Source organism: Camellia sinensis, unplaced genomic scaffold (genome assembly GCF_055761805.1).
Source record: "Camellia sinensis isolate YWXY unplaced genomic scaffold, ASM5576180v1 Unanchor4, whole genome shotgun sequence".
Taxonomy (NCBI): Eukaryota; Viridiplantae; Streptophyta; class Magnoliopsida; order Ericales; family Theaceae; genus Camellia; species Camellia sinensis.
In genome coordinates this window covers 12,399,987-12,544,165 of record NW_028129277.1, presented here as the reverse complement: position 1 = coordinate 12,544,165, position 144,179 = coordinate 12,399,987, and the positions used below count along the sequence as shown (strand labels likewise).

The 144,179-nt window shown below is 39.6% G+C and overlaps 1 long non-coding RNA gene across 1 annotated transcript; it reads right to left on the bottom strand.

Annotated features, from left to right (window-relative positions):
• Window positions 1-71,982: 71,982 nt before the first annotated feature.
• On the bottom strand, window positions 71,983-73,141 carry LOC145816732 (uncharacterized). The gene is made up of 2 exons (XR_014358816.1): window positions 73,023-73,141; window positions 71,983-72,257 (listed from the first exon to the last, which is right to left on the bottom strand). It is a non-coding gene; the product is annotated as an uncharacterized LOC145816732 (long non-coding RNA).
• Window positions 73,142-144,179: the final 71,038 nt, after the last annotated feature.

Genomic DNA, 144,179 nt, shown 5'->3' with positions numbered 1-144,179 from the left:
TTTGAATGGGTTTATAAGGCATGAGTTTGGTACTTGAGGTGTGCCTTAAGGGGTACCCAAGTGTTTTAGAGAGGGGGGCTATAGGCAAAATGGGCTAGACCCATTGGATCCAAAAATCACCACATACGCCGCCTGTCCGGTCGGGCGAGCTAGGCTGGGCTTGGGCGCGGGTGTGTGGTTGGATTGGGCTTGTTCGGCCTGATACTAATCTTTTTGGGCCAAAAATATTTGAATTTAATTTTATTTTTGGTAAAACAAAATCCAGAATTCAAATTAAACCGAAAATAATCTGGTCCGATTTTACTATACATCCAAACAAGGCCCTTATCTGTTTGAATTATGAACCTAACAGATTCAAATCTGTTTGAATTCAAAACCAACAGGTTCATACCTGTTTAATTCAAAACCTACAGTCACCATTACATCTATAAATAGGACAACCCTCATTTGATGTTTGTAATTCAGAAATTTCGTATTTCACCTCTGCAAATCCTATTCTTCATTTTGTTGCATTTTATTTTTGTGAGAGAGAGAATAAACACTTAGTGTGTTCGACGAACGAATAAATTGTAGTGCTGATTTTATTCATTGATAGATCATTTCATCTTGGGAGATAGACGTCCATTTCTGAAATCACCGAGGAGAGGACGAATCTGTCTTAAGGACACAGTGTCAAACACTGGACTTGATCATATTATAATTCGAAGAAATTAATCAAGTAAGTTATTTAATTTATTTTCGGTGTTTTATTATTTATTTAAATCAGATTTTAATTTTGTTTTTGTAACAAAATAAAATCTGTTTTTTATTTATTTATTTTTATTTCGAGTTTGATTTTTGTAATCAAACAAATTCTCTCCTTTCCTTTATTTCTTTTATATTATGTTTGTTGTTAAGTACACAAACTGAATTAATTAATTACAATGAAGATTGTCCAACAATCTTAAGACAGATTCCATTTTTGGTATCTTCATTGTATTTAATTTTCTATAATTTCATAAAGACATATTCTGGTTGGAAAAACAAATAGTGATTTATGCTATTTGACAGATAGTAGTAATATACTGTCTCTTTTCTTTGACAACTAGTAGTAATATACTGGTGTCATTAACAATTGCAGAATATTAATTTGTGTTACAGAAAATTATTGTAGTATTTTATTTTTCTAGTTTTAGTAACAAGGAAAATAAAATTATTTTGTGTTATAATTTATTTTCTGGTTTTAGTAACTAGAAAATTAATTTGTGTTTTAATTTTTCTGATTTTTGTAACCAGAGATTATGGCTACTACAACTGAAACTACATCTTGTAGTGGTACTCCGATTGTTACACCAACACCGGTCCCTATCTAGAACCATGTTCATGTACCAATCAATCATGGAGAAAAATCGAAAAAATTTAACGGTACTGAGTTTAAGAGATGGCAGCAGAAGATGCTGTTCTATCTTACAACTCTTAATTTGGCCCGGTTTCTCCATGAAGAGGCTCCAGCACTTAAAGAGGGTGAAAGTGATCGGCAAGTTGTTGCCGCTGTAGATGCTTGGAAACATTTAGATTTCCTGTGCAGAAACTACATCCTCAATGGCCTTGACAACATGCTGTATAATGTTTACAGTCCTCTGAAGTCAGCAAAAGAATTATGGGATTCTTTGGAGAAGAAATACAAGACAGAAGATGCCGGCACGAAGAAATTTGTCGTCGGTAAATTTCTGGATTTTGTTATGGTAGACTCCCAAATGGTAATATCTCAAGTTCAAAGTTTTAAGATAATTTTGCATGATATTCATTCAGAAGGTATGTCTCTTAGCGAGTCTTTCCAAGTCGCTGCTTACCACCGGCTTGGAAAGATTTCAAAAATTATTTAAAATATAAACGCAAAGAGATGACCATGGATGAGTTGATTGTAAGATTAAGAATTGAGGAAGATAACCAAAAGACTGAAAAGAGGAATGGAAAAAATCCCATTGAGTCCAAGGCTAATGTGGTTGAACAAGTTCATAAACCACATAACAAAAAGAAGAAGTTTACTGGAGATGGTCCTAAACAAGGCAACAACAATGGCAACAAAAAGTTCAAAGGAAAATGCTATAACTGTGGCAAGACTAGACATCGAGCTTCTGACTGCCGCCGCTCTAAGAAGGATCATGGAAGTACAAGTAAGAAGACCACCAATCAGGCCAATGTAACAGAATTGGATTACATCTCTGACGGAGTGAATGACATCAACCTCTCTGCTGTGGTGTCTGAGGCTAACTTGGTTGGAAATCCCAAAGAGTGGTGGGTTGACACTGGAGCAACTCGTCACATATGCGCGGACAAGAAGATGTTCACTACCTACAATGAGGCTGCAAATGGTGAACAACTTTTTATGGGAAATTCTTCTACTTCTACTATGGCTGGACAAGGAAAAGTGATCTTGAAGATGACATCAGGGAAAGAACTGACCCTCAACAACGTACTACATGTACATGACATCCGAAAGAATTTAGTTTCTGGTTCTTTGTTAAGTAAAAATGGTTTTAGGCTTGTTTTTAAGTCTGATAAATTTGTATTAACAAAGAGTGGTATGTATGTTGGTAAGGGATACATGAGTGATGGTCTCTTTAAGTTGAATGTAATGACAGTTGTACTGAAAGTTGCTATGAATAAGAATAACACATCTTTTGCTTATATTCTTGAGTCGAATTTATGGCATGGTAGATTAGGACATGTGAATTTTGATGCTTTGCGTAGATTAATTAGTTTAGATTATATACCAAAGTTTGAAATTAATCCTAATCATAAATGTGAAATTTGTGTAGAAGCGAAACTAACTAAGGCTCCATTTAAATCGGTTGAAAGAAAAACCGAACCTCTAGAATTAATTCATACTGATGTATGTAATCTAAAATTTATTCAAACTAGAGAAGGCAAAAAGTATTTCATAACATTTATTGATGATTGCACAAGATATTGTTATATTTATTTACTTAGAAGTAAAGATGAAGCCTTAGAAATGTTTAAACTCTACAAAACAGAAGTTGAAAATCAACATGGTAAAACCATTAAAATGGTTAGAAGTGATAGGGGTGGTGAATATGATGTACCATTAAATGAATTTTGTGCATAACATGGCATTATTCACCAAACTACAGCCTCTTATTCTCCACAGCAAAATGGAATTGCTGAAAGGAAGAATAGAACCCTGAAAGTAGGGATGACAATGGATAACCTACCCTGTGGGTATCCATGGAGACCCAATCCAAATACATGGGTTTTCCCCTCTTTTTCTTATCCATTGGGTAGGGTAAATGATATTCTTTAAATATCCACAGGAGATGGGTTGGGGATGGATACCCACTAATTTCCCCATATGTTTTTTTTTTTTTTTTTAGATTCACAACCAAAACTAAATATGCATTCAATCTTTTTTCTTTTATTTATTTATTTTTTTTTTCAGGTTCACAACCATTTTTTTTTTTTAAGATCCACAACCAAAGCTAAATATACCTCCAATCTTTTTATTTTTTTATTTTTAAGGTTCACAACTATTTTTTTTTTTAATTTTTAAGATTCACAACCAAAGCTAAATATACATTCAATCTTTTTTCTTTTGTTTTTTTTTTAATTTTTTTTTAAGGTTCACAACCAATTTTATTTTTTATTTATTTATTTATTTTTTATTTTAAGATTCACAACCAAAGCTAAATATACATTCAATCTTATTTTATTTTATTTGGCTCAACAATAAAATCAAATACACATTAATTAACATTGTCACATTATTCTTGTCAATTTTATGTATATCTAGAATTTTTTAAATTTATTTAAAAAAATTAAGGACACTGTTTAGTGTAGGTTTCGGTTTGCTTTTTTATGTTATTTTACTTTGTTATGTATTGTAATTTTCAGAATGGTTTTCTTATTCTGAAATTTCAATTAACGAGTATGAATCTATTTGTTTTATGTTATCACACAATTTATACAACATATATATATATATATATATATATGAATGTATTTGAAAATAAGAAAATTGTAGAGAATCAAAACAAGCATGAGTCGTGATTGGTTAGAAATGATGGGTACAAAGATTTTATTTGCTAGAAAAATAAAAAGGGGATACAAAGTTTTACTAAATAATTTTTTTTAAATTAAAAGAATTTTTCTTAGTTATGAACAGATATAACTGAAATCAGTTTGTTTTCCAATGTTATGCTTCATTTATTTAGATAGAAAATATTTTTTATAAAAAAAATTAAAAATATATTTTTTTATATTTGGTGGTGGTGGTGATGGAACGAAGGTGAAAGTAGAGATTGTTACATAGTAGTGGGGTGATGGCGGCAGTGATGATGGTAGTGGCTATGGTGATGGTAGTGTGACAGTGAAAGTGAGAATAGTGGTGATGGTGTTGTGAAATTAGTAAAAATTTAATTGAAAAAATATTTTTTGTTTTTTAAAAGTAACAAACAACAAAATTCGTGGGGGACTAAAGGAAGAAGATGGATTATGGATTGGGTGTGGTAATGCATAGATATCTTAAAATGAGTGGTTCTGATTTGTTAAAGGTATAATTAGATTTTGGATAAATTAAAATGAATGGTTCAAATTTGCTAGGAGAAAGATGGATTAATATCTAAAATGTCCGTGGCTAAGAGATCAACAAACAATTCCTTGTTTATGCCATGATGCAATTTAATATGAGTCTTATAACACTTTCTTCAAACAGGTTCTTTCACATTTTATTTCTTCAAACAGGCTCTTATAACATTGTAATCAGGTTCTTATAACATGTAAGGGAGAGAGTGAGAGTGACAGAGAGAGAGATGGTTGTAATTTTTTTTAATCTTCCACGTTCTTCCACATTTTTTTTTTCAATTACTAAACTTATTTGATTGTCTCAAAATTATGTATTTGATTATTATAAAACAAACTTTTTAATTAATTAATTAATGTGTATTTGATTTTGTTGTTGAACCAAATAAAATAAAATAATATTGACTGTATATTTAGCTTTTGTTGTGAACCTTAAAAGAATAAAAAATAAATAAATAAATAAGTTGTTAACATTAAATATATTAAAAAAGAAAGAAAAAAGATTGAAGGTATATTTAGCTAAAACCTTTATAAAAAAGAAAAAAGAAAAAAAAGAAGGTTGTTAACATTAAATATATTAAAAAAGAAAGAAAAAAGATTGAAGGTATATTTAACTTTTGTTGTGAACCTTAAAAAAAAAAAAAAAAAAAAAAAAAAAAAAGAAAAGAAAAAAGTGGTTGTTAACATTAAATATAAAAAATAAAAATGGGGATTAAAGTGGGTTGGGGAAAATCTATACCCATTAAAAAATGGGGAAAAATGGGGAGGATGGTATCCATGGGGAATGGGGAATGGAGAAAATTTATTATAGGGGAATGGGGATGGGGAATTAGTATCCACCCCATTGCCCCCTATTGCCATTCCTACCTGAAAGAAATGATGAATGCCATGTTACTAAGTTCAGGCTTACCATAGAACTTGTGGGGGGAAGCAATATTGTCTGCTAATTATGTTCTTAACAGAATACCCCATAAGAAAACTAACAGCACTCCTTATGAATTATGGAAAGGTCGACCGCCTTCCTACAAATACTTAAAAGTGTGGGGGTGTTTGGCAAAAGTTGAAGTTCCTATTCCTAAAAAGACTAAGATTGGACCAAAAATAGTAGATTGTGTGTTTATTGGTTATGCTCAGAATAATAGTGCATATCGGTTTCTGACTTATAAATCAGAAATACCTGATATAAATGTGAACACTATTATAGAGTCAAGGAATGCTATGTTTTTTGAATATGTCTTTCCTTACAAGAAAGGACAGGAATTAAGTTCATAGAAAAGAACTTATGATTGTACACAAAGTCAAGAGACTAATGACAATCAAACACAAGAGACTAGTAATGGTCTCAACAACGGGATTTAACTGATGATGAACCAAGACGAATTAAGAGAGCGAGAACATCAAAATCCTTTGGTCCAGATTTTCTGACATACCTATTAGAAAATGAACCTCAAAGCTTTAAGGCAGCAATGTCAGGTCCTGAAGCACCTTTGTAGAAAGAGGCTGTTAATAATGAAATTGAATCCATTATGCAAAATCATACTTGAGAATTGGTGGATCTTCCACCAGGTTCTAAACCTCTTGGATATAAATAGATATTCAAGAGAAAAATGAAAGCAGATGGTTCAATTGACAAGTATAAAGCAAGACTTGTAGTTAAAGATTACAGACAAAATAAAGGTCTGGACTATTTTGATACATATTCCCTTGTGACAAGAATAACATCCATTCGCATGCTTATTGCTATAGCAGCGTTATTTAATATATAAATACATCAAATGGATGTTAAGACAGCTTTCTTAAACGGTGATTTAAATGAAGAGATCTATATGGAGCAACCCGAAGGGTTTGTAATGCCAGAACAAGAAAAGAAAGTTTGTCGGCTTATAAAATCCCTTTATGGATTAAAACAAGCACCTAAGCAATGGCATGAGAAATTTGATCATGCAATGCTTACTAATGGGTTTAAAAGAATGTGACAAATGTGTCTATATTAAAAGCACTTACCAAGGATATGTCATAGTTTGTCTTTATGTGGATGACATGCTTATCATTGGAAGCAGTCAAAACATGATCAAATCAACTAAGCAAATGCTTAACAAAAGATTTGATATGAAAGATATGGGGGTCGCAGATGTTATATTAGGAATGAAAATTACTAAAACATCTGACGGATATGCATTATCTCAATCTCATTATATTGAGAAAATTCTTGATAAATTTATCAAGGATGATTTGAATTTAGCTAGAACACCTATAGATATCAGTCTTTATTTATCAAAAAACAAAGGTGATGCAGTGTCTCAGTTAAAATACTCCCAAATCATTGGAAGCCTAATGTACCTAATGAATTGTACTCGTCCTGATATAGCTTATGCTATTAGTAAATTGAGTAGGTACACTAGTAACCCAGGAGAAGACCATTGGAAAGCAATCATTTGGGTTCTTAGATATCTAAGATTCACCCGTGATCATGGTTTGAACTTTACTCGATATCCAGCAGTACTTGAAGGTTATTGTGATGCAAATTGGATATCGGATACTAAAGATTCAAAATTTACAAGTGGATATGTCTTCACTTTGGGAGGCGCTGCTGTTTCTTGGAAATCCATGAAACAAACATGCATCGCACGATCCACAATGGAATCTGAGTTCATTGCTTTAGACAAAGCAAGAGAAGAAGCAGAATAGCTTCGTCACTTCTTAGAAGACATTCCAATGTGGCCAAAACCTGTGCCAGCTATTTGCATTCATTGTGACAGTCAATCTGCAATAGGCAGGGCACAAAATCATATGTATAACGGTAAGTCACGACATATTTGCCATCGACATAATACCGTTAGGCAGTTGTTGTCAAATGGAATAATCTCAATAGATTATATAAAATCTAAAGAGAATATTGTAGATCCGTTAACAAAAGGTTTGACAAAAGAGTTAGTGTATAGTTCATCGAAGGGGATGGGATTAAAGCCTATTACATAAGAGTCGTCATAATGGTAACCCTACTTATATGACTGGAGATCCCAAGAACTAAGTTCAAAGGGACAACTAAGTTATGTATGGCTCGCCAGAAATCACCAAGGGCTTAAAATTCCCTACTCATTCCTACGGTGAGAGTGATATCTGCAACATATGTTGTATGCAGGGGTATAAGGATAAGTTTTGCTTTTAATGATTACTTATATCTTGATTAAGGCATAAAATCAAGATGAGTATAAGGAGATACTCACAATAAGAATCACCTATATGAGTGTTGAACTGGGGCCAGTTCTATGAGAATAAAGAGGCTAAATTCTCTAGAAACACTCATAAACACCAGGAGCGTTCAAGGCAAAAATGAACACAACAGTGAGAACCACGATGTGTTAGAAGATATTTTGTGTGAAATCTATTGTCTTGGCTTACACAAACGGCTGAACAATTCAAGGTATCGCGTCCATTGTTTAGCCAGTAAGTCCGATAGGTTTTCACTAGGGAAGGTTCAAGGCCGAAAGCTACCTATCCTGATGCAAGATATTTTCGACTTATACTCTTTCGATAAAGTCTGCATATTGTTGCATTTCCGTTGTCATCAAATTCCATTCATGTGGGGGATTGTTGGAAATGGTTATAAAATTCTGGATAAAACCAGAATTTTTTCCTAAGTTTTAGTCTATTTTTTAGGTGGGCCCCGTGCATCGATTTACGCAGGTCAAAGTGGTAACGCGTTCTATGCCGCGTTGTGATTCACGTGGTATATTTGGTTGCTCAAAACCATTACCAAGTGAATGGGAAATTGAAGCCAAAGTGTGCTCCATGGAAATGGAGTTTTGGTGGAAAATCCTTAAAGGTTTGAATAAGGCTTGTCCCACATTGACTTGGTGAGAAGTTTTGAATGAGTTTATAAGGCATGGGTTTGATACTTAGGGTGTGCCCCAAGGGGTACCCAAGTGTTTTAGAGAGGGAGGTTATGGGCAAAATGGGCTAGACCCATTGGACCCAAAAATCACCACACACGCACGCGTGCGCCGCCGCCGCCGTCCGGTCAGGTGGGCTGGGCTGGGCTTGGGCTTGGGCGCGGGTGCGTGGTGTGTGGTTGGGTTGGGCTTGTTCGGCCCAATACTAATCTTTTTGGGCTAAAAACATTTGAATTTAATTTTCTTTTTGGTAAAATAAAATCCAGAATTCAAATTAAACCGAAAATAATCTGGTCCGGTTTTACTGTACATCCAAACAGGGCCCTTATCTGTTTGAATTGTGAACCCAACAGATTCAAATCTGTTTGAATTCAAAACCAACAGGTTCATACCTGTTTAATTCAAAACCTACAGTCACCATTACATCTATAAATAAGACAACCCTCATTTGATGTTTGTAATTCAAAAATTTCGTATTTCACCTCTGCAAATCCTATTCTTCATTTTGCTATATTTTATTTTTGTGAGAAAGAGTATAAACACTTAGTGTGTTCGATGAACGAATAAATTGTAGTGCTGCTTTTATTCGTTGATAGATCATTTCATCCTGCGAGATAGACGTCCATATTCTGAAAGCACCGAGGAGAGGACGAATCTGTCTTAAGGACACAGTGTCAAACACTAGACTTGATCAGATTATAATTCGAAGAAATTAATCAAGTAAGTTATTTAATTTATTTTCAGTGTTTTATTATTTATTTAAATCAAATTTTAATTTTGTTTTTGTAACAAAATAAAATCTGTTTTTTATTTATTTATTTTTATTTCGAGTTTAATTTTTGTAATTAAATAAATTCTCTCATTTCCTTTATTTCTTTTATATTCTGTTTGTTGTTAAGTACACAAACTAAATTAATTAATTACAGTGAAGATTGTCCAACAAACATCTGTGTTGGTATACTGAAGTCTGGGTTTCTAAGAAGAGAGAGAAGCTCTAAGAAGAAGAATAAGTTCTTAGAGTGAGAACTAGATTTCCAAGCTTGATTTTCATACCTTGAACCATTGGATTTACGTTTTGAGGTTAGATTCTTCATCTACTCTTGTTGTTCTTTATGTCAATCTGATTACATTGCATGATCTAGCATAATTCATGAGTTATGCATTAATTTAAAGCTTTGTTTTAGAAGAGAAAGTGATGTTCTTGTATTCTTAAAGAAAAATAATGTTTTGATCCAAAAGTTTGTATCAAGTTCCATATTTTTGTGTTTGTTCTTATGAAATCTTCAAGTATGAATACACAAGTCCATGTTTTTGAACTCATATCATGAAATCTCAGATTTTGAATAAAAAGTTATGATTTTAGCATTCATGTTCTTCATGTTCATGTTTTTCATGTTTTTAAAGAAGCAACCTAGATTTTCAGACTTCATTTCCCTAAGTGTGGTCACCGAGACTTGCTCTTGTCCAGACTTTATACCTAAGCCAAGCATTGCATCTCACCTTGGTCTATCTTGCAAGATCATTTGCGTCTTAGTGTCACGTCCTGCCAAATTACCTAGACAGAATTGCCTACCGAGAGGAAGTCTTAAGGAAGGAAGGCTAATAGAATATTCTGGAAGCTCCTGGAAGACTTGAGAAAATATAAGAATATGGTACATAATTCTATAATGTACATGGAAGGATCTAAGAAAAGGTTCTAGAGCATTCAAGTGAATATTAGAGAGATGGAAGCAGTAGAAGCTTCTAGAACCTCCTAGAGAAATGGAGGTGGTAAAAGATCCTTGTATCTATTTCTAGGTAGATGTTTGTATAGATATTTTTAGGGAGGATTCTAGAACCCTCTTGTAGGATAAGAAAAGCTTCCATGAAAAACTTCTCCATAGTCCTTTTCTTGTGTGCTCTGGAATATTCTAGAGAAGGCCTAAGATGCCTATAAATAGGAGAGCGGCTCATTTGCTCCATCAAGAATTCAAGAGTTGTAAAGCTTTCTCAAAGTAATACAAAAGGTATTCTCTCAAACTCTCTTCTTACTTGTCTTTCTTACAAGTTTGTGAGTTAGGCTGACTTAACATTATCAAGTAGGGCTTGAGATTGTCTAAGTGCCGCACGGAGTGCTTGGAAATTACCAAGGCCGTGACTTCAAGAGGAAACCCAGATTTTCAGACTTCATTTCCCTAAGTGTGGTCACCGAGACCCGCTCTTGTCCATACCTCTCACCTAGGCCAAGTATTGCATCTCACCTTGGCCTACCTTGCATGATCATTTGCACCTTAATTTATCTTGCATGCATGCCTAGGCCGACCACTGTACACCTTCGTTGGCACTTTGTAACATCCTGGCCAAGAAGGGCACGCCTCGGCCAAGACCTCCTGAGTTCACCTAGCTAGGCCATTTCGGCCCAGCTCATTTCTATGCATCCATTCCATGACCTGGTTTGTACTCAGCATGCTTTTCCAAAAAGAAAAACATTGATTTAACTTCCAGCACCTGTTTTTGTTTGTTTTGACTTGGTTTTGGAAAGAAATGCCGAGATTTATTTTACTCATTTGAAGTTTGTTTTGAGAGTACATTGCATAACCATCTTTGAGCATTTCTTCTTGCCTTCTTGAAATGCATTCAATGGATTTGCCATGTATTTGTAAGTCTTGGATCTTTGTCTTCATCCCTACATTTGAAGAGCCATTGTGAGTGGTATTTTTAATAAAGTTATTGTTAGTAATGGGCGCCCATGTGGCATGACCATTTAAATTTAAATTTGATCATTATCCAAATAGGTTTTGAATTTGAATTCAAACCTATTTAGGATAACCACTCAAGATACAGATGTTATCAGTTTTAACTGATATGGATAGATATTATAATATATTATATATCTGATATATGGTTATGGGTAATCCAAGTGAGAAACAACGTATAGTCTGTTTCTACCCATATACTGACTCTCTCCCAAAAACACAACGATCAAGTCTTTGCACTGTGATTTTGTGTGGGTGATATTCAATCTGTGATATCACTCCACTGCTGGGTTGATTTATTATTTTTCTGGAAGCACGTGATTTATCCAAGAAGGTTCTATCATCAAGAAGGTATGATCTGAAAATTTTATTTGTTGCATATTCTGTGTTTTTAGTTTACATTGGTATCAGAGCCTGTTTATGGATATTTTCGTGTTTCCTTTAATCATGTGTATACTTTTATATGTATATGTATATATATTATACACATGAATATTTGTAGAGGAAGGAAAAAAATTTATCAGATTAGGAGCATAAAAATATTTTTTTTATGTTCATTAATGTCTTTTTTCATATCATAAATAGTTTTATTTTGAAAAAAGGAGTCCGGCAGTACAAAAATCGGACCAAAAAACACCCTGGAAGGCGGCGCGTGGTCTGCACGCGCCACCTGACGCCGTGGGTCGTTTCCACGCGCCACCACGCGCAGCCACGCGCCTCCACGCGCCAGCTGCTCAACTGACGCGCTTGCACGCGCTCTCACGCGCGAGAGCGTCAGCGGCGCAGCTACGCGCGCGCCCTCCGCACCACGCACGCGCGCCGTGCTCTGAGCCGCGGGCTGAGCCGCGAGCCGAGCCGCGCGCTGAGTCGCGAGCCGAGCCGCGATCTGGGCCGCGTGCTGAGCCGCGCCGTTTTCCTCGGCTGGCTTGGCTGCTGGCGATTAGGCACTGTTTGTTTTGTTTTTAATTCTGAATTGCGTTAAATGGTTATAATTAATTCATTACATATTTGTTTTATGCGTGGCTTATACTGTTAGACTCAGAATTAATTTTTCTACATTCTGTAAAATTTTGAAAATTTTCAGAAAATATAAATTATTTTTCCTGTGTTAATAATTCATATTTTATGCTTTAAACTGCTTCTGGTGTTGCATAAATATTTTTCTGGAGCTGAAATATTTATTGTAGACTTCTAAAAGGTTTTATTATTTACTGGTAATATTGTCTCATTTTATCAGTTTCTGGATTTTTTATTTCTAATTTTATGTGTATTTATTAGTCATTTAAAATTCCAGAATATTTCAGAAAAATTTCAGAATATTTCAGAACAATGTACATTTTAATTATGGCATAATCTGAATATTGTTTCTGTTTACTAGTTTCTGGATTTTTTATTCCTAATTTTATGTGTGTTTAATTAGTTATTTAAAATTCCAGAAAATTTCAGAAAATTCCAGAAAATTTCAAAAATGATGTACACTTTAATTATGGCATAATCTGCATATTAAATACAATTTTTTTTTGGTTTTTTTTAATATGTTGCAATTAAAGAAGCATGATTAATTATTTATTTGAATTCCATTATTAAATAAATATAGCATGAGTTGTTTGTAAATTTATGTTGAGATGCTATTGTATGGAATTTATCATGCTTTGTATATGCCATAAATAGTGGGAGATTGTTTGATTATTTTTTGCGCATGGAATGAAATTAAATTTTGATAATTATCACTAGAGGCGCAAGAGATGATTACGAGCATAGCAAATTTTCGATCTTGAGACATGTGTAAAATTATCATTATTTAATTTAGATTCTTTTTTGCTGCAAAATATTTGGTTTTGTGTTGCTATCATTAATATCCCCTGCGCATTTATTTACTCTGTATGTAGAAATGGCTGCTAAGACAGTGGTGGCAGACTTAACTAAGGGAGAGAAATTGGATGGCGACAATTATGACATATGGCGCCGTAAGATCCAATACCTCCTCAATGAGCAAGAAGTGTTGACCACACTTGAACAAGTGATGGTTGAGCCAGAGCAGGGCAATACAGCTCAACATCGTCGTGATCTTGAAGCCTTTCAGACTTGGCGTAACAAAGATCGGTGTGCGCGCTTTACTATGTTAAGCAGCATGCACAACGACTTGATTAGTGAGTTTGAGCATTGCCCGACTGCATTTGAGATGTGGGAAGCTCTCAAGCAAAAGTTTGGTATTACCTCTTTGGCAAAGCTACGTGGGCTGACTATGAAGTTTGACTCATATCAGAAAAGGGCGCATCACTCGATGAAGCAGCATTTGAGAGTCATGTCAGCCATGATACGTGAGCTTGCGGCTGCTGGGCATAATTTGACTCAAGAGCAGCAAGTACAGGCTGTGATACGCTCTCTGCCAAATTCTTGGGAGCAGATGAAGCAGAACATGATGCATAATGAGAGTGTGAAAACATTCGAAGACATATCGCGTCATTTGGAGCTAGAGGCTGAGCGCCTTGAGGCTGCTAAGTCTGATGGTTCTGCTATGGTGGTTGAGTCAAGCTCACGTAGGACTTCTCAGTTCAAACGTGGAAAAGCAAAAGGTGCCCCTAAGAAGCAAGCAGCGGCTGCGCTTAAGCCCAATGGCGCTAGAAATTTCAAGCGTAGGGGCAAGAGAGGTGGTAAGAAGGCAAAGGCTAAATTGACATGCTTTAACTGTAACAAAGAAGGACACTTCGCTCGGGATTGCCCTGAGCAGAAGAAGGTACTCCCTTACTTAATTTCTCGCATTCAATGCTTTGTGTCTAGTCAAGCATTAATTGCTCATTCTCCTCATTTTTGGGTTGTAGACTTCGGAGCAACAGACCACATCGCGAGGGACAGAGTAGGGTTCGTTGAGTATCGTCGAGTACCTGCTGGGAGCAGAAAAGTTTACATGGGGAACGAGTCCAGTGTGGAGGTGCTTGGCATTGGCACATTCAAGCTGGAAATGCGACGAGGGCGCACCTTGTATCTTCATGATGTTCTTTATGCTCCGGATATTCGGCGAAACTTAGTTTCAGTTATTAGCATGATGAGCCTTGGTTTTAGCTTTTGTTTTGAGAATAATGGTGTTAGCATTTATTTGGGAACAATTTTTTATGCTTTGGTTATCTTTCAGATGGTTTTTTAGTTTTGGATGTGGATGATTCTAGTATTAATAAAAATGCCAATTGCTCTATTTCTAATATTGCATCCTTTTGTGATAATGATTCTATGAGATGGCATGCTAGATTAGGCCACATAGGGCAAGACAGGATGACTAGATTGGCTAGAGAAGGTCTTTTAGGCCCACTCGCTAGAGTCACTTTGCCTACTTGTGAGCACTGTCTTGCTGGAAAGGCAACAAGAAAACCATTTGGGAAAGCCATAAGGGTATCTATCCCATTGCAACTTATTCATTCTGATATATGTGGACCAATGAATGTGAGGGCAAGGCATGGAGCCCCTTATTTCATCACATTTATAGATGATTGCACACGTTTTGGTCATGTCTATCTGATTTCTCACAAGTCAGAAGCATTGGATTGCTTTAGACGGTATGTTAATGAGGTTGAGAATCAATTAGACAAGAGCATTAAAGCTCTAAGGACTGACCGAGGACGTGAGTATCTATCTGAGCAATTTAAAGTGCTCTGTGAGGAAAAAGGAGTTATCAGGCAATTGACAATTCCTAGGACTTCGCAACAAAATGGTGTAGCGGAGAGAAGGAATCGCACATTGCTTGACATGGTTAGATCAATGATGGCGCAAGCTAATCTTCCAATTTCTTATTGGGGATATGCTTTGTTGACTGCTGCCTACGTCCTTAACCGTGTGCCCTCCAAATCAGTTCCTTCCACCCCATATGAGATGTGGACTGGCAAAAAGCCTGATTTGAGCAATTTGCGGCCTTGGGGTTCGGCAGCTTACATACACAACGCTTCTCATAAGTTTGGGAAGTTGGGCCCTAGAGGAAAGAAGTGTATCTTCATTCGCTATAGTGAGCATTCTAAGGGCTATGTGTTTGTTGGGGAGCATCCGGATGGAAGTGTGACTGAAATTGAGTCGCGAGATGTGGATTTCCTAGAGGAGGATTTCCCTAGCAGAGGTGAGGTAACTGGAGAAGTAGAATTCTACGAGATGGAGGATCTACTTGAAGGCACACCTAGTAGCTTAGTAGAGAATGAGGAAATAATTCCTCAAGCTCCTAGGGACAGTGGGAGCGATCTACCTACCCATGGATTAGATCCAATGGATGAGGATTCTCAGGATTCTCAACTACGTAGAAGCAAACGTGGAGCTATACCCCGTCGTCGTTTTGAGATTGAAGGGGAAGCATTCATGATTGCTCCGAGTGATGAGATGGAGCCTAAGAATCTCAAAGAGGCTCTCTCATCCCCTGCTAGTAAAGAATGGAGTACTGCAATGGAAGAAGAAATTGAGTCTATGAAGAAAAATCATGTCTGGGACTTGGTTGATTTGCCGCTAGGGCGCAAGACTATTGGGAACAAATGGGTTCTCAAAATCAAGCGCAAGGCGGATGGTTCCATAGAAAGGTATAAGGCTCGCCTAGTGGCGAAAGGTTACACCCAACGAGAGGGTGTGGACTATGAGGAAACTTTTTCACCAGTTGTAAGGTTTGCCTCTATTCGCCTAATCCTGGCCATAGTAGCTCAGTTGGACTTAGAGCTATATCAGATGGACGTTAAAACTGCATTTCTCAATGGAGAACTGGATGAAGAGATCTATATGGATCAACCAGAAGGCTTTGTGGCAGTAAGTCAGGAGCGCAAAGTTTGCAAGCTTCAACGATCTATTTATGGCTTAAAGCAATCATCCAGACAGTGGAATCTGAGATTTCATCGAGCCATTATTTCAAATGGGTTTACGATGATTGATGAAGATCACTGTGTGTACGTTAAGCGGTCCAAGGACATTTTTCTGATATTGTCATTATATGTAGATGACATATTATTGGCTGGAAATGACAAGGAGATGATTGTCGCCACTAAAATGTGGTTGTTCTCTACATTTGAAATGAAGGACATGGGTGAGGCGAGCTATGTGCTCGGTGTTAAGATCCTTAGGGATCGCTCTAGGAGACTTCTTGGTTTGTCTCAAGAGACTTACATTAAGACTATTCTAGAGCGGTTCCAGATGCAGAGCTGCAAACCCATTGACACTCCTGTTGCAAAAGGCGAGAGCCTAAGCCTTGATATGGGTCCTAAGACTCAAGAAGAAAATGAAAAGATGGCCCGTGTTCCCTATGCAAATGCTGTTGGAAGCTTGATGTATGCTATGATGTGTACACGTCCTGACATTTGTTATGCAGTCGGATTGGTGAGTCGTTACCAATCCAACCCAGGACCAGCTCATTGGAAAGCAGTTAAGAGGATATTATGATATCTTAGAGGAACTGCAGATTACACACTTTGCTACCAGAGTTCAGATCTACATCTAGTTGGCTATTGTGATGCTGACTGGGGAGGAGACCTAGATGAGCGTAAGTCTACTTCAGGATATGCTTTCATGCTTAGCGATGGTGCTATTTCTTGGAGCAGTAAGAAGCAATCCTGCATCGCCTTATCGACCATGGAGGCTGAGTTTGTGGCTTGTTCATCTGCCGTTCAGGAAGCCGTGTGGTTGAGGAGATTCCTTCAGCATTTGGATGTTGTCACACACACTTCAGACCCTGTGACTATCCATTGTGACAGCATGGCTGCACTCGCTTACGCTAAGGATCCTAAATACCATGGCAGAACCAAACACATTGATGTGAGGTTCAATTTTATCAGAGATATTTTGGCGCAGAAAGAAGTGATCCTGGAGCACATCCCTACGAGTCGCATGGTTGCGGACCCTTTGACTAAGCCCATTGCTAGAGATGTTTATCTTACTCATGTTAGGGCTTTAGGACTACGTAGGTGGTGATATTTTTTATGTGTATTCAGTTGAACTCATTTTTTTGGGGATATTTATGCCATTAGTATTCATACTTGTTTCTATCACACATTTATGTTTACTACTTTTAGTAATGGTTTGTGAATTAGCATACACAAAACAATTAAATTGATGTTAGCAGGCAAGATTGGCTCACTCACACGAGCAATCGCCCTTAGCGCTGGGTAGCGAGTAAGGATGAGACTAGAAGCTAAAATTATCCACTAGCTATGTCGCCTTGGTTGGAGCCAAGATGAGGTCTTGTTAGAGACCGACCATGGATATGAGAGTACCCACTTTTCCATGATATGTCTGTTATGGATAGCCAGATGCGAGATCTCATTTGATGCCTGAGAGGCGAGCAAATAGAGAATTCGAGTTGGACGCTAGGAAGCGACTCGTGCGCTTAAGAGCGACTAGACTAAGATCTGTATGGTGTGTGAGTTTAACATCACTCTTTGGAAGAGTAACTCCACTATAACATGCATTCATACTGCATGTGCTTATCGACCCGTTAGCGAGGTGAAAGAATGGATCCCTGCTTCTTCACCGTGTGAGTCCTAAAAGTCATTTTTTCCTAAATGACTTTACTTTGTGCCTTTTGTGACCTTTGACTATGTCATAAGATGAGGAGTTGATGTTCAGCTACTTTGGTATGTTGCCTGCGGTCATGTATGATTCGGCTTTAAGGGACATTACTGGGAAAGCGGTCAATTTCAAATTGAATGATATGAGGGTGAAGGGAAGATCATCTAGTTCTACATCTCTGCTCTATATTCACTGTCGACAACTCACATCGCTCTTTATAGGATGCTGATTGGGTGTGAATATAATGCGGGACCTAGGAGAGTCAAACATGCTCTTTGAGGGATTAGAGATGTTTTTTGGACTGATGTAGCTAGATGGGTCTGGGTACATGAGACACTATTTCTCTTCTTTTTGGGTTGATGTCTCTATGCTGACTCATATTGAGTTTCTAGTATAGAGCTCCCACTTGCAGGTGTTCTCAGCGGTCGCACGGTGCATTGGCTAGTATGAGATTGTTCTTTTTGGGGAGATTGAGATAGAGATGTGGCAGTGTCATGCCAACTCATGTGCGAGTGGGAGATGTTAGTAATGGGCGCCCATGTGGCATGACCATTTAAATTTAAATTTGATCATTATCCAAATAGGTTTTGAATTTGAATTCAAACCTATTTAGGATAACCACTCAAGATACAGATGTTATCAGTTTTAACTGATATGGATAGATATTATAATATATTATATATCTGATATATGGTTATGGGTAATCCAAGTGAGAAACAACGTATAGTCTGTTTCTACCCATATACTGACTCTCTCCCAAAAACACAACGATCAAGTCTTTGCACTGTGATTTTGTGTGGGTGATATTCAATCTGTGATATCACTCCACTGCTGGGTTGATTTATTATTTTTCTGGAAGCACGTGATTTATCCAAGAAGGTTCTATCATCAAGAAGGTATGATCTGAAAATTTTATCTGCTGCATATTCTGTGTTTTTAGTTTACAGTTATGTTATAATGTTTTGATAAAAACTTTGCGTTGTTTGGAAAGTATTTGACCAAGCATGAATGATTATCCTTTAGTTTTGTATCAAGTATTATATTGTTTTGATGACATTCTTGAAAGGTCCTTGTGTGCTAGGGGACTTTAATACAACTAGTACCCTTATTTGAGATATCTCTCTTGTCACCGACGAATGGGCTTGTTTAATTGATTTCGGGTCAGTTATTCCCTTGTTTTGTCAATGAATGTCATCTCTTGTATTATGTAGATGTTAGTAAACATCCCTTGAAGCTTTGAAGGACTTTGATTGATGGACTTGGTTCATCCCTTGTTTTGTTACAAGTTATGATATGTAAAGTTTTGATAAAATCTCGAATATCATTCATTCAAACCTTTATTACTTATGTCATTCACTGAGTTTTCAGCTCACCCCTCTCCCTTATATATATATATATATATTAGGTGATGATCAAGAAGGCGATATCGCCTAAGCTTTATTGGAAGATGTGCTTTTGGTTTTTATTTTTGCAGCATCTTGAAGATTATGATTCTTAGCTTCATGGTTCACTTTTTTTTGTATGTTTCGGCTTGAGAAGCCTTTTGATCAAGATGTAATATGAACTTTATTTTATTTTGTATCTAAGTTGTAAAACCATGTTATGATGTATGTCTTTTCATTTAATCTATGCATAGCTCTTATGGACTAATTGGATTTAAATTTAGGGCAAATTACAGTGTTAGTCCTTGTAGTTTACCCATTTTATCATTTTGGTCCTTGTTGTTTCAATTTGATCAATTTTGTCCCTGAATTTTACGGATTGTGTCATATTAGTCCAATAAATAACGGAGGTTAAGTTTGATGAACGAAAAATCAAATGATGTGTCAATTTGGTCCCTGTAGTTTACAGGATGTGTTAATTTGGTTCTTGTTGTTTTGATTTTTCTATAAACTACAATGTTCAAATTGACACATCCTATAAACTACAGGGACCAAATTGACACATTATTTGATTTTCCGTTTATCAAACTCAACCGCCATTATTTATTGGACTAATATGACACAATTCGTAAAATTCAGGGGCAAAAATGATCAAATTGAAACAACAGGGACCAAAATGATAAAACGAGTAAATTATAGAACCATTTGCATAATTTGCCCTTAAATTTGTTATTTCCGCACATGTATGCCTCATATGTATACTTTGTTTGTGTGAATCTTTATAAGTTAGCCTTCAATAATCTCGAATTACTGGGCATCACGACATCATTCTATTAGGGACGGAATGTGGTTGTGACAGTAATTGAGTGGAGTGGACATCTTTTCTCTCTCGCTAACCTAATCAAATACTTGCATTATCACAATATAAAATCTTTCATTAATTAGTGATACTACTATATGGTATTATTATTGGGAGGGGTCACTACTGTGAGCCCCTTCCTATTGTAATAACAAAAGCGGTCCGTTTTGTGTGTTTTTGATTTAACAAGTATAATGGTTGGTTCATTCTTTGTGAATGGGCTGGGAAAAACACAATTGTATGTTATAAAATTTACTCCTCATTTTTTTTGGTATTATGTAAATTATTTTGTACATGTTATGTATTTTTGTGATGAATATTATATAATTTTTTGATAAAATTACGACAATTTGTGATTCAAAAATAAAATTATGCATTTTGTGATAATATTACGCTTTTATGGTTAAAAAAATGTTTGAATAAAAAAAATATATGTAACCTTAACTTAATTTTTAAATCATAAATTGTTATAACTCATCAAAAAAAATGACATAACATTCAGCAAACTGTGAACCATATACACCCTTATTATGTATTTTTTTTTCAATATATGTTTCATATTTTTTGCACACTATGAACAATATACACACTTATTATGCAAAGTTTTGATATATTTTTCATATTTTTGCCACAAATGTTATGTCATTTTTAGATGAGTTACGATAATTTATAATTTAAAAATTAAGTTAAGGTTATATATTTTTTTTCATTCAAACATTTTTTAACCATAAAATATGTAACATTACCACAAAATACATAATTTTATTTCTAAAACATAAATGATCGTAACTCTATCGAAAAAATTATATAATATAACATTGACTTAATTTTTGAATCATAAGTTGTCGTAACAAATAAAAAAGATGACATAATATTTGGCACATTGCGAACTATATACACCTTTATTATGCAATTTTTTGATATACATTTTTTATTTTTGTCACAAATGTTATGTCATTTTTTAGATGGGTTACGATAATTTATGATTCAAAAATTAAGTTAAGGTTACATATTTTTTTCATTCAAACATTTTTTAACCATAAAATATATAACGTTATCACAAAATACATAATTTTATTTCTGAAACAAAAATTATTGTAACTCTATTAAAAAAAATTATATTATATTTATCACAAAAATACATAATATGTACATTATAAATAAAAAAATTTGGCAAAAAGAAAAGAAAAGTTTATAATATACAATTGTGTTTTTCCCAACCCATTCACGTAGAATAAATCAAACCATTATACTTATTAAACAAACAAACAAAAAAAAACCACAGAAAACGACGCCACTTTTAGCCACACAGCAGGCACAGCTGGGAGGGGCTCAGAGTAGGACTCCCTTTCATATAAAATATTTATCCGTTTTAGAGAAACTAATTTTTTGACTAAAATAGTCACAAAAAATAAAATAAGTTTTTTAGCTTAATAAGACAAAACATCACGTTTAACTCATAATTATTACATTCTTTCTCTCACAAAAAAGTTAAAAAAACTAAAAGCTCTTTCCAAATTAAGCTTTTTAACCCCAAGCTCAAATTGCCAAAAGAAACCAAAAAGCCAAAAGCCAATCTACTTTCCAAACGAAGCCTAAGAGTCACAACTTTATAATAGTAGTGATACTACATGTATCAATTAATGTATACATTAGTATATAAACTAGTGTTATGTTATTATTATTAACCCCACATATTATACAAATTATAAATATCTAAAACCTTTAAAATTATATCACATTATCTATTAATATATTAGTTAATAGATTAATTACTACATCTAACATTATTCTTATAATAGAAACCACCATTGGGTCACCCATTAATGCATGCTCTACATGTAAAGTTGTCTTAACTCAATTCAATTCTTCTTCTAAATAATTACCGAGTACTTTTTTGGTTGCTAGTCTCCTATCGGAATAAATTGGTTTAGTCGGGGTTTGACCTCATTTTGATTATTTAAATTATCAATTTTATGAGTTTTTTTTATATATTTATTTATGAAAATAAATAAATCAAATTATATAATAATTTCAATCATGTAATTCTGCTCAGTGTGTTTGGTTTGAATTTTCTGGATTAAACTTTTTGAAATTTGATTTTTTTGATTTTCGTGTTTTTATTTTTATTTTTAACGAATATTTTTTAAATTTTAAACATTTTTTTTACTTTTTTAGATGCACCTTACTTAGATGTATCTAAAAAGTAAAAAAATTGTGAAAAAATATTTTAAAAAATTAATAAATATATAAAAATACAAAAAATGTACTGAATTCTTGTATTTTTTTGTATTTTTGGTATTTAGTGAATTTTTTAAAGATTTTTTTTTATAATTTTTTTACTTTTTAGGTGTATTTATGTTAAGTGTGTCTAAAAAGTAAAAAAATTGCTTAAAATATTAAAAAAATTTAGTAAAAACAAAAAAATACAGAAAATAAAAAAGGAAAATTTTTTGAAAAGTATTTTTTGAAAAGTGAAAACAAGCAAGGTGATTATATTTATTTTTAAAATTTTATATTTGTTGTTTTATTTATTTTATTTAAACTTATATGATTATGATTATTATCAATTTAATTTTTTTTTTAATAGAAAGATCTATATAGATAGGCCCCGTTTGGTAGAGTTATGGGAAAGTGATTATAGATTATAACTTAACAGGTTATAACTTACAGCTGTGAGCATAAGCTGGTAATCTGTTTGGTGTAGCTGTGGGATTATAGATTTAAGTTGCAGAATAGTGTTTGATAAATAGATTCAAATGGGAAGGACATTTAAGTCATTTTGGCCGAAGAGTGATCAGCTGCGCGCATAAGCTGAATTCATAAGCACCCTTTGAGTTGCTTCGAATTTAAGCTGAAATTTGGCTTAAATTAAGCCATAAGCTATCCCCATAAGTTGTACCAAACACACCATAACAACTTAATTTAAGCTAAAAGCTGCTTTAAGTTGAAATTAAATTTTACCAAACATCCACATAGACACAAAACGAATTATTTAAATTATTAAAATGTGAGTCCATATGTTCAGACTTTTTATTGGACTGAAAAAAAGCGGTTATATTTTTGTATGCTTTTTTCATAAGATAAAAGTTTAAATATTAAAACTTTTGGTTAGTATGGAATTTTTTTATTTGTTGCAATTGAAATCATAGAGCAAACCAATAATTTTATTTTTGTATATTTTATAAGTTTACTTTACCGAATCATTTAACTATAAGCCCATAAATGGGTTTGATAAAATAAGGGAAAATAATAAATTAGTAGGTTGAAAAAAAATAGATTAATGTAAAATTTATAAATTTTATTTATTAAAATCATAAATTTTTTCATATGTAATTATTTTTGAAAAGTTAACCTAATTTATAATTTTTTTTTCCATAAAATAACATAGAACCCCGTCTTGGTGAAAAGACACTCCATTTGGGCGGACGCCAAGTTTCATGATAAAATTTTAATATACATTTATTTATTATTTATTTATTTTAATGAAAGAATTGAGTTGGAATAAGATAAGGATTTGTTGGACGGATTACATAATTGAATTAGAATTATTAATTCATGAGACTCACTGTTATTGTTTGGTTGCAATTTTATTATTCGGATTAGATTCTAATAGTCATTTTATCTAATAAAATTGACCAATCTTTTAATGTTATAACTAATAATGCAAAACATACATATAATTGGGATTGTATAGTTTCATATCTATTACAAAATAAATATGGGCAAAAAAGAATTATGTATTTCACTAATACATTTAGATAATCAATTCTACACTAACATGATGAATTATCAATCCCCTTACTATTAATCATGCTAATCAAACAAGCTATGGAAAATTAGTAATACCTTCTTGAGTATAATTTTATACGAGTTAGAGTCCTAATTTTATACTTTTTTTTTGTTTTATTTTATTTCTAATTTGTTAATTTATAAGAATAAAGGAGATGTCAAGAATTGCAACAACTATAGAGGAATCAAACTAATGTGTCATATATTGAAAGTGTGGGAGAGGGGGATGGAACGCTGATTGCGAGATATAACAGAGGTGTCAAAGAATCAATTTGGGTTTATGTCTGGCAGGTCAACAATGGAAGCAATCTATCTTTTAAGGAGAGTAATAGAAAAGTATAGAGAAAAGAAAAGAGACATTCATATGGTGTTTATCGACCTTGAGAAAGCATATGATAGAGTGCCCCGAGATATAATATGGTGGGCGTTACAGAAGAAAGGGGTGACAAAAGGTTACATTGATGTGATTAGAGACATTTATGAAGGGGTGGTGACCACTATTAGATTGCCTACTAGAGAGACAAATGAATTTCCTATCACTGTAGGGTTACACCAAGGATCTATCTTAAGTTCTTATCTTTTTGCTTTAGTTATGGATGAGTTGACGAGAAATATTTAGGATGACGTGCCATGGTGTATGCTTTTTGCAGACAATATTGTGCTAGTGGATGAGACTAGAGAAGGAGTTAACACAAAGTTGGAGATTTGGAGAAAAACTCTTGAATCTAACGGTTTTCGGATAAGCAGAACTAAGACATAGTACATGGAGTGTAAATTTAGTAATAGTAACAATGAAAGTAGAGGAGAAGTGAGGATTGAGAACCAAGAACTGCCTAAGAGTGAACATTTTCATTATTTAAGGTCGATTATCACAATAGCGGGGGGGATTGATGCGGATGTGGTCCATAAGATTAAGGCGAGATGGTGTAAGTGGAGGAGTGCGTCTAGGGTATTGTGCGATAAACGAATACCCCATAAACTAAAAGGTAAGTTCTATAGAACGGCTATTAGACCAGTTATGTTGTATGGGACAGAGTGTTGGGCAACTGCAGACGTCCCCGAACGGCCCGAGAGGATGAATCTCGTTCTGTTCGTTTGTGGGTCACTACAGTTCGGACTCAAATTGTCACGGTTCTAAATCTGAACCAAAGAGTCCAAATCCGGCAAATCGTTTTTGAAAACATATTTTTTGTAAAGAAGTGCCAAACATGGACTGCTTTGCCAGATACAGAGCCGCCACCTAAATATTTATTTTGGGGGGAAATTTAGGAAACCCTGATTCGTTGCCTAAGGCCACGTGTCCGTCATCACCAAAGTTGCCTCGGCTCGGGAACTTGGGTACGATTGGGGAAGGTCACTTCTTGAGCACCCTCGCTCGCCCGATCCAAAGATCGGCCTCTACTAGCCATGATATCTAGTTTTGAAAACATTATGTGTTCTTATTCCGGTTAATTAGCTAGAATTTACTATGTGATACACAAGTATAGACTAGATCGCCTAATTTAGAACAAAGCATTGCATATCCGTTTGCTTGAAAATCGGTTTGAAATTTGCTACTCGCAAGTAGGCTAAAACAAGGATTTCAATGAGTTGTTCCAACTCAAGCAATCCAACCTCTACCCACAGGCATTCAAACAGCTACAACACATAAGCATATAGCCACATGGTAAGCATGTTGTCATGTCAACATTCACACTCATGCGGGATGCTAAAGCATAAATACTTACATCGTACTCCAAGCCAAAACAAGGAACTCGTTAGCAATCAAATGTATGATCCAAGTTCATGTTAAATGACTAATGCATCACATACAAAATGCAACTAGAATAGGCTCGGCGAATCTAGGGATGGCTGGTGAAATGCGACAGATAACACGTATTCAAGTTAGATTTGAGATACTATGCAATTAGTATGATGTACCGAGCCCAGTGCATGCAATACAAATGAGTGAATGCACACATGCATAGCATAAGAATGCTAAATTAAATATGTCCTAATACTAACCATCAAATGTAGGTAAGTAAAAGAGAGAAAGAAGTGGGGGTTGGAAGATATGCACACACGTACCCACACTTATTACAAACTCGCCCTCGCTCGGAGGGGCCAAAAGAATAATACAATTTAATTAACCTACAAGCTAATTAATTATTACAGACCACCTAACTAGTTAAGCAAATTAACTAAGCTAAGAAAGCAATAAACAGCCTCGGGAAGAGGGTCCAATGCACCTGTGCTCGGGTTTGCTCGGAAATCTGTCGCCATGCACAAGCTGACTCTGTTTTCCCTGCTTTGCTCCTCTGAAAATTGCACAAGTCCCAAGGTACACTCCATGGACACTGTGGAACACCACCGACCAAGGGGAATCACCACCGGCCAAAGGGAGTTGGTCATCGACCATTTATGGAGCTCTCGGCCACAAATATTTGGTCGGTCGGCAGTTTATATGGTCGGCCGGCCAAAGCTTCCTGCAGAAACCTGTTTTGACAGCAGCATAGGGCAAAACATGGCATGGCAATGCATTTCAAGCAATGTGTGCACCAACCACACTCCTTATCATGTTCATGACTCAAAGGAGGACGGCTCTCGATTCTCGGACCATCAATCGCGCATTTCAATGCGTGATGGCCCAAAAGCCAAGTTGCGCATTTTGATTTCAAATGAAATGCACACCAAACAAACACATAAGGCCCAACCTCTATCACTTGATCAAGAGACAAGGCATGCATGCAAAGTGCAATGCAACCTAGGCATGTGAGCTAATGTGTGCAATATGAGCATGAGCAAGCATGCAAACATGAACATGGACAACATACAAACATGTAACGACATGTTAGGTGACTAAAAGAGAGAATGCATGCCAAATGCATTACAACCTAAGCATGCAACAACATGTCATATAGCTCAAGTGAGGCAACAAAATGCAATTTGGTTAAGCATGAGTCAAGAATGCAAGCAATGAACATACAAAACACTATGTAACCAAATTATGCAAACATGAAGCAATGTGACAACATTAGAGCAACATGCAAAAGGTGGATTTAGACTAGTATGGACAAGCCTCAAATGAGCCCAAAATAGTGGCCAACATGCTAAGGAAATGAAGGCAAAATGACATGCAAGCATGCATGCATACATGGTTCAAAACCTAAGCATCAAAGAGCAACTTTTAAGCACACTAAAAAGAGACAAACATGGATATATAACCAACATGTTAAACACTGAAAACATGCTAGAAAAGGTGCCAAATCAAACAAACCATGCAAGTAAGGCATGCAACAATGGTCCAAGACCTAAGGCTCACCAAAGAGGTATTGAACTACACTTAGCAAAACCAAACATGGAATGATTTGAACAACCAAAATCAGAGTTTTAGCATGTTGAAATGAAGCCAAAAACACATTGACATGGCATCCTAGGGGCCTAACATGATGGCATATGCAATGACACATCCAAGGAGCATAAGACAACAACCTTTTAACACATTGAAGGGGCATCAAATGCAAGCATACAAGCATACCATAAGGACTGAAATGGCATGGCAAGTGGTTCCAAACCACTGAAACAAAGCAAGGATGGCATGCTAGAGGGGTCAATGTTTAAGCATACAAGAGAGGTTGCATGGTAGCTATACAAAGTAAAGCATGGATGGCTTAAATGACCAAAATCAGACCTCAAGCACACTAAAACAAGCATAAAAGCTTCACAAAGCTAAGCCAAAACACATTAACATGGTAGTCTAAATGCTATGCACATGTTAAGGCAAATCATGGCATTACAAGACATGTGTGCAAGGCAAGCATGGTATGTCTAAACCAAGTAAAAACAATGCTATATCATGGCAAAATAAGCACAAATAACACTTAATACATGGCCAACATGCACTTAAAAAAGGTGCTCACACATGAGGCTAAAATGGCCCTTTTTGAAGGTAATAAGGAGAGGGGATGACCCTCTCCTTTTTAGGACCTTAAGACACCATCCTCACCACTGAAATCCCTCAAGATTTCAGTGGTGAGGAGGCCCAAACAAGGTGGTCCCGGAGTTCACCAAAATGACACAAAATGGGGGCCAAACAAGCCCTAAGAGGGGTCAAACAACCCCAAAGCTCAAAGCAATCTTAAACAACTATTTTAAGTAGGTAAAAACAAGACTTTTATATGTTATACACTAAGCTCAAAAACAGATGCAAGGTAGGCAAAAAGACTTTGGAAAAATGGGAAATAAAGAGCAAAATTCTTACCCTTGTTGACCCCTTTCAAGAACAGCACTCCAGCTGCTTCCTTAGCTCCAAATAAGCTCAAAACCTTGAAAAATAACCTTTAGGCCCCTCAGCAACCAAGGTAAGGTGTAGAACTAGGTGTCCTAGTGCAAAACTAAGGACAAACACACACTGAGAACACAAGAGAGGGGAAATAGAGATAGAATAGATTCACGAACCCTAACCCTAGTTCAGACCCTCTGGAGCTTTTTTTTTGTAACCCTAGAGGAGGGGGGAGAGGCCTCCTCTTATAGAAGATCACTCTTGCAAAGCTTTCCAAACAAGCTAAGCAAGAGTGAAATCCCTCCATACACGTGTATGGAGGGGGTGCAAGGTGTATGCCAGCTAGCACAGCTGGCATAAAAATATCTGCAAAAGCAGATGCACAGTGATCGGCCAGCCAAAAATGCCAAATTGGCGAAATAAATGGCCGACCGACCAAACAGAGTGCCGACCGGCCAAACATTTGGCCGATAGAAACAAAACACAGCCGGTGGCCTCAAGCCATGGCCGGTGATGTGTGGGGGTGGCCAACAAGTCATTTCCTGCTCTTTAAAAGCAAAACACAAGTGTTTGGTGCAAAACTAGACACAAAACAGGCAAGTCGAGAGGTCCCGAGGCAAGGCGCGTAGCCGAGACCTCTGAGAACTCAAGACGAACACAAACATGGATAATCACCGAGTATTCAAACAGTGACGTCCAGGTCTTGAGGACGGTCAAAAATGGGGTGTCTACAGCAACCAAGAAACAACATGTGGATAAGATGAGTGTGGCTGAGATGAGGATGCTAAGGTGGATATGTGGCAAGACTAGACAAGACAGAATTAAGAATGAGTGTATTTGGGAATGGGTAGGAGTAGCATCGATAGAAGATAAGTTGAGAGAAAATCGATTGAAATGGTTTGGTCATATTCAACGGAGATCAACAGAGACAGTAGTGAAGAGATGCGATGCTGTAACGGTAGATGGAAGGGTTAGGGGATGGGGTAGGCCTAAATTAACGTTGATTAGCATTGTAAATAGAGATAGGGATCTACTTAATTTAACTAATGAAATGGCCTTTGATAGGGCTGTATGGAGAAGAAGGATTCATGTAGCTGACCCCATTTGATGAGACTTAAGACTTGGTTTGGTTTGGTTTATTTTATTTCTAATTTTCCCTCACCTAAGTTACCTTTATATTGTATTTGGATCATGAATTTGGATAGAGATTTGAAAAAAGAAAGAAAGAGAACAATTGTGTGAAAAGTGTGCAAACTATAATTATATTTCATTCACATTTTATCTACTTTTTTTCATTTTTTTTTTCTTTTTAAATCTTTACCCAAATTTATAAACCAAACACAAATTTAATCATCGGATGTAAGTCATTAGCTATCCATCATAGAAAGTGATAACCAACAACCAACACTAGAGTCACGATCATCATGGTTGGTCATTGCCATGAAAGATTGTGTGCTAAAATCTAACCACACAATCAATTCTCTAATCTTTTTTTAGAAATTTTGAGAACAAAGTCGAAGAGTATGCAACCAAGATCCACATATGTAAAGTGAGAAGAATAACTAATTCGACTGCTCGTAAACAGGGAAGGTACTTCGATGATAAAGTGATATTTTGATAGAGTAACTCAAATTCTTATATGAACTCACTTACCTTCGACATATGGGGATGTTTGCTTTTATATATAGTGCCATGCCTCTCCTAGGTGTTGTTTTATTGTCAAACTCTTATTCTCTTTAGAAATAACACATCATCTAGAACTCATATTTCCTAATTGGATTATGATTAACCTCTCAAAAGACTCTTCAACTTACCTTACCCAGGAGTCATTCTCCACTCATGTTCTTTCCTGCTTATCTTTGCCCGAATGTTAATCACTTCCACATCTAGGCCAATCACACTCTGCCATGCGACACCTCGATCTAGTTAGGGCCCTGCTATGTAGACAAGACAAGAATTATGTTGCCACACTAACTAACAACAACTAGAGTGCCTTCATGTGTTTCTCCAGCTTTTTCTTCATTGCGGTCACCATTTTTTATGCAAGATACTTGTTGTTGTTATATTGTTTGGGGATGTTTATGTTTGAGATTAGACTTGAATTGCCTCCTCAACTTACTTTATTTTCATTGTTTTTTAGCGTGTATGTGGATAGCTCAGTCACTATTGTGTGCCCAATTCATTTTGGATCCTATTTTGATGATTTGAATTGTTTATTTATTTAGGATATATTAAGTTGAATATATATATAAAAATTTAAGTTAAATTGATATCAGTAGCATTTTCATCAGATAATATTTACACTTGGCATCTTTATACTTTACACAATCCCACTTTTGCCTAACTTTTAAAAAGTGACAACCAATCCCTCAGACTTCCGTTCAAGTTTCAATCCACCCAATTTGTTGACTTCAAGGGCAATCTAATAAAATCACTTGGTTTCCGACCTAAATACACCCAGGTTCTGCTCCTGTATTTTGTAATGCTTATATATATATATATATATATATATATATATCTTCATTTCTGCATATATAGCAGAGTTCGTGGAAAGAAGAAAGAAGAAAGAAGAAAATGAAGACTGGAATAAGTGAAATGTCCTATTTTTCCGTGTTTATTGGGTGTTTAGGTTGATTATTTTAATGATTTTTTTTTTTGTTGAATATATTTTTGTGTTTAACAAATTTAAAAAATAATAATAAATTAAAAGGCTTGGGACTTTTAAATTCTACTCAATTAGATGGAAAAAAAAAGTAAAATAAATTTTAAAAAGTCAAAAATAGTTGGCTTTCTATTTTTTTTCCTCGCTTTTGTCCTTAGCAACAAAATTTTAAAATTTTTAATTTTTTTATGAACCGAAAAAGAAAAAAAATTGACATAAATTTAGAAAAAAAAATCACTAAAAATAACAAAAAATTGAAAAAAATATGAATTTTTTAGCTGGATTCTAAACCACAATGAAATGAAAAGATATATATATATATATATATATTTATATATATATATATATATATATATTACAAAGTGCAGGTGAGGAGCTTCTATTTGCACCCCAAAAAGTAGGTTGGGCATCCCAATGTAGTGATATTTTTTTTTATTACTATTAAGTCCCCATTTAAAATAACCAAAATGTGTTTGACTTTGAAAAAAGTATAAATAAAAGTATTTTTGATACCCCATTCATCATTAAGCCTGACATTCCTTTTCTCTATTCTCTTCTTATTTTTATCACTTTACATCTTTATACTCAATCCTAACCCAGCCATATTTGCTTTAACCTATCATTCTTGCATTCTATTTCTGTTAGAAATTGGGCGCCCATGTGGCATGACCCTTAGAACCTTTTGAACCTCATCCAAATGGGTTTTGAATTTGAATTCAAACCTATTTGGATGAGCCACTCAGGATATATATCTATCATATCATGATATGGATAGATGATATAGATATCAGATATTATCTCATTTAACCAATGGATAAATGAGATAAATATAATATATATCTGATATATGGTTATGGGTAACCAAGAAAAAAAAACAACGTATGTTTTGTTTTCTACTCATGATACTGACTCTCTCCCAAAAATAACGATCAAAGTCATTTTGCACTGTGGTTTATGTGGGTGATATTCACCATTGTAATATCACCCCACTGCTGGGATTGATTGATTGAGTATGGAAGCACGTGATTTATCCACGAGGTTTTAGATCAAACGAGGTATGATCTAAACACTTTATTCCGCTGCATGTTTTGTGTTTTGATTTACATTGGTATCAGAGCCATTAATGGATATTTTCGTGCTTTCTTTTATCATATGTATATTTATAAAAGATAGTGAGATCCAAAATATTTCATTTTTATGATCATTAATGTCATTTTTAAGAGCATAAATGATTTTATTTTGGAAAAAGGAGTCCGAAAGTACAAAAATCGGACCAGTCAGTACCCTGGAAGGCTGCGCGTGGCATTCACGCGCCACCAAGCTGCAGCCACGCGCTCCACGCGCTGTCACGCGCCCGCACGCGCTGTCACGCGCCCGCACGCGCCTGCACGCGCTATCACGCGCGCGTCGGCGGTGCTGTCCACGCACGCGCGCCGTCCGCGCCCGCACGCGCGCCGCGTGCTGGAGCCGAGGGCTCGAGCCGAGCGCCGAGCCGCGGCTGAGCCGCGCGCCGAGCCGCTCCCTGAGCCGAGTTGCGCTGAGCGGCGCTGAGCCGAGCCGAGCCGTTTTCCCGCCTGGCTTGGCTCTAAGGCTCTGTTTGTTTGTTTTTAATTCTGAATTGCGTTAATTGGCCATAATTTATTCGTTATAGCTTTGTTTTAAGCATGGTTGGTACCCTTAGACTCAGAATTAATTTTCATACATTCTGTAAAATTTTGAAAATTTTATGAAAATAAAAAATATTTTTCCTGAAATAATAATGCATTATTTTTGCTTTAAAATGCATCTGGTGTTGCATAATTAATTTTCTGGGGTTGAAATTTTTATTGTGGACTTCTGAAATGTTTTAATATCTACTGGTAATATTGTTTCAGTTTATCAGTTTCTGGATTTTTTATTTCTAATTTTATGTGTGTTTATTAGTTATTTAAAATTCCAAAAAATTCCAGAAAATACCAGAAAATTTCAGAAAATTTCAGGATGATGTACTTTCTGTTATGGCATAATTTAAATATTTAATACAGCATATTTTTTTTTAGAGTTTGTAATATGTTGTAATTAGATGAGCATGATTATTTATTTATTTATTTATTAGAATTCCATTATTAAATAAATATAGCATGAGTTATTTGTAGATTTACATTAAAATGCTATTGAATGGAATTTATCATGCTTTGTATATGCCATAGTCAGTGGGAGGTTATTTGGTTGAGAGAAATCTTTGTAGATTAACTCCCGAAAACCAATATTTTGCGCATAAATTAAACTAAATTTTGGATAATTGTCACTTGTGGCGTAAGAGATGATTACGAGCATAGCGGATTTTCGATCTTGCGACTTGTGTAATATTGTCACTATTTAATTTAGATTTTTGCGGCAAAATTATATTATGCTAATCAAATTAATCCCAATGCGAATTTCTCTCTAAATTGATTTAGCTTATGGAAGTTAATTTGGTTGACCTAGACTTAGTAGAGATGTTCAAATGTGAACAAACTAATCCCATTCTTTAGATGAGCAAAAGTCTTGGAGACTTTAGGTCAAACCTTAATTGAGCCAAAGTAAGGAAACATGACTCAAAGTCGCCGTGTTTTTGTTGCCTTGTTTGGCACAATAAAAACTAATGTGTGCGCTATAGTTAGCGGCACGCTACATAGTTTTGGTTGGCGAGTTTTGGAGTTATGAAATTAGTAAGCCCTCAATAGATCTGTATATGATCTTGACTAATGAGCTGCGCGGATTGACTTTGTAATTTGACTTGTAAATAATGTTACATCATTGGATGAAGTAACATTCAAGAGTCACGTCATCCAAGAAATGCGAGCTTAAATAAATTAGTCATTAAGTGTAAGACGAGTAGCCAGTACGAGCAGTGTTTTGCTCTCTACCCAATTATTGGGAGTGGATTGAGCGAAATTTCATGCACTATAATAGTGTGCGTTGAAATATCACGTGAAGTTAAAAGATTAGCGCTTAGAAGCTGCAAAATCTATTAACACTGAGTGAAAAGATTAGCGCTTAGTGGCTGCAAAATCTATTAGCATTGCCAACTTGTCTAAGTGTGGACACTTACTGTTTCTACACTTGAGTGTGAAACATGGATGAGGTGCTTCTTTGTGTGATTCCTTTACTAGGCTAACGTTTTGAATAACATTTACCACTAAGCGCAAACGTTGCAGCATAGTAATGAAAAGGTTAAGGCTGACAAGGTTGTTATGACTCTAAGAATTTAACGCATCGCTTGTAAGAGCATTGTGTTGAATTAGACTCTTTAGCCTAATTCGCGCTTAAGTTACTTCAGGAGCTATCATAGTTGATAGCTTATTCTCTCCTTCTTGTGGATAGTAGAATTAATTGCAAGTAACTATGAAGCGAGAAATAGAGATGGCAACAGGAGTATCGTCATCTTTCAACTAGATGTATTAAAGTGTATGGAGAATAAAATTGACTTGAAGGTGCAGGGGATTAGCACTTACTAGTTAAATTTGTGACTTAGGCGCACTTGATATCTCCATGACATCCCTTTTATGATCTAGTGAATATGACTTAGTCGTGAGTCATTACCTAGTTGGGCCTAAACTTTTAAAACTTGTCTTCGAGAACTCACACATTAAGATGATTGGAATTAGTTTATGACATTGGTCATGAACCAGTGGCTTATTATACTTAATCACATTAATGAGATGATGACACGATGGTTTGAGTAGGCCTTCTCGGGCCCACTCGCTTATGACATCCTGCTCTCATGTGAATGTGTAACTTTGTTCGCAATGGGTGCGCACAAGTAAGTAGGAAAGCCGCAGAAGGTCATTTGTTTTGGCGCATTTAGTCCACTATGATATTTTGTGACTAGATATGTGTGAGGGTACAATAGCTAAGCCTCAATCTCGACACATTTATAGATTACGATACGCATCTGAGTCAAGACTATTTGATCTCCCATAAGTCAAAAGTTTTGAGATGATTTTTGACATTGCACATATGAGGTCGAGATCAATTAGATAAGAGTTTTTTGTGCTTTTAGTTTTGACCAAGGTGGCGAGTATCTATTTGAGTTATTTTTCCAGAAAAACTCTGTGAAGAGAGATGGATGCTTAGAACATTGATTATTCCTAGTACTCAACAACACACTGGTGTAGTAGAGATAAGGAATTAAATATTGTTAATGTTAGGTAGATAATGGCGCAAAATGTTTCCCAATTGGGAATTGCACTAGTTTGTTGCCTATATCCCTAACTAAGTGCCCTCCATATCAGTTTTTACACTCCATTTTGAGTAATGGGTTAGCAGAGAGCCATCTATGGGCGATCTGTAACCATTAAGCAGCTTATCTTTATTCTACTTCTCATAAGATTGCGAAGTTAAGACCTAGGGTTCTATAGCGCATTATTGTATGCTGTCTTGTAAACACAAAGGGTCGTGTGGCGCATTATTGTATGCGGTCATGCAAACCCTCCGGGTCATGTGCATATAGGTAAGCAGCTTTGTGGTAGTGTAACTAAGTCACATAAAGTTTTATTAGTAAAGGTGACGTGAATAGAGTTTTCGGAACTCTATAAGATGGAGAATTCCAAGCATAGCGCTCTATGTAGCCTAGTTGAGAATGGAAAGAAATTTCCAATATCCTAGGGACAGTGGGAGCGATGTGTCTACTAATGGATTACTCCATTAGAGCAGAATACTCTACATTCTTAGTTGCGTGGTAGCAAATGTCAAAATTTTCCACGTCATCACTGGGTGATTGAGAGGGAAACATTCATGATTGCTCCGCAAGATGATAAAGAGCCTAGGATAATGCCAAAGGCTCTAGTCTCCTGTTTTTAGAAAGTGGATCAATGTTGCGCAGTTTAAGACAAAGTCTTTGAGGATTAACCATTTTTATAATTTGGTTGACTTTCCATTATGACGCAAAACTGTTATAAAGTTATGCGTAATTTGGATAGTCATTGTTGAGGTATAAGGCTCGCTAGATACCGAATGGTCGCACCATTGAGGAAAGTGTAGACCATGAGAAGACTTCCTCCTAGGGAGTGAGGTTATTTTGACTTACGCTATGATTGACATAAGTTCGGAACATTGATTTGTGGACATTGTGACCTGATTTCTCATTAAGGAATTGGATAAGTAGATCCGTAGGGATTTACCTTCTGCTTTTATGGTGAAAAGTTAGGAGCGCAAAAAGGTTGCTAGTTCCAATAAATCTTTTACAGCTTAAAGCAGTTATCCAAACAGTGGTTCTTAGATTTCGTCAAGCCATGATAGGGCAACGATGATCGATGAAGACCACTGAGGCATGATCAATGGTCCAAAAGAAGTTTTTCCTTACTTAGTCATTATGAGCCAGGAATTTATAAGGTTGTCGCCACCTAGGGTGGGCAGTCCTCTATTTTAGATATGATGGACATGGGTGATGTAATTTATATGCTCGGATGTACGATCCTTAGGGATTGTTTTAGGAAAATTCTCGGTCTGTCTTCGATGACTTACATAGAGAATATCTTAGAATGATTCTAGATGCAAAATTGCAAATCCATTGACTTACCTATCGGTAAAAGCCAGAGCCTTAGCTATTGAGTGAATCCTCAGATTGTCTTTGGGAGAAACAGATGACCTATATTCCTCGATCTTTTCTTTGTTGTGGGAGCCTAAAGTACGCTATGTGGGCGTATTCGGCATGATAAGTGTTATCTTTGGTAAATGATCAACTGAGTTGTTTAGACATTGACCTTGCTCATTAGACTGTGGATAAAATGCTTTACTAGTAGTATATTAATTTGCTCATTGTAAGATTCAATGCGCTAGTTGGGCGCATCTGCGCTAGTTGAGCGCATTAAGAATGAACGCAAATTGGTCACCAAAAATATCTTTAGAGAGGTTATTGCGCAAGAGGTAGTGATCTTAAATCATTTCATGTGAGGCGCACATGGTGGATTCCGTTGTATATACTTATCGCAAGAGGTGCTGATAAGGCTTATGTTTGGAATCTATAATTGCGCAAGCTGTGGTCAATTTTTTTTTAAATCGATCACTTATTTTGAGATGATGGGATGTTGACACTATTATGGTTTGTGTCATAATGATTAGCAAATGATGATGTCAGCAGGCAAGATTGGCTCACTCACACGAGCAATCGCCCTTGGCGCTTGGGAGCGAGCAAGGATGAGACTGGTGGTTTATTTTTATTCGGAGCCAAGAGAGGCTTAAATCATCCACTATGTATGTCGCCTTGGTTATAACCAAGATGAGGTCGTGTTAAGGACCAAACATGGATGTTAGTACCCACTTTCCATGTTGTGCCTGTTATGATTAGCCAGATTCAAGATCTCATTTGGCGCCTAGAAGGCGAGCAAATAGAGAATTCGGGTTAGGCGCTAGAAAGCGACTAGACTAATATCTGTACGGTGTATCGAGTATGACGTCACTCTTTATGGAAGAGTTACTCCACCGTAACATATATTCATACTATATGTGCTTAGCGACCGAGTAATGAGGTGAGAGAATGGATCCCTGCTTCCTCACCGTGTGAGTCTTACGAGTCATTATTGATATGACTTTCATTTATGTACCCTTTTGTGACTTTTGACTATGTCATAAGGTAAGGGGTTGATGTTCTGCTACTTTGGTATGTTGCCTGCGGTCATGCATGATTCGGCCTTAAGGGACATCACTGGGAAAGCGGTCAATCCTAAACTAAATGGCATGAGTGCAAAGGGAAGATCATCTAGTATTACACCACTGTTGTATATTCACTGCCGGCAACTCACATCGCTCTGTATGAGAGGCGAATTGAGTGTGAATATATTGCAAGAATTAAGAGGGTCAAACATGCTCTTTTTGAGGGATTAGAGATGTTTTTTGGACCGGTGTAATTAGATGGGTCTGGGGTATATGAGACACTATTTTTATTCTTTTTGGGTTGATGTCTCTATGCTGGCTCATTTTGAGTTTCTAGTATAGAGCTCCCACATGCAGGTGTTCTCAGCAGTCGCACGGTGCAGTGGCTAGTATGAGATTGTTTATTTTTGGGGAGATTGAGATTGAGACGTGGCAGTGTCATGCCAACTCATGTCCGAGTGGGAGATGTTAGAAATTGGGCGCCCATGTGGCATGACCCTTAGAACCTTTTGAACCTCATCCAAATGGGTTTTGAATTTGAATTCAAACCTATTTGGATGAGCCACTCAGGATATATATCTATCATATCATGATATGGATAGATGATATAGATATCAGATATTATCTCATTTAACCAATGGATAAATGAGATAAATATAATATATATCTGATATATGGTTATGGGTAACCAAGAAAAAAAAACAACGTATGTTTTGTTTTCTACCCATGATACTGACTCTCTCCCAAAAATAACGATCAAAGTCATTTTGCACTGTGGTTTGTGTGGGTGATATTCACCATTGTAATATCACCCCACTGCTGGGATTGATTGATTGAGTATGGAAGCACGTGATTTATCCACGAGGTTTTAGATCAAACGAGGTATGATCTAAACACTTTATTCCGCTGCATGTTTTGTGTTTTGATTTACAATTTCATATTGAAATCAATAATGGATAATAAAGAAGATATTTCCAAGCAATTTTCTAGAGAGAGAATAATTTTTAATTGTTATTCATTGTTTTTTGTAGGTTGGTTTTCCGAATTGGTTCGGTATTGAGTATCCGAACAAACTTCATATGTTTGGAATTAAGTATTCAGATAAATATATTTTGTTCGGCATTGAGTATCTATATGAAACAACTAGAACTAATTTTCTTGTGTTCAGCATTGAGTATCCGAACAAACTTCACATTTTTGGAATTAAGTATCCAGATAAATATATTTTGTTCGGCATTGAGTATGCATATGAAACAAGTGGAACCAATTTTCTATGGTTTGGACTTGAGTATCCGAACAAACTTCACATGTTTGGAATTAGTAGCCAGAAAAATATATTTTGTTCGGCGCTGAGTATCCATATGAAACAATTGGAACTAACTGGTAGCCGCTGGTGGATGTAAGAGTAGTGGTTTGCTTTGTTGGATGGATTGTGTAGAAGAGTAGAGACCTTTTTCGTTTTGGAATCCCTCTTCATCTCGGATGAACTCAAAATCCCTCTTCGTCACTTGGAATTTCAGAGATCCCAAATGTGATTTTTGTTCCTCTATTTATTGGTAATAGGGTGTACAAAGTAGATTTGTATAGGGTTTTAGAGTTTTTAGGGTTAGGATGGGTATTATTTGAGGTGTCCAAATAAATAAATAAAATTTAAAATTTATTATTGAGGTGCTCAAAGTAATGGGATGCCCAATCTACTTTTTGGGATGCAAATAGAAGCTCCCGTGCAATCGGCAAAACTTGGATGGAAACTAAATTAATTTACTATATTGTCCCCTTAAAGTGGCCATTTGAATCTCACATGGCACTTTCCCATCTGATTCATTAACGTAGAGGTGAATTGGAACTTGATTGGGTGCCTGAGGAGTTAGTTGTCACTTTTTAAAGATCAAGGACAAAAGTGAAATTGGGTGTGAAGTGCAGTGGTGCTAATGTGTTTTGATTTATACTTAAAATCATATTTCCCATCCATATTTTTAGATACAAACATGATTGATGAAGGATTACTAATATTTGATCAACTTAATTTTTTACATGTATATTTTACTTAATATATTTTAAAAAGTGACCAACTTAAATCATTGAAATAGAATCCGAAGTTGACTCTATCAGGCACAAAATAGTGATTGTTGTGCTAGAAGAACAAGCACAGCCACTCTATTTCCAATGTGGATACTCTTGTGCGCTAGTTCAGAAAGTCTCATCTCAGGAATAGTTACTCCAATTAATTCCATATATTTTTATATTACTCTGAATAATATAACCGTGATATCTTGTTTTGTATGTTTGCTCATTTTTGTTAGACGGTTGTACTCTTTCTCATTGTGACATCCACTTTTTCCCATTGTAACACTCAATATAAACCTAGTTGATGTGGCATGTGGCATGTTCCATCATAAGAAAGAACTCTAAAAAGAAGGATTCAAAAAAGGATATAGTGTACTTTTTCTTACTGTGACACTCACTTTTTTCTATTGTAACACCATTTTTTTCCACAACAAGAAAGGGTTCTCAAAAGACTGTAGTGTATTTTTTTTCACTGTGACTCCCACTTTTTTCCATTGTAATACCCAACAAAACCTACCTGATGTAACATGTGATCCCACAAGGAAATGTTCCAAAAAGGCTATAATGTACTTTTGTCACTATGACACTCACTTTTTCTCACTGTAACATCCAATAAAAACTCAACAGAAGATTGGGAGAGCACTGATGTGGCATGTTCCACCATAAAGAAGGGTTCTAAAAAAGCTATAGCATACTTTTTCCCACTGTAACACCCAACAAAAGGTTAAATTTGTCATTACAAATCCAATAGGATGAAATGGAACATAAGAAAAATTTTCAAATTATCTGAATCACAATTTTAACGTTTAGGATTTATTGGTCAGTCTCCTTTTTTTTTTAATAATTTTTTTATTATTATCATTAGTAAAACTTTTTTTTAACCTAATAAAAAAAAGATTTAAATTGAAGTATCATATAATAAGAGAGCCCCTCATCCATTAAGGACTCTTAACTCTCTCCCTCTCTCTTTTATTATTCAGTAAAAAAATATTTATAAATGTCTAGATAATTGAATTAATCTAGATAATAAATCATATAAAAAAAAAAAAGCTATCAATGTTAGATAATGTCTCAATGGGACCACATAATTAAATGTGGTGTTATCATTTATAAGAAGCCTACAATTTAAGTGATTCAATTTAGTTAATAGGCTTAAGGGTATATGTGTTATGGACCTAATGTGTAGATACTAGTTGTATAATTTCTATTTCTATGAGGGGCAGAAATAGAAATTAAAACATATTGGTTAAAGTTGGTTTTCATTACCTTTCAGTTTTAAAACCAATAATGGTTAATTTATTGGTTTTCATTACCTTTCAGTTTTAAACCAATAATGGTTAATTTATTGGTTTTCATTACCTTTCAGTTATGAAAACCAATTACAACCTTTAAAAGGTTATGGTCCCTATTCCTTCCTAAGGTGAAAGATAAGAACACTGTTTTGTTTTTCTAAATCCTCTCAAGGAGAAACATAAGGCACCAAAGGGGAAAGGATTAGAAGACAATAACATAGTCAATATCAAAGGTTTTATTGACAATCAGACGCTTCCGTTTAACCGTTCATCGATGGATTCAGGTATGTCGTTTTAGTCTTGTTTTCTTGATGATATACATGGTAGATGATCCGAAACATGAAGTTTCATGTTCTGAAATTTATGTTTACAATCAAGACATTTCAAAACCAACACAACCAACAATTATAAGAAAGATGGCATAATAGGCGAATAATTAAACAATAAATAAAACCCTCTCATAAGGAGTAAATAGTCAATTTTGGTTTATGATTTTCTCCTTTACCTCTTAATGGGAAATTCTATTTCCATACACTTAATTATCTTAGTACACATTTTCTCTCAGTACACATACTTATCTCAGTACACATACTTATTAATTTGATTATTAATTAATTTTCTTAATCCACAAACTAAAAGTTACAATTATGCCCTTCACTCATAATCATTGTACACACACCACTCAACCTTCCTTTCCACACTTTTTAAATTTTTTTTTTATTTTATGTTTTTCAGTTTGGAGATTTTGGCACTAGTTTTCCGAAATTATACATTTAATTCGAAATTTAACATCTGAATAAAAGTGATTAGTTCGACAAATTTATTCCAAAGAAATAAAAAAAAACTTTCGGCAATTGATGTCAGAATATAATGAAATAATTTAGCACTAGTTGTCTGACTGAAAACCGCAAAAGGAAAAAAAAAAAGTTCTACACGAAAAAAATAATCATTTTTTTTATCACTAATAGAGTATAAATTTAGAGATTAAAACAATATGAGAGTTGTTATAAGAGTATTGATTTGCAAGCAATGGATGAATATAGAGTGTGTAGCAAGTAAAGTGACAATAATTGAAAAATTAGAATTCAGTTTTTTTTTTTTTTTTACTCAAAATATGTACATTGAGATTTTTTTTTTGTTTCTAAAAGATGTGTACAGAAAATATTTTCATATAATATTATGGGTGCTAATAGATGTCTATTATGGTCATTTTAGTTTAGCATATAATTACTATTAGAATAATATTTCATTAAGTGTATATACTGAGATGATTAAGTGTGTGAAAATAGAAATTCCCCCTCTTAATTGAAGGTGAACAAAAATGACCAAGGTACCCTAATTGGTTTATTAAGGCCCCTTAATCTCGCTAATCCAAAGCTGAATCCATTCAGCATTTTCAAGGACTATTTAAACGAAGTCTGCTAGCTATTATAATTAGGATATTTATGTATAAGTCTTAATAGGTGAATTTATTATCCAATAGGTCCTATGATAATTAGTGGCATTTTTCATCAACCACTATTAAAAAAGTTACTACTTGTTAATTTTTAGAGATAGTTTGAAAATTTTGTCACAAAAAATGTCGCTAATTATAAGTTGGGGGACTTACGTGTAGGTCATAATAGGTAGACTTATTGTCCAACAGGTCCTATGATAATTAATGATGTTTTTCATCAAACACTATTAAAAAAGTTACTAATTTTTAATTTCCAGCGACAGTTTCAACATTTTGTCACAAAAAATGTCAATAATTATAAGCTTTAGCGACAGTTTAAAAAAATCATCACAAAAAAGTCGCTAATTTTCAACTTTCAGCGACAGTTTAAAAAATTTATCACATAAAAATATCACTAACTGTACATGTTAGAGACAATTTATAAAAATCGTGATAAAAAAAGTTACCAATTGTCAATTTTTAACGAGATATGCAAAAAAATCGTTACAAAAAATTATTTTTGGTTGGCCAACATTGTTCCGGTGCTGAAGAAAGATGGCAGAATTTGGGTATGTGTGGACTTTAGAGATTTGGACAAAGCTAGTCCGAAGGACGACTTTCCTCTATCGCATATCGACGAATTGATGGACTTCACCGCAGGCCATGCGTTGCTCTCCTTTATGGATGGATTTTTCGGGTATAACCAGATTTTGATGGCACCCGAGGATAGAGAGAAGATTGCATTCACTACGCTGTGGGGAACTTATTGCTACAGGGTGATGCCGTTCGGTTTAAAGAATGCTGGGGCTACTTATCAACGGGCTGCGACCACTATCTTGCACGATATGATCCACAAAGAGGTTGAGGTGTACGTGGACGAAATGATTGTCAAGCCCAAGGAAAGAGAGGGCCACTACACCGCCTTGAAGAAATTCTTCCAACGGATCAGAGAATATCGGTTGAGGCTAAATCCACAGAAATGCACTTTTGGTGTCATAGCGGGGAAAATGCTGGGGTTCTTGATTACACAGAGGGGTATCGAGGTTGATCCTTCCAAAATCAAGGCCATCCTAGAAATGCCACCACCAAGGACTGAAAAGGAGGTGCGAGGCTTTCTGGGTAAAGTGCAATTCATAAGACGATTTATTGCAAAATTAACCTTGACTTGTGAACCACTATTTGGTCTCCTAAAGAAAGGAAAGAAATTTCAATGGGATGACCGATGCCAAGGTGCTTTTGAGCAAATCAAGTAGTACCTTCAGAACCCACCCGTGTTGTCATCGCCAAAGCCAGAGAAGCCATTGATTTTGTATCTGTTAGTAACCAACACGACAATGGGCTGTATGCTTGCGCAGGAATCTGAGGATAGAGTGGAGAAAGCTATCTATTACCTGAGCAAGAAAATGCTGGAATATGAGACTCGTTACACCTCGCTGGAGAAGGCTTGTTTAGCCTTGGTGTGGGCTACCAGGAAATTGAGGCACTGCCTATTAGCTCACTCCGTAATTCTGGTTTCGAGATTAGATCCCATCAAATATCTCTTCGAGAAACAAACACTTACGGGTAGGCTAGCCCGTTGGTTGCTTCTTCTCTCCAAATTCGATTTGAAATATATAACTCGCAAGCCTGTTAAGGGGAGAGTTGCAGTGGAATTTTTGGCGAATCACCCAGTGGAAGGGGAGGGAGCAGTAGAGTACTTATTCTTGGAAGAAGCTATTCTGCAAGTTGAGGAAGAAACTTGGACAATGTAATTTGACGGAGCGTCTAACCAGTACGGTTATGGGATAGGGGTGTTGCTGATAGCACTCGACGATTCCCATATACCTTTAGCCTTCAAACTCCGGTTCAAGGTATCGAACAACGAAGCAGAATACGAAGCATGTATCGCTGGACTGGAAGCCGCCCTAGAACTAGGCGCAACAAGGTTGGACGTCATTGGGGACTCGAACCTGGTTGTATCTCAAGCAAAAGGAGATTAGAAAGTTAAAAAAGAAAGATTGAAATCCATCATCAAACCCTAGACGTTCTGATTCTTAGGTTTTAGAAGCTAACCTTCACCCATCTTCTACGAGAGAACAACAGGTTCGCTGATGCCTTATCAACCCTATTTCTATGATAGACATCCCTTTGGGAGTCCGAATGCGTCCGATCATTATTGAACAGAGGTATGTGCCGGCCTATGAGTTGATCACTGCAATAGATGAAGTACAAGATCAGAACCCCTGGTATTATGATATCTGGAACTTTTTAGAAAAGGAAGCCTATCCACTAGGGGCAAATGCCAAAGATAAAAGGGCAATACGGCGAATGGCTACTCAGTTTATCATCTGTGGGGGTAAGTTGTACAAACCTAGTCATCTGGGAATGCACAAACTGTGTGCTGACGCAGAAGAATCGAAGCGCCTAATGAAGGCCATCCATGGAGGGTAGTGCGGATCGCACACGAGCGGAGTAATGCTAGCTAGGAAGATTCTCAAGCAGGATTATTACTGGTCAACCATGGAGGAGGATTGTATCGGTTTTGTTCGTTGATGCCACAAATGTCAAATTCATGCCAATTGCATGAACATCCCCCCATTAATGCTGTACAACATGACTTCACCATGGCCATTTTCAGTCTAGGGAATTGATGTTATTGGGACAGTTTTGCCAAAGGGCTCGAATGGGCATGAGTATATCTTGGTGGCGATAGACTACTTTACAAAGTGGGTGGAATCCCAATCCTATGCACTACTGAAAGCATCCAATGTGACCAAGTTCATCAGGAACAACATCATTTGTCGTTATGGGATCCCAAATGAGATCGTTTCAGACAACGGCTCCCATTTTAAGAAGGAAATGATCGACTTGTTGGAGAAATACAACGTGGCTTTTCACAAGTCATCCACATATCGGCTGTAGACCAACGAAGCTGTTAAGGCTGCCAACAAGAACATCAAGCACATCTTGCAGAAAATGGTTAAGACTTACAGGGACTGGCCAGACAAACGGCCATTTGCTCTCTGGGGCTACAGAACATTAATTCGGACATCTACTGGGGCAACTCCGTATTCTTTGGTATATGGGATGGAAACTGTTTTGCCAATTGAAGTAGAGGTACCGTCGCTGCGGGTTATGGCTGAGTGCCAGATAGCAGAAGCGGATTGGCAGCAGAACCGGTTTGAAGAACTAATGCTATTCGATGAGAGGAGGCTAAAAGTACTGTACCATGTTCAAGGATATCAATGTAGGATTGCCAGGGCTTTTAACAAGAAAGTTAAGTCTCAGAATCTTAAGGAAGGGGATTTGGTACTGAAAGACAACCGAGCTCCCATCTACGACCCTAGGGGCAAGTTCAGACCCAATTGGATTGGCCCTTACATCATCAAGTCAATCTGGTCGGGTGGAGCTGTTATTCTTATGGACCTGGATAGCCTAGAATTTTCCTAACCAATTAACATGGACAAGCTGAAGAAATACTACCCCTAAGAGGCTCGCTAGGCCGAAAACCAGGAAGGGCGACCTAGGCAAAAGTTAGAGCACAAAAAAAGAAAAAAAATGGAAATAAGAAAAACTGAGCTCGCAAGGTTGAAAATCCAGAAAGGGCGGCTTTGGCAAAAGTTAGAGTGCAAAAGGAGAGTGTTAACACTCGAGTGAACTTGAACTGAATTACATAAGGCTTGATTCCCATCTTTAGGATACGTAGGCAACTTCGTCCTAAAGTCCAGCCATAAACACCTCCAAATCAACTATGTCCATGAGATTATTCTGGTCATCTTCGTCTTTTCTGCATCCAAGAGTTTGGTTGTGGTTGTAACGCCCCGATACTATACTATTGATTGTAGCCAAGGGAGAGTCACTGTTAAGGTGTATACGTCTAAATATATAGAATACCACTACATAACAATCATAATAATATTAATTTCAGAAGCTTGTTCCATTACTTTACATCCCAAAGAAAATTTAAATCTTCATACGAGTCTTTACAAAATATCAAAAGAGAAATTTTTAACTTTTCTAAGATAGCCAAAGGTCTTCGAATGTTTCAGGCTCGTCGTCTCCAGCTATATGTTCCTTTTCGGCACCTGGCATAACACGCCCTGAGCTTTGAATGCCCAGTAAACACACGCACACCCCAACCTTTTTTCCCAAGTCCAATACACAATCACAAATATAACATCAAGTATTAGAGCATGACACACAACACAACAAATAAATAAATGGTTACAAGTTAACTGTTAGTAAACTAGAAATCCCCCAAAGAGATTTCGTCCACCCAACCACAAGAATCGGACTCGGATTATTCGGTATGCCCCCTCTTTTGCTGCTTTGTTGTAGAACTAACCTCGGATGCCTACCATCGGTTATATACCGCGTAGCACCAACCGCAGGGCCTCAAAAGAGACAGTGAAATAGGGCCTTGCCCAAAACCCTCCTCATACCAAACCACCTAGGGTCCGAATACAACCGCTCCGTTCAAGGGTTCCGAAAACCACTTGTGTAAGACTTTAACTTCCAATTAGGGACGCATCCCAACAACCATATAACGCATTTTCTCATCTTTCCATTACTCAAGTGTTCGAAAACCCAATACCCTTCCAATTAGGTTTTCCGTTGAGTTAAATGTTTTAAGTCAAGGTTAGTCCAACTTACAAGATAATAATATATTGGTCCAAGCTATTGGCAAGGTCTACTCGATCCATGTACGGAGCATTTCCATGTCATTTAGCCAGACAAATCAACATTAACTACACAAAACAACTTCATAGATTTTATCAAATGACTAGAGTACTCAAATGAATCAACAACGAATAATTCCACAGAATTTACCAAACGATCAGAATAATCAAGAGGATTACAAATTGAAAGTAATTAACATAAACCCTTTGTAAAGAGATTTAGAGGAAGCATATTGTATACCACCCAAATTACCTCAAATCAATCTCCTCCGTCTCCAACACTCGAATCTCGATTTTTCTCCATGAATCTCCAAATTCTAAGCCATAAGGTATGTAAGGTTTCACAAAATCTACAACTCTCCTCCTTTATGAAAATGCTTACTCTCACTTTAAACATTCTTAATCTAAATTCTAAATCTATATAACAAATGGAGAGAGATATGGGAAAAACCATAGAAAGAAGTTGAGAGGTGGCTCAATTTATAGGCAACTTGGTGTAACATACTAGTTGGAATTTGAAAGGACAAGTTTGAATATGAATGGACCACTAATAAGGATAGTAAATGAACAAGTTTGTCATAAAAGCCTACTAATTGGATATGAATAGACAAGTCACTAGTTGGATTATGAAAAGACACTAGTTGGAATATGAATGGCCACTATTAAGGATATTCCTGTTTTGATAACACAAAAAAAAAAAAACAATATTAATTAACAAGATTCGAAATAATTCTCATAACTGAGGGCTTTAAGCAAATAATTAAAACTTTTTTTTTTTTAATGTTTTTAAAGAGAACATTTTTTAGGGGCTTCACAACCTACCCCCCTTAAAACAATTTCGTCCCCGAAATTCAACTACATACTGCCTTCGAAAAGCTCGGGGTTTCACAATCTATCCCCCTTAAACAAATTTCGTCCTCGAAATTGACAATCTCTTATACTCCAAAGTTTAATAACTACAACCTCTTCAGATAAAATGATTTCGCTACGCACTCTGATCTAAACAACCATTTTTTTTTAATCTCAAATACTGAACCCAATTATTAATCACCCAACAGATCCCATGTAAGACCTAATCCCTACACTCTGATACCATTTGTAACGCCCTGTCTTCCGAGTCGTTAATAAATCAAATCAACCTTTAGATGCTTCAACTCCAATCGCCACTAAATTTGCTCCTTGCCTGAAAAATAAATTAATTCAGAAAGTATACAATGCAACAGGAATAACAAGGCTCAGACAAAAAATAAATTAACAGAGATCTAGCAATTACACAACCGATTAGATTCGATAATCAAACAATTTACCAAATTGCACAAACAAGTCAACTCGACATATGATAATTTATCCAGAACCAAATACCCGGTCCTACTCGGTACATGACCAATGACCGGCCTCACCCACCTCACCCAAGCATAAACGCTTATCTGGACTATTGGTCCAAGCTATTGGCAAGGTCTACTCGATCCATGTACGGAGCATTTCCATGTCATTTATCCAGACAAATCAACATTAACTACACAGAACAACTTCATAGATTTTATCAAATGACCAGAGTACTCAAATGAATCAACAATGAATAATTCCACAGAATTTACCAAACGATCAGAATAATCAAGAGGATTACAAATTGAAAGTAATTAACATAAACCCTTTGTAAAGAGATTTAGAGGAAGCATATTGTATACCACCCAAATTACCTCAAATCAATCTCCTCCGTCTCCAACACTCTCACACTTCCACATTCGACCTAAGGAGAGGAAAGAGAACAAGAGAGGAATTTTGAGAGGAAGAGGAAGGGAGAAGAGAACCATCTTGTTCAAAGCTTAGCAGGTAAGCCACAACACAACCTTCTCTTTCATTTTCCCTTTTTCAAATACATGTTCTTAGGGTTCTAGATAATGTTTCAGATCTGTTATTTATTAGTTACTTGTGTTAAAAATGCTAAGAGTTGAGTATTGATTTATCTCTTTTGTATTTTCCCATCTCGGTAAAAAATCATCTTTTTCTCCATATCAATCTCTCAACTTTCCAAGGACACACCTTCAAGCAAACTTTTTGAGTTAAATATATGCTGGTTAGCATGCTTTCTTCACAAAAGAAACAAAAACTTTCCTTTGGTGGAACCCTTTTCTTATAAATCTTCTTGTTTTGGACATCTTCCCTAGAAACTGTTTTTACAGACCACTTTCAAAAATTCTAGAAAAATGTATAAAATTATTCTTGACCTCTATTTTAGGTCAAAATTTTCCTTACGGAGTTAGCTTTCAAATAAAATTTGGTTTCATTGCAAAACATTAAGCGGTTTGCAAGAAAATCAAATTTTCGTAACGATCTACGGGTCTGGACAGAATCTGGACAGCGCTGGAATGTTTTCTAAATAACTTAAAATCTTGAAAAGAAAACCCATTTCTGAAAAATGTTCTAGAAACTAGATCAAATTCTCTACGAACCATAAGAAGACCGAGTCCGTTGAAGGATATAAACTAGCCCTTTCATTTTAATCTTTATGTGATATTAAATCTGGAAATATTTGTTATGTATGAATGTTTTATGTCCTTGTATTCATGAAAATGTGTTATGATCATATCTTGGCAAGATATTTTATGTGTTATGTTATGTTATTTATCTTTCTCATCGTAATGATGCATGTTTATGTGGATATTATTATCTTGTAAGTTGGACTATCCTTGACTTAAAACATTTAACTCAACGGGAAACCTAATTGGGAGGGTATTGGGTTTTCGAACACTTGAGTAATGGAAAGATGAGAAAATGTGTTATATGGTTGTTGGGATGCGTCCCTAATTGGAAGTTAAAGTCTTGCGCAAGTGGTTTTCGGAACCCTTGAACGGAGCGGTTGTATTCGGACCCTAGGTGGTTTGGTGTGAGGAGGGTTTTGGGCAAGGCCCTATTTCACCGTCTCTTTTGAGGCCCTGCGGTTGGCGCTACACGGTATATAACCGATGGTAGGCATCCGAGGTTAGTTCTGCAAAAAAACAGCAAAAGAGGGGGCATACCGAATAATCCGAGTCCGATTCTTGTGGTTGGGAGGACGAAATCTCTTTGGGGGATTTCTAGTTTACTAACAGTTAACTTGTAACCATTTATTTATTTGTTGTGTTGTGTGTCATGCTCTAATACTTGATGTTATATTTGTGATTGTGTATTGGACTCGGGAAAAAAGGTTGGGGTGTGTGTGTGTTTACTGGGCATTCAAAGCTCACGACGTATTATGCCAGGTGCCGAAGAGGAACATATAGCTGGAGACGACTAGCCTGAAACATTCGAAGACCTTTGGCTATCTTAGAAAAGTTAAAAATTTCTCTTTTGATATTTTGTAAAGACTTGTATGAAGATTTAAATTTTCTTTGGGATGTAATGTAATGGAACAAGCTTTTGAAATTAATATTATTATGATTGTTATGTATTGGTATTCTATATAATTAGAGGTATACACCTTAACAGTGACTCTCCCTTGGCTACAATCAATAGTGTAGTATTGGGGCGTTACAGTGGCCTTCACTAAGAGAGCTGGTTACGGTACAGTGCTAAGCAGTGCAATTTAGTCTAGGGGCAATTCCCATTTTCTGGATTTGGGGTTGTACATCTCGAGGATAGATTCCAAGTGTGTCCAGTTGTGATCCTTATCGAAAATGGTTTTGAAAATTTTTAATAAAAGTTAATTTTGTTCAAATTAATCTTTTTACAACTTAGACCATTTTTAGACCAAAAGGAAAATTTTCAGTGCCCATAATTTCAATTTCATTAATTTCAATACAAAGTTCTCTAACTCTCAATGCACATCAAAGTTGCTTTTTTATTACATTCAAAAGGAAAACTTTAAAGTACAGATCAAAGCAATAAACTTGGGGCATAGATAAATTAGGTGTTCTTGCGCCCCTTTCCTAAGCTTGTGGAAGCTTCAGATGCTAAAGTAGGCCCGGTTTGTGCCTTATCTTCAAGCCAAGCCAGGCATTCGCCAGAAAGGGCACAACTAAAATTGGGAGCGGGAGCCAGAAGTTCTCTTGTCCTCCATACATTGGGGTATCGAGCTAGTTGTGAGCCTCGGATTAGAAATGAAGCTGGGTATTCTACTCCTCTTTCTGGGCAAATCTAGTCGTGTCCGAACTGACACCTAAACCGAAATAGAAAGTAGAAGACACAGTGTGTCAAGCCAATCAACTAAATGCCAGGTTGTCGAGCCATGCTGTAGCTCATCTCGGGTAGATCCAACCAGGGGCAACGCCAAGCAATGTCAACAGCAGACCTGTTGCATATCTAGTGGCACTACCACCCCTCGTTCGGGAAATCAACTAGCCGTTGGCTAAAGAAATAGCCTCGCGCTGAATGTGTAGGACAAAAGTCTACTACCTTCAACCTGTCCATGAGCCATATCTGGGGAGGGATGAAAAATAAGAGAGATTAAAGAATAGAGAGGTGTATGTGGAGAGAAAAAGTGAGAAAGGGTTTTGAGAGAAAAACAGAGCCTAAGTGCCGAGTGTTGTGAGAAACACATGTGAAGTGGGGTGGGAAACATTACCTACAAAAGTAGTGGACTTCTTGCGAACTTGTTTGTCTCTTGCCAGTGGAAGGCGTCCAAGCTCATCAAAGTCTCAGCCAATGCCAGGCCAATGCAGCTCTTGCCTTTTTTCAAGTTTTAGGCTACTTTGATCAAGCGAATGCTAGACCCTCTGAAACCAGAGGCAAGTAGAAAATGAGCCAACATACACAAACAAAGGGCATGCTGCTGAAAACTCTGCCAAAGATGATCGCTGCGGTTGCCGACGTTAAAAAATTGATGAATGAGGCTAGGAATGTCCAACTCTCCATTGTGAACCAAGGATCGAGCCTCATGAGAAGTGAGCCCACACATTCTTCCTAGAGTTTGGATGTGGCTAAAGTGGGATTGAGGCAAGATTTCCTCGTTACGCCGGGATTCCATCAAAACTTGGAATTCTTCAATTGTCGGACACATCTCTTGTCCCCCGAAGCTAAATACATGTGTGACCGGATTCTAGCATCTAGCCACGACATGAAGGAATGGAAAACACAGCGGGGTACGACTTATCGGGAATAGTGCATTTATGCCGAAACCTCGAAAATTCAGTTTTTCCTAGCCATCTAAAGTTGTAATCCAATTTGAGCGTTTTTCGACAGAAAAAGGCTCCATTTGTGACAAAATTAGAGTTGAAATGAGGAAATCACAAAGCTAGAGCTTTTGTAGAAGATAAGGTAGCCAGGTGTCAACATTTCGGAGGTTCTGCACATTGATGGTCGGCAGAGGCTCATTGATGGCTGGCAAAGGCACATTGATGGCTGGCAGTGGGTCATTGGTGGTCGGTAGAGGGAATTGGTGGCCGGCAGGCCATTCTTCATGGCCGACAGCCTTCCTTTGTACCCACTGTCCTCCTTTGTGAAGATTCAGTTGCATACGGCAGTTGTATTCTATTATTCGTGTCTTTTGAGGTCTTGATTTCAGTCCCTTTGGGGTTAAGCATGTTTATTTAAGTTGTATTCATCTGGTTTTGCTTGTTGAGTTGTATTTACGTTGTTTATCAAGTCCTTGTTTTGCTTATCGAGTTGTATTTGCATTGATTAGCCTGTTGAGTTGTTGTGTTGTTTATCGAGTTATTTTACTCTGTTTGTTATTTCAATTGTTAGTTGGTTCATTACCTGATTAAGACAATGCAAATGGAATGTGCAATTTTCAATCAAGATCAATCTTAATCACTTTTTTTATGCTATGTGATGTTATGCGATGCTCAGAATGCAAAATATAACACTTTTTCATCAAAAGTTGTTTTCATTCCGATCGTGGTCACTTTTTACAAAAGAGTACAAGTTTTTAAGGAAATAAAACTAGTCTGAATTGTACAAAGTGCCAACGCTACTAGCAAAAAGAAACTAAGTAAAAAGACATAGATAGATCAGCACCGGCTGTCTCAGGCTCGAGAGGCCCTCTTCGTCCTCTTCTTTGGCGGAGTGGACTCTGTAGCACTGTCTCCATCAGCACCACTATCAGAGGCCCCTGTATTCGAGCTAGCTGCCAAACCTCCCTCAGCATCATCTCCGCCCTCAAAATCTGAGCCAGCGTCATCGGCTTTGTCCTCAGATGACTCTGACTGTAGATCCACTGCCTCATCATCCTCGCTCGTCTCATCATCATCATCGTCTAGGACGGGCGATGAAGGGCCACTCCCGTCACGGGTGCCTCTAGCTCTGCCTCGACTGTGTGTTGGAGCCTGTCTCTCTCTCCTTCCTGTTGTTGGAGGAGGTACTGAAGGTCTTGCTGCGGCTGTTGCCGTTGTTATTAGTAGAGGTGGGACCTGAAAAGGCAATTGGTATATGTCAGCCACAGTATGTGTATTAGATGCAAGTACGGTGTGTAGAATAGGTACATGCAGAGTATGAATACAATGCGAGAATGCATTGTGTCAGATGAGCTCTATATATGCAGTGTATCAGTACAGGGTGAAGAAGTGTTCAGTTAAATGCCAGTTTCAGTATATCATCGTAGATATGATGACCAAAATGCAAGAAGATTGAAATTTTTACCTCAATACCATGGAAGCCGAGTATCACCTTCCTCTTCAAGATCATGCCCTCGAATGAGGCCAACATCTCGAGTAACCCCTCGACGTACTCTATGGAGGCCTGCAAATACAGTTTGGAATGATTAGTGTCCGGAATAAATGAATGTCTGAGTATCTAAGCAAGAATGAAAAATCAAATGAAAACTGAAGTGCATACTGGAGGTGAATCAGTTGCCCTGACGTATCTATGACCAGCCAACGGAGGCTCAATCGGAATCTGATAAGCCTCTCTGGAGTACCGCCAACCAGTTAGCTCGGTCGGAAGCTCTGGCCAACCAGCCCTCTGCTCTGCCCGGGAAGTCCTGTTGCCACGGGCTATGCTCGCCCAACTCACTCTCCGACTCACCCTCACGGTAGGAGCTCTCACTCTCTCGCCCCCACGAGCGCCAGTCAAAGGCCGCATCAGGTGTGTCTGGATAAAGACTGCATAATCGCCCTCTACACGGAAATACTCTGCCTCTAGCCCTACCATGAACTGGATCACCTCGTCGGCAGACAGTTTGTGTGTCACTCTCATGGACACTGGAGTTCCCATCAGTATGAATGGGACAGGCAAGCCTAAAGTCTGGTGCGCCAAGCGCTCGCCCAACAACTAGGCGCAGCAAATCGGGCCCTCGAGAAGAATGAGATGGCAAGTGATGACCCGAGCTGTATCATGCTGGGCTTGGAGCCCTGAAGGTATCATGGCCCAGGGTTGCCATGTGATCTGAAATAGAGAAGTAATAGATGATTAGTCACTGTCAATTGTTAATGTGTGGATTAAAATGATTCAAAAGTAGGATGACTTTGTTTTGGGTTACCTCATGCGCCGCAACCACATCAAAATACTGGTGGAAAAACATGAAATTCTCCCAGGTCCTACGGCGGAGCTGGCCGTCGTATACCCGAGAAAAGAGGACTGTCCCTGGAACCTCCTCCACAAGCTCTGGAGCAAGAGCCGGGAAGTACGCATACACCCATAGCTGTAAGGAAAGTGCGATGATATGTGATCAATACATTGCATGAACAGATACAGAAAATGCAAAGTAGAAAGCATACAGCATGAACAGGTACAGAAAATGTAAAGCAAAAAGGACACGTGTTGAACAAGTGTAAAGCAAGAAATGCTGAATAGAAAGTGTAAAGCGAAGAGGGGGGAACTAAGCTGTGTACCTCCCAAGCCCGCCAGTAGCCTCCAATCAAGCTCCCACTCCTGCGGGAAGTCGAGCTCATGTATCCGTACAATGTGGTGAGGCCGGCTCCACCCCAATCATAGAACTGAACTCGATGGAGCACTACCAAGGCGCTCAGCAAATACAAGCCCACGGTATTCCACCTGTTCGAAAACAAGGTGGTACCAAAAATGAACATGAGGAAGCCTCTGGCATACTGCTCTATCTCCTCGATCGTCTCGGTGTAGACACCCCATTTTTGACCGTCCTCAAGACTTGGACGTCACCGTTTGAACACTCGGTGATCACCCATGTTTGTGTTCGTCTTGAGTTCCCGGAGGTCTCGGCCATGCGCCTTACCTCAGGATCTCTCGACTCTACTGTTTTGTGTTTGGTTTTGCACCAAACACTTGTGTTTTTGCTTTGGAGGGCAAGGAATGGCTTGCTGGCCATCCCCACACCTCACCGGCCATGGCTTGAGGCCACCGGCTATGTTTTGTTGCTACCGGCCATTGGTGATGGCCGGCCGGCAATCTTTGTGGCCGGCCAACCATTGTTTTGGTCATTTGGCATTTTTGGCTGGCCGACCACTGTTCATCTGCTTTTGGCAGATATTTTGTGCCAGCTGTGCTAGCTGGCACCCACTTTGCACCCCCTCCATACACGTGTATGGAGGGATTTCACTCTTGCTTAGCTTGTTTTGTAAGCTTTGCAAGAGTGATCCTCTATAAAGAGAGGGCCTCTCCTCCCTCCTCCAAGGTTCCAAAAGGTTCAAGAGAGAGGGTCTGAGATTAGGGTTAGCATATTATATCTATCTATCTCTATATCTTCCTCCTTTTGTGTTTAAGTGTGTGTTTGTTCATAGTTTTGCACATAAACACCTACCATTACACTTTCCTTTAGCTACTGAGGTACTAAAGAGTTATTTTCAGAGTTTTGGACTTGGTTTTGAGCTAAGGAGGCTGCTGGAGCACCATTTTTGAAGAAGGTCTTCAAGGGTAAGAACTTCACCTTTTTTTACCCCCTTTTTGCATAGGCTTTTTGCCATCCTTGCTTGCTGTTTTAAGCTTAGTGTATAACATATAAAAGTCTTGTTTTTACTTGTTTAAAATAGTTGTTTAAGGTTGTTTTGGTGTTTGGGGTTGTTTGACCCCTCATAGGCCTTGTTTGGCCCCCATTTTGTGTTATTTTGGTGAGCTCCGGGACCACTTTGTTTGGGCCTCCTCACCACTGAAATCTTAAGAGATTTCAGTGGTGAGGATGGTGGTTTGAGGTCCTAAGAAGGAGAGGGCCTCCCCCTCTCCTTGTTGTCTTCAAAAAGTGCCATCTTTGCCTCATGTGTGAGCATCATTTTTAAGATCATGTTGGCCATGTCTTAAGTGTTATTTGTGCTTATTTTGCCATGATATAGCACTGTTTTAAGTTGGTTTAGACACACCATGCTTGCTTTGCATACATGTCTTGTAATGCCATGATTTACCTTAACATGCGCGTAGCATTTAGACTACCATGCTCATGTGTTTCGGCCTAGATTTGTGAAGCTTTTGTGCTTGTTTTGACATGCTTGAGGACTATTTTTGGTCATTTGAGTCATCCATGCTTTGCTTTGTATAGCTACCATGTAACCTCTCTTGTATGCCTTAAGCATTGACCCCTCTAGCATGTCATCCTTGTTTTGTTTCAGTGGTTTGGAACCATTTTCCATGTCATTTCAGTCCTCATGGTATGTTTGTATGCTTGCATTTGATGCCCCTTTAATGTGTTAAGAGGTTGGTGTTTATGCTCTATGTTTGTGCTATTGTGTATGCCTCTAGGATTAGGTCATTTAGATGTCATCTAAGTGGTTCTTGGGGCTTACTTTTGCATGATTTAGGACTGTTTTGATTCATTTTGGTCATTTGCTTCACGTGTCATATGATCATGTTTTAAGTCCTTGGGCTTGATTGCATGCCTAGCTTGCATTGTAGGTTGATTTGGCATCATTTTCTACATGATTTCAGAGCTTTCTATGCATGCCATATGCCCATGTTGTTCCTCTTTTAAGTGTGCTTACAAGTTGTCTCTATGTGCCAAAGTGTTGGACCTTGCATGCATGCCTATTTGTATGTGTTTTGGCTTCCATTTTTGAGCACTTTGGCCACTGTTTTAGGCCTAGTTGAGGGCTGCCCCAATTCGTATAAGTCCATTGTCTGCATGTTGTGGCATGCTTGCCTTGTATGTTGCCACACATTTGGTCCCTTTGGTATGTTATTGTATGCTTAGGTGGTAGTGCATTTGGCATGCATTCCTTCGCTAAGTTTCTTAACATGTTGTCCATGTTGCATCTTGCATGCTTAAGTTGCCCTTTGCATGCTTGATTAGCTTGCATAGTTGTTTCATGCCTTGCATGCTTGTTAGCTTAGGTTGTGTGCCTAATACACATTGCATGTTTGCATACTTGCCTCTATGCTCATGTTGCATACTAGCTCACATGCCCACGGTGCATTGCATTGAACATGCATGCCTTGCCTCTTGAAATCAAGTGATAGAGGTTGGGCCTTTATGTGCTTATTTGGTTTGCATTTCATTTGACATGAAAATGCACAACTTGGTTTCTTAGGCCATCACGCATTGAAGTGCACGATTGGTGGTCCAAGAATCGAGTACCATCCCCCTTTGAGTCATAAACATGAAGAGGGGTATATTGGTGCACACATTGCTTGAAATGCATTGCCATGCCTTGTTTTGCCCTATGCTGCTGCCAAAACAGGTTCTGCAGGAAGCTTTGGCGTCGACTACATCAAGTGCCGATCGACCAATTATGGATGGCCGATAGCTCCATAGATGGTCGATGACCACTCCCCTTTGGCCGGTGACCATTCCTTATGGCCGTTGGCATTCCCTAGTGTTCATGAGGTGTACCTTGGGAATTGTGCCATTTTCAGAGGAGCAGAGCATGGAAAACCGAGGCAGCTTGTGCATGGCATTGGATTTACGGGCAAAGCCAATCCGAGCATGCGTGTATCCCTCTTCCCGAGGCCTTTTAATGCTTTCCTTAGCTTAATTGATTTGTTAATTAATTAGGTGGTTTGTAACTATTTAATTAGCTTGTAGGTTAATTAAATTGTATTATTCTTTTGGTCCCTCCGAGCGAGGGCGAATTTGTAATAAGTGTGGGTGCGTGTGTGCATGTCTTCCAAACCCCACTTCTTTCTCCCTTTTACTTACCTGCTTTTGATGGTTAGTAGTAGGTCATATTTAATTTAGCATGCCTTATGCTATGCATGCGTGCATCCATTTGTCTTGCATGCACCGGGCTCGGCGCATCATGCTAACCGCATAGTATTTCAAATCTAACTTGAGTACGTGTTAGTTGTCACATTTCACATGCCATCCGTAGATTAGCCGAGCCTATTCTAGTGACATTTTGTATGCGATGCATTAGCCACTTCAACATGAACTAGGATCATGCATTTGATTACTAACTAGTTTCTGTTTTGGCTCAGAGTACTAGGTAAGCTCTTATGCTTTAGCATTTCGCATGTGTGTGAATGTTGCCATGATATCATATTTACCATGAGGCTATGTGCTTATATGATATAACTGCCTGAATGCCTGTGGGTGAAGGTTGGATTGTTTGAGTTGGAACAGCTCATTGAAATCCGTGTTTTAGCCTACTTGCGAGTAGCAAATTTCAAACCATTTTCAAACAAAATGGTTATGCGATGCTTTGTTCCAATTCAGGCGACCCAGTCTACACTTGTATGCTGTGCGTATCACATAGTAAATCTAGGCTAATAACCGGAATAAGAACACATAACGTCTTCAAAACTAGATATCATGGTTAGTAGAGGCCGATCTTCGGATCGGGCGAGAGGGGGTGCTCATAGCTAACCTTCCCTAATCGTACCCAAGTTCCCAAGCCGAGGCAACTTTGGTGATGACGGACACGTGGCCTTAGGCACGAGTCAGGGTTTCCTAAATTTTACAAAATAAAATATTTAGGTGGCGACTTTGTATCTGGCAAAGCAGTCCATGTTTGGCACTTCTTTCAAAAATCTGTTTTCAAAAATGATTTGCCGGAGTTGGACTCTTTGGTTTAGATTTAGAACCGTGACAATTTGAGTCCGAACTGTAGAAGGCAAGAGCCCTCGGACGCGTCTACACTCGGGCTCAATCCCCCTGAACTGCTCCTCAAACTAGCTGTACCGGACCATGCATGCCCGGAGTGTCGGTGGATGTGCCCCAAGCAGCGTGACCCATGTTGCCTCCCACTCTCCCATATCAGGGTCGAGAGGGATCAGATCACACCCTACGCCTAAGCCGGTGATCATGGCGAAGTCGTAAGGGGTCATCGTCATCTTCCCCATGGTGGAAAAATGAAAGGAGTTGGGGGTGTCCCACCTCCTCTCCACCAAAGCCCCTAAGAGAGGATGGCTCGCTATAACCCGAGTCAGGCTGGAGCAGAAGAGACCGAAGCCTGTCTCATCAATGATGTCGTGAACTCTAGCTGGGAGCTCACCGTACCAATCTCAAGCAGTCGTCGTGCCATAGCCTCCAAAGGCGCGAGACCTGTCCTGTGGTAATGCATGAGATGCAATCAGATCAAGGTAATGGATGAGATACAGTCAAATCAAGGCAGTGCAAGAGATGCAATCAGATCAAAATAGTGCAAGAAGTGAAAACAGTTAAGGGTAGTAATGCTAAAAAATAGTTTTCATACCTGTGCGGCGATAGCCGACAAATGAGACGCTGGCTCCCTCAGCAGGAGGTTCTCTGGTGCGTCCTCAGCAAAGTCAGTAAAGGATTTGATGCCTCCCGCGGTGGGCACTATGTGTGTCAGAGGATGGTACCTCGCTGGATCAAAAGGGCGTATACTCAACGGTAATGGCTCTGGCTCGGCCTCTGGCTCGACCTCGAAGTCTGCCTCAAAATCTACCAGAGAAAGCTTGGGGGGAGCCTTGTCATGGGAAACATCGTCCGCCATCTGAAAATTGGTGCAAGATGGGTGAAAATGAAGAAAAGTGAAGAAAATGGGAAATTTTTTGAAAAAGTCAACCCTAGGAGAGAGAAAATAGAAGAAAAAGTCAAAGTCGGAAAAAGTGCACAGAACTCGAGAGAAACTCGAGGGAAATGAGCCTAGAATGGTGGAAATGAGAAAAGAAGAGTCGAAATCAAATTCTGATCGGTTCAAAGTGAAGAGAACTAGGAGGGTTTATCGAATAAAGTTTGTGTGGAGTGTTGGAAAACGCGTATAAAGCCCGGATCTAGAGAGAATGGGCACCTAGAGAGAGAGGGATGTCGTTTTCGAGCAAGGGTTTGTGAGGAAATGAAGTTTGGAGTTGTGTACTTAAAGACCCGAATGTGAAAAGTCATTTTTGCCCAAATCTGCCATCGATGGCCAGCAGGGCACACCAGTGGCCGGCAGGTGGCTGGCAGCTCCCCTTGGTGGCCGGTAGGTTTCCATAAGTCTCTCCTACATCCCTGGCTCTGTTTTGTGTCCTTGGATTCCTAGAAGTGCAGGGGTTGTTTAGTGTTTGATTCAGAACGTCTTCACGGAAGCTCCAAATTGCATTTCCAGTGTGCGATGGTCGTCGCTCATCAACATAAACAAGGTATGTCCTTTTTAACATATGGAAACTCTTCCCAGTGGTAAATCGGAAGTTGTTCTCGAAATCGTGTTTAATGATTATACTTTCATTATTGCATAGAATGTGCATTTTCCAATGTTGCATAAAACATGCATTTGCTACATTTGCATAGAATTTGCATTATATTGTTGCATTGCACATGCATTTTGCCGTTGCATGTGTTGGATTTGCTAATCTTGTATAAAAATGTGCATTTTGTACTATTGCATAGTTGCATAGAATATGCATTTTGGTGTTGCATGGAATGTGCTCATGTTTTCAACTTTGTATAGAAAATGCTCGTCTCTTGCATAGAACATGCTTTCATTTTCGCATAGAATATGCTGTCACCTTTATACCTCGATTGTTTTTCTTGCATGGAACATGCATTCTTACTATATCACACTTGTTAAGTGTCTTTCTTTACATGCACGATATTGTATGTATGGTTCATTCAGAGGAATTCCAGGCGAGACCATTCCTGTCCTTAGAACACCTTGATTTGGTTAGAAGCACATGGGTGTGTCCCGGTGTTTACACCACTCATTTTTGGTTGGAGACACGCGGGCGCGTCCCGGTGTTCTCATTACCCCTTTCTCCTCTCGCATGCGACGTGTTAGGACGCTTTGTTTAGAGACACGCGGGCGCGTCCCAGTGTTCTCGTTACCCCTTTCTCCCCTCGCGTGCGACGTGTTAGGACGTTTTTTTTAGAGACATGCGGGCGCGTCTCGGTGTTCTCGTTACCCCTTTCTCATCTCGCGTGTGACGTGTTAGGACGCTTCGTTTAGAGATACGCGGATGCGTCCCGGTGTTCTCGTTACGCCTTTCTCTTCTCGCGTGCGACGCGTTAGGACGCTTTGTTTAGAGACAGGAGAGTGCGTCCTGGTGTTCTCAAGTACCTCTTTCTCCTCTTGTGTGCGATGCGTTAGGACGTTTTCGGTTAGAGACACGTGGGCGAGTCACAGTGTTTTCACTACCCTTGCTCCTCTTGCGTGCGACGCGTTAGGACCCTTTGTTTAGAGACACACAGGTGCATCCTAGTGTTCTCAATTCCTTCTTCTCTCGCGTGCAACGCGATAGGATGCTTCGGTTTAGGAACATTTGGGCGAGTCTCGGTGTTCACATCATCCCTTCTTTCCTTCTGCGTGCGGCGCGTCAGAATCTTCTTTGAGACCTCGAGTGTACCCGACAGTCGCTCTTAGCCTTTCCTGCGCGTTGCATAGTTAAGATTGCATAGTTTTCTTACATCCTTTCCGCATGAAATGTGGCTTGGTTCGCAAATTCTCCTGCGTAGCATGTTTGTTTACTTACTTTCATGTATGAGATTGTTGTATCTTGTTGGTTTGTTTAAATGTGGAATTTTCCTTGCATAACATTTGCATTTAAAATGCTTCATTACAGCCTCATTTCATGATCATAAGTTATGTTCTTGCATTGTGCACATCATTTGCATCTTGCCCCAGCCTGCGGGCGCAACCATATATTGTTATCTTGAATGCTTGTCTAAATCTTGCGGCCTTGTCAAAATGGGTCGTCTCTGGGCTTTGACATTCCTTCGCTTCATTTCGTGACTCTGACTTCTGTCAAAAAGCGGCAACTGTAGACACCTCTTTTTTGACCGTCCTCAAGACTTAGTTGTTCTTGCAGGTACATCTGATATTTGGCTTCTTTCATTATGATTATGTTTTTTGCTAAAGTTTAGGTATACATATATATATTTATATATATATATATGTCTATGTATGCATCTACTTAGGCTCACAAATTTAATCAAACCCTTGTTGAATATTAATATTTCTTAGAAAGGTTGTCAAAACAAGATGAAGTTAGTAGCTCTACAATTGGGTCTTGACTCTTTCTCTCTCTCTAGAATTGTTCTTGGTAAGCTACTAAAAAAAATGCTGCCCACGCAAAACTCTATCTTTTTAACAAAGGGAGTAGAGTAGAGAGACCCCCAAATCAAGGTGTATTTATAGAGAGAGAGAGAGTATTTTAGAGAGAGAACGAGCTGGTCTAGGGTTTTGGGTGAAAGAGATAACAAAAATGATGCAGAAAAGCTTTGCTGCGAACTGATATACGCAGTCCTCGCTCGAGCGAAGGAGTCATCGCTTGAGCGACTAGACACAACAGTTACCTCGCTCTAGCGCCAGAAATGTCGCTCGAGCATAGAATGCAAAGCTTCAGGTCTGCCATAGACGCAGATGGACGCTAGAGCGTAAGAAGTCTCGCTCGAGCGAAGAAACAATTTCACGAGGCTCGCTCGAGCGCAAGAAGCCTCGCTCGAGCAACGCAATTTCACCTTCCCAGAAAAGCTGCGTCTGGGAGAAAAACCTGAAGACCCTCATTTCTCGCTCGAGCACAAGAAAACTCGCTCGAGCCCAAGAGGTGTCACTCGAGCGAAGAGACCAAAATCTGGGCAACAACCATTTGTACCAACTAACAACCAACCTGTTCCAAACTAAGTCCCAAAACTCAATTTCAAAGAATTAAAGGGAGGAAACAAGACATAGAAATCAACACACAATCACGGAACCCGAGTCCAGAACACAATAAAGGTCGGGGTAAAACCGGAATCACTATATAACCTAGGTGCGTGGGCATCATTGGTAATTGTGCAGTAAGCGACGCACTGGTGATTATGCGGTAAACGACGCATTATTATTGTATTAACCAAGAGGAAGTTAGAATTGCCCGTGGCCAGTGTGAGTGGTTGGGTAAGAACGACATTCCGCGGGAAGTTGCCTAGAACTAACTAAAAATTGACTATTATTCATGAGAACTGAAATTTAATTATAAACGCTTCTTAATTATTGTTTTCGCTGTATGTTATGATCGTGGCGTTATGTTACTTGTATATTTGGAATGGGAAAAGGGTCGGGGTGTGTGTGTTTACTGGGCATTCCAAGCTCATGGCATTTCATGCCAGGTGAAGGCGAGTTTTAAACCGAGAACAGAATCCCTAAAAGCTCTGTGGAACCATGGTTGCCTTAGAGATTAGATTTTATATTTCCTGTGTTTGAGATAATCGTTTTGTATCAAGCAACTGATCTGTATTTAAAGACCTGAAGAATTTTATCTGTAACTATTATTGATATTTTCTTTTAGTATAATTATTTGTATTTTGTGCTTAAAAATGATGTGTATCCACTAGTTAAATCCCGATGTATCGTTGTATTATATTATCAAAATTTGGGACGTCACATAAATGGCTATGCAGTGAAAGTAAAACAGTAATATCATTTAAAAAAAGAAAAGAAAATAAAGTGTCAAAGAATAAAAACTTATAAAAAATAGTATAAAATGTATTTTTTATATCTCAAATGAAAGTTAAGAAAAAAAATAAGAGGAACCGTACAAATTTAAATAAATAGTTTGAATTATTAGTATCCTTATCATTTTTTTTTTTGGCAAATTACCCTAGAAATTAGACGTCAAACGTAATTCAATTGAGTTCGAAAAAATTGTATTAGCAAGTGAATGAAAAATAAATAAATTAATTAAAAATTAAAAAAATAAAAAAATTCAAAAAAAAGTTCACTAAGACCAGCTAAAACAAACTTATTTCGTCTTTTATGACAGCACTTAAAATATATATTTTTTTTATAATTATTTCTTTACTTTTTCGATCAATCTAGTCAAATAGATCCTAGAAATGCAAAACTTTTTTTTTTAAAAAAAATCATTAAAAAAGCAAAAAAAAAAAAATCATTAAAAAAAATTCAATCAAACCTACCCTTACGAAAACCGTTACTAAAAGAATACAAGAATACTAACAAAAAAAAAATTTGTGCATTTGAAAACACACCAAACAAAATATAAAACACTCAATAGCTTATTATTTTAGAAGAAAGGTCATTGAGTTGAATACAATTTTAAAATCGGGAGACAATAAGATTCTCTAAGCTGGCTTGGCATGTCAAGTTGTTCGCACAGTTGGCAATAAAGACACTTTCCTTAAGTGAGTGTTTGGGATTTGCATTTTTAATAATTTTTTTGTTGATTTTTTATTTTATTTTTAGTGAATTTATTTTCAATTTTTTTTTTTTAAAAAAAATCATTTCTATGATTTATTAGACTAGACGGATCAGAAATGTAACAAAAAATTCAAAGAAATCTAGAAAAACATAAAATAAGTTTTTTTAGGAGTTTTTTTTTTGTCTTTAGAGATTTTTTTATTTTTATTTTTTAGGTTCTTGTAGACTGGATTGACCTTAAAAGTCAAAAAACTTAACGCAAATTTTAAAAAATACTAAAAATAAAAAAATCTAGAAAAATATATTTTTTAGTTAGTTTCCAAACAATCTCTAAAATAGAAATCTCTTTTATCTCTAAAGTAAGAGTCTGATTTTGTTCGCACACTTGACAAAGTGTATGAACAAAACATGTATTATGATTGGTTTAAAAGTGTAAACCTCACAAAAACACTTCTGAATATGAATTCAAAAATTTAGATCAATCACAATATTTATATTGTTTGTGGATAAATTCATTCTCCTAAAGTAGAAATCTCCTTTAGAAAAAGAGATTATTGCTTCTGACTTTTTCTTTACAAAACAGTAATTCTATCCTCTCAGAAATCTGTTTTACCAGATTTTTGCCCAAGAACCAATTGGCATCCCATGTCACAAGTGGTCCCACCCATGTATTACTAACTAAAACTAAACCAACACAATAGATTGTCATCCTTTTCATTACACAATTTTCATTACATATTTAATTATCATAAAATAATTATATAAATTTATATTTATAAAAAAATTATTATAATAATTGAGTTGAATTTTTTACAAACATTAGATGATTGGAACAAAATGACAATGGTGGATTATTAATCAAAGGCGGATTGATGAGATCTGATGTGGGTTGTCTGCTCTGGGTTATGGTATGTACAGTTTCATCTCATGCCATGCAAATTCTTTAGTACTATATTACATTTTGAATGTAGACTTAGGTAATATATAATAGGGTTACCATTGTTTTTCAAAATTCATTGTCCATTAAAATGGAGATATTAGCATAAGTTTTTCTTTAAATAACAAGAAATCAATTGACCCCACCTTCGGTAGACCAGTGTAAAATTTTGAATATGTGCCACCATCTACTAGCTTTATATATTAGGTGAAGTAAAGACTCGAATTTAAGACTCCCTAATTGTTTACTGGAAACTTACCATTTGAGCTAGTCCTCACGGGTGATATTAATATAACTTGGTACTTGAGTTTAGGCTTGGATACGAGTCAATTCGGCCCGTTTACACCTCTTAAGACAGAATTTAAGAACTTTAACCACCAAGCTCATGTCACTATTGGAACTTTGAGATGTTGTAATCGTCTGATTCTTTGAGAACCTCCTTCTAGATGACTCTATTCTGGTAGCAGAATTTATGCTTCAAGTTACGTTATGACGTCGCTTTCCTAAAGACAATATTTGCCCCCACCAGATGGTGTGTATCCGGTTAACAGTAAATCTGCCTCCAGGATACAATGAAGCTTGATCTGCAGATCCGTTTATCTGCGGCTACACAGACCAAGATAGACCAAAATACTCTTGATATAATCAAGAAAATGAAGACACTAATATTCAAATTAACAAGAAATAAATATCAAAAAATTAGCAAAAACAGAAAGCTAATTTCAGAGAGAGAGAGAGAGATTGAATTGCAAAGAAGAAAATCTGAATTTTGGGATAAATGAATATGGCTAAATCGCAGCCTATTTATAGGCTTGGATGCACCTGATCAGAAGTGTCATGTCCTTTGATCGCATCTCATCAGCTACGAAGCAGATCTGACCGTTGGATCGAACTCTAACGGTGTAGATCTCTCCTTACACCAATAGGTGCAATAACTAGACAAACCCAATCACAATAGGACACCATATGGATCGTCTGATCACACGCACGCATGCACGCACGCACGATCTACGATCATGATCGCATCGATCGAGTTAAGACACACAACCGTCCGATCGGACAGCTCGGTTCACCAACCGATCTGCCATGTGTCGCGCTGACTGTGTTCTACCTGATCCCTGCCACCTCACCGCCACACGGACATCTTGATCACGCCACATCATTGCTACCTAGGTTTCTGTAGCAAATAAAAGAGTGTCTTCATGGTGCCTTGCGCCAATGTGTCTGTGCTAAATGCAAAGTGCGCCACATTGCACCACTGTTCGCGCTGCGCACGTGAGTGTGCGGATGGTGCAAAGCACCATCCTTGCGGTGTGTGTGCAATGCACACAAGCATTCTCCTCACCATTGCATATTCAAAGGAATTTTACCTAAAGCTCTTTATTAGGTGCTTCACTTTTTCTCTTCTTTTTTATGTGGGACAAGTTTCCATAGCTTATTTATACTTTCCTAAGGAAAATTAGGAAGGTTTTTGAAAACCCAAAAAATCTTTTATTAATTTTAGAAAATTCTCCAACAATTCCCCACCAATTTTCAAAATTCAAGATGATAATTCTTGGTTCACTTGGTAGCCTTATGCATAGGTAAAGGTATCTTACGATTTGAACCATTTGCTTAGTGAATACACGTCAAAGTTAGTCAAGATGGCATAGTAGACTTGTCTTTGAACTAGCGATTTTATACGAGTAACCGGATATGTCTCACGTACAGTACAAGTTACCTCAAGTATTCAAATAAGCTGACACGTGGATTGATCTTATGTCTATATCTTGTTTCATGAGCACTCTAGAGTCAAGCCCTTGGACATCACAGGAGGCGTCACCACCTCCACACTCATATAGGTAAGCTTACTGAGAGTACCCCTGTATTTATAGTACTCTAACTACCACCATTGTAAGCTTATTAAGAGTTAAATAACTCTGCCTCCTTTTTACATTACAAGTACCAAACATTCTAACTTGGGATGGCAATAAAAATAGAGATCGAGTGTTTGCAATCATGACATGGTGTACTTTGCTCATTGAACTCAAGGACTTAATGTTTCAAGTGTTGAGTTAAGTTTCCACCAGGAGTGATTTTATATTATATGGGCTTAAGACCCATCTCCTTTGATGTTTTCTATACCAAATCCCTTGCAAGGCCCTTTGTTAAAGGCTCAACCAAATTTTGACTTGACTTTACATAATCAATTGTAATCACACCTTCTGTGATTAACTGCCTGACATAACTATGTCTTAGTCCTACATGCCTAGACTTTCCATTATACACTTGGCTATAAGCTCGTGATAGAGTTGCCTCACTATCACAATGCATAGATATTAGTGGCATAGGTTTTTGCCAAAGATTAATCTCTAACGACAAGTTTCTTAGCCACTCTGCTTCTTTGCTACAAGAAGCCAATGCTACAAACTCAGCTGCCATAGTTGAGTCTGTAATGCATGTCTACTTTTTAGATCCCCCAATAGATAGCTCCACCTCCAAGAGTGAAAATCCAACCACTTGTAGAAGAATGATCCTTATGGTTAGTTATCCAACTGGCGTCCGCAAATCCTTCTAGTACCGTTGGATACCCACTATAGACTATTCCATAGTCCATTGTTTTCTTCAAGTATTTTTATACTCGGTTCACCGCATGCCAATGCATACTACTAGGGTTACTAGTATATCTACTAAGTTTCCCTACTACGAATGCAATGTCAGGTCTGGTGCAAGTCATTGCATACATCAAGCTACTTATCATGTGAGAATACAACTCATCAACAGCCTTACCAGTATTACACTACAGGAAATTACACTTTTGCAGACTAAAAATTTAGTCAGCAAAAGTCTTCTACAACCAATTTTTTTAGTTGCCAGTTTGGTTGGCAATGCATGGTCGGCAAAAGTAATTTGTGACTAAAAAATTTGGTCGTCAAATATTTTTTTGAAACATTAATTTTTTTTTGTGACTAAAATATTAGTAGCCAATTTTTTTTTTTCAAACATTAAAAATATTTTTTTGTTGGGAATTGATGAGTTTTGGTAACTAAATATTTAGTCGCTAAAAGGTATCTAAATTGTAAAACATTTTGATCAACTCTTGCGGAGACTCGAACCATTAACCCTCCGGCACCATGAAGCTTATGCACCACACTTATCCCACTACGCCTATAACACTATGTGATTACGCATAAGACATATATTATTTATAGTAGATTCATATTAATATCAAAGTATATGCATAAACATAATTATTTTACTCACCAATCAGTTTATTTCCGCAACCAAAATACTTTTCGTCGCTAAAAAAAATTAACTTTCGCTGACCAAAGTCAGATTTGGTCTTCGAATATACACTTTCGGCTACCAAAATTTTGGTTGCCGAAAAATTTAATTCCCGCCTTAGAATTTTTGCTCTCCTGCGCTAAAAATGACCACTTTTGGCAACTAAACTTATTTTTTAGTCGCCAATTGTAGACTTTTGGCTACTAAAATTATTTTAGTCACTAAAACCCATATAGTCAGCGACCAAACTTATTTTTTAGTCGTCAATTATAGACTTTTGGCGACAAGTATGATTTAGTAGCCAAAAGCATGTACTTTGGGCAACTAATGCTATTTTAGTCGCCGAAAGCTATACTTTCAGCGACCAAATTTTTTTTAGTTGTGAAATTTGGTCACTGAATGTGCTTTTTCCTGTAGTGTTAAGATACAACTTCATATTTGAATCAAAAGGTGTCGACATGGGTGCACTATTAAATTGATTAAATTTCTTAAGAATTTTACCAATGTAGTACGACTAGGTAAGGATCATATTATTACTTTCTCTCTTAATTCTTATACCCAAAATAACATCAGCTAAGCCCATGTCTTTTGTATTGAAGCTAGATGACGATAAAATTTTAGTGCTTTCAATGACATCATTGTCAGTACCAAAAATAAGCATGTCATCTACATACTAGCATATGATTACACCTCTTGTGCTAGTGAACTTACTGTACACACACTTGTCAGATTCATGTATCCTAAACCCATTTCATAATATGACCTCATCAAATTTCTCATGCCACTATTTTGGAGCTTGTTTCAATACATTGAGTGACTTGATGAGCTTACACAGTTTGTGTTCTTGACCTTTTACAACAAACCCTTCTGGTTGCTCCATATAGATTTCTTCACCTAACTCTCCATTTAGGAAAGTGGTCTTCACATCCATTTGATGGATCTCAAGCTTGTAGATTGAAGCTAGGGCAATTAATACTCTAATGGTTGAGATTCTTGCCACTAGAGCATATGTATCGAAATAATCAATACTGTTTTTTTTTTAGAAAAACCCTTAGCAACCAATCTCGCTTTGAACTTATCAATTGTGCCATCAGCTTTCATTTTTCTTTTCAAAATCCATTTACAACCGATAGGTTTGGAACTAGGTGGCAAATCAACAAGTTCCTAGGTATTGTTACTCATGATAGAATCCATTTCATCATTTATTGCTTCTTTCAGAAAGCAATAGCTTGAGACTTCATAGCCTCCTCAATTGTCGGTGGATCCAAGTCCACTATCAGTGAGATCATTGTTTGCTTGCAATGAGCATCCCTAGTTCCTTCCACAATGTAAACAATGAAATCAAGGCCAAAGGATTTTTCAATCCTAGCCCTCTTACTCTTCCTTGGTTCAAAAGGCTCACTAGGTTCATTGTCTTCTTTGGAAACCAAAGGAGTCGAATCATTTCCTTGATTAGAATATAATCTTGGAATAGTTGTGAACCTATTTTCGTAAACTACCGCATCACGTGATTCAATGATGGTATTTACTTCTACAAAACCATTGGGTTCAACTACTAGAAACCTAAAGGCTTTACTATGCATAGCATAGCCAAGGAATGTACACTCAATTCCTGTTTCACCTAATTTCTACCTTTTAGGTTCAGGCAATCTCACGATTGCTCTACAGCCCAAGTTCTTAAATAACTTAGGTTAGGTTTTTTATTCTTCCAGAGCTCATAAGGAGTAACATTCCTTCCTTTGAGAGGAATTCTATTGAGTATATGGTAGGTGGTAAGCAAAGCTTCACCCCAAAATCCATAGCTCAAACTGGAGTTAGAAGGCATAGCATTAATCATGTTAGTTAAAGTCCTATTTTTTCTTTTGGCTACTCCATTTTGTTGTGGTGTGTAGGGTGTAGATGTCTCATGAATAATACCAATATTTTCACAAAATTCTAGAAAGTGGTATTCACTATCTCTATCTGACCTAAGTCTCTTAATCTTAACATTCAATTGATTTCTATTTCTGTTTTAAATATTTTAAATTTATCAAGAACTTCATCTTTAGTATGCAAAAGATATATATATATATATATATATATGGAAAAGCTTAGAAAAATCATCAATAAATGTTACAAAATATTTCTTACCACCTCTAGAAGGGGTAGAAGGCATATCACGTACATCACTATGTACAAGTTCAAGCAAAGATGTGGTTCTAGCTACTTTAGGAAATAGCATGCGAGTTATTTTAGTTTACCTACAGATTTTCCATTTCAACCATGTCAATGTCATACGTAGGAATTAAATTGAAATTAACCATGTCATTCATTTTCCTAGTATTAACATGTCCTAAACGTGAATGCCATAAAGAAATATAATCAACAATATAAGCAGAAACTTGTGTATTATTATTAATATTGAGTTTGAACATGCCTTGATACAAATAATCCTTCCCAACAAAAATTCCACCCTTAGACAAGACAAATTTGTCCGACTCAAAGACTAACTTGAAGCCATGCCTATTTAGCAAGCTTCGAGATATATGATTTTTCCTAACATCAGGTACATGATACACATCACTAAGCGTCAAAACTTTTCCTGAAGTGAACTCCAGATCCACCTTTCCGTTGCCCTTAATAGCAGTAGTTGAAGAGTTCCCTATCTATAAGGGACACCTTTCTGTGGTCAATGTACTAACTAAGCCATACCCAAGTCTGGGCCACCGTTTGGTCCTCTTGTTCCTCCAGATATGGCTTAGTTAGTACATAGACCACATTGAGAGTGGTTAAGAGGAAATAAAGCTTCTCTTGCCCGCATCGAAAATTTCCTCCATCAAACCAATCTAGCTTCATAAAATCTTGAGTCATGTGTTGGAATGATCTTTCCATAATATTGTCTTTCGATTGTTGAAACTTTGAGATGTTGTGATTGTCCAATTCTTTGAGAACCTTCTTCTAGATGACTGTATTCTGATAACAGAATTTATGCTTCAAGTCGCATTACGACGTCGCTTTTCTAAAGACAATATTTGCCCCCACCAGATGGTGTGTATCGGGTTAACAGTAAATCTGCCTCAAGGATACAATGAAACCTAATCTATAGATCAGTTTATTTGCGGCTGCACAGACGAAGATAGACCAAAATACTCTTGATATAATCAAGAAAACCAAGACACTGATATTCTAACTAGCAAGAAATGAATATTAGAAAATTAGTAGAAATAAAAAGTTAATTTCAGAGAGAGAGAGAGAGAGATTGAATTACAGAGAAGAAAATCTAAATTCTTGGATGAATGAACATGGCTGAATTGTAGCCTATTTATAGGCTTGGGTGCACTTGATTAGAAGGGTCATGTCCCTTGATCGCATCTCATAAGTGACGGAGAAGATCTGACCATTGGATCAAACTCTAATGGTGTAGATCTCTCCTTACACCAATAGGTGCGACGACTAGACACACCCAATCACAATTGGACACCATTTGGATCGTCTGATCGTGCGCATTAGACACATGACTATCCAATCAGAGGGCTCGGTTCACCAACCAATCTACTACATGTCACGCTGACTGTGCTCCACTTGATTGTAACATGCCCAGGGGGTACCCGAGCGTGCTAAACAGTTCGGACTGTCACACCCCAAATCCGGGCATGACCGGCCGTGGCCCACAGGGACTTAGCCCAAGGCACACGTAAGCCTAAACACGAATCCAATCACATTGAACAACTGAACAATAGTCCAATAATAAATAACCAAAACTCAATCCAGACATGCCACAATTATAAACGGCAAAATCAACCGTAATCAAAAGCCATCCAAACTTATGGGATATAAACAACCCACATATCAAAAATAATCCTAAATGAACTTCGATAAGAATAAATATAAATATGCACAAACTTGACATAACACTCTAAACTAAAGGAATGCCCTAGAGGTCCATGCAATTGAGTCCCCGCTACGCCATGAGTCCACTCTAAGTCCTTCTAACACCTGGAAATGGTAAACAACTAAGTCAGCTGATAGCTCAGTGAGTAGCAACATGGATAGTAAATACAGTTTTGAAAACAGGGTTCAATTCCAAAATAAGATATATATCACAGAAACTAGATTGGCATACAGTTTGGTAAATACAATCTGTTTCAAAAGAAGGTTCCACAATTCAACACTTAAAATACTCATGTCTCGCAAGAACATGATAAACGACATTTTTCACTTAAAACAGATTATAACATGAACACCAATAATTTTCTGGGTACCAAGAAAAACAAATAATCTGCCACACATTTCTCAGGCTATAAGCCCCGTTGGATCCAATACCGAACTAAGAGTCATCCTCAGGGTGGCACCTGGGCCTTTTCTCAAAGACGATCCGATTGAAGGTCACCTAGTTGTTTTTAAAGGTCTGTTCCTTACAATCGTTGAGCACTAGAGTCATCACGGCCCAACCCGGATCTGTTCCCTAGTGGCCAGAGTCACCACACACAGTGGAATAATTTCCCTGGACTAAATACACACATGGTCCCAATAATCAATACACATCAGTTTTGCAAAACATGGTGGTTCATCATTATAAACATGAGACCAAAACAAATAGTTTACAGTATGCCAAGTTCACACATGTTTCAGAAATAATTTGATTCAATTGATAATATAATAATTTATCAAAACAGTTTAATCATGAAACAACAATTTAATTTTCCAACAGTTCAGGGTAGGGGAACATTTATAAAAAATATGTAGCATGAAACTACTCACCTGAAACGCAATAATATAATCCTCGAATAGAGTATAAAAGTCCAACTAGTGGCCTGAACCAAGTATAAAAACTACGCGTCACAACTAATTTAAAAATACTAAAAAAAAATAGGAACTAAGTAACCTCAAACTAAAACGCACTAACACGGCTCAACCCAACTCACCGTTACTCTTAAATATTACCTAAGTTCATATTCTTCAAGGTCTAAAATCACCCAAGACATAGATTCCGATCGAAACTTAACTAAAAATAACTTTAAGATGAAACAGTGTTTTAAACAAGTTTTCTCAATCTATTCGCTAACTTTGAAAATTTCAAAACCCACTCCACACTATTCGAAAAATTCCAATAACCTCCAGATATGATCTAATATATCCTAAGTTTCAAACCCAATTGGTTTCACTTGATTTTCTTATCAAAATAATTATCTACAATTTATTATATCCAAACAGGTTGTTTTCTGCAGCACTTTAAAGAAATTGACGGTTCTCTTAATATACACGAGCAATCAATGCAAGGCCAAAAATGTACGAAACTAGACTCGTAACCGGTTCTAATGACACTAATTTGATAATTCTTGGATTTATACCCAAAGAGAACAACACTCCCGAATTTACTATTTCGGATTGGTTTCCTGGACAGATTTGAATACCTCAATTTATATGGATTTCGACTCCCAAAAATTATGAAAAATTTCAGATATGCAATTCAATGTGTAATTGATCTACTGTAAAAATTTCAGATTAAAATTCATCCGTTTGATATGGTTTCTTGATTTTTAAAGTTTGCGATTCTGTGCAGAATTTTTTTTTTGGACTGAAAATTACACCCAATCTTTACACATAAATTTAGCTCCTCAAGTTTCTTAATAGGATATCTATATACACAATACATAAACCTACAACCTCTCCATGAATGAATAAAATAATTATAGAATAAGGATAGAACAAAGAAAGAAGAGAAGAAAACCTAAGAGGGCTAACCTTTGATGATCACACACAGCACAACACACCCAAAAGTTCTTTGATTGCAACATCTTCTTCTTTTTTTTTTCCTTCTCTCAAACCTTCTCCCGTGGCTGCTGTTGTTGCCCTATGTAGTGAACAAATAATAGAGTAGGGTTTGTGTTTATTTTATTTTATACTAGTGGTGGGCACACATAGGTCAAATAAATAGATAAATATGCAAAACATATGTATAAGTTACATGTAACTCAAATGGTAGGAGTCTTATATATTAACCTTGTGGTCTAGAGTTCAAGTCACACCCTCCTCTCTCTATATATATATATATATTTTTATAATAAATCTTGCCTCTAAATTAAATGCTTTCACCACAAATTTATTTTAAGTTTAAAATTAATTAAAACATCCTCCAATAATATTTAATTTGCACCTTAGAATTCACCACAAAAATATTTGAGATTGTAATATTATTATTTAATTATTTACTTAATTTTTATATTCGGGTTCTCACACGGACTCTTGAATTTTCTTTGATCTAGTCTCACAAGTGCACATAGATGAGAGTTCAAATTTGGCAACTTTTATAGAAAATCCATTTTATTACAAATTCTTTGCCATAAATGGATTGCATCATCAGATCTTAGAGTCGCCACCTAATAGTTGGGAAATTAGGAAACCTATGACTCGTGTCAAGGCCACTGTTCGTCATAACCAAAGTTGTCTCGATTTGGAACCTTAGGTATGAAAAGGAAAGGTCATTAATTGAGCACCCCCACTCAGCCGATCAAATGATCGGCCTTTACTAACCATGATATGAGTTTTATTAGCTTTATATGTTCATATTCCAATTATTAATAATCCGAAAAAATTACTATGTGAAGCATACAAGTATAGACTATGTCATTCATTTTGGAATAATTTGATTTCATGTATGTTGAAAAGAGTTTTGAAGATGTACAACTCAAATAAATTGAGTCTACAATCATGAAAACTAACATCATTCCAAATTAAGTGACACAACCTCCATCCACTGGCATTTATAGAGTTATATCACATAAACACATAGCCACATGGTAGAATACTAAACATAGTAAGAAAAACGCACACAAACGGGATGCTAAAGCGTAAAAACTTACATGTTTGACGTCCTGCGAACAAGATACAAAACAAAGTTATGCAATTCACTCATGAAATGCAACTAAAGATTCGGCTTCTATATATGACATGTGAATCATTTCAAGAACATGAGGCAGTGCACATAATCACATAAGAATTGATTAAACCCACAAATACAAATTTGGCCGAATCTTAATGCATGAAACATGGATGTAAAGCATAGAATATGATGAGAAATAAAAATATGATAACATATTCACAACTATAGTGTTAGTAATGGGAGCCCATATGGCATGACCATTAAATTTGAATTTGAATCCTTATCCAAATAGGTTTTGAATTTGAAATCAAATCTATTTAGGATAACCACTCAAGATACAGATATTATCAGTTTTAACTGATATGGATAGATATAATAATATATTATATATCTGATATATGGTTATGGGTAATCAAGTGAGAAACTACGTATAGTCTGTTTCTACCCATATACTGACTCTCTCCCAAAAACACAACGATCAAGTCTTTGCACTGTGATTTTGTGTGGGTGATATTCAATCTGTGATATCACTCCACTGCTGGGTTGATTTATCAGTTTTCTGGAAGCACGTGATTTATCCAAGAAGGTTCTATCATCAAGAAGGTATGATCTGATTATTTTATCCGCTGCATATTCTGTGTTTTTAGTGTACATTGGTATCAGAGCATGTTAATGGATATTTTCGTGTTTCCTTTAATCATGTGTATACTTTTATATGTATATGTATACATTATACACATGAATATTTGTAGAAGAAAATTTTTTTTTATCAGATTAGGAGCATAAAAATAATTTTTTTTATGTTCATTAATATCTTTTTTCATATCATAAATAGTTTTATTTTGAAAAAAGGAGTCCGGCAGTACAAAAATCGGACCAGAAAACACCCTGGAAGGCGGCGCGTGGTCTGCACGCGCCACCTGACGCCGTGGGCCGTTTCCACGCGCCCCCACGCGCAGCCACGTGCCCCCACGCGCCAGCTGCTCAACCGACGCGCTTGCACGCGCTCTCACGCGCGCGCCCTCCGCGCCACGCACGCGCGCCGTGCTCTGAGCCGCGGGCTGAGCCGCGAGCCGAGCCGCGCGCCGAGCCGCGCCGTTTTCCTCGGCTGGCTTGGCTGCTGGCGTATTAGGCACTGTTTGTTTTGTTTTTAATTCTGAATTGCGTTAAATGGTCATAATTAATTCATTACATATTTGTTTTATGCGTGGCTTATACTGTTAGACTCAGAATTAATTTTTCTACATTCTGTAAAATTTTGAAAATTTTCAGAAAATATAAATTATTTTTCCTGTGTTAATAATTCATGTTTTATGCTTTAAACTGCTTCTGGTATTGCATAAATAATTTTCTGGGGCTGAAATATTTATTGTAGACTTCTGAAAGGTTTTATTATTTACTGGTAATATTGTCTCATTTTATCAGTTTCTGGATTTTTTATTTCTAATTTTATGTGTATTTATTAGTCATTTAAAATTCCAGAATATTTCAGAAAAATTTCAGAATATTTCAGAACAATGTACATTTTAATTATGGCATAATCTGAATATTGTTTCTGTTTACTAGTTTCTGGATTTTTTATTTCTAATTAGTTATTTAAAATTCCAGAAAATACCAGAAAATTCCAGAAAATTTCAGGATGATGTACTTTCTGTTATGGCATAATTTAAATATTTAATACAGCATATTTTTTTTAGAATTTGTAATATGTTGTAATTAGAGGAGCATGATTATTTATTTATTTATTTATTAGAATTCCATTATTAAATGAATATAGCATGAGTTATTTGTAAATTTACATTAAGATGCTATTGTATGGAATTTATCAGGCTTTGTATATGCCATAGTCAGTGGGAGGTTATTCGGTTGAGAGAAATCTTTGTAGATTAACTCCCAAAAACTAATATTTTGTGCATAAATTAAATTAAATTTTGGATAATTGTCACCTGTGGCGCAAGAGATGATTACAAGCATAGCGGATTTTCGATCTTGCGACTTGTGTAATATTGTCACTATTTAATTTAGATTTTTGCGGCAAAATTATATTATGCTAATCAAATTAATCCCAATGCGAATTTCTCTCTAAATTGATTTAGCTTATGGAAGTTAATTTGGTTGACCTAAACTTAGTAGAGATGTTCAAATGTGAACAAACTAATCCCATTCTTTAGATGAGCAAAAGTCTTGGAGACTTTAGGTCAAACCTTAATTGAGCCAAAGTAAGGAAACATGACTCAAAGTCGCCGTGGTTTTGTTGCCTTGTTTGGCACAATAAAAACTAACGTGTGCGCTATAGTTAGCGGCACGCTACATAGTATTGGTTGGCGAGTTTTGGAGTTATGAAATTAGTAAGCCCTCAGTAGATCTGTATATGATCTTGACTAATGAGCTGCGTGGATTGACTTTGTAATTTGATTTGTAAATAACGTTACATCATTGGATGAAGTAACATTCAAGAGTCACGTCATCCTAGAAATGCGAGCTTAAATAAATTAGTCATTAAGTGTAAGACGAGTAGCCAGTATGAGCAGTGTTTTGCTCTCTACCCAATTATTGGGAGTTGGATGGAGCAAAATTTCATGCACTATAATAGTGTGCGTTGAAGTATCACTTGAAGATTAAAAGATTAGCGCTTAGTAGCAGCAAAATCTATTAACACTAAGTGAAAAGATTAGCGCCAAGTGGCTGCAAAATCTATTTGCATTGCTAACTTGTCTAAGTCTGGACACTTTGTTTCCACACTTAAGTGTGAGACATGGATGAGGTGCTTCTTTGTGTGATTCCTTTACAAGGCTAACGTTTTGAATAACATTTACCACTAAGCGCAAACGTTGCAGCATAGTAATGAAAAGGTCAAGGCTGACAAGGTTGTTATGACTCTAAGAATTTGACGCATGGCTCGTGAGAGCAAGAGCATTGTGTTGAATTAGACTATTTAGCCTAATTCGCGCTTAAGTTACTTCAGGAGCTGTCATAGTTGATAGCTTATTCTCTCTTTCTTGTGGATAGTAGAATTAATTGCAAGTCACTATGAAGCGAGAAATAGATATGGCAAGAGAAGTATCGTCATATTTCAACTAGATGTATTAAAGTGTATGGAGAATAAAATTGACTTGAAGGTGCAGGGGATTAGCACTTACTAGTTAAATTTGCGACTTAGGCGCAGTTGATATCTCCATGACATCTTTTTATGATCTAATTAGTCCTGAGTCATTACCTAGTTGGGCCTAAACCTTTTAAACTTATCTTTGAGAACTCACACATTAAGATGATTGGAATTAGTTTATGACATTGGTCATGAACCAGTGGCTTATTATACTTAATCACATTAATGAGATGATGACACGATGGTTTGAGTAGGCCTTCTCGGGCCCACTCGCTTATGACATCCTGCTCTCATGTGAATGTGTAACTTTGTTCGCAATGGGTGCGCACAAGTAAGTAGGAAAGCCGTAGAAGGTCATTTGTTTTGGCGCATTTAGTCCACTATGATATTTGTGACTAGATATGTGTAAGGGTATGATAGCTAAGTCTCAATCTCGACATATTTATAGATCACGATACGCATCTGAGTCAAGACTATTTGATCTCCCATAAGTCAAAAGTTTTGAGATGATTTTTGACATTACACATATGAGGTTGAGATCAATTAGATAAGAGCTTTTGTGCTTTTAGTTTTGACCAAGATGGCGAGTATCTATTTGAGTTATTTTTAGAAAAACTCTGTGAAGAGAGATGGATGCTTAGAAAATTGATTATTCCTAGTACTCAACAACACAATGGTGTAGTAGAGAATAAGGAATTAAATATTGTTAATGCTAGGTGGATAATGGCGCAAAATGTTTCCCAATTGGAAATTGAACTAGTTTGTTGCCTATATCCCTAACTAAGAGCCCTCCATATCAGATTTTACACTCCAATTTTGAGTAATAGGTTAGTGGAGAGCCATCTATGGGCGATCTGTAACCGTTAAGCAGCTTATCTTTATGTTACTTCTCATAAGATTGTGAAGTTAAGACCTAGGGTTCTATAGCGCATTATTGTATGCTGTCTTGTAAACACAAAGGGTCGTATGGTGCATTATTGTATGCGGTCATGCAAATCCTCCGGGTCATATGCATATAGGTAAGCAGCTTTGTGGTAGTGTAACTAAGTCACATAAAGTTTTATTAGTAAAGGTGACGTGAATAGAGTTTTCGGAACTCTATAAGATGGAGAATTCCAAGCATAGCGCTCTATGTAGCCTAGTTGAGAATGGAAAGAAATTTCCAATATCCTAGGGACAGTGGGAGCGATGTGCCTACTAATGGATTACTCCATTAGAGAAGGATACTCTACATTCTTAGTTGCGTGGTAGCAAATATGAAAATTTTCCACGTCATCACTGGGTGATTGAGAGGAAAACATTCATGATTGCTCCGCAAGATGATAAAGAGCCTAGGATAATGCCTAAGGCTCTAGTCCCCTTTTTTTAAAAAAAGTGGATCAATGTTGCGTAGTTTAAGACAAAGTCTTTGAGGATTAACCATTTTTTATAATTTGGTTGACTTTCCATTATGACGCAAAACTGTTATAAAGTTATGCGTAATTTGGATAGTCATTGTTGAGGCATAAGGCTCGCTAGATACCGAAAAGTCGCACCATTGAGGAAAGTGTAGACCATGAGAAGACTTCCTCCTAGGGAGTGAGGTTATTTTGACTTAGGCTATAATTGACATAAGTTCGGAACATTGATTTGTGGACATTGTGACCCGATTTCTTATTAGAGAATTGGATAAGTTGATCCGTAGGGATTTACCTTCTGCTTTTATGGTGAAAAGTTAGGAGCGCAAAAAGGTTGCTAGTTCCAATAAATCTTTTACAGCCTAAAGCAGTTATCCAAACAGTGGTTCTTAGATTTCGTCAAGCCATGATAGGGCAACAATGATCGATGAAGACCACTGAGGCATGATCAATGGTCCAAAAGAAGTTTTTCCTTACTTAGTCATTATGAGCCAGGAATTTATAAGGTTGTCGCCACCTAGGGTGGGCAGTCCTCTATTTTAGATATGATGGACATGGGTGATGTAATTTATATGCTCGGATGTACGATCCTTAGGGATTGTTTTAGGAAAATTCTCGGTTTGTCTTCGATGACTTACATAGAGAATATCCTAGAATGATTCTAGATGCAAAATTGCAAATCCATTGACTGACCTATCGGTAAAAGCCAGAGCCTTAGCTATTGAGTGAATCCTCGGATTGTCTTTGGGAGGACCTATATTCCTTGATTTTCTTTGTTGTGGGAGCCTAAAGTACGCTATGTGGGCGTATTCGGCATGATAAGTGTTATCTTTGGTAAATGGTCAACTGAGTTGTTTAGACATTGACCTTGCTCATTAGACTGTGGATAAAATGCTTTATTAGAAGCATATTAATTTGCTCCTTGTAAAAATTCAATGCGCTAGTTGGGCACATCTGCGCTAGTTGGGCGCATTAAGAATGAACGCAAATTGGTCACCAAAAATATCTTTAGAGAGGTTATTGCGCAAGAGGTAGTGATCTTAAATCATTTCATGTGAGGTGCACATGGTGGATTCCGTTGTATATACTTATCGCAAGAGGTGCTGATAAGGCTTATGTTTGGAATCTATAATTGTGCAAGCTGTGGTCATTTTTTTTAAAATCGATCACTTATTTTGAGATGATGGGATGTTGACACTATTATGGTTTGTGTCATAATGATTAACAAATGATGATGTTAGCAGGCAAGATTGGCTCACTCACACGAGCAATCGCCCTTGGCGCTTGGGAGCGAGCAAGGATGAGACTGGTGGTTTATTTTTATTCGGAGCCAAGAGAGGCTTAAATCATCCACTATGTATGTCGCCTTGGTTATAACCAAGATGAGGTCGTGTTAAGGATCAAACATGGATGTTAGTACCCACTTTCCATGTTGTGCCTGTTATGATTAGCCAGATTCGAGATCTCATTTGGCGCCTAGAAGGCGAGCAAATAGAGAATTCGGGTTAGGCGCTAGAAAGCGACTAGACTAATATCTGTACGGTGTATCGAGTATGACGTCACTCTTTATGGAAGAGTTACTCCACCGTAGCATGTATTCATACTATATGTGCTTGGCGACCGAGTAATGAGGTGAGAGAATGGATCCCTGCTTCCTCACCGTGTGAGTCTTACGTGTCATTATTGATATGACTTTTATTTATGTACCCTTGTGTGACTTTTGACTATGTCATAAGGTAAGGGGTTGATGTTCTGCTACTTTGGTATGTTGCCTACGGTCATGCATGATTCGGCCTTAAGGGACATCACTGGGAAAGCGGTCAATCCAAAACTAAATGGCATGAGTGCAAAGGGAAGATCATCTAGTATTACACCACTGTTGTATATTCACTGCCAGCAACTCATATCGCTCTGTATGAGAGGCGAATTGAGTGTGAATATATTGCAAGAATTGAGAGGGTCAAACATGCTCTTTTTGAGGGATTAGAGATGTTTTTTGGACCGGTGTAATTAGATGGGTCTGGGGTATATGAGACACTATTTCTTTTATTTTTTGGGTTGATGTCTCTGTGCTGACTCATATTGAGTTTCTAGTATAGAGCTCCCACTTGCAGGTGTTCTCAGCGGTCGCACGGTGCATTGGCTAGTATGAGATTGTTCGTTTTTTGGGGAGATTGAGATAGAGATGTGGCAGTGTCATGCCAACTCATGTGCGAGTGGGAGATGTTAGTAATGGGCGCCCATGTGGCATGACCATTAAATTTGAATTTGAATCCTTATCCAAATAGGTTTTGAATTTAAAATCAAATCTATTTAGGATAACCACTCAACATACAGATATTATCAGTTTTAACTGATATGGATAGATATAATAATATATTATATATCTGATATATGGTTATGGGTAATCAAGTGAGAAACAACGTATAGTCTGTTTCTACCCATATACTGACTCTCTCCCAAAAACACAACGATCAAGTCTTTGCACTGTGATTTTGTGTGGGTGATATTCAATCTGTGATATCACTCCACTGCTGGGTTGATTTATCAGTTTTCTGGAAGCACGTGATTTATCCAAGAAGGTTCTATCATCAAGAAGGTATGATCTGATTATTTTATCCGCTGCATATTCTGTGTTTTTAGTTTACATATAGAAAACACGTAAAAGAACAAGATAGCAAGAAGTGGGAATGAGGGAATTATTACAAACCCAAATAAGAGGAGGAGAGGAGAAAACAAATATTACAGCAAAATATAAAAATCCTCACAAACTCTCAAAATAAAAATAAAATAAAGAAATGTCCGTGCCTTGGAGACCATCAAGAGTATGCTTGGTTCGTCACCAAAGGATCGCTTGGTTTTGTGTCGAGGTTGCAAACATGACAAGCTAGGGAAAAAGGGTGTTGTTCAGCCAGAGAGGCGAGATAGACAACCAAGAAAATCTAGCTGGCCAACCTAAAGGGTTGGCCGACCAGACAACTATGCTAGGCCAAAATTTTAAATAAATAAATAAATTAAAAAAAAACAAAGAAAAAGCAAACAAAGGATATGGGAGTGACTAAACTCACCACTTTCGGTTAGCTTACAACAATGTTATAACACAAAATTAAGACAAGAAATAAGATGGAAATAAAGGCAAAAGACTTGAAGCAAGATGAAAAACCAAACAAGAAACTTAAAACAAGATGAAAAACGTAAAGAAATGAAAAAAAATGCAAAATTCACCTTTCGAAGAGAGGTGAACTCTTTGATTTACAAACTTTCTCTTGATCACCCTCAAGTGCAAGAAGTGTGTTCTCAATCCTCAATTTGAAACTAGAAAGAGTGTTCTTGGGATGGTTGAAGGTATAAGTGGTAAAAAGTAGCTAACACTCTTGTTTTTGCTCACTTTTGGCAACGCTCACTTTTGGAAACACTCACTCTTTCCTTTGATTAATTGCTACTGAAATTCAAGTATTTTAGATTTTTTGGAGTTATTTTTGGTGTTGGAAAGGTACAGTTTCGGTATGTAGTAGCCATGGAAGGTGTGTATGGAATATGAGAGTGTTTTTGGCTCAAGAACTTAACTTTCTCTCTTTTTATCTCTAGCTCAAGTGTTCTCTCTTCAATCTATCCTCTCTTGAAACAATTTTATTGTTAACCCCCTCCCTCAACAATCTAATTTTGTGCATATAGGCCCATGCTTATGGAGAGAAATGGTGGAGGACAAGGTGGAAGACAAGATAGAGCACTAAGGTGGATAATGGAGTGAGTGGAGAATAATGGAGCTAATGGGGGACAAAAGTGGAGCCTTATCTCCATTGAATCAAGCATTAGATGATGGAGGTTGAGTGTACATACATTTGGACGGATATGGCTCAAAAAAGGGGTTAGTGGAGCACCCTACCCGAACCAAAATAGTAAAGTGGGTCGGGCTAGGATGCCTAGTCGTGGGCACGACCGTGCTAGGTGGCCACCAGCCGACTGACAGTCCATTCAGGGGAGAGTTCATTTGTCTAGGTCCTGGTTCAATTCCATCTCAATTCGGATGTCAACGGGTCTCAAACGCGCGACAAAACAAGCTTAGGAGCGAGAGAAATTCTCAAATTCCATATTTTCTTATTGAGAACTTTGTGAGAAGTATATTCTTACTTTCATCATTGGGTGATCAAAAGAAAGTGCCCAAGTCTTAGAGCCGGTCAAAATGGTGTGTCTACACTCATCCCTGCCACCTCACCGCTACGCAGACATCTTGATCACGCCACATTAAAGTGCCACATTGCACCACTGCCCACGCCACGTGCGTGCATATGCGGATGGTGCAAAGCACCATCCTTGCAATGTGTGTGCAATGCACACAAGCATTCTCCTCACAATTGCATATTCAAAGGAATATTCCTCGAACCTCTTTATTAGGTGATTCAGTTTTTCTCTTCTTTCCTATGTTGGAAAAGTTTCCATAGCTTGTTTCTACTTTCCTAGGGAAAACTAGGAAGGTTTTTGAAAGACCAAAAAATCTTTTATTAATTTTAGAAAATTCCCCAACAGTTACTTGTCATGCATAAAGGAAGAGGACTTATATACAAGAAAAATTAAAATTACAACAATTAGAATTAGGATGTCAACTAACACATTTGTGATGAGTGAATTATTTATTAACTAAAACATAGATCTTTATTAATATGTTATCACTTACGTAAGTCTTATTTCTCGTGTTTTTATTAGGGTTTCTCTCTTCCACTTTGAAAGTTTCTTTGTATTAATTATATGTTGTATTGTATTTAATCTTTATTTTTATAATCATAATTCACTAGGTTTCATTGTAATATCATATTGGGCAAATTATGCAAATAGTCCCTATAGTTTACCCCATGTGTCATTTTGGTCCCTGTCATTTCAATTTGCACAATTTAGCCCCTGAATTTAACGATGTGTATCAATTTCATTCAATAATTGATGCCCGCTTGAAATTATGGATGGAAAGCCAACACCTGCTGTAGACACCCCATTTTTGACCGACCTTAAGACTCAGACGTCATCAATTGAGCACTCAGTGATTGTGCATGTTTGTGCTCGTTTCGAGTTTCCGGAGTTTTCGGTTGAGTGCCTTGCCTCCAAGCCTTTGATCTCTTTGTGCTTTGGCTCGGTTTGTAGACCGAACCTTGTTTTCTCTTCCCTGGAGGGAGGGAGAGGTCTTGTAGACCATCCTTTTGTGGTTGTAGACCACTTTTTGCGGTGGTAGACCACTTTTCCTGCTTGGAGACTAGTTTTCGATTTTCAGAGCCTTCAGCCGCGCGCCTTGTCTCGGGACCGCTTAACGTTCTCCGTTTGGCTTGGTTTTTGGATCATGCCTTGTTGCCTTGGTCTAGAGGGGCACTGTGGTCCGGGAGACCACTTTTTGTGGTCGTAGACCACTTTTGATTCCCGTAGACTACTTTTCGAGGCTCTCGGCCGCGCGCCTTGCCCCCCGGACTCCTGTCTTGCATCCTTTTTGGTTTGTTTTTGGTACAAACCTTGTTTTCCTTGTTTGGAAGGTGGTATAAGGGTGAGAGACTAGTTCTTCCCCTTGGAGACCACTTTTCTTCCCGCCAGCCAGTTTTTTGGTCGGCCAACTGGTTTTCTTGGTCTTTGGACCATTTTTTCTGGTCGGCCACCACACCACTGCCTTGCTTTCATACTGCAGACCATCTCCCTCCTTGGCCGACCACTTTTATTCTTGGGAGACCACTTTCATTAGTCAGCTGACCAGTGGAAGTAGCTGGCTTTCCATCACCTTTTTGGAGATATTTTTTAGCTAGCTGTAACAGCTGGAGGGCACAGAAACCATCCTCCATACACGTGTATAGAGGGATGGCTTTGGACCTTAAGCTTGCTCAACAAGCTTAGCTTTTGGTTCTCTATAAAAGAGAACCTCCCCCCTCTTGCCTTAGGTTCAGAAAAAGTGCTTGAGCTATACATATACACCTTTGTCTCTATATTGCTCTTGTTCTTCATTTTTGTGCTCAAAAGTGTAGTTTCATCATACTATTGCACACAAACACACACTCAAACACCATACTCTTGGAGCTGAGGTCCCTTGAGGTTGATTTTGGAGTTTTTGGACTGGTTTGAGCTCAAAGAGGTTGCTGGAGTTGCAGTCTTGAAGTGGTTCTACAAGGGTGAGTTACTAACCCTTAAAACCCTTATCTTTGTTTAAGCTTTTGGACCTACTTGCATGTTGTTTTAGACCTAACTTTAAACTACAAAAATTTCTTATTTTTAAGGCTTAACATGTTTGTTTAAGGTCCCTTTTGTGTTGGGGGTGGTCTACCCCCTCTTGTGCCTTGTTAGGCCTTGTTTTGAACCTTCCTTTTAAGCTATTGGGATCACCTTGTTTTGGCCTTCTCACCACTGAAACTCAAAGGAATTTTAGTAGTGGAAATGGTGTTTTGAGGTCCCAAATAGGAGAGGGTCATCCCCTTTCCTTGTGTCTTGAATGCTTGTTTCATTTGCCTCATGTTTGAGCATGTTTGTTAAGCTTATGTTGGCTCCATCTTAGCATATATTTGGGGTTACTTTGACATGGCATGCCACTGTTTTGACTTGGTTTGGTCACCCCTTGCATGCCTTTTACACTTGTAGTGTAATCCTCATAAACTAGCTTTATGTGCTTCATGAAGTAGCATGTCTTTCTAGCATGTTTTGAGTCCATCTCAGTAGGTTTTTGGTTTTTTTTTAACATGCCTTAGATCTATTTTGGGTTGGTTTGATAGCCCCGTGCATGCTCCATGCACTTGTAGTGCAATTCCATTAACTAGCCTAATGTGTATCATGCTTTTGATCATCATTCGAGCATGCTTTTGGCTCAACTCTAAGAAGATTTTGTCCATGTTTTAGCATGCCCTAGCTCTGATTTGTGTTATTTTGGTCATGCATGTCATGCTTTGTAAAGCTATAATGCATTCTAGCTTGTTAGCTTTGTGTATCAAGTCCACTAGCATGCATTGCTTGGCCTATTTGAATGATTTGGAATCATTTGTTATGAGATTTCAGTGCATGTTTCATGGTCGTACACTCACATCTTTCACTCATTCCATGCTTTGAAGGGTTGGTCCTTTATGCATTAAACATGAGTCATTGTGTATGCCTTCATGCCTAAGCTTGCGAGCTATCATTTCAATGTGTTTTGGGGGTTATTTTTCCATGATATAACTCTGATTTTTGTTGGCAAAGCCATCTCATGCTTGGTCTTGGGAGGTGTAGTGTAATCCTCCCTTTTGGCCTTGCATATTTCATGCTTAATGCTCATCATGCTAGCTTATTTTGGCTTCCTTCCATACATGTTTTAGCATCATTTTGACATGCTCTAGGACTTTTTTGGGTTGTATTTGCCATTTGCTTCATGTATTACATAGCTGTAGTGCAATTGGCCTTGCTAGCTTTGAGTTTTAAGCACCATAGCATGCTTCATTTGTGTTGTTTGGATGATTTGGCATCATTTAGCATGACATTTCAGAGCATATAGGACTGCCATGTTCCCATTTCTTCCACCCTTTGAGTGCCTCTAAGGGTTGTATATTATTGCCTTGTTTGTGGCTTAGTGTGCATGCATGCATGCCTAGGAATTTGAGCTCTCATCTCAGCATATTTTGGTCATTATTTTGACCTACTTAAGCTTTGTTTGTGGCTGGTTCATGCTTTTGTGCCATGTATTGCATGTCCCTGGAGTAGCCCTCTTTGCTAGCTTTAATGCTTAAGGATCCTTGCATGCTTTACTTGTGTTGTTTGAGCGATTTGACATCATTTCATACCTTATTTTAGTGCACTTAGTGTTGTTACACTCCCATGTTTATCACTTCTTAAGCGCTCTTGAGAGTTATGCTCTTGGGCCTGGTTGATGGGCCAATGCATGTGCATGCTTGTATATGCTTTTGTGCCTTCGTTTCTCAGCATTATGGCCACTAATTTGGGCATGGCTGAGGTCTATCCACATTTGGTTTAAGTCCATTTAGCACGTTTATTTGCATGTTGTTTGCATGCTTATGTTACATTGCATTGAGTATGCCATGTTGTTCTTAGCATTTGGCATTGTGTATGCCATGTTGTTTGCATGCTTATGCCACATTGCATTGAGTATGCCATGTTGTTTTTAGCATTGTGTATGCCATATCGTTTGCATTCTTATGTTACATTGCATTGAGTATGCCACGATGTTCTTAGCATTTAGCATTGTGTATGCCATGTTGTTAATTGCATTGTGTTATGCATGTTGTTGCTTGCATGGTGTTTGGATTAGGTGTTAGCCCAAACACAAGAAATGAGGGACGTTTCATACTTGAAGTGATGAAACGTGCCTCAATTCTTGGTCGTCGACCCTCTTGATCATACATGATAGAGGTCAAGGCTTTATGTGTTTATTTGTGCATTCATTTCATATTGAAATGTGAAATTTGGCTTCTCGGCCATCATGCATTGAAATGCGCGATTGGTGGCTTGAGGGTCGAGAACCGCACTCCCTTGAGCTCATGACATGATAAGGAGGGTAGTTGTGCACACAAACCTTGCAAATACATTGCCATTGCTCTCTGTTGCAGCAAACTGGAGAAGTGCAACAACTTCTGGTAGGCCGACCAGAAAAACTAGTTGGCCGACCACTTTTTCTGGTCTGCAGCAATGGTAAGTGGTCGGTAGGTGGTTGGCAACCCTAGAAAGTGGTCAACCATGTTCCTACAGGTTCCCATGGTGGAGTTGAAGCTTTGTGGAGCTTTGTGCAAGGTTCTGAGAACAATTGCAAACAGAGGCAAATTGGGGCATCGCGACGGATTTCTGAACGAGGCGACTAAGCACGCATGCACTCCTCATCTCGAGGACCACTTTTTACTGCTTTCCTTAGCTAGTTTATGCTTTGGTTCTGTACTTAAGTAGTTAATGCATTTAGCTGCTTATTTATGTTGTAATAACTAGTTAGTTAACTAGTTAGCTAATTAGCTTCATTATGTAATAATTAGTTAGTTTGTTAGTTAGCTAGCTTTGTTGTGTAATAATTAGTTTAATTAGCTTAGATTAGCTAGTTAGCTTATTATTCGGACCCTCCATCGAGAGGGCACAACTATTGTAATAAGCGTGCGTGTGTGTGATGCATGTCTTCCAATCCCAATTTCTTTCTCCCTTTTACTTACCTGCTTTTGATGGTTAGTTTTAGGGCATGTTTCAATTAGCATACTTATGCTTAGCATGTTTGCATCATTCATCCGTATTACATGCACCAGGCTCGACGCATCATACTAACTGCATTGTATTTTAATACCAATTTGAATACATGTATCAAGTTGCATTTCACATGCCATCTTAGAATAGCCGAGCCTATCTTAGTTGCATTTTTGCATGTGTTGCATTAGCCATCTTAACATGAACTAGGATAATGCATGATTTCTAACTAGTTCTCTGTTTTGGCTCGGAGTACACTGTGAGTGTTTATGCTTTAGCATCCTTGCATGTATATAAGTGACTGCCACGCTTAGCATGCTTGCCATAAGGCTAACTGCTTAAGTGATTAACTGGCTGAATGCCTGTGGGTGAAGGTTGGATTGCTTGAATTGGAACAATTCATCAAAATGTGTGTTTTAAGCCTACTTGCGAGGAGCACCTCTAAACTGTTTTCAAACAAACGAACATGAAATGTTTTGCTTCAACTTAGGTGATCTAGTCTATACTTGTATGTTGTGCGCATCACATAGTAATTCTAGGCTAATAAACCGGAATAAGAACACGTGTGTTTTCAAAAACAACATATCATGTTAGTAATGGCCGATCTTTGATCGGGCGAGCGGGGGTGCTCATTGCATGACCTTCCCCTCTTGTACCCAAGTTCCCGAGCCGAGGCAACTATGGTGATGATAGACACGTGGCCTTAGGCACAAGTCAGGGTTTCCTAGATTTCCCAAAATAAAACATTTAGGTGGCGACTCTTTATTTGGAAAAGCAGTCCATGTTTGACATTTCTTTATAAAAATCAGTTTTCCAAAACGATTTGCCGGATTTGGACTCTTTGGTGATTTATCAGTCTCACATTGCACTTTGTGAGATTAGATTCAGAACTGTGACACGAGTTCAAACTGTAGTAGCTAAGAAACAAATGAATTCATGCCCTCGCGCGCAGAGCCGGTAGTTCTCGGGCGGTCTACACCTGCCTCTTACGTGCTCTCTCTAGCAATTATTGAGGGGCAAACTCGTCTTTTCAGCTCAAACCCTAGGTTACCTCCATCGTCCCTATTTGGTTCTGTTTGGTTTTGGGATGCATTTATGTCCCAGTTGCTTTCGGCCTCCATGGCTCATGTTGATTGGAGGTCAACTATGGCTGGTGGGAATAGGAGTTCATCTCAGGCAGGATGTTCAGCCAAGCATTGTCTCGTTGGTGAGAGGTTCACCAGTCAGTACTGAGGATCCTAATGTTGTGGGTCAGTGTCTTGGCCTGTGTCGGTTTTGGTCTCTGTCGGTTTACTGGTGTGATGATTGAGATATTGCTTATGTAACCTGTAGCTGAAGGAAGAGGAAAAAAATAGAGCCTCTCTCTAGAATCTAGAGAGAGAAAGCTCTCCTGGTGGAGTCCTGTTTGAGCTAGTATGGATTGTGAGGCTTGATTGCTCAGATTGTGAGATGTCGAACTGCTAGAATAGATTGATTTTGTGTTGCTTCATTTATCCTTGAAGCTGGCTTGCTTGGTTCCAGAATCTACAATCGTCTATTGATCACCTATTGATTATTTAGCTTAGATTTGGGAGTTGTAAATTTGTAATAGTGTGAACTAGAGGTATATCCGAAATTTCACTGGTGTAGCCTCTATTTTTTATAGTGAAATCACTATCTATAGCTCGGTCTAAATGGTAGGTAAATATGTGTTCATGGTGTCAATACCTCAGTACCATTGCTATTTGTGGTTGGTGGCGCTCTTTGAAGGGTCAATGCCTCAGTACCAAACAACCTAGTTGTTGAAATGAGCCACCATAGAAGCCAATACAAAAACTACCACAACATCTCTCAAAACATAGCTCATAGATATCCATGGATTCTTAACCCAACAATGTTTCGGAATCACAGCTCGAATATCGACTAACCGGAGCGGAGGCGGCGCGCCTAGGTTGAATTCGACTTCTTCTTCGACCCCATTGACGTCATTGATTTTCTTTGTTTCTCTCCCTTCTGCTTCTTCAATAGGTTGGACTTTTAGAGGGGTACTGACCTTGATTTTCCAGTTTCTCTCTCTAGACCCAATTGATGATACCCAGAACGAAGAAGAACAAACTGGGTCGGACTGAATTAGTTTGATCTTTGAAAGGTTGGCATTGAGAGAGGTTAGAGCAGTTCTGGGTTTAGGGTAGATTCATGGGAGGTGTCTTAGGCCACATTATGATAAAACCCAACTCGCCATTAGAGACCTAGATAGGGGGAGAGAGAGAGAGAGAGAGAGAGATGATTCAAGAATTTTGGATTCTGGTTCTCGGTTGACTGAGAGGTAGTCTGACCTGGTTGTTAGGTAGACCATAGCTATGACCGCCGGCGTGGGTTGGTTTGTATTTAGAAGTTTTTGTTCTGGTGTGTCGCTGACCTTACCAATTGTTCTGAAACGATGAAGATGGCAAGGTTAGTATTTGAGGTGAAAAGACGAGTTTGCCCCTCAATAATTGCTAAAGGGAGCACATAAGAGGCAGGTGATGGCTTTCAGACCATAATTTCAAACGGGCACCAATTATTGGACAAAATTGACACACGCCGTTAAATTCAGGGGCTAAATCATGCAAATTGAAATGATAGGGATCAAAATGACACACGAGGTAAACTACAATGACTATTTCTGTAATTTTTCCTATCATATTTATGAATGAAAATAAAAAATAAATTAATAAATGTTTCAAAGGGCTTTCTTTACTTGGGTATTAGAGAAATTAAGAAATAATTTTTCAAAATATCTAGATACCTAGAATGGGTACTAGAAATTGACCTAGATTTTTGGGTGTGTGGTGGAGATTAAATAATGTATTGTGGGGTCTACACATAGAATAAATTTGGACCACATGTTGATAATTCTAAATGAAATTCTGGGTAACAATTTTAGGTATGTAGTATTGCTGATAATTTTTTTGTTTTTTATGAGCATAGATGTTGTAAAGTTTCAAAAAGCCTAAAAAAGTTCCTATGCACGAATTGATTCTTCCAAACACCACTTTCAGCAACTTAAACTGTATATACTAATTCGTACAAGAGAAGAGGCTACAGCACTACAACTTGCTGTAATTATCCCAATTGAAACACAACAATCTAAAAACCACATATAGGTATACAAGAACCATTGTATTCGTCTTCCCAAACTTGTACATGCTTAGCAAAATAAAATGTAAATTTAGCAATCTACCAACTAAAGTAACTTTTGCAAAAACTATTTAATTTTCGCATGTCAAATCCTGAGTTAACTTAATTTGACTAACTTAGATAACCGAACTTTCTATTTTGAACATAAAACTTCCTACACCCATATGATGGCCGATCTATAGCCTATGTTTTGATATCAAAAGGTAACACCCTGAAACCGGGGGTTTTATAAATAAAAAAGTAAATGACAATAAAGACATTTTCCAGCAAAATAGTACACATTTACCTTAATTCCAAAATAAAGGTCTTTTCGAGTAGGTACAATAAAGCTGCTAGCCTTCCCCTAATAATAAAATAAATAAATAATCTCAACTGAAAACAAACCCCATCTTGTTCTAGCTGCATGTGAACCATAAACAAAAACAAAAACAAAACAAACCACACCCGTTTGGGGCTTGTGGTTTGTGTAGGAAGCTTACATTATATGGTTTGTGTGGAAAGCTTACATTATAATTTATTTATTTTTAGATGTAGGATACAACTTATGAAAACTTAATCTAACAGAGACATGTATTTAATAGGTCTTAGAAATTAGAATTGTTGGAGGAGTTGGTTGAATATTGGTATAATATAATCCTTCACACCAAGGCAAGTAGTCATATGTTCCTGTACATGTATAAACTTACACAGATATTATTAAATTGAAACCAAGACAATTTTTATTTGTAATACTAAATTAAAAAAAATATGCTTAGGAAGCAAAACAGATATTGGTAACAACATAACCAACCAACCAAAACATTATATATATATATATAATGCTAAGGAAGCAAAACACACCAATACTAAACAAGTAGCTTAGTAAGTAACAAGGACGGAGGATACAACACAACTTCCAAATCCAACCAAACTACTTATTATTATTGAAACACAAGACTCGCCAGAAAGGACTAGTAGTAGCATGCAGATTTTGATTGGTCTCAAGTCCAAGTGACCTTAACACAGATCTCTCCATACTTGTCGAAAATATTCGTCTAAGATGTACCGGATAGTTAGGCAGGGAACTGCGCACTGCCATTGGCGGGGTTTTCCCCATCTCAGTTGATGAGCATAACCTCCGCAGTGGCCTCTACCGTATTACTCAATACTATGTAGTTCACTATCACGGAACCATACTTACCAGGAACATTGTTGTCGTCTTATATGGGATTGTCATACTCATTGCCAGGAGGTCATGGGGAGAGTGAGCCAATTTACGACATTCATGAGTTAGATCTGGCCAAAGTCTATTTGGTTCATATTTGGTCCGGAAACATGTTGTAGCCACCATCGAAACCTAGGAAAGTGGATCTGGGAATTAGATGTAGAGAAGTAGAAGAAATTACCTAAACTCCAACCACTCCTCAGAATTCTCCATTTGGTATGCGTCCAAGTAGAGGTTGTCCCGTCGAATCCTCAGCCTCATCCAATGATTGTTGGTTCACAGTATGACATCGAACCATTGAGTGGGTGGATTCTGCTGAGCAGGAAGTACGTGAATATTGTGTGAAAAGGTCTCTCCCAATTCGACGCGTAAGCCCTCAATGAAGTCCCTGTAATCTCCACTACCCCTTTCAACGTTGAACTCCACTATGAGATCCTCCATTAACTAAATTCGCCATTGCAAAATAATAATCAATCAATAGAAAAACATCAAATAATATATATAACTTTGTCCATGCTAATCTGCTGCATGAAAGAAATGGGTAAGAAATTCAAGTCTATTCGTACAACACATCCTTTGAATAATGATTTCTATACTTCAACTTCCATACTTTTTAAGTTTTTTACTTTCCACTCAAACTCAAGTATAAAGTTTAATCAGCATTTCACTCAATATTAATTTAACCGACCTCCAATTCTTTCGCATATTACTTTCGTTTCTCTTCTTCTTCTTCTTCTTCTTCTACTTCTTCTTTTTCTTCTTCTGAACATGTAATGTCAGCAATTTCAGTGACATGGTATTTAGGTATAAGAGCAACTCCAACAAGGCTTTATATTTCTTCCTCAAATTTTAGCTAAAAAGTAATTTCTTTATTTTAGAGAATCACTTTTCACAATACTACTCTAACAATCCTCCCTATTCTTTCTCTATTTTTTTTTTAAATATTCATTTTATTCATACAACACTTAAATTTAAAATTTTAATTTAATTGCAACGATAAATTAGTAGTGATCATTATTTTTAAATCCATATTTTTGTAAACAAATATTATAATTTTTTATATAAATAATATTTTTATAAAATAAAAATAAAAATGTTTTTCATATTAAAAATATCATCTTCCAATGGTCATATTTTAACGAAAAAGATCTACCATAATTTTTACAACGGTCATATTATATTTTATCTTATCTTGTGTTTTAGTAGTTGTCAAGGTTCTAACTTTATTGAAAAGCAAACTTTTTCACTTGTACATCCATTTGAGTACACTAATTTTCTAATAAATTGTTCGACCAAAGAGAAACACAAGCATTTCCTAAATACATAGAAACACAAGAGGGAGGAGAACTAGAGAGAAATGAGTAAAAAGAAAAAAAAAAAGACCAAGACATTCTTAGATGTAAAAGAAGAGAGAATATTTCACTTTAGTAGTATTTTAATATATAGGGAGTGTAAAATGTTAGTGTCACACCCCCAACCCAGCCCTGAAGGTTAGAGAGGTGACCGGCCAGTAATCTTAGATTACCAAAGGCCTCTTTGACAAAATTTGAAAATATTTATTAACTATTGAGGCCTGAAGCAGAAGCAAAACAGAGATATCATCGTCCATTGAGCAGTGCATACATGATACACAAACACATATTTATAGTTCCATGTACATAATAAATATATTACATCAAAATCAAGTCTTCCCATTACAAAATTCTAACTAAATCGTTACACAAAACTTGCTTCCAAAGAAGGCAACAATGCCTGGACTCAAATGGCATTTCCAAAGGTTGTACAAAAGTTGCTGGATGCAAAACTCCAAGCTTGATCTCCTTATCTTGCTCACCTACATATATATAAGGGACGAGGGTAAGCCAAAGCCTAGTGAATAGTAATACAGTAAAGTGGTTATTGAATGAACACCGATAAATTTTTATCAAAACCACTCACAAGTACTTTTTGAACATAATATAATTTTGCACATGAGTCTAGAACTAAATTTACAAGCATCTTCTAAAAATAGCATATATTTCATATGGTAACAAAACTTGGCTTGCATTCACATATTCACATGATGAACGTAATATAACTTTGCATACGGTATCAAAACTGAGTTTGCAAGCATGTACATAGCGATGACATTCTTGAAGAACAGAGTCCACATATAGCGGAAATATAACAGAGTCCACATAAGTGGAAATATAATAGAGTCCACGTGGAAACATATATGGATCCCCATAACAGAGGATTATTGGTATGATTCCCAATAATCAGCAGAAACAGAGTTCAAGAAGTCATCGTATTAGATGGTACACAACTATGTGATATTCATTCATGGAAAAAATAATAATATCACTTTCAGAACATATCATATTTTCACATTTCAAAATATTATTTTAAGAACATAACTTTACTACACTACTACTCACAAATGGCTCCATAGATGAGTTGTTACCTCTTCAAAGCTTAACCTACACAAAACAGGAACAACCATTGAAATTTTATTCAACTTATAAATCTTAATCTTAATTCCAGTGTTCTAATCTTGTTTGATGTTTCTTGACTTCTTTTCTGAATTTTTCAAGGCTTGGCCATGACTTAACTTGTATGTTTCTAGATTAATTAATTTCCTTAAACTCAAGTGTTGGTTGAAGCATTAAATTACTTAGCTTATTTGTATAAACATGGCAAATTGAGTGCCTACACTTGGTTAGATGTTTCATAATCTTTCTAAGCTTAATTCAAGTGTTAATCGTGTGCTAAACATGCATATTGCAAAGCCTTAAGCATCTTACAATAATGTCATATACTTCCATTGAAAATATTATGGTTACCTGTTTAAGGTTTAAGGAATTAACAAGAAATGAAAGGAAATTAAGTTGGGGAAGGAATTAGCTTGAAATGGTTAAAGGGAAAATGAGCATCCTCCACTAATCTGAACACATCTATTTTTGTATTTATAATTTGGATATGAGACTACCACCATTGGAAACTAGACTTCCGGGGTTTGAATTTAGGCTCAAGAATCACTTAAAACAGAGTCTGAATGAGAGATATATGCTTATTTAAAGTTGGGTTGAAACAGGGGAAATTCGCTCGTGTGGAATGGTAAATCTGCATGTATGGATCCTTTCAGAATGTAAAATTTGGGTTGTGAAGAAATTCCGCACGTGCGGAAAGTAGAACTGGGCACCCTGTGTTGTTCAAAAAATCCATTTGTTTAAAGCTTATCTCTTCCATTTCCATGCCTAGAGTTCCATCCAAAACACCCAAAAACTTGTAAAATTAATAGGAAACATAAGATTATAGTTGCTTTCTAAATCAAACCATCAAGAACATAAAGAAATTCAAAGCTTGAAAGATCAAAACTCCAAATTTAACTGTTTTTCAAACCTTTTCCAAAACCTCTCTTTCTTTTGCTCCAAAACATGATTTAAATAATTGAAAACTCTTGAAAATCAAAGGAACATATGAAAATAAAGGTTCATATGTATTGAGAACCCTAAAAATTCAATCAAAAGGGTGAAATTTCTAAGTTTTCTATCATTTTTCCTTTATAGCTCATCTTTTCTTCCATTTCTTACAAGTTCTCTTCCCCTGCTCTTACCTTAAAGCTTTCTATCCATTCATTTTTATTTTGTATTCCAACTATTTTATATGTTTAAGCTATTAATCTGACTTAGAATATTTAAAGTTGATAATTAGTATGATTATAGCACTTGGCATTTTCTGGAGCATCACAGTTAGCAACATTTGACTAACCTTAATGACCTTCCCCAAAATGGGAATGCATTAAGACATTTTCTAGACCTAATTTTTTAGGCCGAATCTCCAAAAAGTAGCTAAGGATTGAATTTAAGGGATCAGTTGGAGATGCTCTAACAATGTTAAGATAGTATAACCCAACATAAAGAGAACATATCTAAGTCGAAGATAACTTTTGGCTTTTTTGGCTTTCGAAGGTTAATATTGTAATTTAAGCATGCCAGTAAGGATCAATAAGTCCTTACAGAATTTTTAATTGCCAATTAATTATCAGACGATTGTGTTAAAGTTCTTTTAGTCTCAATGAAGAGGACTTTTTCTGGTGGCTTTACTTAGGAGAAAATTGCAGATCTTAATTATAATAATGAACAAAAATAGTTTCAAGAACTGAATTTCATTAAGTAATAAGAACTTACAATGGTGGCTCTGCACTTTCATAGCCTCGAAGGGGTTTACAGCAATAGACTATTTGAAATACTCCTAGGAATTGAAGTGCAGTATAGGAAGTAAAGGACTGGAAATATAAAGACTGGAATTTAAATGACAGGAAAAGTAAACGACAGGGAAAACTAAAGTAAAATAAACTGGTTCTAGATCTGAGTTTTGATCCCTCTTTTATCAATCTTCTCCTCTATTTATACCCTCTGTTGGTAACCGTCGAAGTGGCCCTCCACGATTGCAGGACATGGCCTCACACATTTTGCTCCCAGTACGTTACTCTGATAGTTGGGCATCCCTCCTAAATTTGAATTTGAGTTGTGAGCAACCACCAAGCCACATCATCTTGCATCTTCTAAATGCTCCGGTGTTACGCAGATCCATCGCCACTAATATGAACTGCCACGTGTCTATTGCTGATTAGAGACTTGCATTAATTTTCCAAATTACCCTTTATAGGCCATGTGTCAGGCCGCAATTGGCTTGTACAAAATATATAGCCAACATTACCCCCCGCACTAATATAACCCAAAACTGGGGAATATTAGTAGATCCATGCACTGTACATATTACCCATGATGGGAGACGTGCATGGCGATTAATTACTCAGAAAGTGTAACCGTCTGTATGCATGCTTATATTGAACTCCCTTGTACTGCTTGAACTTCATCTTCTACCACTTGGGCAAACAAAACGACTAATACACCTTCTATGGCTAACCAATCCTTCTCCATTATCAATCAAGCATATAAGGAGGCAATGAATGGCAATAGCCATTCTCAAAGAAACGTCCACTCATGCATTAGCTATAACTACCCACATTTATATGTACAAGTTTTTGAGGCTTTTGCAGCGTACCAACTTGTAGAACAACCATTTGAGGCTTTTACAGAACCCACATTCTTAGAACAAGAATTTGCTCGAATGGACCTTGCAAGTTCTTCTTCCTTCTCAAATATTTCCTTCGCTCCCAATGCCTGGGATGATTATCTTGGCTGGAATAACCGGTTACCTCAACCTCAACTAAAGGAATGATTTCGCCACAGGCTCGTCAAATTCAACGACCCCCTTTTGGTTCTTTTTCATTCCCGTAGTTCGGTGATATATCCCTTTGTACCATTCGATCGCCTTCGCTGTTGGGAGGAGAACCTACTTGCAACGTTGTATACTTCCTTCCTACCAACAAAAATAGTGCAGAAAACCCCCACGCCAACTGCAGCTTTGGGATTCAGTCCCGCATTCTTGGCCAAGAAAGCAAAATTTTGCACTTCTGACTGGCTAGAGTATGTAAATGACTCCCAATTTCCTCCTTCTTTTGGAGTGGACCCCTCTACACCCCATCTTCCTCAAAATCCTAACTGGATTGAGGAGTTGAAGCTTACTTTCTTCGAGGGTCAGCATTTCTCCTCCTACCAACCTCTGGTTCCCCCAACTGCATTTCAGTAGTTCAAGGCTCAAACCTTACTTGCAGCCTTCTCCCACCTATCCTTCAAAGTGCTTCGAGATGATGTCCCCCACAAGAACTTTTTATGGACTTGTGACAAAGTCTCGTGAGGTTGCTTTCTCAACTCCATAGCTCAAACAGAGCTCCATACCTTCTTGGACCAACTTCCCCTCTTGCTTAATTGGCATGAGAATTTCCTGGCCACCAGTAACTCATTGGATGAGATCTCCGCCGCCAGCATTCAAACTCAATACGAAGCAAAAACCATTCTTGAATAATTATAAGATTTCAAGAATCTAGCCTTAGCGTATTGGAATGATGTGGATATGGATGAGATGGAAAAGGGCCAAAAGGAAACTGAATTCGAGATGAAGGCCAAACAACTTTTCCACCAAATAAGGGAACATCAGCTGCAAAAACCATACTTAGATAGAATTGAAGATAGGTTAGAGAAAGAACACAAATTCATAGAACACTGTTGGACTAAGTTCTATGAGCTTGTAACTTTTTCTATCCCTTATTATTATGAAATTGAATATGTACTTCAATGAACTATCAATAAAGTGTGGGTTATGTTTGCTGCATATCTGTGACTTGATGGATTTCATAATTCCAATTTTATGATTTTGTGTTCGCTGAAATATTATGCCTTTAATTTCAAGACGTTATATTAACAAACACTAGCTTTCGAAGTAACTTACTCCATTCAAAATCAATATAAGTATCTTAGAAACATAACTCAAAGGAAACATCTTTAATGAAAAGACCAACACATGGCTCAAACCATTAAAAGTACTCAAATGTCCTTCGAAAGAAGCTTTTTATCAAGAAGGTCAACAAGCGGCTCATACTTAACCATTAAAGACACTCAAATATCCTTCGAAGGAAACTTCCTTGAGAGAAAAGACCAATAAGTGGTTTAGACTTAATGAGCTTAACCAAAACTGGCTTAAAGTAAATTATTAAGCACTTTGTCATATACTTTCTTGCTTTTAAAAGCAACAGATGTTCTTTGAAGGAAACTCTTTTAATAGAGAGACCCCACAAGTGAACTCCCTATGATAGAGAAAACCAAGAAATGGCTTATACTTAACCAAAACAGCCAAAATTGGTTTTTCAACGATGTACTTCCTTTTGAAACCAAGCTGAGCATTTTGAAGTACTTAATACAGACAATGAGATGTCCTTCGAAGGAAATTTTTCCATTTAAATTTCCATTAAATGTATTCTTATAACCTTCAAAATAGAAGTTGGAGCAAATAACCTTGACTACCGCTTCGAAGCATCTCTACACTCCTTTCAAGGCAATGAAAAGCCCTTCGAAGGAGTTCGCTTTGCTTTGAAGTTCTCCAAGTATAATTTCCGAACTTCAATACGTTAGATGGATCTTGAATTCCAAATGGGTCACATGGAACTCGAAAACCCTAGAACTTCCTGACCCGTTATGTTAAAATGGGCCCCTTTTGGACAAGAAGGTATAAAGCCCTAGCTTTTGCACTCTTGTCTACTTACTTGTCCAGTCTAACTCCCACTCTCACTCTTACTTGCTCTTGCTTCCTTCCTTAGCTTCTTAGCTCTCACCTCCTAACTTTAACCTTTCGCTTTGATTGATACCTCTTTAATGGCTGCTTCTTCTTCCAACATTCCAGTTGTAGAACGCTTATGCCTCTCATTGGCTCTGATGAGGTGCATCAATGATGAAATAGCCAAATATTAGGCACCAGAGGAGTAGAGTACCATTGATGGTCCCATCCTTATCCCTCGCCACCATGAACAGGGGGAGTACGTCCTTGGCCCCATTTTCAAGACCGTTCTTGCTACGCTTCCTGCCCTATACCCCCACTTGGAGGATCATCACCTTCTTTATGAAGGAAAGTTCAATTGGGGAGGCTGGAGGGCCAACCATCCTCACCGTTGTTGGCCCACACTAAGGATAGAATGGGAGGAGTGGTACGATAGAGTGGTACCTACTAGGGAGTGGGACTTACAAGAATTGCGCATTCTAGATGCTATCCCTCTTTCCAGGTTTGCAATCCTTTAAGACCCCTTTCTTATACCTATTGCACTCTATTTTTTGGAACCCTGCCTTTAATTTCTTTCAATTTAGATGTGAGATGATGGCCCCTACTGTTCCTGATATGTGCCACCTTTTAGGGCTCTCACCGATTGGTAACCCCTTTGGTTCTGATTATCCAGACCGTAACGTCTCTTTCTCTCTCCCTGCTGTGAACTTTTCTTATAGTGACTTCGTAACATCTGAAAATAAAAAGGAAGGTCTAGTGACTGACCAAGAGTTCTTTTCCTCCATTCTCTATTGGCTATGTAAATTTCTTTTATGTACCTCTTTGCCGAGGATTATGCCAGAGTTTGTCCCTTTAGCCAAAACTTGGCTTCAAAGAAAAAGATAGCCTTAGACCCTTTTGTCCTGAGCCATGTCTATGGAGTCTGTTCCCAATTTTGTGAGAGGCCTTTAGATGTTAATCAAGGAAGCCTTTTTTGGGTGCTCCAACTCTAGTTGATTGCGTATTTCCCTGACTTCCACTCTCGGTGCTTAAGATTGTTGGTGAAAGAACCCACCACCTATGGAGAGAAATATGCCAAAATCTCCTTATATCCTTCCAGCTTTGCCTACTACTTCTCTTATTTCCATCAACTCCCAGTCTCTCATCGCCCTTCTTTCTTTCGCCCCTTCGAGGCTAACATAGGGCCAACATGGTAGAGGAATTTCTTAGCTGATTTAAGCTGTTATAGTCTTGCCCAAAAGAAGATATGGGCTTTAGTTTTGACTGCAAGGGAGATTTTTATTAGTACCTATAAACACCCCATTTTTGACCGTCCTCAAGACTTGGACGTCATCGTTTGAACACTCGATGATCATCCATGCTCATGTTCGTTTTGAGTTCTCAGAGGTTTCGGCCGCGCGCCTTGCCTCAAGATCTCTCAACTTGTCTGTTTTGTGCTTGGTTGTGGACCAAACACTTGTTCTTTGCTTCTGAGGGGAGAGGGTGGCTTGTTAGCCATTTCCTCAACCCATCGGCCAAGGCTTGAAGCCATCGGCCTTGTTTTATTGCCATCGGCCAAAAGTGTTGGCCGATCAGCCATATTTTGTGGCCGAACCCTGTTAATCTGCTTTATACAGATATTTTGTGCCAGCTGGCTTAGCTGGCACGCATAATTCACCCCCTCCATACACGTGCATGGAGGGATTTGCCTCTTACTTAGCTTCTCCAGGAAGCTTTCAATTTGGATTTCTATAAGAGGGGAGGCCCTCCTCCCTTCTCAAGGGTTCCAAAAATCTGAGATAGAAGATATATATCTATCTATCTCTATAGCTCCCTCTCTCTATATATTTGTGCTCAAAAGGGTGTTTTGTTCACACTATTGCACACAAACACCTAGCAATACACCATCCTTTGGTTGCTGAGATCCTAGAGAGTTAATTTTAGAGTTCTTGGAGTGGTTTAAGCTTGGAAAAGGTGCTGGAGCCTTGTTCTTGAAGGCGTTCTTCAAGGGGGAGCATTCTTGCTTTAGATATCCCATTCTTTCTTAAGCTTTTAGACCTTCTTGCTTATTGTTTTAAGCTTAACTCTAAACTACGATAGTTCTATTTTTGTATGTTTTAGATCTTTGATTAAGGTCATTTTTGTGTTTGGGGTTGTTTGCCCCCTCTTAGGCCTTGTTTGGCCTTGTTCTTGTGCTTCTTTTTTAAGCTTTGAGATCACCTTGTTTTGGCCTTCTCACCACTGAAATCCAGAGGAATTTCAGTGGTGGGGATGCTGTTTTAAGGTCTCAAAAAGGAGAGGGTCATCTCCTCTTCTTGTTGTCTTGTATGCTAGTATAAATGGCTTATATTGGTAGCATGTTTGCTTAGCATGTTTTAGCTCCATTTCAGCAAGTATTTGGTGTTATTTTGTCATGCTTTGCCTTTGTTTTGAGTTGGTTTAGTTGGCTCTTACATGCTTCATGTACTTGTCTTGCAATCCTCTCATTTGCTTTAACATGCAGCTTGTGATTAGACTATCATTCTTGCATATTTCAGCTCAACTCCATGAAACTTTTAGCCATGATTTACCATGCTAAAGCTCTAATTTGCATTGTTTCGATCATATATGCCATGCTTTGTATAGCTACCATGCAATCTAGCTTGTTAGCTTTGAATGTCCAAGTCACTAGCATGCTTGACTTGGGCCATTTCAGTGATTTGGCATCACTTGTTATGTTATTTTAGTCCATATAGTATGCTCATATACTTGCTCTTATCACTCCTTTAATGCTTTAAAGAGTTGATGTTTTATGCTTCTTGAATGGATCATTGAGTATGCTTCTATACTTAGGTCATTTGGATGCCATCTAAATAGGTTCTTGAATGGATCATTGAGTATGCTTCCATGCTTAGGTCATTTGGAAGCCATCTAAATAGGTTTTTGGTCTTGTTTTACCATACCACAACTTTGTTTTATTGGTTTATGTCATGCCATGTTTCGTTTTGATAGGTGTAGTGTAACACCCCTTTTATAGCCTCGCATGCCTCACGCTTTTGGCATTGTGTTCTAGCTTGTGTTGGCTAGTTTCAAGCATATTTTTGGTCTTGTTTAGGTCCCCTTGGCCCTTTGGGGCTTGTCTTGCATAGCCATGGTTTGAGCCTCTTGGCTAGCCTTAAGCCTTGAGCCTTCTTGCATGTCATACTTGTGTAGTTTGGTTGGTTTGGCACCTTTCCTATGCATGATTTCAGAGCTTATAATGTATGTCAAATGTCCATATTTGTCTCCTTTTAAGTGTTCGTGAAAGTTGCCCTCTTATGCTTAGGTGGTAGGCTAATTGGCATGCATGTTTGTATGTACCTTTGTCTTCATTTCCATAGCATTTTGGCCAGTGATTTTAGGCATGGCTGAGGTCTACCCATCTTTAGTTTAAGTCCATTTTACCATGTTGTCACATGCTTGTCTCATTTTGTATGTTGTTGGATACTTGTCCACCTTTACATGCCTTGCATGTTTGCTTGTTCATGTTGCATTAGATTTGTATCATGCTTGAGTTGTTTGCATGCTTGCTTGCATGCTTAGGTTGCATTGTGTGTGTTCATTCCCTTGCCTCTTGATCAAGCATGATAGAGGTTGGGGCCCCTTACGTGTTTTGTGCATTTCATTTGATATTGAATTGCACACTTGGCTCCTTTGGCCATCATGCATTGAAATGCGTGATTGATGGCCCGAGGGTCGAGAACTACACTCTTTTGAGTCTCAAACATGATAAGGAGGGTGGTGGTGCAAACATTGTCTTGTAAATGTATTGCTACGCTCTGTTGGTCCTCTGCTGCAGCAAAACAGTATTCTGCAGGAAGAAATGGCCAGTCGGCTACTTTCAGTGTTGGTTGGCTAACCATTGTTGGCTGATAGCATCATTTTTGGTCGATGACCAGTTTCCCATTGGCAGATGGCCACTCCTCTTGGCCGATGACCTCTCACAGTGTACAGGAAGTGATTCTGGAGCATCACAGAGACTTGTGCAGTTTTCAGAGGTGCAAAACAGTGCAAACAGAGGCAACATGTGGCATGGCGATGGATTTCTGAGTGAAGCCGACCGAGCGTGCATTCATCCCGCGTTTTGAGGCCATTTCAGTGTTTTAATAACTTAGAGTAGTTATTTATTTCGATTTGGTTTTGTAATAATTAATTAGCTTGTTAGTTAGTTAATTAGATGATTTGTATTATTCTTTCGGTCTCTCCCTCGAGAGGGCCAATTGTTGTAATAAGCGTGCGTGTGTGTGATGCATGTCTTCCAACCCCCATTTCTTTCTCCCTTTTACTTAACCGTTTACGATGTTTGGTTCTAGGTCATTTTCAATTAGCCTCCTTATGCTATGCATGTTTGCATCATTCAACTGTATTGCATGCACCGGGCTCGACGCATCATGCTAACTGCATCGTATTTCAATTCCAAGTTGAATGTGTGTATCGAATTGCTGCATCTCATGTGCCATCTTAGAATAGCCGAGCCTACTTCTAGTTGCATCTTTGCATGTGTTACATTAGCCATTTCAAAATGAATTAGGATCATGCATTGATTACTAACTAGTTCTTTGTTTTGGCTCGAAGTACACTGTGAGTGTTTATGCTTTAGTATCTTGCATATGTGTGAGTGTTGCCATGACAGCATGCTTTCCATGAGGCTATTTGCTTATTCGATATAACTGCTTGAGTGCCTGTGGGTGAAGGTTGAGTTGCTTGAATTAGAACAATTCATTAAAATCCGCATTTTAGCCTACTTATGAGTAGCAAATTTCAAACCATTTCCAAACAAACGGATATGCAATGTTTTGTTCCAAATTAGGCAATCTAGTCTATACTTATGTGTTGTGCGTATCACATAGTAATTTTAGCTAACTAATCGGAATAAGAACACATGTGTGTTAAAAAACAAGATATCATGTTTAGTACAGGCCGTTCTTTGATCGGGCGAGTGAGGGTGCTCATAGATGACCTTCCCCAATCGTACTCAAGTTCCCGAGCCGAGGCAACTTTGGTGATGATGGAAACGTGGCCTTAGGCAACGAGTCAAGGTTTCCTAAATTTTCCCAAAACAAAATATTTAGGTAGCGACTCTATATCTGGCAAAGCAGTCCATGTTTGGCACTTCTTTACAAAAATCAGTTTTCCAAAACGATTTGCTGGATTTGGACTCTTTGGTGATTTATCGGTCTTGCATTGCACTTTGCGAGACTAGATTCAGAACCGTGACATTTGAGTCCGAATTGTAGTATGCTAGAGAACAAAACGAGATTTTTCTCGGGAGTCCTCGGGGCGCGTCTACAGTACCTTAAACCCGCGAGCCTACAAATGCATCTCTGAATCCTACTGCCCTTCACAGTTTGCCAAGCAATTTGGTCTCACTCGAGGGATACCTGTACCCCTTTGCAGCCTTTCTAATTTGCTTGCCATGAGGCTATATGCTTACTTGATAAATTGCATTAATGCCTGTGGATGAAGGCTTGATTGTTTGAATTGGAACGATTCAATAAATGTGAGTTTTAAGCGCACTTGAGGTGGAAAATTATGTTTTAAGCACACTTGAGGTGGCAAATTCGCAAACTTTTAAGCCCACTTAAGGGTGGCAAATTCAAACCATTTTCGAAAACAAGCATAAGTTGAGTTTTTCCAATTCTTGCGATTTTAGTTTATACTTGATTGTGCGTCACATAGTAAAGTTAGCTAATAATCTGAAAAAGAACACATAAGGTTTATAAAAGAACATATCATGATTAGTAGAGGCCGATCCTTTGATCGGGTGAGCAGGGCTGCTCATTTCATAACCTTCCCCCTTCGTACCTAAGTTCCCGAGCCGAGGCAACTTTGGTGATGACGGACACGTGGCCTTTGGCACAAGTCAGGGTTTCCTAAATTTCCCTAAAAATAAAATATTTAGGTAGCGACTCTGTAATCTGGCAAAGCAATCCAATTTTGGCATTATTTGATTTAAGATCGATTTTCCAAAAAGATTTTCCGAATTGGACTCTTTGGTGTTTATTGGTTTCACATTGCACTTTGTGAGATTAGATTCAGAATCGTGACGGGAGTCTGAACTGTAGGGCTTCATTCGACCTCTCCGAAAGGGGGGGCGCGAAAAAGTCGAGCTACAGTTTCTGGTGACTCTGCTGGGGATTTAGAGAACTTGACTCAAACTCATGATACGTTGTTTTACCTACACATGCGCGTCTCTTTGCATTGCATTTGCATCGGTGTGCTGAAAGTCACATTGTTTGCCATATGCCATTCCTGAGCGGTTTGCCGGAGGCTCGCTTGGAAAAGCGTGCCATAAGGCTGACCGGTTGTGGGCTCTGCCATGATGGAAACACAAGCCTCGGATCTGGACTACCGCTGTACCATTTGATCCTCCTTTCACTTCTCAGTGTTAGGTATGAGAGGTATATTAGGTAGTCTTGCTGAGGTACCCTTTTTGACTAATCGGCCTAGTTGCATATCGAAAGTCGTAGAAACTGTTCCAAACTAGAATAGGTTGCTTACTCGAATGTTGGATTTGTTTGAAACCGCTTGTTTGCGTAGTGAACCCCTAGTTCTTGACGAAATTAGGATAGGGTAACCCTACCCCATCATAGGGGCGTTTTGACTCTCACTTGCTTGATACGTGCTTTTAGAGTGAAACTCTGCAAGAATGTATGTATCAATTGTAAGTCTGGGTATCAGTTTGGGGGTATCAGTTTGGGGCAGAAATCAGTGTTTGAGCACAGTTGTCCAGCTTATGATTACAACTACGTGTTGTTTCTGTCTGTGCCGAGGTGCTGTGCGCTTTCTGATTTTTGTTTCTTTTGATTTCTTTTTTCTTTTTGCAAGGTAGTGCGTCACAATTGCTTCAAACGAGGTAGTTACCCCTCGAGCACTCTAGACCAGAGTAAGGCGGATTTACCGATCTAAGGATCGCATTGGAGGATAGCCAGTGTTTGCTTCACTACCCCCGGTTACAAGATGGAGGAGAGTCAGGCATAGCTCACCAGTTCAGCAGTTGCCAATTCAACAATCACTATTTACTTCACCTGCGCTCAGTCGGGCCCAGTTATCTGCTTTAACTTTGGAAAGGGAATACACACCAGTTCTGACATATCAGCATCCTGTAGTCAACATGGAGGACATGCTCCGCCAACTTCAATAGACCATCAAGGCAATGCAGCTAGACGTTGCTCGCCAAGCGGAAGTCATCGCCCGCCAAGCGGAAATTGCAGCCCAGTAGGCTGAGTTGATTGCCAAGTTGCAGTAACAACAGCCGCAACAAGCAGCAGCTTTTGCTTTGCATCCACCCCCAGCCAGGGTTCCAATACCCGGGGTTACAACTAATGTCCAGGAAAATGCGGACATTCCGGCAGAGCCAGTTCTACCCCAAACTTCCAAAGCATCGGTCTACCCAACAGAGGCACCCTTTGAGTTTGAGGTCGACCCTACTGCGTTGAAAGTGAGCAAGCTTGAGAAGCTTTTTAAACGAGCTCAAGGTGTCAATTCGTTCCCTAATATAGAGGATAGCTATACTGATTTGGCGGTGACATTGTTGGACAAGTTTAAAATGCCACATACAGACCACTTCGATGACTCGAGTGATCCCGTGGTCCACTTGTGGTTATTCTCAGACATTTTGCGGCCGATGGGCCTATCCAGACTGCAGAAGTTATCCCTCTTCAGCCGGACCCTATCAGGTATCGCGACCATCTAGTATGCTAAACTTGAAGATTCTGTAAAGAGGAATTGGGAGGAAATGGCTGAGGCCTTCGTACTGCAGTACTCCTATAACACACAGATCGAGGTCACAACTCGTGATCTCGAAGCAACCCGCCAAGAGCAGAAGAAGGGATTCTCTGATTTTGTAACCCGGTGGAGGTCCAAGGCCTCCATGATGACCACCCAACCCGCTGAGAAGGACCAGATCCGAATGGTGGTCCGTAACCTGCAACCGAGGCTGCTACAAAAAATGATAGTCTTACCTCTGTCAACATTTGCCGACCTCCATGAAATAGGGTTGAAAATAGAGGATGCAATGAAGCAGGGTCTTATAGACCACGAGAAAGAGCAGCCCAAGAGGGCTTTCACACGCAGTTCCAATGCGACTATCGGCAGTAGTGCAGCTGCAAGGCCTTCAGATGTGGGCATGGTCACCACCACACCTAAAACCGCTAACGGCCAATATACCCCCTCCCAACTACTAGCCATCAAGCCCGAGGCCAGAAGGTTTTCACCCCCACTCTACATGTTTCTATCTGCAGCCTTGAAGGTCCTAATTAGAAAAGGGCATTTGAAACTGTTGGGTCAACGCCCCTTGCCTGATCCACTTCCTCCTAAACATAACCTAGCTAAGTATTGCGCCTTCCACCAACATCACGGCCATGATACAAACCAGTGCTTTAGACTTCATCATGAGATTCAGGATCTCATTGACAACAAAGTGATAGCGCCTCCTGAAAAGCCAAACGTCACTACAAATCCCCTTCTACCACATAACCAAGCCCCTCCACCCAGGCAAATAAACCTTATCCAAATACTAGCCGTCCCTTACAACCCCAGCATATACATCACTCCATCCCACCTACCCAAGTTGGCGCTGTTCATCTCGGAAAGCACAGACTTGTACATAATGAATGCGTCCACATCCCAACCCAAACCTATGGGGGTGACCGTGGTAAATGAAGACAGGGTGTTCTTGATGGAGAATGGGGATGTCAGTTTAGTGCCCGAGGGCTCCGTGGACTCATCCGAGGAGGAATACAACCCCTGCCGCTATATTGCGCCAGCCGATCAGGCCAAGCCAGAGCTGGAGTTGCTGACAGGAATGGAGGTGAATGTGGTCCGAGAGGATGGACCTAGCCAGGGATTGGATGACATAACTGACCTTGAGAAGGACATCGCTAATCTGCAATTCTTCGATGAGTAGGATTCGAGTGATGTGCAAATTAACTGGTTCGACCTGAACGGATCAGTGGATAATTTGGGGTGGCTTAGTGATGAACTGAATGTGGATGAGGAGCCTCAACTAAAGCTGGAATAGCTGGAAACAGGAACTGCTGCAAGGGTTGTAATGGTCGAAGACAAGGGGAAGTTGCCGGAGAGCACCGGTATTAAGAATTCTGCTCAGGAAATGGGCGTCATTAGTACTGTGGACACGGAACAAGAAGCCGCACTGAGGCGGTTTGAATAGAAAAGGGACGAGGGTAGTCAGGAAGTTGGAAAAGCCAAGGACCCTGTAAGGGATCACTGTGATGTCAGAGTAATTACAACGGAACCGGACAATTGTCTGTCGGTTGTCGGAGGAGTCTGGTGGACGGATGATGATCTACATCTTGCCCACATAGACGAAGATTGGGGCCAAAACCTGCCAAATGACACCTGGTAGTCCAAGGAAGTGGATCACATGACTAGAAGCGGGTGGTACTTCAAGCCCCCACACTTAGACGAACTAGAGGCATCCGAAAAGGATAGAGAGGCAGAAAAATAGAAGGACAAACAGTTGGAGGAAGAAGCTGTTCTGAAGTAGCCAAAGAATATCCAAGCGAATATATGCATCTGGGGTTTGCTCATGGCTTCACGAGTACACAGCCAAGCAGTCCTATCAGCAATGGATAAGGCCAAGCTATTCATCAACATAACCCCCGAGCAACTAGTGGGACTTGTCTTCTCGGGAGGGGCCTCACCTACTTTGACCTTTTCGGATAAGGAATTGCCGCCTGAGGTCTCTTCACATAACAAACCATTGTACATCTCGATTGAGTGTAGAGAGAAGTGGGTACCGGTTGTATTGGTGGACACTAGGTCCCCAATTAATGTGTGTCCGTCTCACACAGCCTATGCTATTGGCTTGAAGCCAGTGGACTTTGTACCAACGACCCAGGTGATCCGAGCTTACGACAACACAAGTTGAGAGGTGATGGGGACAGTTCAGATTAGAACACAGGTTGGCCCGGCGCAACAGGATATTGAGTTTCACGTCCTGGATGTTTCAGCCACTTTTAACTTGCTCTTTGGACAACTGTGGCTGCACCAAGTAAAAGTTGTCTCTTCCACTCTTCATCAGATGTTGAAGTACCCCCTTGGAAAAGGGGTGGCCATTGTGTTTGGAAACTCATCAATCCATCCTCCGCCTGAGGTCACCACGCTAGTACTGGAAATTGTGCACAGCGATGAAGATGTTTTCCTGTCTAGATTTACCTTGGCTGAGGCCCGGGTGGTACAAGATATCTTGGCTGTTGATAAGGGTTTGTATGTCAGTGCTCAATCAGTCTACCTCATGAACAAGCTACAATATGTACCCGGGATGGGATTGAGAAAGAGCGGCTGGAAGGGTGTTGCTGCACTGGCCAAAGTGCCACACAACCCTCATACCTTTGGTCTGGGTTACACGCCTACCAAAGAGGATTGGGTAAGAAAGGGAAAGGAAATGGCAGGAAGAGCTAAGGCAAGTCAAAGTGGAAAGCACTATGAGCTAGCGCACAGGCCAATTCAGGGAACTCTGAACGCTCGCTTTGTTCAGGAGGGGGAAGACTTTCCATTTTGCGGCTTTCCTGAGCCATGGTTTAACTTTGAGAAGTGGCGTCTACCTGGCTCTGAGATTTTCTTCGACCTATAGCTGCAAGAGGATGAAGCAATAGAAGAACAAACTGAATTAACTGCTGAGGCAGAACAGACTACAGAAGATGAGTCTAATGGCAATGAACTTGAGATAGGAGCAGCGCTGGCTTGTCTCCTTTCAGATCCTCAGATCAAACTGGAGAGCTTGGGGGATGACTTCACTGTTTCCATGATCGGAGATCAATTAGGTGCGGACCCTTCTGGTGGTATTCTGGATGCATCTATCGCATCCTCTCTCACTTGGCAGCTAGAGGAGGGCTTTTTGTCCAGCAATTCTGAATCAGGTAGTGAGTCGGAATCTGATTCCACAAAGTTTGTGGAGTCGGAATCAGATTCCAGTTCTTCCGAGTCAGAGTTCGGTATTCCATGGGTTGGTAACCCGGATGTCGTTGTTTTGTCCAGGTCGTCTTTTTCCTTTTCTTTTGAGTCGATTGTAACCGAGGAATTGGGCAAATTGGAAGCTTTGAATGAGAATGGAACCACTGCTGTTTCTGAGTACTTCTCTGTGCCACTTGTGTATTGCATTGATCATGACATTCAAAATTTTGATAAAAACAATGAGGAAGGAATTCCTCTGGTTTTAAAACATTTGATTGATCAAGAGGAGGAGAGGTTTGTAATTGATGAAATCATTTCAATTAATGTGGGTACTGAGAAGGATCTACGTCTGGTCCAGATCGGGTCTACGTTGTCTTCAGAGGAACGCGAGCGCTTAGTCGATTTATTAAAAGATTTCAAAGATGTTTTCGCGTGGTCCTATGAAGACATGCATGGAATTGATCCTGAGATTGTACAACATCAGATCCCTCTTGACCCTAAGGCCCGACCCGTTAAGTAGAAAATTCATAGAATACGCCCGGATTTGGCTTTGAAGATTAAGGAGGAGGTCACCAAGCAAATAGACGTAGGATTTCTGCTAGTGTCTAAGTATCCAACTCGGTTGGCCAACATTGTTCCGGTGCCGAAGAAAGATAGTAGAATTCGGGTATGTGTGGACTTTAGAAATCTAAACAAAGCTAGTCCGAAGGATGACTTTCCTCTACCGCAAATCGACGAATTGGTGGACTTCACCGCATGCCATGCGTTGCTCTCCTTTATGGATGGATTTTCCGGGTATAACCATATTTTGATGGCACCCAAGGATAGAGAGAAGACTGCCTTCACCACGCTGTGGGGAACTTACTGCTACAGGGTGATGCCGTTCGATCTGAAGAATGCTAGGGCTACTTATCAACGGGCTACGACCACTATCTTGCACGATATGATCCACAAAGAGGTTGAGGTGTACGTGGATGACATGATTGTCAAGTCCAAGGAAAGAGAGGTCCACTGCACTGCCTTGAAGAAATTCTTCCAATGGATCAGAGAATATCGGTTGAGGCTGAATCCACAGAAATGCACTTTGGGTGTTACAGTGGGGAAAATGCTAGGGTTCTTGATTACACAGAGGGGTATCGAGGTTGATCCTTCCAAAATCAAGGCCATCCTAGAAATGCCACCACCAAAGGCTGAAAAGGAGGTGCGAGGCTTTCTGGGTAAAGTGCAATTCATAAGACGGTTTATTGCAAAATTAACCTTGACTTGTGAACCACTATTTGGTCTCCTGAAGAAAGGAAAGAAATTCCAATAGGATGACTGATGCCAAGTTGCTTTTGAGCAGACCAAGCAGTACCTTCAGAACCCACCCGTGTTGTCACCGCCAGAGCCAGAGAAGTCGTTGATTTTGTATCTGTCAGTAACCGACACGACAATGGGCTGTATGCTTGCACAGGAATCTGAGGATAGAGTCGAGAAAGCCATTTATTACCTGAGCAAGAAGATGCTGGAATATGAGACCCGTTACACCTCGCTGGAGAAGGCTTGTTTAGCCTTGGTGTGGGCCACCAGGAAGTTGAGGCACTACCTGTTAGCTCACTCTGTAATTCTGGTTTCGAGATTAGATCCCATCAAATATCTCTTTGAGAAACCAGCACTTACGGGTAGGCTAGCCCGTCGGTTGCTTCTTCTCTCTGAATTTGATTTGAAATATGTGACTTGCAAGTCTGTTAAGAGGAGAGCTGTAGTGGAATTTTTGGCGGATCACCCAGTGGAAGGGGACGAAATAGTAGAGTACTTATTCCCGGATGAGGCTATTCTGCAAGTTAAGGAAGAAACCTGGACAACATACTTTGACAGAGCGTCTAACCAGTACGGATATGGGATAGGGGTGTTACTAATAGCACCCGACAATTCCCATATACATTTAGCCTTTAAACTCTGGTTCAAGGTATCGAACAATGAAGTAGAATACGAAGCATGTATCGCTCGACTGGAAGCCGCCCTGGAACTAGGGGCAAAAAGGTTGGACATCATTGGGGACTCGAACCTGGTTGTATCTCAAGCAAAAGGAGATTGGAAAGTAAAAGAAGAAAGAATGAAAATCTATCATCGAACCCTAGACGTTTTGATTCCTAGGTTTGAGAAGCTAACCTTCACCCATCTTCTAAGCGAGAATAACTGGTTCGTTGACGCCTTATCAACTCTATCTTCTATGATAGACATCCCTTTGGGAGTCTGGATGCGTCCAATCATTATTGAACAGAGGTATGTGCCGGCCTATGAGTTGATCGCCGCAATAGATGAAGTACAAGATCAGAACCCCTGGTATTATGATATCTGAAACTTCTTGGAAAAGGAAGCCTATCCACTAGGGGCAAATGCCAAAGATAAAAGGGCAATACGGCGAATGGCTGCTCAGTTTATCATTTGTGGGGGTAAGTTGTACAAACGTGGTCATCTGGGAATGCACAAACTGTGTGTTGACGCAGAAGAATCGAAGCACCTAATGGAGGCCATCTATGGAGGGGAGTGTGGATCGTACATGAGCGGAGTAATGCTAGCTAGGAAGATTCTTAGGCAGGGTTATTACTGGTCAACCATGGAGGAGGATTGTATCGGTTTTGTTCGGCAATGCCACAAATGTCAAATTCATGACAATCGCATGAACATCCCGCCGTTAATGTTGTACAACATGACTTCACCATGGCCATTTTCAGTTTGTTACACCGAAGGGCTCAAATGGGCATGAGTATATCCTGGTGGCGATAGACTACTTTACAAAGTGGGTGGAATTCTAATCCTATGCAGTGTTGAAAGCATCCCATGTCACCAAGTTCATCAGGAACAACATCATTTGTCATTATAGGGTCCCAAATGAGATCATTTCAGACAATGGCTCCCATTTCAAGAAGGAAGTGATCGACTTGTTGGAGAAATACAATGTGACTTTTCACAAGTCATCCACATATCGGTCGCAAACCAACGGAGCTGTTGAGGCTGCCAACAAAAACATCAAGCACATCTTGCAGAAAATGGTTGAGACTTATAGGGACTGGCCAGACAAACTGCCATTTGCTCTCTGGGGCTACAGAACATCAATTCAGACATCTACTGGGGCAACTCCACATTCTTTGGTATATAGGATAGAAGTTGTTCTGCCAATTGAAGTAGAGGTACCGTCGCTGCGGGTTATGGCCGAGTGCCAGATAGCAGAAGCGGATTGGCAGCAGAACTGGTTTGAAGAACTAATGCTATTCGATGAGAGGAGGCTGAAAGCACTGTACCATGTTCAAGGATATCAACGTAGGATTGCCAGGGCTTTGAACAAGAAAGTTAAGTCTCGAAATCTTAAGGAAGGGGACTTGGTACTGAAAGACAGCCGAGCTCCCATCAATGACCCTAGGGGCAAGTTCATACCCAATTGGACTGGCCCTTATATCATCAAATCAATCTCGTCGGGTGGAGCTGTTATTCTTATGGACCTGGATAGCCTAGACTTTTCCCAACCAATTAACATGGACAAGCTGAAGAAATACTACCCCTAAGAGGCTCGCTAGGCCGAAAACTTGGAAGGGCGACCTAGGCAAAAGTTAGAGCACAAAAAAAAATGGAAATGAGAAAAACTGAGCTCGCAAGGTTGAAAACCCAGAAAGGGCGGCCTTGGCAAAAGTTAAAACACAAAAGGAGAGTGTTAATACTCGAGTGAACCTGAACCGAACTACGTAAGGCTTGATTCCCATCTTCAGGATACATAGGCAACTTCGTCCTAAAGTCTAGCCATAAACACCTCCAAATCAGCTATGCCCATGAGATTATTCTGGTCATCTTCATCTTTTCTGCATCCAAGAGTTCGGTTGTGGCCTTCACTAAGAGAGCTGGTTACGGTACAGTGCTGAGTAGTGCAATTTAGTCTAGGGGCAATTCCCATTTTCTGGATTCGGGGTTGTACATCTCGAGGATAGATTCCAAGTGTGTCCAGTTGTGATCCTTATCGAAAATGGTTTTAAAACGTTTTAATAAAAGTTGATTTTGTTCAAATTAATCTTTTTACAAGTTAGACCATTTTTAGACCAAAAGGAAAATTTTTAGTGCCCACAATTTCAATTTCATTGATTTCAATACAAAGTTCTCTAACTCTCGATGCACATCAAAGTTGCTTTTTATTACATTCAAAAGGAAAACTTGAAAGTACAAATCAAAGCAGTAAACTTGGGGCATAGATAAATCAGGTGTTCCTGTGCCCCCTTCCTAAGCTTGTGGAAGCTTCAGATGCTAAAGTAGGCCCGGTTTGTGCCTCATCTTCAAGCCGAGCCAGGCATTAGCCAGAAAGGGCGCAACTAAAATTGGGAGCGGGAGCCAGAAGTTCTCTTGTCCTCCATACATTGGGGTATTGAGCTAGTTGTGATCCTCGGATTGGAAATGAAGCCGGGTATTCTACTCCTCCTTCTGGGCAAATCTGGTCGTGTCCGAACTGACGCCTAAACCGAAATGGAAAGTAGAAGACACAGTGTGTCAAGCCAATCAACTGAATGCTAGGTTGTCGAGCCATGCTCTAGCTCATCTCGGGCAGATCCAACCAGGGGCAACGCCAAGCAATGTCAATAGCAGACCTGTTGCACATCCAGTGGCACCACCACCCCTCGTTCGGGAAATCAACTAGCCGTTGGCGAAAGAAATAGCCTTGCCCTGATTATGTAGGGCAAAAGTCCACTACCTTCAACCTGTCCATAAGCCATATCTAGGGAGGGATGAAAAATAAGAGAGATTAAAGAATAGAGAGGTGTATGTGGAGAGAAAAAGTGAGAAAGGGTTTTGAGAGAAAACCAGAGCCTGAGTGTCGTGTGATGTGAGAAACACATGTGAAGTGGGGTGGGAAACATTACCTGCAAAAGTAGTGGACTTCTTGCGAACTTGTTTGTCTCTCGCCGGTGGAAGGCGTCCAAGCCCATCAAAGTATCAGCGAATGCCAGGCCAATGCAGCTCTTGCCCTCTTTCAAGTTTTGGGCTACTTCGATCATGCGAATGCTAGACCCTCTGAAACCAGGGGCAAGTAGAAAATGAGCCAACATACACAAACAAAGGGCATGCTGCCGAAAGCTCTGCCAAAGACGATCCCTGCGATTGCTAGTGTTAGAAAATTGATAAATGAGGCTAGGAACGTCCACCTCTCCGTTGTGAACCAAGGATTGAGCCTCATGAGAAGTGAGCCCACACATTCATCCTAGAGCTTGGATGTGGCTAAAGCGGGACTGAGGCAACATTTCCTCGTTACGCCGGGATTCCATCAAAACTTAGAATTCTTCAATTGTCGGACACATCTCTTATCCCCTGAAGCTAAAAACATGCGTGACCAGATTCCAGCATCTAGCCGCGGCATGAAGGAACGAAAAACACAACGGGGTACAACTTAGCGGGAATAGTGCATTTATGCCGAAATCCGTGAAATTCATCTTTTCCAAGCCATCTAAAGTTGTAACCTAATTTGAGAGTTTTTCAGCAGAAAATGGCTCCATTTGTGACAAAATTAAAGCTGAAATGAGGAAATCACGAAGGTAGAGCTTTTGTTGAAGATAAGGTAGTAAGTGGAGGCCAGGTGTCAACATTTCGAAGGTTCTGCATATTGATGGCCAGTAGAGGCACATTGATGGCCGACAGTGGGTCATTGGTGGCCGGTAGGCCATCCTTCATGGTCGGCAGCCTCCCTTTGTACCCACTGTCCTCCTTTGTGAAGATTCAGTTGCATACAGTAGTTGTATTCTGTTATTCGTGTCTTTTGAGGTCTTGTTTTCAGTCCCTTTGGGCTTAAGCATGTTTATTTAAGTTGTATTCGTCTGGTTTTGCTTATTGAGTTTTATTTACATTGTTTATCAAGTCCTTGTTTTGCTTATTGAGTTGTATTTGCATTGATTAGCTGTAGACACCCCATTTTTGACCGTCCTCAAGACTTGGACGTCATCATTTGAACACTCGATGATCATCCATGCTCATGTTCGTTTTGAGTTCCCGAAGGTCTCGGCCGCGTGCCTTGCCTTAGGATCTCTCAACGTGTCTGTTTTGTGCTTGGTTGTGGACCAAGGACCCGTGGCTTTGTTTCTAAGGGAATAGGGTAGCTTGTTGGCCATCCTTACAACCCATCGACCAAGCCTTGTGCTTGTCGGCCTTATTTCCTTGCCATCGGCCATAAGTGGTGGCTGATCGGTACTCTTTTTGGCCGATCGACACTCTTTTTGGTCGATCGGCCATATTTTCTGGCCAAGACCTTTCTATCTGCTTTTTCAGATATTTTTGTGCCAGCTGTGACAGTTGGCGAGCATAGTTTTCATCCTCCATATGTGTATGGAGGGATTGATTCAAGTCCTTAGCTTGCTCAACAAGCTTAGGAATTGAATTTCTATAAGAAGGGAGACCCCTCTCCCTTTCCAGAGGTTCTGAAAAATTGAGATAGAAGTTATATATATCTCTCTATATATATTTCCTCTTCTCTCTCTCTCTCTCTCTCTCTCTCTCTTTCTCTGTCTCTCCATATTTGTACTTGTTTGTGCTCCAAAGTGTAATTTCTTCACACTTTTGCACTAAAGCACCAACTAGAACACCATACTCTTGTTGCTGAGGTGCTTGAGGGTTTTTTTTTAACTCAAAGTTTGGTTTTTAGCTCAGAAAGCTGCTGGAGTTGCCTCTTTGAAGGTGTTCTACAAGGGTGAGTCTCTAACCCTCTTTTAAGCTTTGTGTTCATTACTTATTTAGACTTATTTGCATGCTTATTTTGGCTTAACTCTTAACTGTAAAAAGCTTCATTTTCATGTGTTTGAAATGATTGTTTAAGGTCTTGTTGGTGTTGGGGGTGATCTACCCCCTTGAATGCCTTGTTTTTCCTTGTTTTGAGCCACCCCTTTAGGCTCTTGTTTTTATCTTTGCATGACCTTTCTACCACTGAATTCTAGAGGAATTTCAGTGGTTGAAAGTTTATTTTGAGGTCTTGAATAGGAGAGGGTCACCCCCCTCTCCTTGTGTCTTGTATACTTGCATAGATGGCTCATCAAAGTAGCATGTTTGTCTAGCATGTTTTTGTTCCATCTCAGCAAGTTTTTGGTGTTATTTTAGCATGCCTTAACTCTGTTTTAGGTTGGTTTGATAGCATCTTGCAGGTTTGTAGACGCCCCCGAATGTCCCGGGGGGAAATCCCCCGTTTTGTTCATTTGGGCTCACTACAGTTCAGGACTCAATGTCACGGTCCTGTATCTAATCTCGCAGAGTGCAATGCAAGACCGATGAATCATCAAAGAGTCCAAATCCGGCAAATCATTTTTGAAAACAGATTTTTTTGAAAGAAGTGCCAAGCATAGACTGCTTTGCCAGATACAGAGTCGCCACCTAAATATTTTATTTTGGGGAAATTTAGGAAACCCTGACTCGTTGCCTAAGGCCACGTGTCCGTCATCACCAAAGTTGCCTCGGCTCGGGAACTTGGGTACAATTGGGGAAGGTCACTTCGTGAGCACCCCCGCTCGCCCGATCAAAGATCAGCCTCTACTAACCATGATATCTAGTTTTGAAAACATTATGCGTTCTTATTCCGGTTTATTAGCCTAGATTTACTACGTGATGCGCACAGCATACAAGTATAGACCGGATCGCCTGAATTGGAACAAAACATTTCATGTTTGTTTTTGAAAGTGGTTCACTACTCGCAAGTAGGCTAAAAAATACAGATTTGCCACCCTCATGTGGGCTTAGAAAACATGATTTTGCAACTATCTAGTGGGCTTAAAACTCGCAGTCGATGAATTGTTCCAATCCAAGTAACTCAACCTTCACCCACAGGCATTCAGGCAGATATATCATAAGCACATAGCTTCATAGTAGGCATGCTATCATGGCAGTCACTCACATGCATGCAAGGATGCTAAAGCATAAACACTTACCGAGTACTCCAAGCCAAAACAGAAACTAGTTAGTAATCATATGCATGATCCTAGTTCATGTTAAGATGGCTAATGCAACACATGCAAAAATGCAACTAAGATAGGCTTGGCTATTCTAAAATGGCATATGAAATGCAACAACTGATACACGTATTCAACTTGAAATTGAAATACAATGCAGTTAGTATGGCGCGTCGAGCCTAGTGCATGCAATATAGATGAATGATGCAAACATGCAAGCATAAGTTTGCTAATTGAAACATGCCCTAATCTAACCATCATAAGCTGGTAAATAAAAGGGAGGAAGACGTGGGGTTGGAAGACATATATCACACACACGCACACTTATTACAATTGTGCCCTCGCTCGGAGGGTCCGAATGAATATTACACAACCAAAATAAATAACGAATTATTACACAACACTAGTTACTTAACAAACGAACTAGGTAAGCAAAGTAAACTAGCATGCTATGCTACGTGCAATGGACTGCCTCAGCTCTGCTCGGAATGATGGAGGGTGTATGCAAGCTCAAGTTGCCTTGTCGGTAAATTCCATCGCGATGCCTTGCCTCGCCTTTGTTTGCAATTGATCTCAAAAACTTGCACAAAGCTCCAGAAGGCTGAAACTCCACCTTGGGAAGGCCACTGACCAGTTATTAGCATGGGAGGCCACCTGCCGACCACCCTTTGTGGTGGAGACCAAAGAGGGTGGTCGGCCTGCCAGAAAATCTGGTCGGCCGACCAGTTTCCACCTCTGGTTTCTGGTTTTTTCTGCAACAAAGGCAAGAGAGAGAAAAGGCAATGTATTTTCAACACATGTGTGCACGACTGCTCTCCCCGTCATTGCTCAAGCTCTAGGGAGTGTAGACCTCGATCCTCGTGCCACCAATCACGCATCTCGATGCATGATGGCCGAGGAATCGAATTGCACGACTCAATGTGAAATGAATGCACAAATGAACACATAAAGCCAACAACTCCATCATGTGTGGTCAAGAGTGTCGACGACTGGGAATCGAGGCACGTTTCGTCACTTTGAGTACGAAACATTCCTCGTTTCCCGTGTTTAGACTAACTCCTACTCCAAACACAATGCAACTAGTAAGATGGCATGCACCAATGCAAAACTATCATACAACCCTAATGCGATGCGACTAAGTGATGCAAACGCGACTAGCATGCACAATGCTATGAACTACATGACATGCACAACGCTCATGAGCTATGGCATACTCAATGCAACTAACAACCTAGCATACACAATGTGAGGAATGACATGGCATACACAATGCACGTGACCTAACATGGCATGCACAATGCACCTAACAACCTAGCATATGCAATGCAAAGGCCAAACATGCAATAACATGAACTAATGGCATACTCAATGCAAGATGGACTTACACCAATATGAGTGGACCTCAGCCACACCCACATCAGTGGCCATGTGATGGAAATAAGACAACGGAAATACATGCAAACATGCACGAATGCAAAGGACCGAACCTAAGGCATCAAATGCCACTCTACCAAAGCATGGCAAGGGATGAAAGATGGCATATAAACACAAATTCTCCAGCTCTGAAACATGATACACAATGGTCCCGAATCATGAAAATATGTCACACAATGCAAGGTAGATGGCCCGAATACCGAAACTAATGAAGTGCGTTACACTAGAAGTACACAAAACAATGCACAAATGGCAAAACCAACCCCAAACAGACCCTAGGCAAGTCTAAAATAGTGGGGAAATGGCCTAAAATGATGGCTCAATATGCAAAGAAATAAAGCTCATTCAATGGTCCGAAAACAAGGCATACAAGCCCAACTCTCAAACGCACTTAAAGAGTGAAAATCATGGGAATATGGTATACATGTAAGCTCTAAAATATGATATGCAATGGCCCCAAAACATGAAAACACCTCAGTATATGCATGTAATAGACCTCGAAACTCAAAACTAAGCATGGACATTGAACTACAAGCATGCAAAACAAACATCATTCGACCATGAGACTCAAAAACAGATCTAGGGCAGTCCAAAATATGCACAAAATCAGTTTAAGGCATAATCAAAATGTGCTAGAATCAAGGGTCAACAAAGCATGCAAAGAAAGCTAGTGAACCATGAGTTGTACTACAACTATATGAAGCATATGAGAGCTCACCAAACCAGCCAAAAACAGAAGTATGCCATGCCAAAATATGCCTAAAAACCCACTGAAACTCAGTCAATGCATGCAAGAATGATAGGCTCCTTTGGAAGGCCATGCAAGGGGTTGTTCTACACATATATGATGGACACACAAAATGGTAAAACACCCTCTGGAAAGAGGTTATGAGGGTCTTAAAACCCACCAAAAAGATCCTAAAATTAGTCTAGGAAGCATGCAAGTGAAAGCCCCTTTGAAAGGCCTTGAAGAGGATTACTCTACACATGCATAACAGACACTTTATATGGAAAAATGGGCTCTGGACAGAGCCTATGCAAACCTTAAAACTCATCAAATAGGGCCTGAAACATGGCTTCAAAACATGCAAAATGGAGCTCCTTTGTACGGCCAACAAAGCTAGTAAACAAAGCAAGGGGTGAGAGGGTCACCCCTCTCTGATTTTAGGGCTCAAAAACACATGTTAGCCACTGAAAATCCGCTGGATTTCAGTGGCTAAAAGGCCAAACCAAGGCCAACACAAATGCTCTAATGCATAGCCCTAAACATGAGGAAATGAAGCGTGCAAGGGGGTAGATGACCTCAAACAGAGAAATGGTCTAAACAAACTTGAAGAGGGGCTCAAAACAAGACTTTTTTTAAGTTTATGATGAAACCCATAAATGCTTGCAAATAAGGCTAAAGAATGAAGCAAAATAAAGATACAAAGAGGGAAATGGTGACTTACCCTTGTAGCACAGCAATGCAGCAAGCTCTAGACCAAGAAAGTGAGCCCTCAACCTCTGAAAAATAGCTCCAAGGTACTTAGGATGGCAGTGGAGGTGTTGTGCTTGGAGGTGTAGTGTAAATGGCCAAAAATAATGGAGTATTTAAGCTTGAAGCAGAGAGATATGGAGAGGTGTATGCAAATGCCTTAACAAAAATGTTCAACCCTTTCAAATGAAGATGAGGGCCTCTCTTATAAAAGAAGAGGTCCAAGGCTTCTTGGAGAAGCCTCAAGCAAAAGGACCAAGCTTCTAAAAGAAGCTAAACCAAAAAGGTCAAGCTTCTTGAGGAAGCTAGACCAAAGGGGTCAAGCTTCCTCAAGAAGCTTGACAAAAGGTCAAGCTTCTCTTAGAAGCTAAGCAAAAGGGACCAAATCTTCCTTAAGAAGGAAAAACGAAAGGGTTAAATCTCGAGGATGGGGCAAATCCCTCCCAGCTGGCATAGTTGTATTGCACTCAGGGAGACAAAAAAGGTGATGGCTGGTCGACCAGTTCAAGTGGTCGGCCGACCAGGGGTCAAAAGGGTCAGGTTGAAAAGGTGGTCGGCCATACCAAATTGGTGGCCTCCCAAGTGAATGCAACACAATGGTGGTACGGGAGACCAGAAATTATGGCTCAAAAGTGAGGAAGACCAAGGGGTCAAAAGGTTCAAGAAGAAAAGGTGGTCGACCATACCAGATTGGTGGCCTCCCAGATGAATGCAACACAATGCTGGTATGGGAGACCAGAAATTATGGCCCAAAAGTGAGGGAGAACACTTACCTGCCAAGAAAAATCGGTCGACTGGGGAAAGGTGGTCTCCAAGAAGAAAAGGTAGTCTCCCACCATACTACCACCTTCCTAACAATAAAAATAGGGTCCATGCCAAAAATGAACCCACACCGATGCAAAACGAGGGTTCGGGGGCCAAAACGCACAGTCAGGTGCCCTAAAAACTGACTATTAGGCACCGGAAGTAGCGTGCGACCACAAAGGTGGTCTCCCAAGCCATAGTGTCCCTCTATAGAGAGGAAACAAGGTGTGTGCTAAAAACCAGAGCAAACAAAGGTAGTTAAGCGGTCTCGAACCGAGGCGCACGGCCGACGGCTCTAAAAATCGAAAACTGGTCTCCAAACGGGAAAAGTGGTCTACGACCACGAAACATAGCCTACGGCCACTGAGAGATGGTCTACAAGACCTCTCCCTCCCTTCGGGAAGAGAAAACAGAGAAAATAAGACCTGGTTCACAAACCGAGGCAAAGCACAAAAGAGCCCCAAAGTTCAGAGGCAAGGCTCTCAGTCAAGACTCCGAAACCTCAGAACGAGCACAGCATGTGTCATCATCGAGCGCTCAATCGATGACGTCTGAGTCTTAAGGTCAGTCAAAAATGGGGTGTCTATAGTTGCCCCTCTTTGACAGAGCTCGGAAGTCATAAATGACGGGAGTGAATGTCAAAGCCTAGAGACGACCCATTTTTGACAAGGCCGAAGGCTTAGACAAACAAGCAAGATAAACAAAGAGATGTGTCTGCAGGCATGCCCGCAGGCGGGGGCAAAATGCAAAACGAATATGCAAAAAGCCAGATATAACTCATGATCATGCAAAGCAGCGAGTTGTAATGAGACAAATATTCACAATAAATGCGGCAGTTTTAAGCAGAAATGCGAAGCAACAACTACATTTCATGCAATAAGAATGCGGAGAATTATTCAATTCTCGCCACGTCTCACACGGAGAAGATACAATACCTGTGCGGCTCGTCAAGTTGCACCAGCTTCAAATGAACCATACATACAATATCGTGCCTGCAAAAGAGAGAAACTTAACAAGCACAACATAGTTAGCAACATATGTTCAATGCTACATCGAACGCAGACAAACATGGTGTCGATGGAAAAGTGCGTCGCAATGCGAGGAGAAACGTGCGTGACAACGCAAGATAAGCATGGAGGTATAACAATACCAGTGAAACGTTCACAACAATACAAGTGATATTTATAACAATGCGAATGGCATGCACAACAATGCAAGATAAGTGCGACTTTACGAGCATGTTTAAAATAAAACATCGAGCAAAGAAATGCAAGCTTTGACGAGGACAACTCAATCACGACCTCTGGTTTACCTTTCGGAAGGGTCACGACGTATTCAAAAAGGATACACCTCGCTCTCGGCGAGTAACAATGAAACACGCATCGAAAGTTGGAGTTGGAATTCCCACGGAGGGATTTCGCGACGAAAAGTGCACTTTCCTTGTACTTTCTCGAGTGTCAGGGACTCTGATCACCACCAAAATTTGTAGGGAGATCAAAAAGACATGGGAGACCACCTTGGGAGGGCCACCGACCACCTTAGAGGGCCACCGACCAGGTTTGGGCAAGGAGGTGGTCGGCCTACCAGAAAAGGTGTTGGCCGACCACCTAGCCCAAAACAGGAGCAGTTTTGTCCTTTTGCCCTTGTTTCTTTAAATACACATGGCCAAACACTTCTTGCTCATAACTCCAAGTCCAAAATCAGTGCTCCTTTCTTTCTAGAGCACTTTTTCTCTCAGATCTGCTCTTTATACACGTTTTCCAACGCCCCATGCAAAGTTGTTTCGTGAAATCTTTCAGTTTTCTTCACTTTGGACCGATTAAAATTTGATTTCGGAGCTTCTTTCCCCATTTTCACCACTTGAGGTAAGTTTTTCTCAATATTTGGAACATTTTTTCAAGAGTTGACTTTTGTTGACTTTTTCATTTCCCGAAAGTAGACTTTTGTTGACTTTTTCCAATTTTTGCTCATTTTGCTCATTTTTGCTCCTTTTTGCAGATTTCTTAAGATGGTAGGTCATTTTCCTCAGGGCGGAGGTCCTCCAGGTGCAGGGGGTGAGCCATACATTATGTCTTTACCTCCGAGGATTCGGCCATTTATTCCCGAGAGGTATGACCCTCCGGCGCACATCCTTCCTCGGGCCGTTTTCTACTACTTCACCGACTTTGATGAGCGAGCACCTGTAGATCTATTACTGCGGGAGCCAGAGTCCCACCTCTCTCATCAGGCACGGGAGGTATGTACTTCACCTTTTACATTTTCTGCAATGTGTTCTGCGTTTTCTGTGCATGTCATGCTTTCGCTATGTATTTTTATCTGCTCGTTCTGGACGCATTCACACACCATACTTCTGCTTATTCTAGCACACAGCTTGTTCTGAACATTCAGTCTATAACATAGTATTCTGTTTACATCTTGAACACACAGCTCAATTACTTGAATTTCTAAATCCGTAGCCCATATTTGATCGTGAACACGCAGCACACACTTGTTGAGAGTTGAATACGCAGCCCAAACTTTGAATTTCTGAACACATAACCCATATTTTGATTGTGAACACGCAGCACACATTATGAGAGTTGAACATACAGCCTAAACTTCAAATTTTTGAACACACAGCACACACTGTTTCTGAAATCTAAACACACAGCCCAAACTTGTTGATCATGACCACGCAGCCCACTGTTTTTGAAGTCTGAACACACAGCTCAAACACTTGATGTTGAACACACAGCTCGCACTTTGAAAGTTGAACACACAGCCCACTGTTTTTAAAGTCTGAACACACAGCTCAAACTTTGAGGTGAACACACAGCCCACTATTTCTGAAATCTGAACACACAGCCCAAACTCTTGATGTTGAACACACAGCTCGAATTTTGGAAGTTGAACACGCAGCCCACTATTTTTGAAGTCTGAACACACAGCTCAAACACTTGATGTTGAACACACAGCTCACACTTTGAAAGTTGAACACGCAGCCCACTGTTTTTGAAGTCTGAACACACAGCTCAAACTTTGAGGTGAACACACAGCCCATTATTTCTGAAATCTGAACACACAACCCAAACTCTTGATGTTGAACACACAGCTCGAATTCTGAGGTTGAACACACAGCTCGAATTTTGAAATTTGAACACACAGCTCAAACACTTGAGATGAACACACAGCCCACTATTTCTGAAATCTGAACACATAGCCCAAACTCTTGATGTTGAACACACAGCTCGAATTTTGAGGTTGAACATACAGCTCAAATTTTGAAATCTGAACACACAGCTCAAACACTTGAGGTGAACACACAGCCCACTATTTCTGAAATCTAAACACACAGCCCAAACTCTTGATGTTGAACACACAGCTTGAATTTTGAGGTTGAACACATAGCTCAAATTTTGAAATCTGAACACGCAGTCCAAACGCTTCAATTCTAAACACACAGCTCATATACTTCAATTCTGAACACACAGCCCATATACTTTACGTTGAACACGCAGCTCACACATTGCATTTGCACGCAGCTCATACTGAACACGCAGTCCACAGCATTTTTATCTAATTTGATTTGCACACAGCTCATACACTTTATTTTGAAGTTGAATACATGTGTTCATTCTAAATGCAGGTATCTTCCCGTATTACACAAGGCTATGGATCGATCATCGCCAGGGAGTGGTACGTGGAGCTCCCAGAGGCCGTTCACGATCTGGTTGACCAGGCAGGGTTCAGACCCTTCTGCATGGGGATATCACGTTATCCAATGAGCAGGACCCTGATGGACGCCCTTGTAGAGAGATGGTGGGACACCACCAACTCCTTCCATTTCTCAGCTATCGGGGACATGACTATGACCCCGTTCAACTTTGCCGTGCTGACGGACCTTGACGTAGGAGGCTGGCCGATTCCCTACGATGAGGACATGGGCAAGTGGGAGGCTGCATGGATTTATCTGTTGGGAGCTCACCCACCGGTTGACAGATCTTCGGGCAAAGTCTAATACACTTGGTTTTCCATACATTTCAGAGAGATTGTGCCCAAGACTCTCGAGGAGATAGCACAGTACACTCGAGGGTTTTTGATGTTCCTCCTTGGGACCACTCTGTTCTCCGATAGGGGGAACACCGTTGGACTTTATCTGCTGAGTGCTCTGGTAGACCTATCACGGGTCAGCCAGTATGACTGGGGTGGTGCCGACTTAGCTACCCTCTACTGCTACACAAGTGTGACCTCCCGCAGACGGGGGAACATAGTCGGCGGCTATTGGAGAGCCTGGGAGGTACTTTCCGCCCTCTTGATTTACATTTCTGTTTTTCATTATCTGTACATTGCACACACGACACACTTTACATTTTGTATTTTGCACTCTGCTCTCAGCATTCTGCATTCTCTGTACATTCTGCACTCAACATTCTGTATTCTGATGGCTATTGTCCTGTTTTCCACAGCTATGGGTTTTTGCGTACTTCTCGACACTAGCCCCGGAGCTTGAGGTGGAGGTGCCCCTTATGATTCCTTACTCGCTCGTATTTGAGGGCCAGTATCGGCCGAGAGCTCGGGAGACTCTGCCCTACCTGCAGCAGTTTTTTGACACAGTGCGAATGACTGAGGTAATTCAGAACTCTTAGTTCTCCATGTTTTCATCTTTGATTCATCTTGCACATTTACAATTTCTAATCGGCTTATGTATTGGTTATCCACAGATCACAAGGTAGCCCTGGGCGCCTTTGGGTGGAGATACCCGATTTCAATTTGCTGGGGGACGGGCCGCTTCTCGGTATAGGATCCTATTTGAGGGGCCAGCTGGTAGGGCCTGGTTTCTGGGGGACCACTTCATGCGCCAGACTATGGGCTTCCCCGAGCAGAGAGTCCTTGCAGCACCTCTGAACGATATGCGGTCCACTGGGGGGCTCACTCCCCAGGATGTCGATAGCGCCATGTTGGGTACCGACGTGTTTCTACATTTGGAGGAGGGGGAGTACGCGACCTACTGTCATACATACTTGATGCCCCCATTGACAAGTGTTCGTACTCCTACGAGGAGGTCTGCTGGCATGCCAACATCGAGTCGAGCTCGGGCTGCATGTGTTCCTTCTACTAGCAGGGCCGGCACATCGAGAGGTGGGGCTGGACTAGTCCCCCCGATTCCCCCGACTTACCATCACGCCGGATGGCCAGACATCCTGGCCGAGTTGACTGGATGGTGTAGACACCCCATTTTTGACCGTCCTCAAGACTTGGACGTCACCGTTTGAACACTCGGTGATGATCCATGTTCGTGTTCGTTTTGAGTTCTCGGAGATCTCGGCTACGCGCCTTACTTCAGGATCTCTTAACTCGACTATTTTGTGTTTGGTTTTGCACCAAACACTTGTGTTTTTGCTTTGGACGGAAAGGAATGACTTGTTGGCCATCCCCACACCTCACCGGCCATGGATTGAGGACGCCAGTCGTGTCTTATTTCCACCGGCCATTGGTGATGGCCGATCGGCACTTTGTGTGGTCAGCTGACCTTTTAGTTAGCCGATGGACTTCTTTTATGGCCGATACCACCTTTTTGCCTTTTTCAGGCATGGTGCATGCCATCTGTGCCAGCTGGAGTGCACGGACCCTCCCTTCCATACACGTGTGTGGCCGTTTTGAGCTTTTGCACCCTTTTACTCAAACTTCTCATGGAAGCTTGACCTCTTTTGGTCTAGCTTCTTGAGGAAGCTTGACCCTTTGTCTTAGCTTCCTTAAGAAGCTTGGACCTTTGGGTTAGCTTCCCTTGGAAGCTTGACCCCCTTGACCCTTTTATTTTAGTTTCTCTAAGAAGCTTGGAGCCATTACCTTGTCTATATAAGGAGACCTCCCCTCTCCTTTGAAGAGGTTCAGCAAAACCAGACCTAATTACATATATCTCTGATATATATCACCCTCTCTCTCTCTCTATATCTCCCTCTCTCTCTTCATTTGTGTGTGTTAGAGGGCCTAAAAGGGTGATTTGTTCTTAGTTTTGCACTAAAACACATAGTATTACACCATGCTTCGGTTCTTGAGGTGTTGAGAGGTTGTTCTTGGAGGTTTTGGACTGGTTTTGATCAGAAAAGGGGGCTGCACTTGCTGTTCTTGAAGTGTTCTTCAAGGGTAACACTTTTGCTTTATTTTTCCCAATCTTGCACTAGTCTTTGACCTATCTTGCATACTGATTTAAACTTTGTGTATAATTGAAAAAAGTCTTGTATTTGCATGCTTAAGATACTTCATTAAGGTCACTTTGGTGTTGGGGGTCGACCTCCCCCTCTTAGGCCTTGTTTGGACCTTTTTGTACCTTCTTTGTTGAGCTTCGAATCCTTTTGTGTATTGGCCTTCCCACCACTGAAATCCAGAGGATTTTCAGTGGTGAAGAAGGGGTTTTGAGGTCTTGCATAGGGGAGGGACACCCCTCTCCCTTTGTCTCTCTTTTGTTTGCATTTTTGGCTCATAAGGGTAGCATGTATGCTTAGTTGCTTTTGGCTTCATTTCAGAGGTTTTTGGGTGTTATTTGGTCATGTCATACCTCTATTTTTGGTCGGATTAATGGCCCCTTGCATGCTTAATATACTTGCTTTGTATTCCCTTATTTTGCCTAGAAGTGCATCATGCATTTAGCCTACCATGCTCTCATGTTTTTGCCTAGCTTTGTGAAGTTTTAGGTCATGTTTCATCATGCTTGAGGTTTGTTAGGTATTGATTTGGTCATACCTCTCATGCTTTGTATAGTCCCTTTGCATTCTAGCATGTTGGCATCGGGTGTGTGAGCCATTAGCATGCATTACTTTGGCTATTTCAGTGATTTGGAATCACTTATTATGTCATTTCAGTCCATGTTTTGTGCTTATATGCTTACATTTGTTCTCCTTTCAATGCCTTGAAGAGGTGTGGTCTTATGCTCCATGTTTGGGTTTTTGTGCATGCCTTTTGATTTGTGTCCCTTACCTGCCATATCAGTGGGTTTCGGGGGTCCTTTTTGCATGCTAAAACTCTATTTTGTGTTGAAAAATTCATGCCATGTTTGCTTGGGGTAGATGTTGAGCAATGGTCTCTTTTGTGGCCTTGAATGCCTTCCATTTTGCATCCATTCCCTAGTATGTTTTGGCATCATCCTTCATATGCTTTTCAGAGTTTAACATGAGTGCTTAATGTCCATGTATATCACCTTTGAGTGTCCTTGAAAGTTGCCCCCCTCCATGCTTAGGTGATGGACCAATTGGCATGCTTGTTTGCTTGGCATTTTGTGCCCTTTTGCATTAACCTTCGGCCATTGTTTTGGAGTGGGCTGAGGCCTTCTCATTTCAATATAAGTCCATCTTTGCATACTTTGCATGTTTGACATGTTGCATTCCATTGGTTGCATGCTTACATTGTATCATGTTCGCATATTTGCATGTTGTTTAACTAGTTGCATTACATGGTCTTGTTGTATGCTTGACATATTCATATTGCATTGGTTTAGCTTACATGATTAGGAAATGTCATGTTGCATTAGCTTAGCGTGCTCATATTGCATTGCATGAGTTGCATCACTTTACATTGTATATGGCATACGCGCATTGCATCTTGTTTGGTTTGGGGTGTCAAACCAAACTTGAGGGGTGAGGTGTGTTCGTACTCAAAGTGACGAAACACGTCTCAACCCTCGGTCGCCGATGCCCTTGATCTCAACATGATAGGGCGTGAGGCACTCATTTGTTTTGTTGCATGCATTCACATTGATTCGCGAACTTGGCCTCTTAGGCCATCATGCATCGAAATGCATAATTGATAGCCTGAGGATCGAGAGTCGCGCTCCCTTGAGTCCATTACATGATATGGAGTGTGGCCATGCACACATTTGCTTGAAAATCCCATGCCATACACTGTTTGCCCTCTGCTGCCGCAACTGCAGGATTCTGTAGGAAGAAATAGCCGGTCGGCCATTTGCAGTGCCGACCGACCATCAGTATCTAGCCGGTAGCCAAAGCTTTGGCCGATAGCCTTGTTATCATGGTCGGTGGATTTTTCCTTTGGTCGGTGGCATTCCAAAATACTCAGGGAGAGATTCAAAGCAGTTCTGGAAATTTGTGTGATCCTTTGAGGAGCAGGGCAATGTAAACAGAGGCAACAGTGCTATGGCAGCGAGTTTCCAGGCGAGACGAGTCAAGCATGCATCATCCACACATTCCGAGGCAAGGCTGCAACCACCTTCCTTCTGCATTTAATTCCTTAATTAATTAGAAGTTCTGTAATAATTAATTAAGTAGTTTGTTTGGTTGTGTAATATTTATTTGGACTCTCCGAGCGAGGGCAATTGTGTAATAAGTATGCGTGAGTGTGTGTATGTCTTCCAACCCCCACTTCTTTCTCCCTTTTACTTACCTGCTTTCAATGGTTAGTATTAGGGCATGTTTAAATTAGCATACCTTATGTTGTGCATACGTGCATCCATACATTTGTCTTGCATGCACCGGGCTCAGCGCATCATACTAACTGCATTGTATTTCAATTCCAAGTTGAATACTTGCTAGTTGTAGCATTTCACATGCCATTTTTAGAATAGCCGAGCCTATTATAGTTGCATTTTTGCCTGTGTTGCATTAGGCATTTCAGCATAGTTAGGATCATGCATGGATTTCTAACATAGCTTCTATTTTGGTTTGGAGTACTCGGTAAGTGTTTATGCATTAGCATCCTTGCATGTGTGTGAGTGACTGCCATGATAGCATGTTTACCATGAGGCTAACTGCTTATGTGATATACTTGCCTGAATGCCTGTGGGTGAAGGTTGGGTTATTTGGATTGGAACAATTCATCGGCTGTGAGTTTTAAGCCCACTTGAGAGTGGCAAATCATTTTGTTTTCTAAGCCCACCTGAGGGTGGCAAATCCACATTTTAGCCTACTTGCGAGTAGCAAACCGTTTTCAAAACAAACATAAGATGTTTTGTTCCAATTCAGGCGACCTAGTCTATACTTGTATGCTGTGCACATCACATGGTAAATCTAGGCTAATAACCGGAATAAGAACGCATAATGTTTCCAAAACTCGATATCGTGTTTAGTAGAGGCCGATCTTTGATCGGGGGAGCGGGGGTGCTCACGAAGTGACCTTCCCCGATCGTACCCAAGTTCCCGAGCCGAGGCAACTTTGGTGATGACGGACACGTGGCCTTAGGCAACGAGTCAGGGTTTCCTAAATTCCCCCAAAATAAATATTTAGGTGGAGACTCTGTATCTGGCAAAGCAGTCCATATTTGGCACTTCTTTCAAAAAAATCTGTTTTCAAAAACGATTTGCTGGATTTGGACTCTTTGATGATTCATCGGTCTTGCATTGCACTATGCGAGATTAGATACAGGACCGTGACATTGAGTCCTGAACTGTAGTAAGCCCATAAAGGACGAAATGGGAGTTCCCCTCCCAGGGCGTCCGGGCACGTCTACAGATGGCGATACAGGACATCTTACCCGATTCCGATAGAGCCTCCTATGCCTGACCACCGATACGTCAGTGATCCCGACTCACCACTGGTATGTTCCACCACTCTTCATTTCTCACCCAGATACTTAGGCACTCATTTATTCATTGATGACTTGAGCTTGTATCTGCAGCCTCCTAGAGAGTACATGGATGGGATGCTCGGATTGGTGGCCTCACTTGAGGGCATGGTCTTGCGGAGGGAGACACAGTTGTCCATCCTCGGTGTTCGGGTACTCTTTAGTTTTCTCGTATTTATCATACTTCTGATGACATGCTGAACTTGAACATCTCATTGCATTGATTAACTGTATGTGTGGAGCACATCTGACACACACCACATTCGTATACTATATCTGCATGCATCCATTGTAGCATTTTTGTCTCTGCATCTGATATACATGTTGGCTAATGTACTCAAATTGTCCTTTTTCTTTTCAGATGCCTCCACTACAGAGTGAGCCACAGGCCGGGCCATCTAGGCCTTCTCGTGGAGCTAGGAAAGGAGGTTCGACTCGCGGCCGAGGCGGACGCAGAGCACCTGTCATAGAGGAGGAGTCCAGCGAGGGGAGGAGGCTGGGCATCCCCAGTCAGAGACATCCGCTGACAGAGAGGTTGATTCCGGTTCCGGTTCCAGTAGTGGAGATGACGCCGAGAAGGGTTCCGAGGATGGCAGCCCCGAGTCAGATGATGATGATGGTGTAGAGGCCATTCCGCAAAAGAGGACGAAGAGGGCCTCTTATTCCTGCAGTTGATAGTACTGATGCATCCGTTCCCTGCTTTATTTGCCTTTTTTTACTAGCAATTGTAGTACATTGTACATTATTAGGCAGTTTTATTTTCTGTAAAACTTGTACCCTTGTTGTAAAACGTTGTAACAAAGGAAGCATGATGGAATGAAATAGCTTTTGTTGAAAAAGTGTTGTATTTCATGTTCTTAGCATCGCATCGCATCATTTTGCACAAAAATGAGATTGAATGAAAATTGAGCATTGAAAATTTGCCAAGTCAGGTAGTGAACCGACACAACAAACTAAACAATTGACTTACTAAGAAATAACAAAACCTTAGCAAGTTTACAACTCGATAAGCAAATCCCGGAAATGTTGATAAACAAAGAACAACAATTTTGACGGACAAAACTCGATAACTCGATAAACTTAACAACTCGACTTGATAAGCAAAACTCAACAACAACTCGATAAACAAAACTCAACAACAACTCGATAATCAAAACTCAACAACAACTCGATAAACAAACATATCTCGGACGATCGGGGTGACGGAATGCATCCGAAATAGAGGAAAACTTGCACCTTCAACACTCTCAATGCATGGAAATGCTAGGAACTTTCTTCAAGAGGCTAGGACAAGACCAAACCCCCATTTCTCTTCATGGTTGACCATCAAAGGGAGCTAGCCGACCAGCTTTTTTTCATTGGAGACCAGAGGGGTGGTCGGCCTACTAGAAAAGGTGGTCGGCCGACCACCTGGCTTAGCAACCACCAAATTGTTGACACGTGTCCCCCGAACAGTGCCTTATCCTCTATAAAAGTCCCAGCTTCGTGGTTCATTCATTTCATCTTAGTTTTGCATCAAAATTGAGGCATTTCTCGTCCAAAATCTCACAGCTTGGATCGCTTCTCTAGATGGCTCGAAAAAGTTGAACTTCCGAGGCTTCGGCCTGAATGCACTATTCATGCTGGGCTGTACTCCGCTGCATCTTCCTTTCCTCCATGCCGCGGCAAGGTTTTGGAATCTGGTAACACACGTCTTTAGCTTTAGCGGGCAAGAGATGTGTCCCACTTTCAAAGATTTCCAAGCTTTGATGGAATCCGAGCGCAATGAGGAAATCTTGCCTCAACTCCGATTCGGCCACGTCCAAGCCTTAGGACGAATGTGCGGCCTCACTTTGCATGATGCTCGATCATTGATTCATGACGGGGAGCTGGACATCCCAAGCTTGGTTTGCCGATTTTCTGATGCTGGTGACTGCGACGACCATCATTGGCAGGGCTATCGACAACACGCGCTTTACCTATGCTTGCTATCTCATTTCTTGCTTGCCTCAGGTGTCGGAGGATTCAGTGTCTGGTTGATTGAGGTCGCCCAAGGTTTGAAGGAGGGCAAGAGCTGTATTGCCATGACATTGGCTGAGACATTGATGGGCTTGGATGCTTTCCATCGCCGAGAGATGGCTAGGCTTACGGGGGCCCACTACTATTGCAGGTAATGTTTCCCACCCAATCTCACATATGTATTGCTCACATCACTCGGCCCTCGGGCTCAATTTTTCTCACAAAACCCATTTCTTACTTTTCTCTCATCGTACATCTCTCTATTCTTTAATCTCTCATTTTTCATCCCTCCCTAGGTGTGGTTGATGGACAAGTTACAGATTGTGGAGTCTTGCCCATCATTCTCAGCTCATGGCTACTTTTTTCGACAATATCTGGTCAATGCCCTGGATGAGGGGTGGTGGTGCAACTGGATGTGCGGTTTGTCTGCAGACTGCATTGCTTGGCGCTGTCCTTGGCTCAACCTGCCGGCAATGAGTTACAACATGACCCATCAACCTAGGATTCAACTGATTGGCATGACACACTGTGTCTTCTATTTTCTGTTCCGGTTCCGGTACCAGTTTGGACATGATCAGACTTGCCCGCCAGAGGGGATAGAGTACCCTGCTGCATTCCCAGCCCGAGGCGCACAGCTTGCCTGGTATGCCACAGCATGGAGGACTAGAGAGCTCCTGGCCCCCGCTCCCACTTTCAGTTGCACCTTGTCTGATGAGTGCATAGATTGGCTCAATGAAGAGGCACAGGAAGGGCCCACTTTGGCAGCAAAGGCTTCGACCAACTCTGGGAGGGGGAGCAGGAACACCTAACTTATCTATGCCCCGGATTTATTGCTTTATCAATACTTTCAAGTTTTCTTTATGAATGTAATAAAAAGAAACTTTAATTTGTATGCAAGAGCAGGAGAACTCTGTATTAAAATCAATGAAATTGAAGGTTGTGGGTACTGAAAATTTTCCGCTTTGGTCCAAAAATGGTCTAAGTTGTAAAAAGATTAATTTGAGGAAAATCAACTTTTATTAAAACTTTTCAAAACCATTTTCGATATGGATCAAAGATGGACATGCCTGAGATCTGTCATTGAGATGCACAACCCCGGATCCCAGCAACTGGAAAGTTGCCCCTAGTCTGAATAGTACCATAGCACTACACGGCAACGGAAAGTTGCCCCTAGTCTGAATAGCACTGCACCGGAGATTACAACCCAGCTCTCGAATGCTGAATAGATAAAGATGACCAAGATGATCAAATGGACAAAGTTGATCGGGGAAAAGTTTATGGCTAAACTTCAGGATGAAGTTGCCTACGTATCTCAAAGATGGGAATCAAGCCTTACGTAGTTCAGACTTGGGTTCACTCGAGTATTTTCACTCTCCTTTTATGCTCTAACTTTTGCCAAGGCTGCCCTTTGCGGGTTTTCAACCTTGCGAGCTCAGTTTTTATGTTTTCCAATTTTTCATGCTCTAACTTTTGCCTAGGTCGCCTTTTCGGGTTTTCGACCTAGCGAGCCTCTCAGGGGTAATATTTCTTCAACTTGTCCATGCTTATCGGTTGTGAGAACTCTAGGCCATCTAGGTCCATCAGAACCAAAGCCCCACCTGACCAGATTGACTTAATGATGTAGGGACCAGTCCAATTGGGTCTGAACTTGCCCCTAGGGTTGTGAATGGGAGCTCGGTTGTCCTTGAGCACCAAATCTCCTTCTTTCAAATTCTTGGACTTAACTTTCTTGTTGAAAGCCGGGCAATTCTGCGCTGATAACCTTGAACATGGTACAGTGCTTTCAGTCTTCTTTCATCGAAGAGCATGAGTTCCTCGAATATCCTCTACTGCCAATCAGCTTCGGCTATCTGACACTCAGCCAGTTCTCGCAATGACGGAACCTCAATTTCAATGGGTAGAACGGCCTCCATCCCATAAGCTAATGAATACGGAGTCGCCCCAGTAGAAGTTCTAATTGAAGTCCTGTAGCCCCACAAAGCAAACGGCAGCTAATTTGGCCAATCCTGTTAGGTTTTCGCCATCTTCTGCAGTATGTGTTTGATATTCTTGTTGGCGGCCTCAACCGCTCCAATGGTTTGTGGCCGATAGGTGGATGACTTATGAAAAGTCACGTTGTATTTTTCCAACAAGTCAATCACTTCCTTCTTGAAGTGGGAACCGCTAATTGAAATTATCTCGTCTGGGACTCCGTAGCGACATATGATGTTGTTTCTGATGAACTTTGCAACATGTGAAGCTTTCAACACCGCATAGGATTGGGCCTCAACCCACTTCGTAAAATAGTCTATCGCGACTAGGATGAACTCATGTCCATTTGACCCCTTCGGAGTGACAGCCCCGATCACATCGATTCCCCAAACTGAAAATGGCCATGGCGAAGCCATGTTGTACAGCTTCGATGGCGGGATGTTTATGCGGTTTGCATGGATCTGACACTTGTGGCATCGCCGAACAAAGTCAATTCAATCCTCCTCCATGGTGGACCAGTAATAACCCTGTTTGAGGATCTTCCGTGCTACCATTACTCCGTTTATATACACACCGCATTCTCCTCCATGGATGGCCTCCATCAGGCGCTTCGATTCTTCAGCCTCAACACACAGCTTGTGCATTCGCAGATGACCTCTCTTATACAGTTTTCCCCCGCAGATGACGAACTGAGCAGCCATTCTTCTAGTTGCCCTTTTGTCCTTGGCATTTGCCCCTGGTGGGTATGCTTCTTTCTCCAAGAAGTTCCAAATATCGTAATACCAGGGGTTCTCATCCTGAACCTCATCTATGGCAGTAATTGATTCATATGCCGGCACAAACTTCTGGTCAATGATGATCGGACGCATCCGGACTCCAAACGGGATGTCTATCATGGAAGATAGAGTTGCTAATGAATCTGCGAACCTGTTGTTCTATCTTAATAGATGAGCAAAGTTTAGCTTCTCAAACCAAGGAATTAACAGGTCCAAGGTCTGATGATACATTATCATCTTTTCTTCTTTGACTTTCCAATCTCCTTTCGCTTGACATACAACAAGATTCGAGTCCCCGATGACGTCCAACCCTTTTGCCCCTAGTTCCAGGGCTACTTCTAGACTGGCAATGCATGCCTCATATTCTACTTTGTTGTTCGAGACTTTGAACTAGAGTTTGAAGGCTAGAGGGATACGGGAATTACCGGGTGCTATCAGCAACACTCCTATCCCATACCCGTATTGGTTTGACGCTCCGCCAAAGTACATCGTCCAAGTTTCGTCGTCGATATGTAGAATGGCCTCATCTGGGAATAAGTACTCAACTGCTTCACCTCTTTCCACTGGATGATCGGCTAGGAATTCTGCTACTGCTCTTCCCTTGACTGACTTGCGCATCACATATTTCAAATCGAATTCGGAAAGCAACAACAACCAACGAGCTAGCCTACCCGTAAGTGCTGGTTTCTCGAAGAGATACTTGATGGGATCTAATCTTGAAACCAACATTACGGAGTGAGCTAATAGGTAGTGTCACAGCTTCCTGGTAGCCCATACCAAGGCTAAGCAAGCCTTCTCCAACGGTGTGTAGCGAGTCTCATACTCTAGCATCTTCTTGCTCAGATAGTAGTTGGCTCTCTCCACTTTGTCTTCAGATTCTTGCACGAGCATGCAGCCCATTGTAGTCTCAGTCACTGAAAGGTACAATATCAACGGTCTCCCCGGCTCTGGCAGTGACAACACGGGTGGGTTCTGTAAGTATTCCTTGATCTGTTCAAAAGTAGCTTGGCATCGGCTGTCCCACTGGAATTTCTTTCCTTTCTTCAGGAGGCCAAAAAGTGGTTCATAAGTCAAGGTTAATTTTGAGATAAACCATCTTATGAATTGCACTTTACCCAGAAAGCCTCGCACCTCCTTTTCAATCCTTGGTGGTGGCATTTCTAAGATGGCCTTGATTTTGGAAGGGTCGACTTCGATACCTCTCTGTGTAATCAGAAACCCCAGCATTTTTCCCGCTGTAACACCAAACGTACACTTTTGAGGATTCAACCGCAATCGGAATTCTCTGATCCTTTGAAAGAACTTTTACAAGGCGGTGTAGTGGCCCTCTCTTTCTTTGGACTTGACAATCATGTCGTCCACGTACACCTCAACCTCTTTGTGGATCATGTCATGTAATATTGTGGTCGTGACCCGTTGATATGTAGCTCCAGCATTGTTCAACCCAAACGACATCACTCTGTAGCAGTAAGTCCCCCACGGGGTGGTGAAAGCAGTCTTTTCCCGATCTTCAAGCGCCATCACTATCTGATTGTAGCCCAAAAAGCCATCCATGAATGAAAGCAACGCATGCCCCGCTATGAAATCCACCAACTCATCGATATGCGGCAAGGGAAAGTCGTCCTTCGGACTAGCTCTGTTCAAATCCCTGAAATCCATGCACCCCGAATCCTGCCATCCTTCTTCAGCACCGGAACTATGTTGGCCAACCAAGTTGGGTATTCAGATACCAGCAGGAACCCTGCGTCGATTTGCTTGGTGACCTCTTCCTTAATCTTAAGAGCCCAGTCCGGGCGGATCCTTTTGAGTTTCTGTTTAACGGGTTGGGCCTCGGGGTCAAGAAGGATCCAGTCCTGTACAATCTCAGGATCGATTCCATGCATGTCTTCGTAGGACCACGCGAAAACATCTTTGAAATCTTTTAATAAAGCGACTAAGCGCTCGCGTTCCTCCGAAGACAACGTGGACCCGATCTGGACCAGCCGCGGGTCCTCCTCAGTACCCACATTCACAGTAGTGATTTCATCAACTAAAGGTTTAACAAATCTTTCCTTCTCTTGATCAATTAATCGTTGCAAAACCGGAGGAATTTCTTCCTCGTCGTTTTTATCCAAATTTTGAAAGTCTTGATTCAAGCAATAAATCAAAGGCACAGAAAAGTACTTAGAAACCACAGCGACATCATTCTCATTAATTGCTTTCAAATCGTCTGATTCTTCGGTTACAACACAGTCAAAAGAGAAAGAAAAAGACGACCTAAACAGGACTGTGGCATCCGGGTTATCATCCCCAGGAATACCAGACTCAGACTCAGTTGAGTTGGAATCTGATTTCAACTCCACAGACTCGGTGGAATCAGACTCCGACTCACTACCTGACCCGATGCTGCCTGACAAAAATCCCTCTTCATACTGCCAAATGAGAGAGGGTGCGATAGATGCATCCAAAATGTTTGCTGGTATACCCGTAGCCATTCCATTCCCGATCACACATACCGAGAAGTTATCCCCCAAGCACTTCTGTTCGATCGGTGGATCTGAAAGTAGACATGCCAATGCTACCCCCATTTCGATTTCAGCGCTCTCGGAATCCACTTTCTTATTTTGCTCAACCTCAGCTGTTGGGTCTGTCTGCTCTTCGGCAACATCATCCCTGGATAACTGTAGGTCAAAGAAGATTTCAAACCCTGGCACGCGCTTCCTCTTAGCATTCAGCCATGGCTCTGGGAAGCCACAAAACGGAAAGTCCTCCCCCTCCCGGACGAAGCATCTATTTAGGGTACCCTAGATGGGTCGGTGCATTAGCTCAAAAGGCTTCCCCGCCTGCTTCGCTCTGGCTCTCCTAGCCATCTCCTTACCCTTTCTCACCCAATCTTTCTTGGTGGGCAGATAACCCAAGCTAAAGGTATGTGGGTTGTGTGGCACCTCGGCCAATGCTGCAACGCCCTTCCGGCCACTCTTCCCTAATCCCATCCCAGGGATGTGTTGGAGCTTGTTCATGAGGTATATTGATTGAACACTGACATACACCCCCTCATTAATAGCCATGATGTTCTGCACAACCCGAGCCTCAGCTAAGGTAAAACCGGATAAGAACACATCCTCCATACCGTGCTCAAATTCCAAAATTGGCGTAGATACTTCTGGCGGTGGATAGATCGACGAATTTCCAAAAACAATGGCTACTCCCTTCCCATGGGGGTATTTCAGCATCTGATGCAAAGTGGATGAAACTACCTTCACCTGGTGCAACCACGGCCGCCCCAAGGGCAGATTGAAGGTCGCAGGAACTTCTAAGACGTGAAAGTCAATTTCATGTTATCCCGGCCCAACCGTGGTCTGAATTTTCACGGTCCCCATTACCTCTTGGCTTGTGTTGTCATATGCCTGAATCACCTGGGCTGTCGGCACAAAGTTCGCGGTCTTTAAACCGATGGCATATGCAATTCTTGCCGGGCATACATTGATGGCAGACCCTGTGTCGACGAGGACCACGGGTATCCATTTGTTTCTACACTCCACGAAGATGTAGAGTGGCTTGTTATGGTTCGCACCCTCAGGTGGCAGTTCTTTGTCGGAAAAAGTCAACATCGGGGTAGCTCCTCCCGAAAAAACTAAGCCCACCAGCTGTTCAGGCGTGGTGTCTATTGAGAGCTTGGCCTTGTCCATGGCTGATAAGACAGCTTGTCGATGCACTCACGATGCCATAAGCAGTCCCCAGATGGAGATGTCTGCCTGTATCTTTTTTAACTGCTTCAGTACAGCCTCTTCTTCGATTTGCTTCTCTTTTTGCTTCTCCGCCTCCTTATCTTTCCCAGACGCCTCTGGTTGATCTAGATGTGGAGGCTTGAAATACCATCCACTCCTAGTCATATGGTCGACTTCGCCAATGTACCAGGTATCATCTGGTTGATTGCTCCCCCAGTCCTCATCCATGTGGGCAAGACATAAATCATTGTCTTCCCCCCACATTCCGTTGGCAGCTGACAGACACCTGTCCGGCTCTGGTACAATCGTACTCGTAGTACTTTTTGTCCACATGCTCGTAGCATTCTCTGTCCTCGTGCGCACAGCAATTTCAGTCCCCACGGGGGCTTTAGCTTTCCTGATTCTCTCAGAATCCCCAAACCTTTCCTGCTCCAACTGCGTCAGTACAGCTGGCTGTTCAATAATTCCTGCATTTACAATGCCCAAATCCTGAGCGAAATTTTTAGCACCGGCGCTCTCCAGCGATGTATTCTGCTCCTCGGCCCTTCCGGCCACAACTGATATTCTTGCCCCTACCGGGCCCTGTTCTGGTTGGAACTCTTCCACAACATCCGGTTGATCATCTAGCCACCCGGTAACCTCTGCTGACTCCTCAAAATCAAACCAATTGACTGCCGTGTCTCCTGGATCTTGTTCGTTGAAAAATTGGAAGTTAGCAAAGTCCTCTTCTACAGCCGCCAAGTCATCTACCCCCTGGTCAATTCTATCTCCCTGTATGACACAAAGCTCGGCCCCTGCTGGCAATTCCACATTTGGCCCAACCTGGCCTACTGACAGAATGTAGTCACTCTGATTGTATACTTTTCCAGCAAAACTCCCAGATTCCTCAGATTCTGACTCAACAATCCCATTCTCCTCTGCAATCTCCCCTATTCTATCTTCGACAGTCACCACCATTGGTTCAGGTTGGGTTCTGGAGATGTCCAACATGCACAAGTCAGTGCAGTCAAGAAGGAGCATCTCCGGCTTGGGTAGGTGGGACGGGGTGATATATATGCTAGGATCATAAGACACGACCCCAGTCTGGATAAAGTTGATTCTTTTGGGAGGTGGAGCTTAGTTGTGCGGTGGGAGAGGGTTTGTTGTGACATTGGGTTTTTCTGGCAGCAAAATCACCTGTTTGTCAGTGAGATCTTGAATCTCATGACGCAATCTAAAACACTGGTCAGTGTCGTGACCATGTTGTTGATGATATGCACAGTATTTGGCTGGGTTATGGGAGAGGGGAAGTGGATTTGACAATGGCCTCGCCTCCAAGGGCTTCAAGTGCCCTTTTCTGATTAAAACCCCTAGAGCCTTGGACAGGGGCATATATAACGGGGTGAAGGTTCTTTAGCCTCAAGGTTGGTATTTGGTTATTTGTGTATTGCTTCCGGATGTGCCGGAGAAAGGCGCAGCTGCCATGGGTCTTGGAGGGGGAATGGTGGTGACCATGCTTACTTCTGAAGCTCTTGCAGTTGCAGCGCCGCTCGGGCCTGCATTGGTGTTGCAGTTGAAGGTTCTCCTAGGTTGCTCTCTGTCTTGGTCAATCAGACCTTGTTTCATAGCATCCTCAATTTGTACCCCCATCTCATGCAAATCTAAAAAGGCAGGGAAGGGGAGCATGATCATTTTCTGCATCAGTTTGGGTTGGAGATTGCGCACAATCATCCGAATTGGATCTTTATCAGTGGGCCTTAGGGTCATCATTGAGGCCTTGGCCCTCCACCAGGCTACAAAATCCGAAAAGCTCTCCTTAGGCTCCTTCCTTGTTGTCTCACGATCACGAGTTGTAATCGCTATTTGAGTGTTATAGGAGTACTGTGCAATGAAAGCCTCGGCCATCTCATCCCAGTTCTGTTTGACATCGTCTTCTAATTTTGCGTACCAGATAGCGGCCACACACGACATGATCCGGCCGAATAATGAAAGCTTCTGCGGTCTGGTGAGGCCCATCAGCCGTAGTATATCTGAGAACAAACGGAGATGCACCATGGGATCACCAGATCCGTCAAAGCGGTCGATTTGTGGCATTTTGAATCTATTTGGCAGCGTCACAGCCACGTCGGTATACCCGTCCTCAATGTCTGGGATGGACTTTACCCCCTGGGACTTCTTGAACAACTTCTCAAGCGTGCTCAACTTCAACGCTGTAGGGTCGATCTCGAACTCGAAGGGAGAGTCCGGTAGATTGGTAGGTGTTTTGGCTAACTGGGGTAAGATCGGGGGCGGAGCCGGCCCTATCGAAATGTTCGTCCCTTCTTGGACATTTGATGTTTCCCCAGGTGTCTAAACCCCTGAAGGTAGAGGAGCTTGATGCGAAGCAGATGCTCCGTTTTGTTGTTGCAGCCTGGTGATTAGCTCGGCCTGCTGGGCCATGATCGCAGCCTGCTATTTAGAAAATTTCGCTTGGCGGACAGCATCTTGCTGCATGAGTTTCATACTCTCTTGGAGTTACCGCATCATTGCCTCCATCCTTGACGTGTTCTGCTGATCCATCTGACTGACTGGTATATCTATCTCTATGGCAACAATTGAGACCTTAGCCCGACTGTCCACTGATGGGGTAGACCACTTCTCTGTCAACCTCTGTTCAGATATACTGCGTCTTCTCGTCCTCCGTCTGACAACCGGGGTGAGAGAATGGAACACTGGTTGTCCGTCAACCAGATCCTCAGATCGATTGAGTCGGCGACCTCTTGTCCAGATTGCTTGGGGAATATCTGCTTGGTCTGAAGCAATTGTGCTTAACTACCTAGCAAAAAGATAAATAAAGCAATAATAAGGAAATAAACAACCAGACAAACGGACAGCATAACGGCTTAAAATAAACACACAACACACAGTTGGGCATCACAACACACGGTTGATAAGCTGAAAATACTATTCTCAATCACTGATCATTATTCCCAAATCACTGTCCCCGAAGCTGAATCTGATACCCGCAGATAACTGATTCCCAAAATACTAAACTAGTACTCGCAGGCCTAATGCCCAAACTTGCAAACTGATACATGCATTCCTATAAAGACGCACTCTAAAGCACATAACAAACAAGTGAGAGCCAAAACACCCCTATGGAGGGGTAGGGTTTCCCTGTCCTATCTTGTCAAGAACTAGGGTTTCACTACGCACGCAGTGGTTTCAAACAACCTATGATCGGGTAAGCAACCTGTCCTACCTTGGAATGGTCACTATAGATTCCGAATATGCACTAGGTCGAATGGTCAAAAAGG